Source organism: Gobio gobio (genome assembly GCF_949357685.1).
Source record: "Gobio gobio genome assembly, chromosome: 9".
Lineage (NCBI taxonomy): Eukaryota > Metazoa > Chordata > Actinopteri > Cypriniformes > Gobionidae > Gobio > Gobio gobio.
The window spans coordinates 4,890,736-5,034,914 of record NC_137115.1 but is presented as its reverse complement, the minus strand read 5'-3'; the positions used below and the strand labels follow the sequence as shown (position 1 = coordinate 5,034,914).

The 144,179-nt window shown below is 39.7% G+C and overlaps 2 protein-coding genes across 21 annotated transcripts in view; one reads left to right on the top strand and one right to left on the bottom strand.

The window, feature by feature from the left end:
• Positions 1-24,439: 24,439 nt before the first annotated feature.
• On the bottom strand, positions 24,440-96,530 carry ets1 (v-ets avian erythroblastosis virus E26 oncogene homolog 1). Of its 12 annotated transcripts, XM_079825903.1 has the most exons (11): positions 96,358-96,530; positions 93,218-93,316; positions 81,423-81,573; positions 45,586-45,705; positions 45,340-45,369; positions 44,441-44,641; positions 41,450-41,527; positions 40,180-40,425; positions 35,145-35,405; positions 28,742-28,860; positions 24,440-27,116 (listed from the first exon to the last, which is right to left on the bottom strand). In XM_079825903.1, exons 1-11 carry the CDS (start codon positions 96,505-96,507, stop codon positions 26,901-26,903), a joined length of 1,671 nt encoding a protein of 556 aa, XP_079682029.1. In that variant the 5' UTR covers positions 96,508-96,530; the 3' UTR covers positions 24,440-26,900. The 12 variants fall into 12 exon arrangements, with proteins under 12 accessions (XP_079682029.1, XP_079682033.1, XP_079682036.1 ...); XM_079825907.1 differs by lacking the exon at positions 45,340-45,369 and having other exon boundaries at positions 96,358-96,423; XM_079825910.1 differs by lacking the exons at positions 81,423-81,573; positions 93,218-93,316; positions 96,358-96,530 and adding an exon at positions 56,329-56,737.
• Positions 96,531-133,167: 36,637 nt separating this feature from the next.
• The window catches only part of fli1 (Fli-1 proto-oncogene, ETS transcription factor), a 46,445-nt gene continuing 35,433 nt past the window's right edge, over positions 133,168-144,179 (top strand). For 2 of the 9 annotated variants that reach the window (XM_079825627.1, XM_079825622.1), the window contains exons 1-2: positions 133,168-133,305; positions 135,465-135,579. In XM_079825627.1, coding sequence (XP_079681753.1) covers positions 135,508-135,579 — 72 coding nt within the window. In that variant the 5' untranslated portion in view covers positions 133,168-133,305; positions 135,465-135,507. Of the gene's footprint in view, positions 133,306-135,405; positions 135,580-139,959; positions 140,080-140,463; positions 140,683-144,179 lie in introns of those variants that run through there. The other 7 variants (XM_079825624.1, XM_079825628.1, XM_079825625.1 and 4 more) reach the window with 7 other exon arrangements.

The following is a 144,179-nucleotide window of genomic DNA, read 5'->3' as shown; positions in this document are numbered from 1 at the left end:
ACGTAGGCGCGGAGAGCGCGTACTGGACAGAGCAATGCCAAGGCTGGGTCTGCCTCCTCCAAAGGCAGCGCTTGCAGGTTCACCACCTGGTCCTTGAACGGAGTGGTGGGAACCTTGGGCACATATCCAGGCCGGGGTCTCAGGATCACGTGAGAGTTAGCCGGCCCGAACTCCAGGCACGCTTCGTCAACCGAAAATGCCTGCAGGTCCCCGACCCTCTTGACTGAGGCCAATGCGGTCAGCAGAGCCGTCTTCATAGACAGAAACTTAATATCGACCGACCGCAAAGGCTCAAAGGGAGGTCTCTGCAGAGCAGTTAACACTACTGCGAGGTCCCAAGAGGGTACGAGAGGAGAGCGAGGAGGATTCAGTCTCCTAGCTCCCCTCAGGAACCTGATGACCAGGTCGTGCTGACTTACCTTTTTGTTCTCCAAGAGATCGTGGTGGGCAGATATTGCGGCCACATATACCTTGAGGGTGGAGGGAGACAGCCTTCGCTCCAGCCCCTCTTGGAGAAACTGAAGCACGGACCCGATCGGACATTTCCAGGGGTCTTCTTGGCGGGAAGAGCACCAGGTGACGAAGAGGTTCCACTTCAACGCATAGGCATGCCGAGTGGACTCTGCCCTAGCGGAAGTGATGGTGGCGACCACCGTAGGTGGTAGGCCACTCAAACCTGCCGGGTCCCGTCTAGGAGCCACACGTGGAGGTTCCAAAGGTCGGGACGCGGGTGCCAAAGGGTGCCCCGTCTCTGAGTAAGGAGGTCCGGTCTCAGAGGAATAGGCCAGGGAGGGGCTGTCGCAAGGAGAATGAGTTCGGGGAACCAGGTCCGGCCGTGCCAGTACGGGGCGACCAAAAGGACCTGCTCCTTGTCCTCCCTGATTTTGCACAGAAGCTGTGCGAGTAGGCTCACTGGGGGAAACGCATATTTGCGTAGGCCCCGCGGCCAGCTGTGCGCCAGTGCATCCGTGCCGAGCGTGCCCTCGGTCAGGGAATAATACAGGCTGCAGTGGGAAGAGTCGTGGGAGGCAAACAGGTCTACCTGTGCGTCGCCGAACTGTTCCCAAATCAGCTGAACCGTCCGGGGATGGAGTCTCCAATCTCCCGGGAGAGGCTGAAACCGCGAGAGCTCGTCGGCTGCGTGGTTCAGGACTCCCGGAATATGGACAGCACGAAGGGACCTCAGGCGCTTCTGACTCCATAAGACGAGATGGCGGGCGAGTTGAGACATGCGGCGGGAGCGTAGACCGCCCTGGTGGTTGATGTACGCTACTACGGCCGTGTTGTCTGTCCGGACAAGCACATGTTGACCCTTCAGCAACGCTCGGAAGCGGTGCAGGGCGAACCGTACTGCCAGCAACTCGAGGCAATTGACATGCAGGAGACGCTGGGGTCCTGTCCAGGAGCCCGCGGCTGCTTGTCCATTGCACATGGCACCCCAGCCCGTGGCAGAGGCATCCGTCGATACGACAACATGCCTGGAAACTCGTTCTAAGGGCACACCGGCCCGTAGAAAGCTGAGGTTCGACCACGGGGTGAGTGTCTGTAAGCAGGCCCGAGTCACTTGGACCCGGAGCGTGCCAGACTGCCATGCCCATCTCGGGACTCGATCGCGAAGCCAGTGCTGAAGCGGTCTCATATGAAGCAATCCGAGCGGCGTTACCGCGGCTGCAGATGCCATATGCCCCAGGAGCCTCTGAAAAAGTTTCAGTGGAACCGCATTCTTGCTCTCGATTTGTCGGAGGCAAGTCAGCAGAGACTGCGCGCGCTCGCTCGAAAGCTGCGCGTACATGGCGACCGAGTCGATCTCCATACCGAGAAAAGAGATCCTCTGCACGGGGCAAAGTTTGCTCTTCTCCCAGTTGACCCGAAGGCCCAGACGGGTTAAGTGGTGGAGAACCAGATCTCTGTGTCCGCAAACCTGCTCTCGAGAGTGGCCTAGTATGAGCCAGTCGTCGAGGTAGTTCAGGATGCGGACCCCGTGCTGCCAAAGGGGCGCAAGGGCTGCCTCGGCGATCTTCGTGAAGACGCGAGGGGACAGAGATAACCCGAATGGGAGAACTGCGTACTGGTATGCCCGCCCCTCGAAAGCAAACCGTAGGAACGGTCTGTGTCGAGGAAGGATGGAGACATGGAAGTAGGCGTCCTTCAGGTCAATCGCTGCAAACCAATCGTACGGACGAACGCATTCGAAAAGGCGTTTCGCAGTCAACATCTCGAACGGAAGCCGGTGAAGGGATCGGTTCAAGATGCGAAGGTCCAGGATTGGCCGTAACCCACCGGTTTTCTTGGGTACAATGAAGTAGGGGCTGTAGAACCCCGACCTCATTTCGGCTGGAGGGACAGGCTCGATCGCACCCTTCGCCAGTAGAGTGACAATCTCCGCACGCGTGACGGGGGCATGGGCCCCGGTCATGGTATAGCGGACTCCCCTGTAACGGGGAGGAGCCTGCGCGAACTGAATCGCGTAGCCGAGCCTGATGGTCCGGGCAGCCCAGCGGGACAGCCCCGGAAGCTGAAGCCAGGCTTCCAGAGACTGCACCAACGGGGTCATCCGGACGACAGACGTACCCTGGGTGGGGCAGCGAGGCAGCGTTACCGGCGCGGACAGGGGAGGCTGTTGGGCGTCCCCGGGTCGGAGCACGGTTAACGGCTGCGCCCTGACAGAGGAGACCAGGGAAGGACTCGCGTTCCACTGGGGTCTGCTCTGCCAGGGGGCTGGCGACAGAGAGGGATGCGAGTGGCGAGACCCGAGGGTGGCGCGCACTGTCATCACCGGTCTCTGGGTGCTCAGAGACAGGAACATGAGTTCTTCCCAAGCGCTGCTAGCCCGGGGGCCAGCAGCGGAAGGATTTTCCCCCGGCCCTCCACCGGGGGAAGGAGAGGCCCTGCTACCATCCCCTGGGAAGAACTGGAACCCATCTCTGAGTTGTCCACCTCCATCCTGGCGTTTAACCAGTCTGGGGAGCGGACTGGGCGACATCCTCAACCACCTCCACGGCGCGGCCCAGGTGAAGGCTGCTGCTGGGGCCGGGCGGGAAGAGGGAGGGCGCCCTCGGCGGCGAGCGGACTGAGGCGACTGGGCCGGCGGCTGGTGCAGCAGCTGGCCGCCGGGGCAGTACGTGTTGCAGCCTCAGTCTGCTCTGGGGCGGCCGAGAACTGTTGGGCGCAGTTCTCAGCCGCGCCGCCGAAGAGGCCAGCCTGGGATATGGGTGAGTTGAGGAGGCGGGCCCGCTCAACGTCCTCCACATCACCAGGTAAGGCCTGGTGTTCTCCCGGACCACAGCTGTGGACATCGCCCGACCCAGGGAGCGTGTGGCCACCTTCACCGCCCGGGGGCGGGGTCAGTTGCGGCACGCAGCTCAATGAAGAGCCCTGGGTCGGCTCCACCCTTGTGCATGTGCAAAGGGGCGGCGGCCTGCCCGTAGCACTGCGGGACCACGCCACCGAAGTAGACGAGCCCACAGGCTTTGGGGGGGGTGCTTAGGACAGCCACACCACGCCACGTCAAAGCCCTCTGTGGACACCGTAGTGCGCAACAGAGAGTTCAACAGTGGGGGGGGAGGGGGCCCCAGTGTACCCTAGGCCGCGGCCCCATCAAGGGCAGAGAAGGCAGAGGAGGCCACCAAACGGTCGCGAGAAGCACGGGGACTTCCGGGACCGCGTGATCTCCTCATGCACCCCGGGAGCGAAAGGCATTGGGGGCGGGGCCCAACAGCTGTCGGGTGCCGCCCCCAAAAACCAATCGCGCAACCACGAGCACCCACGACTGGGCGGAGTTCCACACCAGCGCGAGACTCGCGGCTGCCCGAGATAACATGGCTGTCAACTTTAGGTCAGATCAGGCAGTGCTGACACACCCGGAGGCGGAGCACAACCTAATCGTCATCCCCAAAGGACTCCAGCCCACCTTGGGATGCGGCGATCGACATCTCACTGCTATCCGGAGCGTGAACTGAACGAACGGGGCGTCAGAGACGGGCCGTAGATTCAATCCAACACTCGCGGAAGCGATGTATAAGAGGGGGGTGTGGCCCGAGGAATGAACGTCGGGGTTCTTAATACCACAGCACCGCCCTCAGGTCACCCTGGCCACCAGCCAAAGTACCATCTCACTCGGGGACGGTAGATTGGGGTGTGGCAGAGGGGACTCTCTCTCCTCACGGAGATCATTGAGTCTCGACCGTGACATCGCGATGGTCACGCCCCCGTAATGGAAACGTGACACATCCGCAAACACTGCCCGTGCGCGCTGAAGCCCAAACACGCTCGAGCAGTGAATGCGTCCTCAGACAGCAGCGGAAAATCGATCGCTCCCGGAAGTGCACGGGCGAGCCGTCTTGAAAAAGACGTGCCACGCGCAAGCTCTTTTTGTGAGAGGAAAACCTTGCAGTCGATGCCGAAGCGCCCAGGGAAACACACACCAGCTGTCAGGCGGACCACTGCACAGATCAGCAGGCAGGAAGTATGCGATCACTGGAACGCGCCGTCACACCAACACCGACTGGAAAGCTGCTCGTCTCGAAGAAGCTGACAGAGTCTCAGAAGGCTGTAGGAGTGAAGAGGTAGGTACTCTTGGCTCCGAAAGCAGAAACATAATGCGATATTGCCTCGTACTTCCTTATATACTCACGCAGTGAGGCGGAGCTACGTATGCAAATTCCGCATGCCCCATGGCATTGGCACGCCATTGGGCGTTTTCTCAAAACTCGAAGTTGATAGGCTTCTAAGCGAAACCCCCATTCGTTAGTCACTAACGTTACGTCGTAGTGACTGAACGAAAGGGAACACCATTGATATTCTCCATTAAATAAGTTGGTTAAACTTTATTTTGATGGTCCCCATTAAACATTCTACTATCTATGAGTAACTCTGCAACTACATGTCAACTAGCAGCCATTAGGGTATTAGTAGACTGTTAGGTTTGAGTTGAGTAAGTTGACATGTAGTTGCTAGACAAGTTAACCAGATAAAACCAGTTTGACAAGTTGGTTTGAAGTTGGAAGGAGAGGTGGTGGTCCAGTGGGTTAAACCACTTAACTGCTGTGCAGAAGGTTGCTGGTTCGATCCCAGTGGTCACCATAGTGTGTCCTTGAGCAAGGCACTTTACTCCACGTTGCTCCAGGGGGATTTGTCCCTGTAATAAGTGCACTGTAAGTCGCTTTGGAGAAAAGCGTCTGTCAAATGCATAAATGTAAACGTAAATGTGGTTTGAGAAAGCCGGACCAGAAAGTTTGAATGAGTTTTAAAAGCTTAAAGTTTGAATGTTTTCCGTTTTATGTAGTTTGAAGTTTAAAGTAGTTTTAAAGGGAAACACAGGAAAGATAGATAGACAGATAGACAGATAGACAGATAGATAGATAGTAGATAGATAGATAGATAGATAGATAGATAGATAGATAGATAGATAGATAGATAGATAGATAGATAGATAGATGATAGATAGATAGATAGATAGATAGATAGATAGATAGATAGATAGATAGATAGATAGATAGATAGATAGATAGATAGATAGATAGATAGATAGATAGATAGATAGATAGATAGATAGAGTGACAGGCAGACAGGCAGACAGAGCGACAGACAGGCAGACAGGCAGGCAGACAGGCAGACAGACAGACAGACAGGCAGACAGGCAGACAGACAGACAGACAGGCAGACAGAGCGACAGGCAGACAGAGCGACAGACAGGCAGACAGACAGGCAGACAGGCAGACAGAAGGACAGGCAGACAGAGCGACAGGCAGACAGACAGACAGACAGGCAGGCAGACAGGCAGGCAGACAGAGCGACAGGCAGACAGACAGACAGACAGACAGACAGACAGACAGACAGGCAGACAGACAGACAGGCAGACAGACAGACAGAGCGACAGGCAGACAGAGCTACAGACAGGCAGACAGACAGGCAGACAGGCAGACAGACAGAGCGACAGACAGGCAGACAGACAGGCAGACAGGCAGACAGAGCGACAGGCAGACAGAGCGACAGGCAGACAGAGCGACAGGCAGACAGGCAGACAGACAGACAGACAGGCAGACAGAGAGACAGACACATTGCAAGCATGTTTTAACCCATTGTCATTAGTTAGCACAATGCTAGCCTTAATTAGCATGTTTTAGCACATTTCTAACTAAGCATTTTGAATATCTTTATAAATTAGTGTTAGCTGATATTAAGCAGACCGTCTACTACTACTCTAATGAGAGTTAGCTGACATGTAGCTGCAAAATTACTTATAATCAGCAGAATGTCTAAAGTGGACTATCAAAATAAAGTCTTACCAATAATTTCATCGAAATAATGCAAAAACCATTTGAAAATAAATCTACTGTGAACTATTTATTATCATTTTGTGTTGATAATAACTTTTCCATAGAAATGGTCCATCAAGCATAAATTACATTCACAACACTATATTTGTATGTATATATTAGTATATTTTGTTTATAATCAGTGATGTATAGTCAATAGTTTTCATGCTTCAATGTGTAGTTCAGTTACTTTTGTCCCTCTTTTAGATTTTCAAAAATACATTTTGCCTGGAATCATGTTGCAATGTTATTATTATTCTCTGAGAATGATTAACAACTCTTTATCAGAAAGAATAGGCCTGCTTATGAAATAACGTCTGCTGAAAAGGTGGCCGATGACTGTTGAGCTGTTTTGGCATTTTAACATTGTTTTTGACCTGCTTTCCATATGATTCACAGAAAAGGCACATTGTAAAAGAGTTTGTTATGTAGCGTAAAATTCACCTGTGGATTAACTGTTTGTCTGCAGCGTTCTAGGTATCGGATTCTTTCCCACTACCCTAGTAAACAGAATGTAAACTGTGTTGTTAATCTTTCTGAGGGATGTTTATGTCCAACTTTTTTTTCCAAGTTGCTTTTCCAGATGCCAGCATCTAATCATCACAGAAGCTCTTGAAGGCTGAGGGAAACATGGAGCCGCTGGTAATGGGAATCCATGCTGCTGCTCCATCTCTTGTGTGTTTGTTTTAGCCCATCGTGATCCACGAATCTAAGTTGTGAATATTTACGGTAAGTACCTGTTATTATTAGCCTTTGCAGCTGTTTATTTTCTCAGTACAGTTGAAAGTCGTGCAGAGAAAAACTGCAAAAGCGACCACACATGAAAACTGTGTTTGATGGGTATTGAAGGGCAGAGAGACAATCGAGAGCGAGAGAGAGAGAGAGAGAGAGAGAGAGAGAGAGAGAGAGAGAGAGAGAGAGAGAGTGCTGACCTTGGCCTCAGTGGCTCTAGATGTCGTGGGAGAGCACGCTTACTGCAGCAGTTTGGTGGTCTAGCAGCCCTCCCCAAACCCTTTCAAAACCACTTCAAACATGTATATAAGAGGCAGCAAGACTCATCTTCGTCTAACTACCGTATGAGGGCCCATCTTTATAAGGCCTAGCAGTTTATGTATTTTTGGACTCCACAAAAGGCAGTCTTATGAAACAAAGGACCACTTTTGGCCGGGTGTAAAAATGGATTGCTCTGACTTGCATGTTTAACCTTCAAAATAAACACAATTATTTGCACTATACGTGTTCTCTTTTCCCAGTTAAAACACATAAGCAAGATACATTTAAAGGGATAGTTCACCCAAAAAAGAAAATTAGCCCATGATTTACTCACCCTCAAGTCATCCTAGGTGTATGACATTCTTCTTTCAGACAATCTGAGTTATATTCAAAATGTCCTGGCTCTTCCAAGCTTTATAATGGCAGTGAATTGTTGTCTTGTTTATGAAGTTCCTAAAAGTGCATCTATACATCATATAACTGCTCCACACGGCTCCGGGGGGTTAATAAAGGCCTTCTGAAGCGAAGTGGTGCGTTTGTGTAAGAAAAATATTCATATTTAAAACTTTATAGACTAAAATAACTAACTTCTGGAAAGCCGTACACAATTCGACTTACGGCAAAAGACTAACCCCTGACCCGATGTACAGGACACAAGCTTCGGCGCCTCTCGTGGATCGGGCTGGGCAACAAACTCAAGCTCCTCTTCTCTTATATCGAAATCCTCCGCCATTTGTCTTTAAAAATTCCTGTTTTAGACTCTATCCTCTGCGCTCCTGCGTTCACCAAGGGTTACTCTTTCGCCATAAGTCGCCTTGGGTACCGCTGACCACTGTAAGAAATTCCAGTTTATTTTTAATTATTAAAAAATGCCATTATTTTATTTGAAAAAGTTAATAATTGTATTTGTGGCAAGTAGTGAGGCCAAGGGACTGTGAGAACGGGGCGAGGGCGGTGCGGCGCCGGCGCTCATTATCACTCGCCCCATTCTCACAGTCCCTTGGCCTCGCTGCTTGCCACAAATACAATTATCAACTATTTCAAAGTGTCTCACAGAGGAGTTTGGACGCATAAAAGGAGGCGCAATGACAGTGAAGGACGAGAGAGGACCAGGCTTGGACTTTACGTTGTATTTTGATTACGTTTTGTTATACACTCACCTAAAGGATTATTAGGAACACCATACTAATACTGTGTTTGACCCCCTTTCGCCTTCAGAACTGCCTTAATTCTACGTGGCATTGATTCAACAAGGTGCTGAAAGCATTCTTTAGAAATGTTGGCCCATATTGATAGGAGAGCATCTTGCAGTTGATGGAGATTTGTGGGATGCACATCCAGGGCACGAAGCTCCCGTTCCACCACATCCCAAAGATGCTCTATTGGGTTGAGATCTGGTGACTGTGGGGGCCATTTTAGTCCAGTGAACTCATTGTCATGTTCAAGAAACCAATTTGAAATGATTGGAGCTTTGTGACGGTGCATTATCTTGCTGGAAGTAGCCATCAGAGGATGGGGACATGGTGGTCATAAAGGGATGGACATAGTCAGAAACAATGCTCAGGTAGGCCGTGGCATTTAAATGATGCCCAATTGGCACTAAGGGGCCTAAAGTGTGCCAAGAAAACATCCCCCACACCATTACACCACCACCACCAGACTGCACAGTGGTAACAAGGCATGAAGGATCCATGTTCTCATTCTGTTTACGCCAAATTCTGACTCTACCATCTGAATGTCTCAACAGAAATCGAGACTCATCAGACCAGGCAACATTTTTCCAGTCTTCAACTGTCCAATTTTGGTGAGCTCGTGCAAATTGTAGCCTCTTTTTCCTATTTGTAGTAGAGATGAGTGGTACCCGGTGGGGTCTTCTGCTGTTGTAGCTCATCCGTTGTAGCCGGTTGTGCATGTTGTGGCTTCACAAATGCTTTGCTGCATACCTCGGTTGTAACGAGTGGTTATTTCAGTCAAAGTTGCTCTTCTATCAGCTTGAATCAGTCAGCCCATTCTCCTCTGACCTCTAGCATCAACAAGGCATTTTCGCCCACAGGACTGCCGCATACTGGATGTTTTTCCCTTTTCACACCATTCTTTGTAAACCCTAGAAATGGTTGTGCGTGAAAATCCCAGTAACTGAGCAGATTGTGAAATACTCAGACTGGCACCAACAGCCATGCCACGTTCAAAATTGCTTAAATCACCTTTCTTTTCCATTCTGACATTCAGTTTTGAGTTCAGGAGATTGTCTTGACACGGACCACACCCCTAAATGCATTGAAGCAGCTGCCATGTGATTGGTTGATTAGATAATTGCATTAATGAGAAATTGAACAGGTGTTCCTAATAATCCTTTAGGTGAGTATTTCGTTTAGCCGGCCCTGGCCCGCTTGGAAGAGGTGGGCCAGAGCGCGGATCAGTTGGGCTCGGGTGCGGTACACATGTAGTGTGTACACATGTAACAGCTGGCCGTTACCGTCATCATTATGACAGCAAACACCAAACTATTACTACTTGGATACACTTTTAGATAAAATCAAGTTTATTGATTTATAATGGTTTATAACGGTCCTGGTTCTCACCTTATTGATGAACATGAATTGTAGTTTGCGAGTAAAGCTGCAAATTCCTAGCCTGACAAGCCAGGCCCACATCAAGATGTTGGGTCTGGGAACACACCATTGGCAGGGCTCAATCCGAGGGGCGGGATGAACGGTTGTCATTCAAAGTCCCTCTGCACGCAATAGGATAGCGCTACAACCAACCAGAGCAGCGAAGAAGGTGAAGTTGAGCTAGTTGATAAATTAAACTTTCGCCGTATCCGGTCAGCAAAACTCCGAACATAACTTCCTTTCTCAAGCATGACTTCAGTGCCGTTCTTTTCTCAAAGAAAAGCTTAACTCCAAGTCTTCCAGAGTCGCGGCCAAAGCCGATTCGAAAGACCGCTGTTCGTCAGCTTCTTTGTTTACGAGTAGCACGCGGAACCGTCGAAACTCTGCCTTCATTGTATTAAGCCCGCCCACCGACTCGATACACGATGTGATTGGCCTGACCAGAGTTTGGTTTTTCCAGCTCACAAGCCAACGGAGAGTTGCTAGACGACCCTGGCTGCAAATTACATCTGCTGCCACTAGGGTGCGTCTAGATTTCTAGGCTAGCAAATTCCTCTATTAAAGTCTGCTGCCTCCGTAATAATCTTCTGATACGTGCAGTGCAATCAAGTTAAAATTGCTGCGCAGCATAAATTATAAATCTTTTAGGCAGTCTATTAGCGAAAGTGCTTTTCTTCCGGTCTTCTTCAAAACAAAAAGTTCCATCGTGAATGACGGCCCGGTACGTTGAGTGCAATGTGAGTGCAGGCCAGCGGGGGAGGGGAGTCCTGTCTTTTTCCAGTAAAATATGTAAGCATTCTCAAACCTAGATAAATTAGTGTAAGAATTCAAGACTTGTTTTCAGGGAATATACCATGAATTATATTTCAATATATTATGTTATTATATTATTATTTAATAAAATCTAATTAGATTTCTTCTTTAAGGGTTAGTTAGTCATGCCATCCTAGATGTCCCTTTCTTCTTTCAGCCAAACACAATCATGGGAATGAATGGCGGTCCTGATTTTAAGCCCAAAAAAATTGCATCCATCCATCATAAAAGTACTTTATATTGCTCCTGGTGGTTAATAAAGGCCTTCTGAAGGGAACCGGAAGTGCGGAGGATAGAGCAAAACAAAACACCGGTCACAAATTAATCTAAAACCAGATTTTGAAAATGTGAGCGGAGCTTTAATTTGTTGCCCAGCACTATTTGTTTGAACCGTGACAGACGTCAAAGCTTACGCTACTCCTACATCCTACATCATATATCGCGTCAGGGGTTACTCTTCCACCGGAACTAGACTCGTGTATGGCCATTACCGGAAACTAGTGATTATAGTTTATAAAGTTATAAATGTGGATATTTTCCTTATAAAAAAACACATGGCTTTGTTTCAGAAGGCCTTTATTAACCCACTGGAGCCATACGGATTACTTTTATGATGGATGGATGGATGGATGGATGGATGGATGGATGGATGCACTTTTTGGAGCTCCAAAAGTCCTATTCACTCCCATTATAAAGCTGGGAAGAGCCAGGATATTATTAATATAACTCTGATTGTGTTTGTCTGAAAGAAGAAAGTCATATAGGATGGTTTGAGGCTAAGTAAATTATGGGATAATGTTAATTTTTGGGAGAATTAACACTTTAATATGTTATTTATTCATTGTAATCATCATACCATTGAATCAATAATAATAATAATAATAATAATCAATTTTATTTATATTGCACTTTACATTTAAAACAATCTCAAAGTGCTACAGAGTCAAGAGTTAAATCCTTCATTAGGCCACGTAGCATTTACGTATGAATTTCCCACAGAGAAGCCTTTTCCCACAGTGCTTACCGTATTCCCTCTATATTGGATGGAGCAGAGTCTGTGTTTGAACCATTGCAGGCCAAGAGTTACGTTTATCCAGATGCGTTTCTATAAAACCTCTTAAACCTCATATAGGGATGAGAATCTGTGTTCGAGTCAGTACAGGCCCGGAGTCCATTAGGAGAATCCCGAGAACAGTTCTCCAGTGGGGGCCCTTGAAAAGTGGACCGTGCTGAAGGGAGGGGGCTCTCTCTGGAGAAACTGTGATTGGAAGCAGATGTTGGCCCGAGAAAGCCACGGAGGAGGTGGGGAGGTTTCGGAAAATTCTCAGGCCTGAGTCTTCACTTTCTGGGCCCTGCCTCCGTCAGCCAATCGGAGGACATCCGCGGCCCATTTGAAGGGTGTTAGGAGCGTCCCGATTGGACGAGAGGCCAACCGTGGGCGCAGGGAGCAGATGTCCTGGGAAAGGCGTGCAAACTCCCAAAACGGAGCACAGTAAAAGAGAAGTGAAAACATTCAAACCTGCAACTGGACATGGAGCAGATTCAGCGCCTGGCCAGCTGCGCTTACATACGCACATGCACGCCGTGCACTTGTGCAAACATGTGCCTGGGATCACACACTCGGACCTATAAATCTGGCTCGGAGGGGAAGGAGGATGAGATGATGTTGATGACAACATGAGCACGTTTTTCTCGCAAATACCAAATATTACATTATTGATGTGGGGTTTGCAGGCGCAACTACTTGCCTTTTTTAGAACAATACAAGCATAATAAATGCATTGGGTGCACTTCATCGCGAGCGCTGACATGAGGCAAGCTTTTAGCACCGGAGTGTCAGGAATTGAATGCAGCCGAGATCGTCCGCTGACCCCCTGTCTACCTTTTCTGCCCCTGCCGGCTTTGCCCCAACAAACACACTCGCTTTTCATTGTACCTGTCTTTTGGTTTATAAGCTGTCATGCCTTCTGAAACTAAAATCAATCAGCATTCCTGATGGAAAGTCCACATTACCATCTGAAGACGTCTTCATTTCCCGTCTCGAATGGCAGGTCTGCAGCTTTTGGCCCCTCATGAATACGCCGCGGCCCTGGCGAGGGTGCTTTCATCTGGGTAGGGACAGGATGGGGTTGCGGAGGTGTCTTTGTGAGTCGGTAGCACATTACGGGAGACCTGGGCTAGGACAAGTGTAATAAAAATGCAAATTGCAGGCAAAGCTTGTGCGGCCCAAGCCCCGACCCCCCTAAACCCACATAATACACTCCCCACCTGTGGCTGAATCTGGGTCAGGACGTCTTCAGATGTAGACACTGAGAAGTGAGAGAGATAAATCAAAGTGCCTGTTTGATGCCGGATGAATGAAATGACATTTATAAGGTCTTTGATGTTCCCAATCATATTTAAAAGTAAATACAAATTGGGCTCACAATAGTATAACTAATGCATTTATTATGAATGTAAATGAGTAGATTAACCCATGAATGCCCAGATTTTATTTTTGTTAAATTTTGTATTTATCTATTTATACCAGAGATGTCTTAAATAGATCCAGTGGCATATTTGTAAGAAAAAATAAAAGTAAATAAATAAATGTATCAGGACAAATTGGGGTTGCAAAAGTAAAATTAATGCATTTATTATTACCATAAAATTAGTAGATTAACCCATTAATGCCCGGGTTTTATTTTTGTTTATTTTTCCTCATTTATTTAGTTTCATATTTATTTGTATTTATTAATTTTCTACCAGAGATGTCTTAAAGGGATAGTTCACCAAAAAAAGAGTTTTTTTGAAAATTAAAAAGATGTAGGTGACTTTGTTTCTTCAGTAGAACACAAATGAAGATTTTTAACTCCAACCGTTGCCGTCTGTCAGTTGTATAATGCATGTGAATGGTAACAAAATCTATGACAGTAAAAAAAACAAATGCACAGACAAATCTAAATTAAACCCTGCGAGAAACCAAACAGTGTTTATATAATTTTGTACCTCTAATACACCACTTCCAGTGAGTAAGGACTGTACTAGGGATGCACCGAATCCAGGATTCGGCCGAATATTGGGCTTTTTGATGGGATTCGGTTTCTGCCGAACCATAGAATTTTTTTTTTACCAAACTGAACCCTAGGCTTGCACTACGCGCGCTTCGCTGGTCGGCGTAATGACGCCGCCGTTGATTATGGGAACGTGTTTACTAGCTGGACCTAGCTGGAAAGGGAAAATGGAACTCGTGTTTTCAGTCAAAAGAGGGCGATTCAAGTCGAGCTACATGTTCAATTTGCAATGCTGATTTATCTCGTTGTGACAAGGACCCTTAACAATAGCCGCTGTTAGAACATTTGCGTATGAAACATCCGAAAGAATACGAGTTGTGCATGAGGGAATCTATAGACCGCAGCCAAAATGCAGCAACTTCAGGTACGGCAAAGGAAGGACAGTCATCCTGGCATTATGTTGCCTATTCTTTATTTAAATTAAATTAAATTAAAAATACACTGACTGCTGTGGGACGTTGTTTACTTCATTATGTGTTTACTGTGATAATGGACTGAGGATGGGAGTAGGATTCGGTATTCGGTTTCGGATTCAGCAGAATCTTAACCTGTTGATTCGGTATTGGGCCGAACCCCATAAATCTGAATTCGGTGCATCCTTAGTATGTACACAATCTCGTTTGCCTAAACTATGCCAGATCGTGTACAGACCTCACTCATTGGAAGTGATCGCGCACTCAAGGCTGTTGGGCATACTAGAGGTAAAAAGTGATATAAATACTGTTTGGTTTCATGTCTTAAAGGATTAGTTCACTTTCAAATAAACTTTTGCTTATAATTTACTCATCCCCTTGTCATCCAAGATATTAATGTCTTTCTGTCTTCAGTCGAAAAGAAATGAAGATTTTTGATGAAAAGATTTCAGGATATTTCTCCATATAATGGGAGTCAATAGACCCCATACGGTTCAAGGTCCAAATGAGAGGTTCAGTACAGCTTCAAAAGAGCTTTAAACCACATCAAACGGTACCAGACGATCAATAAGGAACTTATCTAGCGAAACGATCTGTCATTTTTTTTTTAAATAAATAAAGTTTAAGTTTTATAAGCACAAATGCTCGCTGTGCTCTGTTCAGTGATGCGCGCTCGTGACGTCACGTAAAACGCAATTACATTGAAAAGGTCACACTAGACACAGGAGCAAAGACGTTTGAATATGTGGATACGGTCCTCCTTCCGCTCATTTGTAAACACTGACTCGGTACTTCCGCCTGCGTCTAGCGTGACCTTTTCAGCGTAATTGCGTTCTACGTGACGTCACGAGCGCGCATCACTGAACAGAGCACGGCGAGCATTTGTGCTTAAAAAACGTAAACTTTATTTATTTTTAAAAAAATGACAGATCGTTTCGCTAGATAAGACCCTTATTGATCGTCTGGTACCGTTTGATGTGGTTTAAAGCTCTTTTGAAGCTGTACTGAACCTCTCCTTTGGACCTTGAACTGTATGGGGTCTATTGACTCCCATTATATAGAAAAATATCCTGAAATCTTTTCATCAAAAATCTTCATTTCTTTTCGACTGATGACAGAAAGACATGGATATCTTGGATGACAAGGGGGTGAGGAAATTATAAGCAAAAGTTTATTTGAAAGTGAACAAATCCTTTAAGATATCAATGTGTCGGCAGGGTTTAATTTGGATTTGTCTGTGCATGTTTTTTTTTACTCTCATAGATTTTGTTACCTTTCACATGCATTATACGACTGACAGACTGCAATGGTTGAGTTAAAAATCTTCATTTGTGTTCTACAGAAGAAACAAAGTCGTCTGTATCTTGGATGCCCTGGGGGTAAGCAGATAAATGTCATTTTGTTTATTTTTGGGTGAACTATCACTTTAACTAGAATCAGTTGTATATTTGTAAACATAAATAAAAAAGTATTTATTTATAACAAATTATTAACAAAGTACAAATAATTATAATAAATAAATAAATATTTGCATTTAATTTAAACAGCAGTAGCTGAGTAACAATAATATAAATAAAGCAAAAAAAATATATTTTTTTTAAATCCCTCTCTATTCTAGCTTATGTTACTCTAAGTAATGTCCAAAACTTAGTATCTCAGGCACTTTTTGTGATTTTTCGCCTCTTTGTGATGGATTGCTTCCTGTATTCCTCATTTTTAACATGCTTTGGATTAAAGCGTCTGCTAAATGAATAAATGTAAATGTATTATGAACATAAATGACTAGATTAACAAATGTATATACAGTATTTATTTATCAGGAATGTCTAAATAATAAACGTTTGCACTTTGTTAATAATTTGTAATAAACAAACAACATAAAACAAACAAATAAATACATTTACCAGAGATGTCTTAATTAGAAAAATATGCACTGTGTTAATGTGTTATAACTTATAAATTATGCAAAGATATTAAGGTGTTTTGCGTATCCGTCATTTTAGTGTCATCAGCTTATGATCCTATCGACCAAACCGCATCTTAATAGATGTAAACAAGCCTAAATCCAACACTCTGAATGAATGAAATTACATTTATTAGGTCTTTTTTCTTTTATTTAAACATATTCACGTTAAGTACAATTTGGGCTCACAACAGAATAACTAATACATTTATTGTGAAAATAAATTTTAGTGGATCAACCCAGAAGTGCATTGATTCTTCAAAGAGATGTTTTAATTCGAATAGTTAGCTATTTAAATATTTGAAATAATAAATGATTACATAACTGTCGACCAGGTGCCTTTCTGAGTAAACAAATGTTTCCAGATTTTAAAAAAACCCACAAACACCTTTTATACATCGGCTTACAGTAAAAGGGTTAAAATAAAGATCATTTGCAAGCAGATCATGAGTCATCGCAGAAACCATGAGAATAGAGATCAGACACTGATAGTCCAATAGGCTCGGGTTATGGGCCTGTAATGAAGTCCCAAGACAGTGTTACTGATCCCTGGTAATATTGACCCGGACCCGATTCGAGCGTTCAGGACAATGAGCCCAGAATAGAATACACTGTTATGAAGAGGACATTGGGGAACCAGGAATGGGCTCGTATTTCACAAGCTCTGGCGTAATGGAACTACTGAGAAGAGCTTAACATGCGTCATGAGAGCCATCTCTCCGTCCAGCTCCTCACGGGGACACATGGCGCATTTTGCGAGCTAATTTATCGCAGTATAAGATCAGCTTTTGGAGCAGAGATAGCCTCACATCACCACTGACGGGACCAGGCGGTAGTGACATGGAAATCACGCAGCTGTTGAATAAAAGTTTGATAATATATGATAAGGTGCATCACGGCACTGCACATGTGCGCAAGGAATTTCTGAATCTGATGGCGAAGATAGTCGCATTCAAGCATTTACTGTAGATGCTTAGTTTTTCCCGTTGATTGTATTATTTCAGATCTACACCAACCCATAATTTCATTCAGATCAAGCTCAATTGGGTGGGTTGAGGTGTTAACACAAAGGCTTTTCTATCTTGTTGAGCCATCAATCCAATTATAAACTGATTATTTGGGATGAATGCATGTAAACAAAGCTTGTTTCTCATGCATATCCATTTTCCATATTTCCTATGTAGTCATTTGATATACACATACAATACACCGATCAGGCATAACAACATGACCACTTTCCTAATATTGTGTTGGTCCTCCTTTTGCTGCCAAAACAGCCCTGACCTGTCGAGGCATGGACTTCACTAGACCCCTGAAGGTGTCCTGGAGTATCTGGCACCAATAAGTTAGCCGCATATTCTTTTTTGTCCTGTAAGTTGTGAGGTGGGGCCTCCATGGATCGGACTTGTTTCTTCATCACATCCCACAGATGCTCGATTGGATTGAGATCTGGGGAATTTGGAGGCCACGTTAACACCTCAAACTTGTTGTTGTGCTCCTCAAACCATTCCTGAAGCATTTGTGCTTTGTGGCGGCGCATTATCTGCTGAAAGAGCCACAGCCATCAGGGAATACCGTTTCCAGGGTGTACATGGTCTGCAACAATGCTTAGGTAGGTGGGACGTGTCAAAGTAACATCCACATGGATGGCAGGACCCAAGGTTTCCCAGCAGAACATTGCCCAAAGCATCACTGCCTCCACCGGCTTGCCTTCTTCCCATAGTGCATCCTCATGTCATGTTTGGTGATGAACAGTGTTTCTGATCGGTGTATTTGTGTAATAAATAAACATGGTAACACTTTATTTTGATAGTCCACTTTAGACATTACTAACTAGAAGTAACTTTGCAACTACATGTCAACTAGCAGTCATTAGAGTAGTAGTAGACGGTCTGCTTTATATCTGCTGACACTTTATTGTGATGCTCCCCAACAGACATTCTACTGACTATAAGTAACTTTACAACTACATGTGAACTTATTCTATGAACCCGAACCATAACCTAACAGTCTACTAATGCTCTAATGAGAGTTAAGGTCCTTTCACACTGGACGCGATTTTTTACGCGCGATAATTCGTGCGATGGTTTTATTTTTTTGATCAGCTGTTTGTGCTTCCACACCGAACGCGAATGTGCTGCGGCGAAAAAACAACGTTCATTTTTTTCGTTTCGATGTCGATTTTTTTTAACACTCGCAGCGACAGAAAAGGCTTAAACCATTCACATACAAGAAAACAAAGGTCACGAAATGTCCAGTTGATGTCACTAGCCATTCAATCAACATGAACCTTTGCCAGGTATCGCATTTGTCATGAGATTACAGCTGTACAGATGCGCTGTGTTTGCCCACTGTAGGCTACAGACAGCGATAACATAACCATTTGAGTTAAAACTCGTTGATTTTCTAACCTAAATGTGTCTGTGACTATGGAAAGTGAATGTGTTTCCGTCAGTACGTCTGTGGCACTTAAATGTTCACATTGTGACTCAACTGGAAATGCAGCACTGGATGGATTGGTTCATGAAGTGTGTGTTTGTCTCGTCAGATGCGGTGCTACTGTCTCTCTCGAGCTCCACAAATTGTCCCACAGACATTTGAAAGTAAGTGCGGAACCGGCCATGATAAAGTTTTAGCTCCTGTACAAGATTAGCATACTCCCCTTCAGACTCTCTGTTCTTTAAGACTGGGTGCATCCAAAACCTTCTTTTCAGTCTTTTAAAGAAAATGAGAAGCTCGTCTTCACTGGATGGTGAAGTGTCCGTGTTTTCTCAGCTGTCGCCACGAATGTTTTGGAACGTTGGAGCTCTGAAATGTCACAGACGTCACAAATTCGCATTGCGGCTGATGTGAATGGTTTTGACGCGAACTATTCGCACGCGAAATATTCGTTTTTCCGCTTCACTTTTTCGTTACGCGTCCGGTGTGAAAGGGCCTTTAGTTGACATAGTTGCAAAGTTAGAATATCTAAAGTGAACTATCGAAATAAAGTGTAATCAAATAAACACGTGTACTTTGGGTGTTTTCTTTCAACTAGTCTGAAAGCAAAGTTACGAAATTAACCAATGTGAGATCAATAGGTTTCGCCTGTAGTGTCTTGCTTTTAAAGGTTTCATTCTTTGAATATCTTGTCACGTCCACAGCTGACCGCACACAATGTTCAAGGCCTGTGTGTTCCAGACATCATTCAGCTTCACGTTTGCAGGTGGTTCCCTCTCTTACCTTCACCTTTGTCTACTTCAGATCCACACACAACTGTGATCACACACGTCACCAAACACACGCTAACACACTTTACCTCATTACTTGCTCATAAAAAATCTGATCTCGCTAAAAATAACACCTTCAATAGTTCCCCTAAATATGCACTTCATTATAAAAGTCGATGCGGAAGATCTCCGTGCCTGTGTTTGGGAAGCGTATCTCAGTTTTTTTGCAGTATGTAGACATTTTTTTGAAAATGGTTGTCAGGTTACACAAACATGGTGTATCTGTGGGTTTGAAGGCACCTACAGTTGGGGATTTCAAAGGGGTAATTTTCATATCTGTCTTAGGTAATTTTCCATTACGGTTGAGTGAAAAAAACGAAAGAAAGACAGAGAAAGACAGACCAAAAAAAAAAAAAGATCTTTGCAAGTGCAAAAGTGTCATAAGTGCTGAAGTTAGGTGATGTCCTAGTCTGCACGCTGTTGAAGAATTTCTGTCTCTTTCCACGCACACACACTGGAGATGCAGTAGTGTGTGGAGTTTGAGCACAAATATTTATGCTAAAGTCTATGGCTGGCCTCCTGTATCAGAACAGAAGCAGACAAACAAGTGACAAATTCACCCGAAATGCCACAAAAAGTCAAAATAAATGTGAGTTAAAAAACCCACCTCACACGGTATCAGCTGCACCAAACAGAATCGCAAAAAGATAATGAAAATTTGGTAACACTTTAGTTTAAGGTCCAATTCTCACTATTAACTAGTTACTAATTGGCTTGCATATTACTAGCATATTGGCTGATTATTAGTATGTATGAAGCACATATTAATGCTACACTCTTAAAAAACATCCGTAAAAATAGGGCACATTGTACTGTATTAATTTAACCGAATTTTTCACTTTTTTTTGTTCTTTTTACAGGTGTTTTACCTGTATTTAGATTTTTGAACTTCATTGTGTTTTATGTTAGGGTTAACGGAAATGTCCGCAAAATTACTGGATAATGTCCAGGTAATAAGCTGCCAGTATTTTTTCCATTATTTTATGGACTTATTTTTTTACAGTGTATGGATGCATGATATATAGGCCACCATATCATTATTGGCAGATATATGTTCATTTTTTATGTTATTAGTATCGGCCCGATAAGAATATTTGTCTGATATATTAAAGCCAATAACTAATGTATTATTTCCTTCAGATGAGCACTGTTCACCATGATGGTTTTATGATTGGAATCACTTCCAAAAGTTAATGCAACATGTGCAGCTTAAGTCTGTCATATAGGCTACATAAAATTACAATGAGAGCATCATAATATTTGTGTGCTTGGGGCATGGTTTTTAATGGTGAGACTTTCGTTTTTTTAAACCAGGTTCAGATTTATTGGCCAATATATTGGCTTTCAAATTTAAAGAATTATCGGTTATCTGTATCGGCCAAAATGTTCATATCGGTGCATCCTTAATTAATGCCTTATTCTGCATGATCATATTCTACACACAATAATCACCCAATACCTAAACATAACAACTACCTTACTAACTATTAATAAGCAATAATCTGGAATTTATCGAGGCAAAAGTCGTAGTTAATAGTGAGAATGGGACCCTAAACTAAAGTGTGACTAAGTAAATTTGCAACTACATGTCAGCTAACTTTTGATTAATAGGTTTGGGATAAGTAGAATAAGGTGACATGTAGTTGTAAAGTTACTTACAGTCAGTAGAATGTCTGTTGAGGAGCATCACAATAAAGTGTTAGCAGATATTAAGCAGACCGTCTACTACTACTCTAATGAGAGTTAGCTGACGTGTAGTTGCAAAGTTACTTATAGTTAGTAATGTCTAAAGTGGACTCAAAATAAAGTGTTACCCACAAAATGAGTTTTTTACAGTCAGAAATGCACTTACAACAACCAAACTTTACAATTATATTCAGTCTGAAGATGTTTACAGGATGTGTCAATATATATTTCACATGATTTATATTCACATGATTTAACTGATTTATTATTCCTAAAATTATGGTGAAATTATTTTCTGATCAAACAAAAATATTAAAAAAATATATATATATTTGAACATGGCTTTATCCACAGTTCACAGTTTTATCCATATTTTAATTAGACAATACATCATGAGGCATTTGAAATGCATTTGCACATTTAAACATACAATAAAAATACAATTTGGTACTGTAATACTTTAATATGGGGAACAAATATTCACTATTAACTATGACTAGTTCCTCAATAAACTCCTAATTACTGTTATTAATAGTTAGTAAGGTAGTTGTTAAAGGGATAGTTCACCCCAAAATGAACATTCTGTCATCATTTACTAATTTACCCTGAGTTTCTTTCTTCTGCTGAACACAAAAGAAGATATTTTGTAACCAAGCAGATCCAGGCAACCATTGACTACCATAGTAGGAAAGAAAAAAAAATACTATGGTAGTCAATGGTTGCTTGGATCTGCTTGGTTACAAACATTCTTCAAAATATCTTAGTGTGTTCAGCAGAACAAAGAAACTCATACAGGTTTGGAACAACTTGAGGGCGAGTAAATGATGACACAATTTTCATTTTTGGGTGAACTATCCCTTTAAGTATCGGTATTGGGTGCTTCAGGGATGTAGAATATGATCATGCAGTAATATGCGCTTTATAAGTAATAATAAACAGCCAATATCCTAGTAATATGCATGATAATAAGCATCACCCTAAAAGAAAGTGTTACAGATTGTTTTGTGTTGTCAAAAAGAGCCCTGGAATAAAAATTGAACCTGCCAATGAATGTTTCAAGTCCAAATGTCGAAGACAGAAACTGCATCTACACTGAACAGAATATATGTCTCTAAATAGAAAATGCTGATTAGCAGAATATCTGACCACCATGACTGACTAAGAAAAGTCCTGACTAATTCTCGACTCAGAACACGGATATTTCCAGACCTAACGCACACAAAATAGCATGTAAAATCACTTCTTGACCTGTGCTCGGATTACGCACAAACCACTGACTCCTTCTTTCCACAGAAGTGAAACCCGTACAGAGACTTTCAGCCAAATAGTGAAATCTATTGCCCGTACCTTTGAGGTGAATCCCCTGACATTTATGTGAACAATACAAATTACAATCAGCATAACAATTTCATGCATTCATTGGCATGCATTTCAAATGGTCTAGTATTTGGTTCGTCTCTGTACAAAGCAGTCACGTGATGTACACAAATGGCCCAGAAATCCAAAATATTTCTTAATTTTATGTCGTATCTTTGGATTATTCAAAATTTTTAAACTCTGATGACTATAAGCAACTTTGCAAGACCATGTCAACTTATTCTAACCCTCACCCTACCAGTATACTAATACTCTACTAACACTTTAATGAGAGTTAGTAGACAGGTGCAACATTACTTATAGTCAACACAATGTGTTAAATGGACCATCAAACAAAGTAAATTTAGATTTTGGATCTTGATGGAGAGGACAAAAAATACGGACCCACTTTATATTAGGTGGCCTTAACTACTATGTACTAACATTTAAATTAATAATTTGATACAATGCAATTATTGTACATATACGTTATTACATTGTACTTACATTTTAAAAAGTCCTAACCTTAAACTTACCCATACCACCACACCTGTCCATAATTTTACCCGTATCCCACATCAACATCAGCAAAAGTGTTTTGCAATGCAATATGAACACAATACGTACATTGTACTTATTTTTTGATGTATGAACATACACTGTAAAAAAAAGAAAAGTTGACTTAACTTAAAATAAGGCGTTTTTGAGTTTACTCAACTTTTACATAAAGTAGTTCACTTAACTCAGTTAACTGAGTAAGGTCACATGTCTCCCAATATAAGATCTTTTGTTCAGCTGATTGAAGTTATCGTTTTTGTTTTAATTTGGTGTTGAAATTGTTTTATGTCACCATGATGGCGATCAGTGTTTTCTTTAGTTGGGCAGTTTGACGACTTTTTAATGTTAGTTTTTCTCTGGCTGCTGAATAAGAATACAATCATTGCGTATTGGCTTAATTCACTGATTTTATGACTGAGTTTAATATGAGGAATATACTATTAACTTTGTTTTATTGTGATTCTAGAAAAGATCCAGCACGGTTTTAATCAGAAAAGCTGAATAAGGTTTAAAATAGATTGTACACGAAGCACTTTGAACCAGCAAGAACCAGCCTTTGAATCTCAACAATGGTGACATGCTTCATGCCGCAATGCATTCTGGGAGCCATGGATGAGTTTTGCATGATGCACCCAGAATGCATTTTTAACTTGTTGCAACTTGCATGCTTGTTAACTTGCAATTACAAATCGAATTTACAATTAATACTAGGTTGGTCCAACAAAACTTCTTTTCACTGGTTAAGCCAACTTTTTTGCATTTAATTGTCCAGTTAACTAAAAGTCTAATTTTTTTTACAGTGTAGTAGTTAAGCCACCTAATATAAATTGGGACCAAAAATACTAAGGAGAAGAGATGGCCCTTGCCATTTGTAAGTTGCATACTTGTGAATGGACTGGTCGTGCCGGCTTCAGTTCATGCATCAGAGGGCTTTATTTACACACGGTCAACCACAAATGAACATATTCCCAGTCCGCTTCCTCAGAAGAGCCCAGTAACTCATAAAAAGCCCCGTATGACAGCCAAAGATGCTGCACGCAAATCTTAAGTGTGAGAATCAAAGGTAAAAGCCTGTCTTTCCGTGATGTGACGGCTTTCGCTTGATGAAAAACTGCAGCTGCGGTGCGTATGATGATTAGCAATGAAAGAAAGGAGCTGCTCATTTAACCAAGACTCATAATAAACAAAACCACAAATCTGCCGCAAAGCCTGCAGAGCGCTGCACAGAGAGAGCAAGGTGATGATATGCATGCGTTAGCAACTTCATACCTGCGTTTGTGCCAGTTAGGAGCCATGGGTGGGTCTAATTCCTTCGTGCTACTTTTGATTCAGCATTATTGCAACAACAAAAAAAAAAAAACACAAAAACGATTCATTTTGGAATGAATAACGAAGCAACACACGGATCATTTTCTCCACATATATTTTAATAACATAACAATTTAAAGTACAATAAGAAATAGAAGCTACTGTTTATAAAACTCTCCAGCGGAACATAATGATGGGCCAGCATCAGCCTTATCTATACAGAACTGTATAAGCAGACAGGTCTTTAAATTCCTTAAATTCAACTTTTTTTGTTTTTTGTCTTTTATTTTCTTTTTCATACAAAAGAAAGAGAAAAAAAAAAAAAATCGCTACATTTTGTCCTGCGCTACCTTATTCTTTATTTTTTTTCCCACGAGAGCACCAGCTGTCTGCATCTCATATTTCAAAGTTTATAAAATATAAATTATTGAAAAATATCAAAAATGTTTGTGAACTAAATACATTAAAATTCTCATTTTAACAAAAAAAATATAAAATATACAAAATAAGGCAAAATTGTGGGGAAATAATAAAAAAACAACAACAACAACAACATGTATGCATCTGTCAAAAGTGTTCATTTTCACACAAATGCATCACTTTTTACAATCAGGACAAAGACTGCATTATGACCATGCAACATGTCGCTGGCTTTCGGTGTGGTTTAAGAACATGTCAGGTAACATCACTGTGGGCTTTAACAAAATCACGCTTTCTTCTGTCATGAACATGTCCTCTTTAGCTTGTTCGGGTGATGTGCCACTTTGTTCATGGTAGGATGGTGTGACTAAAACAAGACTTTATTCTGAGCTCTTGTGAATATGGTGCATCTTTTAATCTAGCGATTTTATGAAACGTTATCTGTAAAAATAGACAATTCCAAAGCTCCACCAATCAGGATGGCTAGCATCTGCCTCTGTAAACAGTACGATTTGTTTTCTTAGAAGAACGTTCTTTACTTTGGCTTTTCCCACAAGGTCTTGTGTACGAGACCCTTCCCACACAGTGAAACAGTCGAAACGCTGCGCTGAAGACGGCATCTAGCCTTTAAAAGTACTGCAAATACTGTCAGTGTCAATGCTTCTCCAAACTCAACTCATTTCATGGACACTGCGATATAACTCTGGCTTAAGTCACACACAGCGATGACTAAAACAGTTCAATGACTATAATACTGCATTTAAATAAACCATTACGATCCTGCCGTTTTTGAACGTGTGCAGTAGCACATGCCGTCATCTTTAAAGCTGCCGAAAGTATCAGCATGATCTGGTGGTCCTCCTATCTTAGCATTATATCCGCCACTACCAGTAACAGCCACTTTCACAAACCATCACGAAAATAAAAGACCTTTTGTTGCCTCTGCAAAAATCCATCTCACGTACTTTGACAATCCAGATGCATGCTGAAGAAGGCTCTCAAGGTTAAAACACCTTCTCAAACGTCTCGGGTTCATGGCTTTTCGGTTCAGTCTAGCACTGCCAGCAAACCGTTTGATTGCGAAGAGGCCCGGTTGAATGACATTTCGGTTGTCACCTTCCTACACATGTTGTTTCAGTTCACCTTGAGAAAACACAGTGAGTTCATAGACACGATGTGCTATATTAAGGCAAGACTTTATGAAAAACGCTTCACGTACAAACAAACCAAGGCAAGAAACGTTTGATGTCTTTTGTCTTAACACAAGTGATGAAAGGACACCCGCGGTGTCATAAACACACACTCTTTTTTCACCACAGACGTGTGCGTGTGTCACCGTTGAGAAGCCAAACGGCCGCTTTCATACGCGTCTCTCAGTTTGACTGAGGTACGTCTCTTTCAACTGAAAAGGGTGAGACTCTGGTATCTATTTTGATGGCGTTTTCAGCCATGGACATTGCGGTGAGAGCAAGCCAAAACCGAACTCGACCTTAAAAGAAGCGGAGAGAATATCTAAGCACAGTTAGACTTCAATAAACCTTCATCTTCTGCATATGAAAATGTACAAAACGGTGCAATCTCTGTCCGGACAGCATCTCAATACGATTGGTATTCTCTCCACAAATTAATACTGACACATACAGGTCTTTAAGAAACGATAAAAAAAAATATTTTTTTTAAAAAAAAAGTTATTTTGGTCCGGCTGAGAACTCGCTTCCTCCTGGTGGGTATGCAAGGAGACAGAAACAGTAAGTAACGTAATTGTAAATATTTCTGCGATATTCCTCTTGTCTCTAATTTTGGCAATGCGTTTATTAACAGGAGCGTTCAGTCCAAGAAATGTCCGCCTCTTTGTCCTCTGTTCCTTCCCCGTGTTTGTGCTACCGGGAAACAGTTCTACCTGAACTTAGAGTTTTCCCTTCCCGCAGACCTATAAACAATACAGACGCACAAAGTCTACAGATTTCTAAACTTTGGTAAATGTTTTGATGCTTCCTTTTGTGTCCCGTATGAGCTCAAAACAAGACTGGACCACGACTAAGTGTTAAGATGGAATGTGATTGGACCCGTTTTTTTTTTTCTTTTCTTTCCAGGGTCTGTGAGGGACTTTTTCAGCCTTTCCCCCTCCCCGTCCAAACTTTACTCGTCCGTGTCGGGCTTGACATCTAACATGGTGTGGAGCTCTTCGGGAGTGTATCCCAGCAGGCTTTTCAAGTCACACACAAAGCGGTAGACGTAGCGCTTGCCGGACGTCTTGTGGATGATGTTTTTGTCGTAGTAGTAGCGCAGACCACGACTCAACTTCTCGTAGTTCATCTTGGGCTTGTTTTTCCTCTTTCCCCATCGACGTGCCACCTAGAGGTCAGGGAGACACGGGTCAGGATTAGGAACCCACAGAAAGGAATCATTTGCAATACACTGAATCATCTGTTGTTGCGTGTGCAACCATGAGCTCTCGCTCACAGTGCTGGTATATTGATTGTATCACATACACTGGAGATAGACCAATAATTGGTTTTCAAATGATAAATGACTTTTGGAATAGTTTCAGCATGTTACTGAATATGGCAATGTTAATGCATTTGGTCTTAGTGTACTAGATCTGCTACACTGCAAAGCAAATATGGACTTGCTACTGCTAATAGATACACAGAGACGCTGCTGTGAGCATGTAAGATCTGCTGCTGCTGCTGCATAAATAGACATACATAAATCTTGTAGCAGATCTAGGCAGGTGGAGCTGGGGAGGTGGAGGGGTTCAGAGGAACTCGCTGTAGGACTAACTTACAATAAACACTGAATAGAACTATTTAAATGTTGAGGAAGCAATCTCATTGGCTGCAGGATCAGCAGAGGCCAATCAGCTTGTGTCATGGGGTTAAGATGTGATTGCTTGCAGATTGAGTTTCATGACGGAACTAGATATATCAACTAACTCTTATTATTAATAGTAGACTGTTATGTTATGGTTAGTAGAATAAGGGGTTAGATTAAAATGTTACTTAAAATGTATGTTGGGGAGCATCACAAAGTGTTACCAAAAAACGTTATTTTCTGTAATTGTATAGGTTGTATAAAAAAGGTAAATCTCTAAAACAAAATGTTTTCCACATTGAAATGCATTACATAATTAAATAGCATGGTACAAGGACATATCTAATTATTGCAATAGTTTTATATAAGTATCATTGAGATACTACTATAGTTCTTATTTGCATGTTGAATGTTTTTTTTTTTAAGTTTTCATTGGGGAGCATCACAATAAAGTGTTACAAAAAACGTTATTTTCTTGTACAAAAAAAAAAAAGGTAAATCTCTAAAACAAAATGTTTTCCACATTGTACCGTGCGTTTCAATGACATCTCTAATTATTGCAATAGTTGTAGTGTTATATTAGTATCATTGAGATACTACTATAGTTCTTATTTGTATTTTGAAAGTTCTCATTTTACACTGTAAAAATATTTGTTTCAACTTAAAGTGTTTGTGCTGCCTTCACATTTCAAGTTCACTAAACTTGACATTTTAAGTTGTACTGTGAGAACTTGGATATTTGAGTGAATGAAGGTAGCATGAACACTTACTTTTTTAGTTGAATCAACATTTTTTTATTAAATTGTTTTACAGTGCATTTGTCTTATTTTTTTAATATATAAATATATTTATTTAAAAAAAAAACTGTTTTAGTTATTTTAGCACATCGTTAAACTAAATGAAAATGAGAAATGTTGCACTTCCAACTGAAATACGTTGTTTTAATATATTTATTTCAGTTAACGTTCATTTCATTTCAAGCAATCCCACTGTTTTTAGGGTTTTAGATTTAGATTCAGTTAACTATAATAGCCCTGCATTGTCCCATTTAAAATAAAAAATCTATTAATCTAATCATTTTATACTTTTGTAATTCTCTCTCTCTCTTTTTGAGTCCATCCTTCCCCCGACTACACACACAGCATGTCGACTGTATAACCCCTCACCTCATCAGGGTCAGAAAGCTTGAACTCCCAGCCGTCTCCAGTCCAGCTGATGAAGGACTGGCAGGATTTGTCCGTCAAGAGCTCCAACAGAAACTGCCAGAGTTGGATGGGTCCGCTGCCTGAAAGGAGAAACAATACCACGACTTAATACAATCCTATGGAGGATGTTGACAACAAAATGCCCATTGACCTCGAGAACCATATACAGTATGCATCATACGTCAGAGTACCATATCATCACCCTTATTAGACTCTCCAGTTCTACATTTCATTCTAGCAAGTATAAAAGAAATGTTAGATTTCATATCACAGTCCCAACGGATTTTCACATGCCATCAGCGTTATGTCACGCCGCATGAAAACAGACACACAATGGAGTATTGACTGGCTACTCGAGCTTTGGACTCTTTATGTGGATTCCAAACCTCTGACATCATTTGGATTTCGCCCCAAGGCTAAATATCTGGTGGATAAATGCGTTTGATCACGCAAGCCGTGATGTATATGTCTGCATGCCGCCCGGATGCATTTGAAAGCACATGTGTGTGATGTCTACATGTGTGTGAACGGCTGTGTGGGTGTGAGAGAGAGAAGCCCTTGGCGGCCATCTGCAAAACGAGAGCTTTTTTCTCACAGGCTTTAACATTGCACTCGCCACTAACTGTGATGGGGTCAGCTTTAAAGACTTTAGCCTTTCTGCGCGGTGACATATTTAAGGAAACATTCGAAATATTGCAACCGTGCATCTTAATGCACTTGATTGTGAGAAGCAATTTAAGGACTAGCGTGAAGGGTTTATGTGGTCGTGTTGACCTATAGAGCGAGATCTCTCCTGCAAAGGCTCCACAGTGTGTAGGCAGCAGCTCTTGCACCCGCCGAGATAAGTTTTGGCTTTACTTCATCTTGTGGTTTGTGTGCATTAAAATGAACCGTCCCTTTATAATCACACCTGCTGCAAAACAACGGCGAAGAGAAGAGAGTATTTCCTTGCAAACATCAAGCCCTGCCTTATATATTAGAACCAGATTTTTCATTTATTTCTAGGCTATTCATATTGGATATTTAATTGTGCATGCTCATTCATTTTGAGATTTGCTTTGAATCAGGTAATCTGAACGATAAAATATTATGTTGCATAGTGTTCATTATAATGTCATGAGACCTAAATTCAAAAGTAGCAGTTCAAATCATTTATTTAAAAAAAGTAGTACAAGAATTTAAAATCACATTTTTTGATTGTTTTCAGCAATAACAAAAAATACTGGTGCGACCCCTAATTTCTATGCATCCTCTTTTTGTAAACTAGGCTTATTTTATGAAAGTGTATGTCACACCTTTACTTTCGCCACAGATTGTGTGCTACATTTCTTCGGTTACCTGATTGTTTGGCCGGAAAATCAAAGCAATGCATGGTGATAACAGCACAGTCACAAGTCATTCGTAGTGAATTCCTCACTGTGCGTTACATCCGGCTAAAAATATCCTTGCCGATAATGCAATAAAACACTAATGCAATTCTGAAACAGATTATCTCATCAACAATTCAACAGTTCATTCTGACCCACTCCCTCTCCGTCTGCCTTCCTCTCTTTGTCTCCTAAACATATGAATCACCAGAATCACTCATCTGGATCAATGCAGTAATCTGTTTATGTAGGTAAATGCATTAAAACACATTCCATAAGCACGGCTACTGTAACACACCCTCATTAGACCCAAAGGAGCCGGGAATGGAAAGCTATCGGTCTGTCCTCTACATGCCTAAACCAAACCCTCAGACTGACACAAATCCAGCGCTGACTTTCAGCAAAGCTTTAAAAGTACATTAAGGCCACTTTGCTTGAAGTGAGAGCATGACTACAAGCAAAGGCAAGGATTTCATGAAGTAGAAAACAACTTGGTTTACAGGGATATAGTTCACACTTAAATTCATGTCGTTCCAAATATGTATGACTGACTTTCTTTCGTTGAACACAAAAGATGATATTTTTTGCACTTTTTCATATAGTGGTGAATGGTGAGCTCCAAAACACAAAAGCAATGTCAACCCTTTTCAATAAGGAGCCATGTGTTAAAGGGTTAGTTCACCCAAAAAATGAAAATTCTGTCATTAATTACTCGCCCTCATGTCGTTCGACACCCGTAAGACCTCCGTTCATATTCGGAACACAAATGAAGATATTTTAGTGTAAAGCTGATGCTGAGAAAGGCTTCAGATAGGCCTCCATTGGCATTCAGTACATTTACACTCCCAAGACCCATAAAAGGCACTTAAAACGTCGTTACAAAGTCCATCTCACCACAGTGACTCTACAATAATTTTACGATGCGACGACAATAGTTTTTGTGCGCAAAAAAAAATCCAAATAACACCTTTATCCAACTTGTTCTTGTCTTCCGTGTGTGCCTCCGCGATGCATGCGCGAGAATATGACGCAGATCCGGCGTTCGGACACATGACCCAGAAGCGATTTGTTTACAAGCAGAGGAAGACGCGCGTGTCTAAGTTGTTGAATTCTACATTGATCGTGCTTTAGGTCTCGGCGTAGTTCTCAAAATCGGGCTAAAGTGTCCATTTCATGGATTCCCGAACCCCGGCGCTACGTCATATTCTCGCGCATGCGTCGTGGAGGCACACACGGAAGACAAGAAGAGGTTGAATAAAGTCGTTATTTGGATTTTTTTTTGCGCACAAAAACTAGTCGTCGCATCGTAAAATTATTGTAGAGTCACTGTGGTGAGATGGACTTTGTAACAACGTTTTAAGTGCCTTTTATGTGTCTTGGGAGTGTTAATGTACTGAATGCCAATGGAGGCCTATCTGAAGCCTTTCTCAGCCATCAGCTTTCAACTAAAATATCTTCATTTGTGTTCCGAAGATGAACGGAGGTCTTACGGGTGTCAAACGACATGAGGGTGAGTAATTAATGACAGAATTTTCATTTTTGGGTGAACTAACCCTTTAACATTAGGTAACCACTTTAGTTTAATGTCCAATTCTCACTATTAACTAGTTGCTTATTATCATGCATATTACTAGGATATCGGCTGTTTATTAGTACTTATAAAGCACATATTAATGCATAATCATATTCTACATCCCTTAAATCACCCAATACCTAAACTTGACAACTACCTTACTAACTATTAATAAGAAACAATTAGGTGTTTATTGAGGCAAAAGTCATAGTTAATAGTGAGAATTGGACCCTAAACTAAAGTGTGACCCAAAAGTATTTATTAATCTTAGATAAATGTAAATTTCAACATTAACCAATGCATTATTAAAATCAAAGGTTGTCAGACTGTAAAAAGTGATCAGTTGACTTAACTTAAAAAAAGGGAGGAACCCCGTTGCCTTAAAACGATTGGTAACCCTTTCTTTTGATGGTCTTTTTTCAACATTGTGTTGACTATAAGTAACTTTGCAACTACACGTTAGCTAACTCTCATTAGAGTATTAGTAGACTCTCTGCTTTATATCTGCTGACACTTTATTGTGATGCTCCTCAACAGACATTCTCCTGACTATAAGTAACTTTGCAAGAACTTATTCCAACCCTAACCCTACCATTTTACTAATACTATAAGTAACTTTGCACCTACATGTCTACTAACTCTCATTAGAGTGTTGGTAGACATGTAGGTGCAAAGTTACTTATAGTCAACAAGATTTGTGTTAAAGAGACCATTAAAATACAGTGAAACCATAGTATTAAGTAAATAAACTTCATGCGTAATTGAAAAAAGTGAGTTATGAGTCATTTTAAGTCAACGGGTTTCCTCACTTTAAGCCTCACTTTTTACACTGCAGTGATGCCAAATGTCATTGTTTTTTTAGTGATTTAAAACCATAATTTTGGTCTATTTTTCTTTCTATTATTTTTGAAGAACTGAAAGAGTCTGTAGTCATATAACGTACTCGCATGGCACTTTTTTGGTCACTTTTGGAGTGAAAAGACCCGTTTCCATTCACTTTCAAAAAACAGGGTGATCATTCTGCTACACATCCTTGTGTTCTACACGTAAATGATGAGTTTTAATTTTTTTAGGTGAACTGTCCCTTTAATGTGTGCATGTGTGTCTGCATGAGGAAGCCGCCCTATAAAGTTAAAAATCAGCCGTCGCTGAAGAAAGTGTGTTGCGGTGCTGTGGTTGTGTTGCTCTCCTCACAGATCTGATGGATTTGCACTTGCATATGTGATTAATGACGACAAACACGAAAACCTCAGAGCTCTGCGAGCGAGTGGATCTTTTTTGTCACTTGCTGGCTTTATCTGCCTCATCTCTGAACTCTGAAGACTGTTGTGTTGACACTGCGGGTAACACTAGTAAAAAAACAGGTAGTTCAGCCCATTTAAAAAAAAAAAGACGTTTTTTGCAATATTTTTCTCTTGCGCACAAACACAACAAAACAGATACAAACACATGCACAATTTACAATCTACTGCATAAAATATCCATAATAAGTCCAAAAAATGTGCTCGGATCTAGAGAATTCCGCATGTCAACCAGCTCAGGTGCGTGCAAAACGGTTCTTTATAAGTTCAAAGGATCCTGAAATAGAAATGTGACGCGCCACACACAGCGAGTGGGCCCTGTGTTCTTTCTTTTACGGTAGGGGAGTGTTTTTTCAGATATATGACATGAGCAGGTAGGTTTAAGACGTATGGCACAAGGTTAAAAAAGCCCCTCGAAGATGGCCCGATAAAGGAGCTCTCATCTTAAGTGCACAGGGCTTGCTATCACTTTGTGCTGTTGCCAAGACGACCTGGGAAATGGGTTGAGATGTGGGCCACAGATAAGGAGTACAAGATGAAAACAGCGGAGAAAGAAACGGAGAGCTGGTGGCAGCGAGCGACAAAAGCGACAGAGGGAGGGAGAGAGAACGCCTGCCTCTTTTTTCACTTGAAGAAAGCCGGGGTGTGGCATGTTTTGCTGGGTACACGAGCTGCTCGCAGAAGCCGCTGCAGAAAACAGTCGTGCTGAGCAAAAGACTGCCATGACGTTCTTACAGTCGTTTAACAAATGTGGCTCTGCGGTTACGAAGTGCACCAGTGCATTCGAAACTGGTGCACGACACCCTTTCACTGATCCAGTAGCAACTACGTCCCAGTAACACAAAACAAGGCATCCTCATTTAGCAGGAAACACGCACGTACTTGCGATTCCAAAAGCTTCCTGGTTGCAATATTCATTTTTGCATTATAGATATTTCATTTCATTATACGTGTGTACACTCGAAAAAATGCTGGGTTAAAATAAGCCAAGTTAGGTTGGAAATGGACTAACCCAGCGATCGGGTTGTTTTAACCCAGCATTTGGGTTGTTTTAAGCAAACATTTAACCCAACCGCTGGGTTAAAACAACCCTGGGTTAGTCCATTTCCAACCCAACTTGGGTTATTTTTAACCCAGCATTTTTTAGAGTGTAGGTATATGACATGGGTTGTGATCAAATATATGGAATAATACAGTATATGGTATAAAATATGATGAAATATGTTTTTTATATGATATGTGATATGATAAATAGTATGATTTATGGTATAATATATGAAAAAAGGGTTTTGATATATGGTATACAGTATATGACATGGTATGCAATATTCCATATATAATATGTTTTTTTTTTTATATGATGGGGCTTGTGCATGTTATATGATAAATAGTATGACTAGTATGATCATACGATATAATCAAATCACATATGTTTTTTTTATATATGATATGGTATGTGATATGATAAATAGTATGATTTTTGGCATGACATGAAATAAGGTTTTTGTGGTATACAGTAAATGACATGGTATGCAATATTCCATATATCATATTATACATGTTATTTATATGACAGGGCATTTGATATGATAAATAGTATGATTTTTGGTATGACATGAAACAAGGTTTTTGATATGATGTGGCATACAGTATATGACATGGTATGCAATATTCCATATGTCATATTATACATCATATGTTATTTATATGACAGGGCATTTTATATAATAAATAGTATGATTTATTGTATGACATGAAATAAAAAGGCTTTTGATATGATGTTGTATACAGTATATGACATGGTACAATGTGGTGTCTGTCTGTCTGTCTATCCATCCATATGTTATGCATGACTTATGTTTATGATATATTTATGGAACAACATATGGATTTTTATATGATGTGGTATGTGGCATATATAATATAATCATACAGTCTAAAAAATGCTGGGTTGTTTTTGGGTTTACTGCATAAGACAGAAATATATATTCAAGTTTTAAAAGCTTCCTCAAAGGACAGAGATGACAACTTTATGGAAGTATACTCTGAGAAAGGTTATTGAGCATGTTTCAGTGGTGTGGTGATCTTTGTTTGTGTTTGTCTGAAGTGGGGTTAATGCTGACCTGTGTACCCAGCGAGCGCAGCTGCCGGGATGACGGGTTTGTCCTTGCTGAGGTCCGAGCGCTCCCGCACGTAGTCTTTGAAGGTGCCCTTTGGCTTGTGTCCGTGCAGTGCGGTGGGGTAGTCCTCCGAGTCGAAGCTGTCGTAGGAGGGAACTCTCTGTAGGCTGTTGAACGACGACTGACTGCTCCAGGACTGCGTCAGCCTGTCACAGCTCTCGAAGCTGTCGATGCTCTCGAACGAATCTTGACCTCCCAGCTTACCTGAGATGGAGATTTCAGCGTTATTAAAGATTATTCACAGGCATTTTCCATTCCACATCTTCAAACAGACAGCAGGGTTCTTGCAGGTTTCAGAAAGTCAAATTTAAGACCTTTTTAAGACATTTTAAGACCATAAAGATTGAAATTTAAGACCTATACGACGCATTACCAAAATTATTTAAATCAAAGAAATAATAAAAAAAGCAATAAAGCAATGACGTTAGTAACCCTCCACAGCCAACAACGAGCCAAATGCCCAAAACCTTAGGCCCAAAATGAAAATGGGCTAAAACAAACTTGCCCTCAAATAGAATAGATTACAAAACAGCATATTAATAGCCTAATAGAGATTGAACAGGGCATGCACTAGGGAGATAGGATAAACTAGGGATGCACGATTTGGGGAAGATATCTAATTGCGATTATTCTGGTTAAAATGCAAATGTTTTTTCGTTTTTTTACAAATGAAAAGTGTATGCATATAACATTTTATATATTAATGTTTATATATTAACGAGACTAATAATAATGATTATATTCAATAAATACAAATATTTAACAAAATTAGAAATACTATTACAATAACATTTTAATTATTAAAAAATTTAAAATAGAGTATTTAAGAATAAATATATCAATATAATAATAATACTAATAAAATAACATTTATATTTTACAGAAAACTTATTTTACAAAAAAACCTGCTGGGTTACCTGTTAATATGCAGACAGCCTATGACTAAAAATCATTAGAAAGGTCTAAAGATTTATTGTAAAAAATAAAATAAAGAAATTCTGTGCTTTTTATCTGTGATATAAATTTCTTAAAGTCTATGTATTTAATATTAAATATGAGCCTCTTATGCATCCACTGTGGGGGAAAAACTGTACATTGGAGAAAAACATATGGATTGTCATATAAATTTATTTAGAGAGAAGTATTATTTTTCATATTTGTTACCCAAACTTTCATTCATACTGGAAGCCAGAGGGCGCCCTCGAGCAGAAACTCCACATTTGCCTTAGAGAAGTAATCGTTAGCCCTAATGTGAAGCTAGCGATGTAGGATAAACTGAAGATAGAAACGCTTTGACTGATGAAACAAAGACAATAAACACGACTGCATCAAGCTATGGTGTATTTGAGTTCTTCAAGCCTTCACTATTGTCATAATAATAAGGTATGCAGTGCTGATTGAGTGCAGACTTTATCACTGTTTAGAATAATATAAAACAATGCATGTCTGCCTCATTCTGTCCAGAAAGATACAATGTTATTAAATGTAGACGTATTTTGCGGGCAGGTAATTGCATTTATCACGAGATTTGTACTTTTATCACCGAGTACGTGTACCAACACCCCCAGAAAGAACTACAACACACCGAACAAATGTGCTGAGGGCGGCGCAGCAAAGACTCTAGAGCTCCGTTTTGAGCTCCGCTTTCGCGATTCGATACTTTTTTGCTACAGTGTAACGTTAATAACTTTCTGCGGCCAGCATTTCTGGAAATGAACGAGGATAACACTTTTTTTAAGACCTAACTAAATTAAATTTAAGACCTCGGGTGAAAATCTGGCCGTTTTTAAGACGTTTTAAGGCCTTAAATTTAAAAAATAAAATTTTAGACATTTTAAGACTTTTTAAGACCCCGCGGGAACCCTGAGACAGGGTTTGGTATGGAAGCTTGTTTACGCTACTGAATTAAAAAAGTCATTGCTTTTTTCTCTTAATTACGAGTTTACATCTCACAATTCTGACTTTATAACTCGCAACTGCAATTCGCAACGTTTATATCGCAATTCTGGCTTTACAACTCCAAATTCGGACTTTATTTCCTTCAATTCGGACTTTCTTGCAATTGCAAGTTTATGTTGTAATTCTGGCTTTATAACTCCCAATTCTGGCATTGTTTTCAGTAATTCTGGCATTATTTCTTGCAATTGCGAGTTTATATTGCAATTCTGGCTTTATTTCCCAAATTTTGGCTTTATTTCTTGCAATTTCAAGTTTATACCGGTATTGCAATTCTGACTTTATTTCTCGCAATTGCGAGTTTATATTGCAAATCTGGCTTTATAACTCCCAATTCTGGCTTTATTTCCCACAATTTTGGCTTTATTTCTCGCACTTGCGAGTTTATATTGCAATTCTGGCTTTATTTCCCCAAATTTTGGCTTTATTTCCTGCAATTGCGAGTTTATATTGCAAATCTAGCTTTATTTCCCAAAATGTTGGCTTTATTTTTCGCAATTGCGAGTTTATATTGCAATACTGGTTTTATTTCCCACAATTTTGGCTTTATTTTTCGCAATTGCGAGTTTATATTGCAATACTGGTTTTATTTCCCAAAATGTTGGCTTTATTTCTCGCAATTGCAAGTTTATATTGCAAATCTGGCTTTATTTCCCACAATTTTAGCTTTATTTCTTGCAATTGCGAGTTTATATTGCAATTCTGGCTTTGTTTCTGGCAATTTTGGCTTTATTTCTCGCAATTGCAAGTTTATATTGCAAATCTGGCTTTATTTCCCACAATTTTGGCTTTATTTCCCACCATTTTGGCTTTATTTCTTGCAATTGCGAGTTTATATTGCAATTGTGGCTTTGTTTCTGGCACTTTTGGCTTTATTTCTTGCAATTGCGAGTTTATATTGCAATTCTGGCTTTATTTCCCCAAATTTTGGCTTTATTTCCTGCAATTGCGAGTTTATATTGCAAATCTAGCTTTATTTCCCCAAATTTTGGCTTTATTTTCCGCAATTGCGAGTTTATATTGCAAATCTGGCTTTATAACTCCCAATTCTAGCTTTATTTCCCAAAATGTTGGCTTTATTTCTCGCAATTGCGAGTTTATATTGCAATTCTGGCTTTATTTCCCACAATTTTGGCTTTATTTCTCGCAATTGCGAGTTTATATTGCAATACTGGTTTTATTTCCCAAAATGTTGGCTTTATTTCTCGCAATTGCAAGTTTATATTGCAAATCTGGCTTTATTTCCCACAATTTCAGCTTTATTTCTTGCAATTGCGAGTTTATATTGCAATTCTGGCTTTGTTTCTGGCAATTTTGGCTTTATTTCTCGCAATTGCAAGTTTATATTGCAAATCTGGCTTTATTTCCCACAATTTTGGCTTTATTTCCCACCATTTTGGCTTTATTTCTTGCAATTGCGAGTTTATATTGCAATTGTGGCTTTGTTTCTGGCAATTTTGGCTTTATTTCTTGCAATTGCGAGTTTATATTGCAAATCTGGCGTGATAACTTACAATTCTGGCTTTATATCTCTCAACTCTGGCTTTATTTCCCGCAATTGCGAGTTTATATCCCAATTCTGGCTTTATTTCTCTCAATTCTGACTTTTTAACTATTTTTAAAAGTCAGAATTGAGAGATAAAAAGGCGCAATTATCTTTTAAATCGTATCCTTTAAACCGGAAACAAGCTTCCATAGTTTTAACCCAATGCATGTTGTATGGAAAAGAGGAGCATGTACATGATTCAAAATATCTCCATAGAACACTGACTTATGGCAGACTTTTCTTTTAAAGAACACGGTCCCTATTTCTAAAGATGTTTGCAGAAATATCACATATAATTCATTATTTTAAGTGACGTCATAAGCTGCTCATTTGATGAAAGACGACATTCGTGGAATAAATGAGGACTCTGGTCTCGTGTTTCTAACCAAACCCCAATGTCTCTGGTTATAGAGGGTGCAAAGTGCTCAGCAACTACAACAGCCAGGGAAGTTCACAAGCGGTCTAGACCCAACCACGTGGAAAAATCTAGACCTGCTCCACACCACACGGCGCGTCTCTTACGCAACATCCATGTGGAAATATTTGGGTTTTCTCTAATTGGAAGAAAATCAAAACAAATTGCTTCTCTATTTTTGGCCAAACTGGAGAGATAAAAGGCCGGTCTCGATTGAATGTCAATTACAGAATGAAGGATAACACAGAGCTGGGCCTGATCCTGAAATCTTCAATTGAAAAATTGAAGCCACATGTGAGTTTGGTGGCACCACAAATACTTTCCCACGCAGGAAAAAAACAAAGCTGGGATTTACAGCACATAAAGCCCGCTCGTACCTAGAGGGCGAAAGCCCAAATCTCCGGGTTGTTCAATAATATACAAGCGACTTTGACAAATCTCAATGGCCAATCCAAATCTCCATCATTTGTTCAGCTGCATGACGGTTAGACCACGAAGAGCGAGGCAGGCTGTTTATTCAACGAGTGGGAGTGAAACCAAAGTTACTTCATGAGAAACCGGAACGCTCTTTTCACGCTTTACACCTCTCGCTCCTTACGAGAACCTAAGGTTCACAAAAACACCTCGTACCCCAGTAACGTAACCTCACAAGGACGCGCTGACACAAAAGACGGCTACCAGCGCTCTGTGGCTTCAAAACTTCTCTCACTTTGAAGCAAACATCTTTGTTTTTCTCTCCTTTTCCCTCACCGCAGTCGAGAGCATCTAGAGATGGTGTATGATAGAACCACAAATAAACCCGCCGGTCTACTTCATTCCCTGGCGACTCACTCATAACTGCAGCAATGCGAGATGAGAATGGCGTGACTTGGTTTTGAAGACCACACACTGCTGATCACTGCGCGGGTGATGGGGATCAATCTAAGCCCCGATGGGAGATTGTAAACATGAGAGGATTTGGCTTTAGTCTCCCATAGCGTTCATAACGATGCCTCAAACATTATCTTGCATGAACTCACACTTTCAAAAGCAGCGAAACATGACCTTTGGCCCATACTCACCTCTGCTAATGCGACCCACACACATGTTGTCGGGTGACACGACTTCCTGTTTGACTGAAAAATAGTCTCCCTGCAGTGGATTGAGAGGTGCGTCTCGCAGTATAACGTTTGGGTACTCGCTCTCGTATTTGAGTGACAGCAGGTCTTCCGAGCTAATCGGGTGGAGGGTCTGGTAAGACTCGGTTATGAAGCTCGGCTCGGAGTATTCGGAAGGAGGGACGCACTGAGGATGCTCAATGCCATAGTCTGGAGGAAAGGAAGACGAAGAGAAGACAGACTTGCATTTAAAAAGAAGAGCATTTACATAGACCTTTTCCACAAATGACAGTTCATAGAGAGCAAAGGCTGTCAGGGCTATTATGGTTTAAAAAAAATCATAACTCGAAATAACAGAAACTGAAATGATAACATTTCCAACCATAGTTGGCATGTTTGATTTGAGAGCTTCAGTGAATAATGACTTCTATTTTTATTGTATCGGTCGATATTAGATATTTCAATCGTTTGTACTCATTTCATAATGTTTTACGTGTAACACTCACTTAAATATGCAAATACTGACAATAATAGCAAATATAAAAATAAATATCCATTTCAAACTGTACATTATAATGAATTCACTTGTAGCATTTTATTTAATATCGACCATTTATTATTATTGTCCATAAAGAAGATGGGTTTTAATATTGTTGCATCCCTAATTAAAATTTCTATCTGCTCTTCACAAAAAGTCACCGTATGAATAAAGAATAAACTTCCATGGTGCTTTTATAGTACTTTCTTGCTTGACCATAACTTGCTTGACCTCTTGCTTGACCTCTTTCTGTATGGATAAGTCTATTTTGGTGTCATTTCTTTTTGGTGTAACATCAGAGGTCAGAAGCACATGAGGGTGAGTTAATAATGACAGAGATTTCATTCATAGATGAACTTTCCTTTTAAGGTAGACATTAAAGGGATAGTTCACCCAAAAATGACAATTGTGTCATCATTTACTCACCCTCAAGTTGTACTTCCAAACAGTTTTCTTTCCTCTGTTGAACACAAAAGAAGAGATTTTGAAGAATGTTTGTAGCCAGACTTCCATACAAATTTGTCCTTACTATGGAAGTCTACTGTCTGGTGACCAACATTCCTCAAAATATCTCAAGTAAATGATGACAGAATTTGAACTATTGAACTATCCCTTTAAGGAAGATTTAACCAGAAGCGGTGAACGTGTACTCAGGTACTGTGATGACGCAAACTGAAAGAAACGGCAGGTACTCACTGAAAAAGTAGTCTGAGGGGTAGCGGGATTCCTGGAAACTGGAGGTCAGACCGTTGATGGGGAAATGCTTCGGGTCTTCTGTGTGAAGAAAACAACACACATCACTGAACCTATGCACACTTTCGAAGCCAAATCTGTTAAATAACATTAGATTGTGCGAAGCAGAAACGACTTTGATCTGCATGTCTGACATTACAGGTTTTCAAAATGTGACACCTCGCTCATGCTCCCAGCATTTGACATGACAAATCACAGCACATCAAATCTAGAAACTTTCCTGAAGGTGATTTACAGTCCTGCTTATCTTACTCTTTTGTAAAAGTCGAAATTCTTAATATAAATAAAATTACAACTTCTGATAGGGTTAAGTACATAGTGAGTTTCAGATACTCACACCTGTGACTGTACGTCACTCGGATTCTATATTAATGTGTCAAGTTTCTAAGTTGTTTGGCAACCATAAACAGCCTATATATATATATATATATATATACACACACTATATACACACATACATACATACATATATATATACAGGGAGTGCAGAATTATTAGGCACGTTGATTTTCTGATCATATTTTTTTTCCAGGCACATTTGACCAATTCCAAACCACAGTAATCCTAATAACTACTATTGATTTAGTATTTAAAAATGTATAAGTGATATATAATTGTTCATGAAGGCTGGAAATGAAAATCACCTTATATTCAGGTGTGCAGAATTATTTGGCATGTTTTCTTTTACAGATAAATTGAGCCAAAAAAGAGATTTAACTCAGACTGAAAAGTCAAAAAGTATTAAATGCCCATGAGAAGGATGCAATACTAATGTAATACTAGACATTGCAGTTAAGGCATGACCATTGGACAGTGAAATGCTCATTGGGTCAGCAGGATCTGACAAAAACAGGTGGTGAAGAAAAGACACCTGTTAACTGCAAAAGAATTAAGAATTAAGGTGAAGAATTAAGGGTGAAACCATCAGGAACCCTTTAGTCTCCAGCGCCACCATTTTCCAGAGCTGCAACCTACCTGGAGTCTCCAGAAGTGCAAGGTGTCAGGATCTCAGAGACTTCAGTTAGGTAAAGAATCCTAAAAAATGACCCCCACTAGATAAGAATCACAAGCTGAAGTGTCGTAAAATACATGAAGAAGGTTTTTTTATAGGCTTTATGGACAGATAGGTTGAGAGTGACTCTTGAAGGACCAGCTCCTCATCCTCTAGTACCACTGTTTGAAGAATTCATCTTCCAGAATCTGGCAGTACGTTTTGGGAGTTCATTTTTAGTCCATCTCTGCAAAACGGACTTCAGGATGGACTAAAATGAACTCCCAAAACGTACTGCCAGATTCTGGAAGATGAATTCTTCAAACAGTGGTACTAGAGGATGTGGTGCTGGTCCTTCAAGAGTCACTCTCAACCTATAAAACCGATAAAAAACCTTCTTCATGTATTTTACAACACTTCAGCTTGTGATTCTTATCTAGTGGGGGTCATTTTTTAGGATTCTTTACCTAACTGAAGTCTCTGAGATCCTGACACCTTGCACCTCTGGAGACTCCAGGTAGGTTGCAGCTCTGGAAAATGGTGGCGCTGGAGACTAAAGGGTTCCTGATGGTTTCACCCTTAATTCTTCACCTTAATTCTTAATTCTTTTGCGGTTAACAGGTGTCTTTTCTTCACCACCTGTTTTTGTCAGATCCTGCTGACCCAACGAGCATTTCACTGTCCAATGGTCATGCCTTAACTGCAATGTCTAGTATTGCATTAGTATTGCATCCTTCTCATGGGCATTTAATACTTTTTGACTTTTCAGTCTGAGTTAAATCTCTTTTTTGGCTCAATTTATCTGTAAAAGAAAACATGCCTAATAATTCTGCACACCTGAATATAAGGTATTTGTCATTTCCAGCCTTCATGAACAATTATATATCACTTATACATTATTAAATACTAAATCAATAGTAGTTATTAGGATTACTGTGGTTTGGAATAGGTCAAATGTGCCTGGAAAAAAAATATGATCAGAAAATCAACGTGCCTAATAATTCTGCACTCCCTGTATATATGTGTGTGTGAATTATTAATATTTGATCATACATGTTAAAATTAAAGTATAATAATTATTAATTATATTACTGTATAAATCTAACATTCAGATTAATGTGATTAATATAATCATGTGACCCTGGAGCACAAAACCAGTCGTGCGTCTCACAGGTATATTTGTGGCAATAGCCAACAATACATTGTATGGGTCAAAATTATCGATTTTTCTTTTATGCCAAAAATAATTAGGATATTAAGTAAAGATCATGTTCCATGAAGATATTTTGTAAATGTCCTACCATAAATATTTACAAAAATGTATTATTATTAGTAATATGCATTGCTAAGGACTTCCTTTTGACAGCTGTAAAGGCCCTTTTCTCAATATTTAGATTTTTTTGCACCCTCAGATTCCAGATTATATTCATATAGTTGTGTCTCGGCCAAATATTATCCTATCCTAACATACCATACATCAATGGAAAGCTAGTTATTCAACCTTCAGATGATGTATACATCTCAATTTCAAAAAATTTACCCATATGACCATTTATTGAAGATTATCTAAATCCATTTTAAAAAAGCATTACTTGAAGCAAAATAACAATTAACTGAAATAAAATATTTTAAAAAAATTAAAAAAGGCAACATTTCTTATTTTCATTTAAAAGAAAAAAAATGCTTATCTTACTAATATATATATATATATATATATATATATATATATATACACACAGACATAAAAAAAATAATAGAAATGTCAAAGAAAAATACAACAAATTTAAAAAAAATGTAATTAAAATGAAAACAAATATTATAAGACATTACAATTCAATCGTATTCAAAATATTCACAAAACTATAATAGCGTTTTATTGATAGTAAAAGAACACTGACTGTCTTTGACGGTAGTGCAGATGTCGAGGCGGTGAGGATGTCTACCTTTCTGCAGCATCTCTAAATGCTCCCAGAGGATGTCGCCCACAAAGTCTGGTGCCAGGTCCAGGAAGCGCTCTTTGCCCAGTGCGCAGAGATTGGCCCCGTCCATGCTGAACTTATGGAAGTCCACGTTCTTCAGACTGAACTCATTTACCGTCCAGGTCAACCATTCCCTCACGTGGGCCTCGGTCCACTCGCGGGGGTCTAGAGTGGTCAAAGTCAAAAGACATCTCAGTGTTACACGCAGATGGCATCATACATTGTATTCTTCACAATCAACTACAGAAACGTCTGCCAAGTCAGTTAAAGCTATGTCAGTAAACCTGATGCATACAATATTTTAGTCGCAGGTCCGGTGGCTTCTGGGAAATTATCAGCTGACTTTAATATACATTTGATGCCATGATGGGAGGAACTGAAACGCCTGTAATTTTAGCTTGCACACCAGTTCTATCTCTGTCTGTCTCAGTCTCTCGACTGTGCACATGCTCACTGCAGGCAGCTATTTCCAGACAGACTTCAGCCACCCTAGACACAGCAAGCAAAGCCATCTTGCGGTCTTCCATAGTTTGGGAAGCATAATTCATAACCTCTGCTGCTTCAGAGTGCAATGTGTCTATCTAGCAAGATCTCTTTTTAGGCAATCTGATTGTGCCCTTTCAAAAAACAGCCAAGTGCTACAGAATAAAGAGCCAGAAACTAGGAAAACTCTTTCTTCCTCTCTCTCTCTCTCTCTCTCTCTCTCTCTCTCTCTCTCTATCTATAATTTCTTACCTCCTCCTATTAATCTGATAAATAAGAATAAGTAGGATAATATGTCTAATGTCATTAGTGAGTGTTTTAATGTGTCTTTTAATGGGAAAGTTCACTTAAAAATTAAACTTCTGTCATTATTTACTCACCCTGATGTTTTTCCAAACCCGTATAATCTCCTTTTGTGTTCCATGGAAGAAAGAAAGTCATACGTTGGGAACAGCATAAGGGTGAGTAAATTATGACAGTACTTTTATTTTTAAGTGAACTTTCCCTTTAAGAGAGAGAGCAACAGAAATAAGCTAAGAAACACAGAAATCAGATTTACTCTACACAGTTAGAGAGCGTTTTCTTTCTTTTTTTTTTTTTTAGATGTAAGTGCTTTAGAGTAAGACCTTTAGGGATGGAGAGTCGCTGTTGCTCCCTGGTGAAGCCGCTGAATGTGGCCAAAAGAGCCTGTGACATCATTTCTTTACTTCCTGGAGTCAGTAGAGGAACATCCGCACACTCCAGATCTGTTGGGACAAACACAGACAAGATGTGTCATCACACACACATTCTCAAAACAGATTAACATTTCACAAACAAAACGAAAAAAATTAATTAATTAAAAATAAAATTGTAAAAATAATTTAAAAAATATATAAATAATAAAAAATAAAATAAAATATATAAAATAAAATATATAAAAAATATGTAAATAATAAAAAATATGTAAATACTAGAAAATATGTAAAAATAAATGTAAATAAAATATAAAATATGTAAATAATAAAAAATTAAAAAAATCTATAAAATAAATAAATATGTAAATAATAAATAAAATATGTAAATAATAAAAACATCTATAAAATAAAAAAATCTATAAAATAAATTAAAATAACAAATTAAAATAAAATAAAAAGTAAACTAAAATGAAATAAAAAAAATCAAATGAAATAAAATAATAAAAATAAATAATAATAATAATAATAATACAAAATTAAAATACATAAAATCAAATAAATCAAAATAAAAAAAATAAAATAAAATAAATAAAATAAAATAAAATAAAATAATAAAATAAAATAAAATAAAATAAAATAAAATAAAATAAAATAAAATAAAATAAAATAAAATAAAATAAAATAAAATAAAATAAAATAAAATAATAAAATAAAATAAAATAAAATAAAATAAAATAAAATAAAATAAAATAAAATAAAATAAAATAAAATATCCCAGCATCTCAGATGCAGGCATCTGCAGCCCGAGTTTCAATTCCACAAACTCACTTTCCAGAGATAATGTCAATCAGTGTACTGCAAGAGCTACATAATCATATACAGCAAGAAAGCCAGCAGCCTCAGCATCACACAATTAAGCGTAGTCGTCCTGCATGTCTGCTGACCATATGCACACCATCCACCTCCAACCTGACCTCCTAAACTACTTCTCAGAGCCAAGGATGGTCTGCTAACACACAGAGTGTGCCACAGGTCAGATTCTACATCAATGATCACCTTCCCACAATCCCTTCCGCCCAGCAAGCTGTCCCATCTCCATCTCCAGCCACAGACAGAGGGGGCCTGTGTTGGCAGGGGTCAATAGTTAGGGGTGAGAGGTCGTGACAGAGGGGTGATGTCACAGCAGGCTGCAGGGTGTCAAACAGACACTGCAGTGTTGGGAAGCTCGCCCTCTCTGCTCGTGGGCACCCAGCAGGACACAGAGAGGTCTTTGATGAGTTAAACAGTACCCGATGACTTCCACTGATCCAATTAGGACTGCCGGGGTGGCAGTTTGAGAGAAAGAAAGGGACTAGAAAACCCCCTAAGGGTCTAAAGAATGCCACAGAGCCAAGCGACGAGTCCGCCGAAAGGACCGTAATGCGATCAAAGACATGCGGGATGGACGGGGAGGGGTGATTATTCTATTACTGGTGGCCGTCAAAAAACGTCCGACTGTGACTCAGACTCAATGAATTTGTCTGGGAGCTAAACGCAGAGTCCAGACTGTGGAAAGTGAACACTGTGTCTTTTTTTTTTTGCTGTCTGCGACTGCTTTTCTACTGACACCCAGATGTTCTGGCATCTCCGCGCGGTTTTTAAACTGCCAGCCCTGGGCGCCGTATGGGTTTACACTCGCTGTTGTCGATCCACATCACGACATGACCCAGCCAGGAATGCACAACAGCTGTCCCTCCTAACCTCATTCCCTCTCCCGATCTGCTCCCCTGGTTGACTCGAAAACGGGGAAGGATTTGCAGCGATACATTATTCAGAGTGTCTAAATGGAGAAGAACAATGTAGTGCTCTTGTGTGATTCGATTAGAGTGAGATGCTGCAGTCTCCATTTACAGTGTTTAATTGCGCATTAGAGCCAGCTGGACGTCAGAGGCTTCATTCACGAGAGAAGAGGCCCATTTTCACGTTAGGTGATACAAGGCCAGAACTGACAAAAAAAAGAAATGTGTTTCACTTGGACAAAATATGACACAGCAGCTTAACGAATTACAGGTTTTTACATTAGTGACAAATGCAAAGTGCCCTGTGAACAATAAAAAAGTGGCCTGGTGATCTGACAAAAAGCCAAATGATAGCTCTTACAAGCGGTGTGCTAAAATATAGAGGGTTTGAGCATGCTATGGAAATCAAATCAAGAGTTTATCTTTCCGTTAATGTGTAAGTAATCTGTATCGTTCATTAAACTTATGCTTGCTTTAGTCTGGAACTCAGTCTGGAAACCTGTACATTAATTTCTACTGCTTCTGTTACACTTTTGCAGGAACCAATCACAGGCAGGCTTATCCACCTGGCGCGCTATTGGCGGGTTTAACACGTTGACGGATAGAGAAGCGATGGGTCGTTGCCCGTTGATCACGCCTCTTGTGGTCTGATTGGTTGAAGGACTATCCAATTGTGTACAGAGTCATTTGAATTATGCTCGTTTATCACGCCTCTTGTTCAGTAGAAAATACAGCGCAGACTCCCCAGACCAGTGTTCAATCTTAAATTGAGCTTGGGCTGGTGATAGCCAGACAAGTATGACATCACTTTGTAGGCAAAACGCGGAAGCGAGTTAGCATTTTAGCACTTCCGGTTCCCTCGTCCCAAATTCAATGGATTTTTTGAATGGGATTTTGGTTAAACAAGCTCAAGGCACGTTCACGTTTTATTCTACGACATACAATACATCAGTATCACCCCACTCGTGATTTTTTTGAAGCGGTTACGTGTCTTGAAAAAGCTAACAAGTGGCTAAAAGGGACTACAGAGGCTGTCGAGGAGATTAAATGTCATCACACCGAAAAGGTAAGCTCAGTCTGGTTTTACAACCTCATTATGCTCATAATTGTGCTCTTATAAAATAGTCTAACTCAAACGTTCAGGGAAAATGTTTTGAGTTAAAAACTGAAAGAGTTGTTGGAAGCTTAGTGATGGTGACGTTGAAATCGCGGAACCGCGGTGTAGTCTGTTTATAGCCTTCCTTTAGCTTTTTACTCCTGGCGACTGCATCTAGGCTTCAAAATTAATAAAAGTTGTGTTCATCTGTGATAATTATCAAAACGTGCAAGTATCATGAACTTGTGTAGATCACACAACTTGTTTTTAGCGATAATCCAAAAGCCTATGGGAAAATCCTATTGGGTTTTTATCTCGAGGGAACCAGTGCGATGCTAACTGCGATTGGCCTACAAACTGACGTCATACCTGCTCTACTCTATTGGAAGTCAATATCATCCCATTCTCATAGTTCATGTCAATGATTCACTGGTCAAATAAACTACTGAACCGACCAACAAATCAAGGGCCTGTAAAACTTCATAACTAAAAGTGCAGGTTGGTGTGGTAGAGTACAAGTCCGTCTGTCTCAGCTCTGTGCATTAGTAGAGGACTGTGAAATTGTTATTATGGTCATGAGGCCCTGGTGGTCTCATGGAGTTGGGTGGGGTGGGGTGGGGTCGGATGATTCACTTATCTGTAATGTGAGAGCATCCGAGACAACATGAATGGAGTCCCCAAAGGGATGACATCACCGTTGGCATGACCACTGGGTCCCGCCCATTCATTCCATTCAGTGTTTTCCATAGTATATTCAGCGATTTAATGACTCGCACACATCTAGTCAGGGTCGATCTACAGCCTAACAGATCACACATTGATGATAGTGTTAACGGTTCGTTCTAAAATTAGACACTTCAAAGAATATGCGAGACAGCGAGTGAGTGTGTAATAAAAGCCAAATAGCTCATGACGGGAACTGGACGGTATTTAAGCTTCTGAGCGTTTTTTTGTTCTTTGTGTCAGTATGCCAAATTAGCATATCTTACCACACAAGTTTCTTTCTTTTTGTTTCAATTCAGAGTTGCATATGCCAGTCCAGTCGAAAAATATTTCAACCCTAAAAAAGTCAGGTTCTGCCCTTTGACAACTGTGTGTCTCAGCAGGGTGTCAGGGTGGCCCATAAAACACCTTCAGTTCTTTATCTCTCGCATTATCTTTCACAGAGCGCTTGACAGCAAGACTGTTAACCCTGGCGCGCATGAAGGAGGGCCATTCACACAGCAGGTCCGTGCTGAACAAGGCATGGTCAAGGGTGGGGGATCCAGTGAGAGAAGTGCTTGTTCTGCCCACTGTTTAGATTTCCATCTGAAAGCATGCAGACCGGGCCGGGCCGAGACAGGAATAGCAGCGGCCCACGATCAAGCTCCCAAAGGCAGCGCGGAGCCCGTCTACCCTGCCGAGGTCATGCGTCGGGGGCTTTCCCGCCCTGGAACACTGTGGCTATTCTTAGAGACCCAGCCAGTGGGTGCCCCGGGTTCACTAGATGGTCTCACCCGCTCGCACACACACTCACAACACCACCATCAGTGGATCACACAGTGAGCATTCAAATCACAGGAACCACTTTAAAATGGGCATTCTTCAACAAGCTAAGTAAAATTAATTGTTGAGTCTGGTAGGGATGAAACGGTGCCTCTGTACCTATATTTGCTGCTGACAAACCATAACTGTCTTCACTACCACAACCTAGCTCTTATCAACTTCTTTTCTGTCTGCAATCATGCTTTTGAACTGTCCGCAATTGGTATGCGATGCATTACAGAGATATGTATAGCGATGCTACTATGCATATTGCAGAGTAAAGCAGAGGCGGTTTGCAGCATGCAAACTGAAAGAGCACAACTACATTGGAGGAGTGAACACCTCTGAAGTGCACATGGATCAGTGAATCATACTGTTTAGACTTCAGAACAAACAAATGATGATCTTGACAAACAGTTTACTTTCAGCAACATTCTTCCTAGAAACCTCCAATAACCTCTTCTAAGTGTACCTGAAATTGCAGCATTTCGTGAGGGAGAAAAAAAAGACATGTTTCCAGCGCTGGATATAAATATGTCCAAAAGCATTTCTGATCAAAGTGAATTCATATAGGAGTAGCCAGTCATGCCTGAGCTAAGTTTATGAGCAAGCAGCTTTCAGTACCAGGGAAATGAAGGAAGGAAAGCTCTGCATGCAATTAGCAAGCTAATGGCTAATGGTTTCTGCTATTGTGGATCCAGCCAATCGCCAACAGATGCATTCTCTGTAAATGAATTCCCCAAAGACCGCATTGTTTTTATGTATCGTGCCACACATTCCTGCCTTGTTTTACAATCACTAATGTGGATGGGATTTTTGCGCGAATTTGTTCTGTATTTGTGACCTAAAAACCAATGTGCCTTTGAGTTCAGTTCTAAATGGACCAATTACACAATTAACTGTACGTCAAGTAAAGTACCACAGCTGTAGCAATGAAAAGAGTTCACAAGCCCAAAATAGATGAATGGAAGACTGGAAAAGAAGATGAAATGTTCTGAAATACACAGCAAACTGCAGAACACAACTTCAAAGTGATGCATCATTTCGGTAAAATATCTATAGTGACAAATGTCAACATCAAATGTGTCAGAAAGCCGAAGCAGTAAAAAGCAGCGTGACACGCCAAATTAAGTCTCTGCAGTTCTTAACTTTGTAAGAAATGCCTTAAACATGTTCCATTTGCACACTCACAAGTTTAAAAAAAAAAAACAACACGTCAGATTAACCCTTCTCTGTGGTTTTATGAGAAAGGGGCGAGTTGTCGAATCTCACCATGTTCAACTGGTGTAAGTGAACAATGTCAAAGACTAGCCCTCATTATGACTGCCTCTTGGAGCCGTTCCAGACACCTACACAGAACGCCTTTAACTGCCTCATCCCTAAATCGCCCGAGCAGAGCCTCTCTGTCAGAAATATGTAGATAGCGGGGAGAAGGTTGAGCGAGAAAGAGTCCCAGCTGTGGCGTCTCTTGTGACTGCCAAGGATCATGTGCCTTCTATTCAGCTGTACATCAAGTAGCACTCACAAAGTGAGAGAGACTGTAAACCTAGCTACAGCCAAACACCTGGACCTCAGAGAACAGCTTAAGATCCCATATGTAACAGGACTGGTAGCCAGAAGCGTTCCGTCAATGTGCCTCTAAGGTAGGAAATGTGTTCAAAGAGGTGAGACAAAAGTAGGATAATTACAAAACCAGCTCTGACTACTGAGCCCTATAACAGGTGACTTGGTGAAAGAGCGTACACCGATGGGAGAGTGGAATCTGGGAACAGGTCTTCCCCTGCTTCCCTAAACTGTGAGACATGTAGACGGAACCAGTCAGGATGCCGTTGTGATCTTAAAACCAGACCCAACGCCACCCTCCATGTCTCTCCGTTGTACTCGGTAGACATCTGCAAAACAGCCACAGCAAAAAAACAAAACAAGAGTGGCATGGAAAGACAGGCACCGGTCCGACTGGCTTACTCACCTCAAGGGCCTCCCACCACCCAGGAGGCGGTCTGGAGCCCACCAGAGAGCGTCAGAGGGACTGGGAAGGGCTAATGTCTTATGGGAGGAGGGGTGGGTGCTGGAGTCAGCTCAGCAGGGGCTGTGACTCAGTAATTAGCCTGTAGCACGCGGCGGGGATGAGAAGACAGCACTAGGCAGACGCCACATCAGGGGCCAAGGAGACGAGGCAAGAGCCCATGTGGCCCACAGACGGCAGAGAGACAAATGCAAGGAAAAAAGAGAGACATGGAGCACAGGGGAGAAAATGGGTGCTGTAAAATGTTGGAAAAAAATACACTGTAGTTGTTATTTCTTCCCTGCTCTGGGACATGCTGTGTCTTTTGCTTTTGTTTTGGTCTTTTGAAGTTCAGAGAAGCAGGGCCAGAGATAACTGTTGGGAAGACTTCAAACTGAAACACAGTGAAGTGGGTCAGGACGGCTTTCGCAAGTACGCTACAGTGAAACCGGCCCTGACGTATCGTTCAGTCATTCTGACGCACGTAACAGTTCGGAAAGAGAGTTTGTTTGTGCCGTTACCTTGAGCCAATAACTTGAACTAATAAAGGACCTCCCCTTCCCCCTTTGATGACTACACTTTAAAGGGAACAATAAAAACGTGTGTTCACCAGAAAGAATTTCTGACAGGGGAGTCACTTTACCAGTGGACATTCTGTGAAGGGGGAGTCATTCACAAACAGTAGGCAAGACTTTCTGATCTAACTGTGTTTCATCCTAGCCTCAAGGCTCAAGTCTGGTGAATCAATTCTGAGTGTCAAATATTAATCCAGTCACCTCGAAAACCTGTTGCACTTTACAGTAGTAGATTATTTTCGAAGTGACTCATACACTGTTCAACAAACTATAAAAATTGCGTTCAGGCTGAGTCATTTGTTTGACCCACATCTAGAGACCAACATCAGACTAACCTTGATTGCCCAGGTCTGTATTTGCACAGCTGTCAGGTAAGCAAGGCATGCTTAGGCCTGGGCGAAAGTGCGGAGAGGCTGACATTACAGAAACATCTGTTATGTAACTCCAAGCCATATTAAGACACATCAATCTAGAAAGGTTCACACACCTAAAAATGCTGGGATAGTGCTTTTGCACTAGTGCCAAGTGTGTTGGTATCTAAAGCAAAGATGTGCGAGCGGGCCTAGCAGGGGTTTGGGATGAGAGACTACAGTCTTAATCAGATAAAAACAGGCAATAGGCAGCCCACCCAATCCTCAGACATTCCTGTCACTTACTGAACCTTGAGACGGACACGGGGCAAGAGTGAGAAAGAAGTAGAAAGGGAAGATAATATATCTTCATCAGTGGTTATTTCTCTAGGACAAAATGAGTGGGAGGTGTCCCCTGGCTGTCTCTCATGTTGCTGCTGACTCATTTCACTGTGCTAAGTAGTCTTTGGGCAAAGATGAAAGGAGTGACCCCATTATCAAGCTTTTTGACTACGCCCCTTTCAAAGCAGAGCTCTCAGAAGATGCTGAAGACTTTCTGGGTTGGAGCAGCAATAGCCATTTTAGCAGCAGAGGTTACATGGGTTCTTGTAGACCGTTCTGTGCTAACTCCATATGCAAGCTTATTTTAGCAATTCAATTAATGAATGTAAGTGTGTTTATCGAGCCTGTCCTGCTCTTGTGTAGGACCCATTGTCTCTTCATGCACTACATGTCTCCGGGTAAATCAGATAATCTTGACTGAACTCTAAACAACTTTTGTGTGACTCTTGATTGAATTCAACCATTCATCACTTTTGTATAAACAGAGTCAAAAAGCAAATGGGGGCAGGGGAAGGATGGCTTGTTTTTGCACTAGCCGTTGTCTTCGAGACACAGCTTGCTTGTCTTGATTTAAGACCCAATACAAACCGGGATCAGGTGCTTAATGTCTACGGCCTCTCTGCATTAATGACGCGTGCACGCTAGAAACTATTTGTGCCAGTCTGCCAGAGCTTTACACTCCTACAGGCACTTTGTGCTGAACAGGAGACCCACAAGGTGCACAAATCCATTCTTCCAGAAGACTAAAGTAGCAGACTAGCAGTAAACATGTCTTGCGTGGATTGTACGCTCTTTGCCAGTGAGCTGCGTTCACCCTGGCCTGAACACTCACGGTTGACTGAACTCGAGGGAGCTTGTCTTGAGAAATTGTTTTGCAAGATAGCACGATATTTTGGCAACCCCCGCTGCAAGTATCAGCACTTTTTTTTTTTTTAACAGCACACAACTGTTTTTCCATGCGAGGAGAAAGCTTGAGCTTGTGTGATGGTGAGTGTTTGCACATGTTCATGTGCCAGCGCATTTGTAAATGTAAACTGTGCGACTGTGTGTGAAAAGAGAGCCGGCCCGTGTGCATGCAAGAATATGCAATTGTGGTAATGATTCATATCACATCTTGCACATCGCACTAGAGGCATTATGTTTTAGCTTTCGTTCTGACATGCTTGCAAAGGTGAATGCCTTTTTTCCATGATGTATGAACAGCTGGTGGTGTGTGAGTGTGTGTGAGAGGCAGGGAGTTGGGATTCTGCGTGTATAGCCACCAGCTGTGGTCGAAGCCAGTCAGCATTTTATCTTAGGGAAACTAGCGGCCACTGAACTCACCCTGCCCTTCCGGGCCAAAGAAGAGGGTCATGTTCTTAAAGAGAACAAGTACATGGGGCCAAGGCATGTGCTAACACTAGCATCTCACTTGCATACTCGTCACTTTATTCCACTCCTCAGGAGTACAGAGAGGGAGTGTGAGACTGCTGACTACTTAACCAGCATGGCATCTTACCTCCCTCTCTCCTTCCCTCCCTCCCTCCCGCCCTTCACCCTGGTCAGGCATGCGGCCCCTCCTGAGCCAGGCTGGGTCAGCAGCGGTGGGGGTTAATGGATGTGGTATGAATGGACAGTGAAGCAGCATCATGACAAACTTCATTCAGTTGACACTGACCACTCTTTAGCCAAGAGGGAATTTCCCTGCCATGACGAGCATGCGTGAGATTGCACAAGCACACTCACATCAAAATACAAAGAAAGAAAGAAAGAAAACTTTAAATCACTCAAGTAACAAGGATGCGTATAATATCGGCATAAAAAGAAAAGAAAGCCTAAGGCTCAGCAAATGACCAAATAATGAATGCATGAGCACATTAGATGACGCAATGCTCTGAAAGTCAGCTAGACATAAAAATAATCGCTCTTGAAGTTAAAATTCAATCCTGCTGGACATGCATGAAATGAAACATGACTTTGTGAAGCGATAAAGTGTGTCATGTCATTAGAGGCCATGTGTGGCAGTCAACATCAGCCTGGTGTCAGACTCATGTACAGCCATCTGATTTATGAATATGTTGCTCTCATTCTTGCAACATAGCAAAAAAAGAGTCCAGTTTTGAACATAATCAATATAGCTGCTCAAATGACAATGACAATTGTTCTGAATATAACTCAACATCACAGTATTTAACCCTGATGATAAAATGTATGACATTTACAGATTTGTCAACTATAAAAGTCTAGATTTATGAAATTTAAGAATTCCATAAGTGCATGTTTACATGACTGGCGTAAGTAGTCACATGACCATAAAAGGAAGCATCACGTAAAGAATGTCATAATACACATACTTTTTAATTAGCATATTTGATTACTATAACATTTTAAAAGTGTGTGAATAATCTATAATTGCTGCCTCATGATTGGTGGTCACATTTGTGACCAATGGGGGAAAAAACACCTGAATAAATAACTATTTCAAATCACATTCGCAACAAAAATTTGAATAAGAATACATGTAAACAAGTTTAAAAAAAAGAGAGAAATCAATACCTTTTTCCCACAACTGCCTGACAGTACAACATTATGTTAGTCTATCCTATGCAACTTTTTATTGGGTCTTATTGAGCTATTTTTTTCCCCATCAGTTACATTTGTGACCACATATAAAACATATTGGACTATCCAAATGCACTTATCTGTGTAGAAATCTGGGATAAATGTTGTTAATATTACTATATATTACATAATAAAGACTATTTGTATTGGTCAATAAATCAATGACTGGCACATCTGGAGCGCCACATGCAGGCTGTTATACCTGTCTATCACTTCCACATCAAAAACATTTTACGTTGCATCGAGTTTCGGAAATGTTCTGTTTGACATCAAATCATGAACGTATCTCGATTGCAATGCATTTCACAAAGGCAAGACATCAGCGTGCACAAAAGTTATTCATAACACTGGACAAGTGACAAAGACGCGTTTTGCATTATAAAATCAAAACGAAAGCGATGAGAAGACTTGAGATACTTACCATCTACTTTCTCAGATTTTATTATAGTTAACGGCTTAATATCGACAGCTGCCGTCATGGTCACGCATTCAGTGCACAAAGTCTGTTTGTATGTTTTTAGTCCCAAACGTCTCCTCCAAAGTCCGTCTATGTGCCGGGAGTTTCTTAGAAATTACACAGGTTTTTCCCTTAACAAGATCCGATCTCTGAAGAATTGAAGTGTCTCTCTTCCTCCCTCTCTCTTTCTCCGTTCTATCTCAATCAGTCTTTCATTCCCTCCCTCTGTTAGTTACCCCGGTCAGGGCGGTTCTGTGTGCGGCACGGAAGAGGCTGATCCCCGCGTAAAGGGGGCGGCGTTACACGCTGATTCAAATCAATTCAATTACACTCTACTCTGCTGTCTGCGCGACGCACGCGCCGCCACGGCACTGGAAGCGGCGTTGAAGCTGCTCTTCATGTCAAAGCGTTCACTAAACAGACTGATCAGATGTGAGCTCAATGCTCACAGTTCAGGAACAATAAAATGGACGGATAACTAGCAATATACTTTTGTAGAGGAAATCCGTTGTATATATATTTTTTTATAGAATAAAGAATAGGCCTATAACATATTTGGTAAATAAAAGGTGATGAACATAGTCATTACAGTCAGCACACATCTTGCTTTCTATTGGCTGCACACAAGACTCAGCACTTCTGATACAGGGTTTTCCACAATTGTGAGTCCCACTGTACAGTTATGCCAACTTTTTTTTTTTTTTTTTTTTTTGGAAATCTGTGTTCACTTTTCATATTCAAATGTGACTTTTGCATCCCCACCCTTTCTTTGTGAAGCTCCACCAATCAGTCCTTCCCAAAAAAAAAGCGGCTTTTTTTGTGATTGTTGCGGGCAAAAATCCTTGATTATGTGGCACGTTTTCTGAAAAAATGCGATGGAAAATGCGGGATATTTATGCAATTTTATGCGATGAAATTGCGGGAACTTGCAAAAATTGTGGTTTGTAGAAAAAGAGAAAAAAAGCACTAGGCTACATCACGAAGTGCTGGGAATATTTCAGTTCTCATCTTGTTTTATTGAAGACCTTAATAAACATATGGCTCAAATTTACAAAACATTGAGTCAAACAAGTTCTATAGCTTTACAAAAGGAATATGCTACAACTTCTGAAAAAATGAATAAACAACTTCCTGTTTTGCAGAGGTAGCTACAAAACATTTGACATTTGAGTGCTTCCAATGTACAAAGTGCAATCTCTTAAAGGGTTTGTTCACCCAAAAAGGAAAATTCTGTCATTAATGACATTAATGATTTTAGATGAAATCTGATGGCTCTGAAAGGCCTCCATTTGCACAATGCACTTTACACTCTCAAGACCCTTAAAAGGTACTAAAGACGTCGTTACAAAGTCCATCTCACTACAGTGGTTCTACAATAACTTTATGAAGTGACGAGAATAGTTTTTATGCGCAAAAAAAACCTAAATAACGACTTATATAGTGATGACCGATTTCAAAACACGGCATCATGAAGCTTCGAAGCGTTATGAATCAGCGAGTCGAATCATGATTCGGATCGCGTGTCAAACTGCTGAAATACGTGACTTTGGCGATCCAAACCGGTGAATCGACTCACTGATTCATAACGCTCCAAACCACTGAATCGACTCACTGATTCATAACGCTCCAAACCGCTGAATCGACTCACTGATTCCTAACGCTTCGAAGCTTCATGATGCAGTGTTTTGAAATCGGTCAACACACCGGGAAACTTCTTTGCGTGGTCTTTTGCTGTTATTTTTGTTGGCAAATGGGAATTTGCGCGCTTCATCATGGTTGCACCGATATCTATGTTTTCACCACGGGGTTTGCAGCTTTTCGATGACGTTCGCATCGGGTAATTACGTCACTTCAAAACATTCCCATGGCAATAGGGGGAAATGGCGGCTCTTGTGTGAAGTAAACGAACATTTTTCAACTTTCTGCTATGACTTTTTTGCAACGAAAATGTGGGGATTATGAAATCATGCTAGCCCCGCATATTTTGCACGCGGAAATTAACAATTTATGCGTCAAAAGTGCGGCGTATTTGAAAAAATGCGGCCCCCGCATAAATATGCGGACTTTGGCTGATTATGCATTAAATCATGCGATCGCATAATCGCGTTTTTCTGGAGGGACTGACCAATGAGATGTGTTGCATTTGTGTATCATGAAGCTGTGATCACATCTGATCTGGAAATGTAATTTCTGGTCATTTCTCGGGCACAATTACCACTTAAATAGCAATGGGAACTTCGCATTTGTTAATTCCACTTACTGTTACACACAGAGAAGCTGATATTGACAAAGAGAGCAGTTTCACAAAGAAAGAGAGATCATGCACATTGTGTCCATTATCTGTGTGAATAGCCTTGAGCAATTTCTTCATCTCAATGAACAGTTGCCTAACTCCACTGATGCAATTTACTGCTGAAAGTGTCATATCACCACAACAGTTCACAAGCGTCCATGTACTCGTGTGTGCTGTTCTTTCGTGATTTCACCAAGACACGCTGACCTCCAAATGATGAATCGGCACACCTCACTCTCTCAAGGAAAAGCTGCCAAGGACAAGAAAACTATTCGGTCTATTTTAAAACACAGATAAACAGTGTAATCCGCGCCGGCTCGTGTTTTAGTATCTCATTTGTCATTGTGAATGACTGATGCTCTGCTCAGTTGAACTCTCGCCGGAGCAGCCGAATCATACAAGGAACAAAAGAGGATAAAAAAGACACGTCTCTCGTCTGGCTAATAGTCTGCAAATGATCTGAAAGTAACGAGTGCTCTCATAACTTCGACCCAGCCCTCATAAACACCTCAGCGTATTTCCTGCCCACCTTGACTAGATCAGTAAAAATCCCAAGCAGGGTTTTACAGAGGATCGTCTCGCCACACCCACAGTGCTGGATTTGAATCGTCGCCAACTTTTGGAGGCCTGCATTTCTAATTAAAAAATATATAATGCTCATTTACAAGTTCATCCTTTTATTTTGGAGGTCTGCTAGAATACAATGACATGATTTTGAAGGGGACCGATCATGCCCCTTTTTACAAGATGTAATATAAGTCCCTAGAATGTGTCTGTGAAGTTTCAGCTCAAAATACCCTGCAGATCATTTATTATACCATGTTGTAAATGCCCATTTTTGTGTGGAAGGAAAAACATGCTGTTTTCATGCTCGTGTCTTTAAACGCAAAGGTAGCTGCTGCTCCGCCCCCTTTCCAGAAGAGGGCGGAGTCTGTGCAGCTCGTGCCTCCGATACTCTGCCACAAGCTAAATCATCTGTGTGGTTTTGATTATCGCCTCCATCGCGGTCACGCTCACATGAAATTGCAGTTCTTTATCATCATGAAAGTTTATGATCTGCATGCGTTTTAAAACCATATCAGTCTAAACTTCTGATATATGGTTTTCTGAACGCACGCACCCAGAAAGCTGGACCTTGAGACGGAGCATCCCGTGAGTATCAAAACTAAGTTCTCATCATGTCTTATTGTGCTTAACCTGTCAAATACACACAAGGTTATGTCAAACAAAGTTATGTCTGTGAACGCACACAGCAAGTTAAGAAATCACATGTGTATATTAGATCTGTGTATTAAAGTGACAGCAGCGTAATATGCAGTACCTACTGCTGTATATGCGCTGAATATGAATCAAACAACAGATGAAAAACTGAAAATCACTCACTACTCTCGACTGAATAACTTTAGTAGCTTTAATAAGAATACATTTTTTAATTGAATGCTGCTGTTAAATGCTCTGGCGAGGAGATGAACATGTGTACAGCTCACTGAGGGGCGGAGTCTATCAGCCGCCCTGGGCGGGGACTGTGCAGTGTGACGCCACATTGTTTAGAAACTGCAAATGGCTTATTCTGAGACACTGCTTATGATTTTTGGGGATTAAATAAAAAAGGAGTGCATGTATTTTTACCATTATAGGGTGGTTGTTTACACACACTGCTGACACATTTATGTTCAAACACCACGTAAAACGGAATTTTGCGTAATAGGTCAAAAAACACTTTTTTCATACTGTATATTGCTGCTGCTCCTGTTTTCACCCTCTGCCTGAAACGCTTTTAATTCCTGCATATCTTTCTGAAAAGCCCAGTCTGCTCTGATTGGTCAGCTGGCCCACTCTCCAAAGTGGTGTATATGTAACTGGTCCTTCTCCATCCGGTGGTGAGTGCGTTAACAAGGATGCTAGAGACCACAGCCGCTACTGGCCTACATCCGTTACAATCACCTCCCAAAACCTCACTTCCATCCGGGTCACGGCACCAAATGTAACCGTTCCTAGTCGACCCGCTCCGAGCGGGATTCAAACCGGGGTCTCCGGCATGGGAGGTGGACACGCTAACAAGGTGGATGCGCCTCTTGAGGCCAGGGGAGTGAGGTTTACACGCAAAGCTCTTACTGGCCTACGTCTGTTACACTCATCTACCTAAACCTCACTTCCATCCAGGTCACGGCACCAAATGTAACCGGTCCTAGTCGACCCGCTCCGAGCGGGATTCAAACCGGGGTCTCCGGCATGGGAGGTGGACACGCTAACAAGGTGGATGCGCCTCTTGAGGCCAGGGGAGTGAGGTTTACACGCAAAGCTCTTTCTGGCCTACGTCTGTTACACTCATCTACCTAAACCTCACTTCCATCCGGGTCACGGCACCAAATGTAACCGGTCCTAATCGACCCGCTCCGAGTGGGATTCAAACCGGGGTCTCCGGCGTGGGAGGTGGACGCACTAACAAGGACACGCCTCTTGAGGCCAGGGGAGTGAGGTTTACACGCAAAGCTCTTACTGGCCTACGTCTGTTACACTCATCTACCTAAACCTCGCTTCCATCCGGGTCACGGCACCTAATGTAACCGGTCCTAGTCGACCCGCTCCGAGTGGGATTCAAACCAGCGTGGGAGGTGGACACGCTAACAAGGATGCGCCTCTTGAGGCCAGGGGAGTGAGGTTTACACGCAAAGCTCTTACTGGCCTACATCTGTTACACCCACCTCCCTAAACTTCACTTCCATCCAGGTCACGGTAACAAATGTAACCAGTTCTAGTCAACCCGCTCCGAGTGGGATTCAAACCGGGGTCTCCAGTATGGGAAGTGGACACACTAACAAGGATGCTTAAGACCGCAGCCGCTACCTTCAGTCAATTCCGCTCCTCTTGAGGCCAGGGGAGTGAGGTTTACACGCAAATCTCTTACTGGCCTATGTCTGTTACACCCACCTCCGTAAACTTCACTCCCACCCGGGTCACGGCACCAAATGTAACCGGTCCTAGTCGACCTGCTCCGAGTGGGATTCAAACCGGGGTCTCCGGCGTTGGAGGTGGACACGCTAACAAGGACGTGCCTCTTGAGGCCAGGGGAGTGAGGTTTACACGCAAAGCTCTTACTGGCCTACGTCTGTTACACCCACCTCCCTAAACTTCACTTCCATCCGGGTCACGGCACCAAATGTAACCAGTTCTAGTCGACCCGCTCCGAGTGGGATTCAAACCGGCGTGGGAGGTGGACACGCTAACAAGGACGCGCGTCTTGAGGCCAGGGGAGTGAGGTTTACACACAACGCTCTTACTGGCCTACGTCTGTTACACCCACCTCCCTAAACTTCACTTCCATCCAGGTCACGGCACCAAATGTAACCAGTTCTAGTCAACCCGCATACGGTGGGATTCAAACCGGGGTCTTCGGTGTGGGAGGTGGACATGCTAACAAGGATGCTAAAGACCGCAGCCGCTACCTTCAGTCACTATCGCTCCTCTTGAGGCCAGGGGAGTGAGGTTTACGCGCACAGCTCTTACTGGCCTACGTCCGTTGCATATAAATATGGCATTGGTATTGGAAGTCCATACCATTTTTTGGACTTTTTTCCAAAAAGTTTTTTTTGGAAAAAAAACACAATAGCGAATTCACTAACCCAGCTGTACTTTGTGAGTGGGTCAAAGCAGCCAATAGGCGGGCATTATGCAAATGAGCAACATGGTGACGTAGCTGAGTCATGAAAATAATGGCAAAACTACAAATGAGGCAAATGTTTTCTCTTGGAGGAATTAACTCAAGAAATGGACTTTGTGCTTTGTAATTTTGCAGATTGTTTACATGCACAAACACCACTACTACACAAAATAATCATGACTGGTGCACTTCAACAAACCTCAATGAATGTATATCTGGTTGGTTTTGACTCATGTTGTGAACAGCTGAAATTCAATTTATTAAATCAAATCACCCTACTTATGGATCTGAGGAAAGATTGACTCGCGTCTAAAAGGAGGTGAATGGAGGCGGAGAGATGAGGGCCTGTGACTGCTCTAACTTAATTAGTTGCCATAGTAACAGATTGCCAATTTTCATGTGCTGATCCGCTCGTTTCCTAAGTGGAGCCCAACGGTTTTGACAACTGTGGGAACGGCTGCCTAGAACACTTAGCCACGTCATCGCCGATTGTTGCGTTTCCGTAAAACTAATTCTGACCTACCGTATTTTCCACAAAGAGCTTCGGCGATGGAAACCTGATGTAAGAAATGCGACCAGCTCAGGTCTCTGTATTCAGAATAACCCTATTAGCCGGGTCAATACTAGGCTGCGAGTACGATGGTGCACATCTGCAAGTGCTGCTGAGAGGTTGGGGAGCCAGCATTATTGATTAGGTATGGATTTTGAAACAGGGATTCTACAGAGTGTCCATTAAGCTGTCTGGATAGTGTTTCATCCGACAGATATGAGCGATTATGGAAATGGCTGAGCCTTTATGGGGCTTCTGTGGTCACAAGAACCCGTCAATGAGAGCTGGAAGGGGGAGGGGATCTTAATGGAAGGAGGGGATCTCGCACGTCTCCCCCTTCTGTCACTCACTCATTCACCCGTCCGCTCGACCCCCTCTCACTACTCCGCTTTGTTTTAAGTCTTAATGAGCTCCTTACATGTACTTTTAAAAGGATAGACCAGGCTCCCTTGCGCCCAGAGGCGGCCATTAAGACTAATGGGGTTGCTGACTAATATCAGAGCCAGAGGTTGCTGAGTGGCCCTTTTTCTTCTTATACTCCCGGCCGCAAGTCTGTCACTGCTATTTTGATACAGTTTAATATTCTCTTTCTGACTTCATTGTATCACGTCTGATTGAATGCCACGGCTCAGTTTTTGAATCTATTAAAGGCTTAGATGCCCAAAAATGAAAATGATCCCATGATTTACTCACCCTCAAGCCATCCTTGGTGTATATGACACTTTTTCTTTCTTTCAGCCGACCACAATCGGAGTTATATAAAAAAAATATCCTAACTCTTCCAAGCTTTATAATGGCATTGAATAGTGTCCGAGTTTTTGAAGCTCCAAATAAGTGCATCCATCCATCATAAAAGTAATCCACACAGCACCAGTGGGTTAATAAAGGCCTTTTGAAGCGAAGCGGTGGGTTTTTGTAAGGAAAATATACATATTTAGACTTCATAAACAATAATCACTGGCCGTAGACATATGACGTAGGTGTATCGCACAGTTAGGTGAGAACTGATGAACGCAGAAGCGCAGAGGATAGAGCAAAACAAAATGGCGTTTTCAAGAAAAGTTTGGGAGGATTTCGATATAAAAGAAGAGTTATACGTCTGGTCAGAGGTCACCCTTCCGCCGGAACTCAACTCTCTCGTGAATGCGCGTACAGCCATTGCTGGAAGTTTTAAATAAGGATATTTTTCTAACAAAAACCCCCCGGTTCGCTTCAGAGCGCCTTTATTAACCCAATGGAGTCGTGTGGATTACTTTTATGAGGGTTGGATGCACTTTTTTGGAGCTTAAAAAACTCTATTCAATGCCATTGGCAAAGCTGGGAAGAGCCAGGATATTATTTAATATAACTCTGATTGTGTTCGGCTGAACGAAGAAAGTCATATACACCATCGGATGGCTTGAGGGTGAGTAAATTATGGGAACATTTTCATTTTTTGAAAATGAACCATTCTTTTAATCTTAAATTTGCAATAGTTACGATTTTTTTATGTTTTTGAAAGAAGCCTTGGTGAACATAAATCATCATTTCAAACAACTTTTTACACACTTTTGACCAGTCTACTGTATTTTATCTATGAAGGTTTCAATTGTTTCATGATATAGCATGCTGTATCAGATGAAGTAGGTAGAAAAACATGGGTCTCCTGTAGTTTTGTTGCTCTTTTATGGTTTTTCTAGTGTCTGGGAGGCACAAAGTGTTGGTGATATAAGTACTTTTACATCTATTCTGAATCAGCGATTGAGAGAAAAAGCACATGACGCATTGTACACATTAGTTCTAGACAATAATAAGTAAAATATATATTCACAGTGTAAGTCCCTGATTGTATAAGAGAGCTACATTGCATCTGTATATAACAGACAGCTGGTACGATCATTGTTCCTGTTCAGATGCTCAGGTCATAATCTGGCTGTAGAAACAGATAGATGGAGTAACACACCAGTGGATTTGCAATTACTGTAAGTTAACTGTGAATTATTTTGTGATAGAAGATGAGAAACATTTTTTGCATGATTGTTCCTTGAATGCGGATCTGCGTAGGAAATACTTGAGTGATCTCGTTCTTGTTGGTGATGTGTCATATGTTTGTGTTCGGAGTACGCATGGAGATTGGCACTGTACACACCATGGAATGAAGAAAAGAGTATCTTTCATGCTATTGTGATTCAGTGGAACTATGGGCCAAGAGGCCATGTATTCCTGAAATAAACTTGACTTGAGTAAATTATGGGAAATTTTAAATTTTTTGGTGAACCATTCTTTTAATCTTAAATTAGGAATAGTTAAGATATTTGTTTAATGTTTTTGAAAGAAGCCTTGGTGAACATAAATCATAATTTCAAACAACATATTCTAAACTTTTGACTGGTATACTGTATTTGATCTATCAATTGTAGTATGACCGACTGGCCATTGGCGGTCAGATATATTCTAATGTTCACCATCATGGATTCATTTTTCCAGGTATATTTTCTCTTTTTTAGATCAGAAATCATTGTTTTCCAACCGGTCCTGAACTGTATAGTGAAACAGGATTTCTCAGAAATCAAAAATGGTAAATTAACTGGTTTTAGTCAAATGAAAAGCAAAAAATGCTCTTCTAGTAATTGTGTCTTGTTTCTAGTCTAAATATCAAAAAATTCTTAAATCAAGATACATTTACTAGATAAGTAATATGACAAGATATTTTTTCTTATATAAAATATGGGGGTGGGTGAGAAAAATAATCTTGTTTCTGATTGAAATCTTGTTTCTAGTTTCTGTCCCAAACAGAAATAAGATTATTTTTCTCACCCCACTGGCAGATCATTTTGCTTGATTTAAGCAAAAACTCACTTCATTTAGATTTTTTCCCCCCAGAAAACAGGAAAAAATATCTTATGTCATTTTACTTATTCAGTAAATGAATCTTAATTTAATAATGTTTAGATATTTTGTACTTGAAACAAGAAACAAATACTAAATAAGAAGAGCATTTTTTGCAGTGATTCAACCTAAATACATTAATCTAACAACAACAAATTATTTGTATGGGATAAAAACGTGCTCTTTAACTTAGCTTCTCACTCTTTACAACGGAAGCCAAAGCTTCTGGAATTATAAGACATTCTGCATGAACACGAGGGAGTCTTGGTTTTTATTCACAAAATTGAAATTCATTCATTCTCCAACTTGGATCGCAAGCAACATCTTAAGTTGTTGACTCCCCAAAACAAGCAGTCTCCAGGATACAGCAAAGGGAAAAACTGCTCTTGCTCTCTCCTTCTGGCCCGTCACACTTACTGGAAGCATGTGCTTTGCCTCAGAACTCTTCATAGTTCTATGGGAATTTACCCTGAGGAGAGAGTCGGGCTGTGTTAAGGACTTCATTAAGCTTCAATCATGCAGACACCCTCTCTGGTGGAAGACCTCGGTGCAGACGCAGCTTCTCTGATCTCCACAGTGCTGTTGTCATGGTTTCGACAGTTATGAGGCATCAGATCAGGGTGAGAGTTGAGCAGCACAACATCAGTATAATGGCTACGATCAACAAACACGCCATGGATGCTAACAGGAAGAGTTTATGCATGACACGAAATAGAAGTCATGCTATGGATCATTTGTATCGGTCATAGTATTATGGTATCGTTTTTTTTATCTGAAAATGCAAAATGTAAAAAAATATATATATTGTTTTTGAAAAGATTTAGGAAATACATTAAAATTGAGAAGTACTGGCTTGATTAATGGATTATTTTCTCTTTATATTTGGAACTTGTTGGACACAAAACAAAAAAAATGTATATGCATAACAAGCAAATGATATGTCTGGCACTAGTGCAAAAACTATTATATAGTTTCATACTATATAATATCACGTAATTTGTCTAACAAATTTTAATTGTTCAAATTCTATACCACACTCTTATTTATTTATTTATTTATTTATTTATTTATTTATTTATTTATTTATTTATTTATTTATTTATTTATCTATTTATCTATTTATTTATTTATTTATTTATTTATTTATTTATTTATTTATTTATTTATTTATTTATTTATTTATTTATTTATTTATTTATTTATTTATTTTTGAAGTATCACTCTAAAACATTCTGGGTAAAAAATATGGACAAACCCAACTGTTGGTTTTAAATTTTTATTTTAAAAAATTTTGTCCATATTTCACCCAAACATAAGTTGAAACAACCCAGCGATTTTTTTGAGTAATGTTTTACAAGAAACAAATTATTTAAGCTTTTCAACCTCAACATTTCACGTTTTATTCAATGTGTTACTTGCCAATTCTTTATTTCTTTATATCTCTATATTTCCATATTTCTACAAAAAAAAAACAAAAGTAAATAAATTAAAAATAAACACTAATTTATAATAAATAATTAAATAACATTACTAAATGTATAATATATTCCATATAAGTTTAGCTTTAATGTTTCGTTTAAACAGTATGTCAAATTTATATTGATTTTGACATTTGCTAAATATTACACTTAGTGGTGTTATCAAATGATTAGTGTTTTTTAAAGATTAACTTTAAGTGGCGGCACAGGTAAATGTCCAAATCTGATGAATTAGTAAACACAAAGAAATATGTAATCTTGACTAATATTGATAAATATGTAGATTCAGGTTGATTGGGACACTTTTTCCCCAATCATTTCAATGGTAAAAATTTCCCCAATCAACCTGAGTTCAACCCTATATACACACACATATATATATAAACAGTAAAGCCGTACCAGCTGACACATTTTGCCCCATAAATACTGTAATGCTGCAATATAAAATAAAGCAACATTAGGGAATTGTTATTGACTTTCTCACAGTGATACTGATCACTAAACAATGTAGCATTCACACTTCTACACACACACACACACACATAAAAGTAACAGACACACTTGTCTTTGTGTATTGATGGTGTGTGTGTGTGTGTTTGAAGAACAGTTAACGAGGACCCTGGAAAGCAGATGGGGGTTTACCGATGGACGACTGGTTGAACAAAGGCTGAGCTCTTTCTTATCAATTAGCACTGCTAAAAAGGACATCTCTCTCCTCCATTAGCTCCACCACGTGTCTGCTATTCACCCCATTGTGTGGCAAATTAAATTACATCCCTCCATCTCGCCCTGTCTCCTCCTCCCCTCTCTAGGCGTCTCGCCCCCCGGTCTTTCTCTCTTTTACACACACACACACTCAACAGTCCTGGACTGACGGCAGGCCGCAGTGCTCCTGCGTCCATTGATCTGAGAGGTCAGAGGCTGCTGTCGGACTGAATCCATCATATACTGCAGGAATGCAATGATACGCAGGCCGTGTGCCTTTCAAATGCTCGATTCATGGTATTCCACATCTGAATGACTTGTTTCACAAAATCTTAGACAGTACGCATGAGCTGTTTTATTCCATTGAACGACAGCAGATTCAGCCAAAAATGAAGATGCCATTCACCCGAGCTCTTCATTCTAAAATTGCTTTTAAGCATCACTGACACACAAGGTTTGACGTCACTGACACCCTTGCGGGAAGTCTGAAAATACAACCACAAATGAGATCTCTGTTCCTCAAACAAGTAACGTGATACTTTTATGATGCATTTTTAAGGTGTAAATAAAGACCCATCCACTTTCTTTGTATAGAAAACATACGCTAACACATCATGCTTTACATTAAGATCATTTATGTTCCACATATAACACAACTGGAAGGAGTCTATGACAAAAAAAAATCCTTTTTCTGTGAGCTACACCTTTAATTATGCAAATTCTGAGTGTTCTGCTTGTGCAACTGTTGCTGATAAATTTGATTTTGTAACATAATGTTACACGGATCAGCTTTGCGAAAATCATAATGAAGAAATAAAATGATTTGGAGAGGAACTGATGTTAGTTTCGACACTTGACCTTGCTAAGTGGAGCTGTAGTCCGAGACTTTCGCTCATGCGCACTTACAGCTGAAATTCTCTCGCTCTCTCTCTCTCTCTCTCTCTCTCTCTCTCTCTCTCTCTCTCTCTCTCTCTCTCTCTCTCTCTCTCTCTCTCTCTCTCTTGTTTTGTTTTACAGTTGGGGGAAGTGTGTGCAGGACTGATTAGCATCACTGTTTCCTCCTTTCCCATAACCCCCAGACCCCCGCCAGTCGTCTGTTTATTTTAACCCAGAAAAAATGGGCCTTGGCCCACGAGGACGTGCCCCTCATCAGAGACAGCACTCTCCTCCAAACACACACATCTATATACAGAGATACAGGCTTAGCACACACACACTGGAAGGTGCTTCCACACAACGTTATCAATGTGTGTAGACACACACTCTGCAGTTTCTCCTAAATTCGAATGTCCAGTTGTCAAATTACGTACAATGTAAGCCAGAGGTGCCAGAGCTGCATAACACAGCTGTCAGTGTGGCCAAATGTGTGTGTGTGTGTTTAAGAGCGCTCACACACACACACACACGTTGTGTTTTCATGTTTTATGGGGACTTTCCATAGACATAATGATTTTTAATCTGTACAAACTGTATATTCTTACAGTAACCCTACCCATAAACCTACCCATCACACAAAACTTTCAGCATTTTTACATTTCAAAAGAACTCACTCTGTATGTTTTTTAAGCTGTTTCCCTCATGGGGACCGAAAAATGTCCCCACAAGGATTTCCGATATTGCCATCCTTGCCATCCATTTTGTCCTCATAACGTAGGGTTTACCAGGACCACACACACACACACACAGATGTGCTTGCGTGATTTTAATGGATGGAACTGTGTGAATGTGTATTTATTTGTGCATGTCAAAGGTGTGTCAGTGTAATTTGGGCATTAATTCGAGAAGTGGTTATAAAACAAATTTAGTCCGAAGCTGTAGGGTGTGAAATTAAACATATCTCATTAGTGGGTTTTTTGTTTTGTTTTTTGCAAGCTAGCTGTTCATCGTACAATAGCTTAGCATACTCTAAATTAATTAGTAAAATAACATTTTAATGAAAATATTTTTCTTAAAATAAAATACTTTTTTTTTTTCCTAATATGAAATAAAAGTAATTTTCTGAAACAATTAGGGCCAGATTTATTAACAGCTTGCACCAGTGCAAACCTAGACTGGGTAAACCCAGCCTGATCTGCTGGCGATTTGATTTTGCCCTGCAACTCAGTCTGGAAACCTGTACATTAATTTCTACTGCTTCTGTTACACTTTTGTGGGAACCAATCACAGACAGGCTTATCCACCTGGTGCGCTATTGGCGGGTTTAACACGTTGACGGATAGAGAAGCGACGGGTCGTTGCCCGTTGATCACGCCTCTTGTGGTCTGATTGGTTGAAGGACTATCCAATTGTGTACAGAGTCATTTGAATTATGCTCGTTTATCACACATCTTGTTCAGGAGAAAATACAGAGCAGACTCCCCAGACCAATGTTCAATCTTTAATTAAGCTTGGGCTGGTGATAGCCAGACAAGTGCAAACCCTCTTTTGCCGTTAAAAAACTACTGTCAGGATTTATTACAGACACGCAGTGACACATTAGCGCTGGACAGCATTATTTTTGCGGCTGAACTTATTGCGTATGCATTTGTAGGAGTTTCCCTTTCAGATGCAAAATGTGAGGAGAGTATTTAAATGAATCACAAGGTCATTTACTAAGGTTTGCACTCGTCAATTTACTGGTATTTGCCCCATTATTTAGCGCCCAAAAAAGTGTGTCTTAAAATATGGACGTAGTGTGGCCACGCCCTTAATTATGCAGAACTTTAAGGCTTTATATAATGTAAATGAATGAGTTATAAAAATATTCACCCCCTCACAGTCGTCATGAAGGGCAAAATTAGCCGTATAGACAAAAACCACAATTTGTACCAGACTGTAAACATGTGTTCTTCTGCTGTAAAGTTGGGCATTTTAACATGAGCTCAATGAGATTCTGCTCCTTCTGGAGTCTGTCTCTAGTGGCCATTCGATGAATTGCAGTTTAAGTCACTTCCGTATCGGCTTCAAGAGAAACTGCGGGAGGTTGCTGCTTGGCGCAGAACTGTCCACTTTCTATTGAAACTTTTATGTCATGTATTTAAAAATATGTGTAATCCCATTTACAATGATGTAGTTGAATTTAAAATATACTAACTTGAAATGCAACATCCAAAAACACACTACAGTTCAATTATATTCAGTTATTTTACAAGTGCTTTAGTATGTTAGTCAGCACAGCAAAACAAGTGTACTTCTTTAAAGCATGACAAGAGATTAGTGAAACATAATGATTTAAAATGTACTTTAAAGTAAAACTTTAACTTTGACATTCCCCGCTAGACATTTTACGTTCTCCATCCCCGCTGGTGTCAAGGATGTCGCATAGTAACGCACCCAGAACGTTCCCAGTCTGTCAGAACGTAAAGGGTTGGGGGACGTTATTTGGCGGACTTTCATGGAACATTCTGGATGTTCCGAAATTTGATGTTCCCACAATGTTCTCAGAACGTCCCCGCTGGTGTCAAGGACGTCGCCTGGTAACGTTCCCAGAACTTCCATGATGGTCATGATGTGGAGTTGTTTAAAGGGTTGGGGGACATTATTAGACGGACCTTCACGAACATTCAGGACGTTCCTAGAATGTTTAGAGGACCATATTTTATTTGGAAATTTGATGTTCCCAGAACGTTCTTAGAACGTCCCCGCTGGTGTCAAGGACATTGCCTGGTAACGCTCCCAGAACATTCTGAGGTGGTCATGATGTGGAGTCAAAGGTTTTGTGGGACGTTATTTGGCGGACCTTCACGAACATTCAGGATGTTTTCAGAACGTTTAGAAGACCATATTTTATTTGGAAATTTGATGTTCCCAGAATGTTCTCAGAACGTCCCCGCTGGTGTCAAGGACGTCGCCTTGTAACATTCCCAGAACGTTCTGAGACGTTCATGATGTGGAGTTCTTTAAAGGATTGGGGGACGTTATTTGTCAGATCTTCATGGAACATTCAGGATGTTTTCCGAACGTTTAGGGGACCATATTTTATTTAAAGTAATTTAAAGAGCATTATTTTATGACCAACAGAGGACCATGTGGGATTGTTCTGTTAACGCCCCAAATGTCGTCTTTGTAATGTTTCTGTGTGACCATAGAATAACCAAAATGGAATGTCCCCCCGAAGTCATATAAGAAACCTCAAACTGCAGGACTTTCATAACCAAAAGAGGATGTTTTAGGAACATCCCTAATGTTCTATAAAGGTTCAGGATTTTCGTCACTTTCAGAGAACTTTTAGGGAACGTTGCCCTAGGTTGCGGGAACATCCCGTCCTACGTGGGATTATTACAGCGCAGTTTTTAAAAGTGTTCTCAAAAAAACAACTCATAAATATGAATATTATATTATATGCAAGTACATTTAAAAAATATATATATTTTCTGACATACACAGAAAGTGCACATACAAAATATAATTAAGTACAGTTTTTTTTTTCAGGGTTGATAATACTCTCAGTTAGTGTAGTTCGTTGTTCAGTTTAACACATTTTATTATTGCTAAATCTTCATATTTTCGCAGGAATTATATGCAGATGCAATTATATCATAGCAAGTGGAATGTCTGTTAAGGAGCATCAAAAATAAAGAGTTAGCAGATATTAAGCAGACAGTCTACTCTAATGAGTTGACATAGTTGCAAAGTTACTTATAGTCAGTAGAATGTCTAAAGTGAACCATCGAAATAAAGTGTTATTGCATAATGGTTGCATAGCTTGTCTCTAGAGAGCAAGCGTCTACTCTATTTGTTCCATACTAAATAGAAGAGTAAGAGTACTTCTTGATGGACTTGAGGTGCAACAGAAAACTGACACAAGCTTTCTCAGGTCCCATATGTGTAGTGCTCAAAAGCCGTTTACAGCTTGTCTCTGGTTTAACTGCCGGCACCTGCGCTTTCAGTCTACAGATGCAGGACAAGTACAGCTACGCTGAAGCTGTCTGAAAACATGTGGGCGTCTGCGCGTGTCTATGTGTGTCGCGCGGCACGTTTCACGGCACACCTGGAAACAAAAGGCCGGCCTGCTGCTCCAATAATCATGCAATAAATTCCACCTTCATATGCAACAGTATGGCACTGATTCATTAAACATCATATGTCGGTGCATGTGATTGGATCGCACAAAAAAGTACAGAGGAGAAAATGACGTCTGGAAAGCCAAATCATGTAGAATTTTTGTCCGATTACTTTATTTGGAAATTACATCAGAAACAGCATTTGGTCACATCTTTCGGGAAGATATTTGCTGTCGTGAAAATGATGGAAAAACAGACGTAATCCCGGATCGAAAAAAAAAAAAAAAAACAGTCTGTCAGCTTTGAGGTAACGCTTAACATCATAACGTCATGCACCGAATTAGTTATAGCCGTGCATGACCACAGCCATTCGCTCTCTATGGCTTATGTGAGGGCATCAAAAGTTGCAAAATGCTAAACTTCTAGCAAATGATGGGTGAAAAGCAATGGAAAGCCAAATCACAGATGCTGCTTGAATTTAATTTAGTTATCAAATGCGGTTTATTGTGGCGAGGTAGTGGCTGGGCCAATAACTGATGGCTAATTTTCATTGTGAAAAAAGAGTGCCTAATGGAAATATTATTCTTTAAAGGGGTCCTATCATGCTTTCACTTGTTCAACTTTAGTTAGTCTGTAAAGTTGCTGTTTGAGCATAAGAAAGATCCGCAAGGTTACAAAGCTCAAGGTCCACTCCAAAAGGAGATATTTTATCTAACAGAATCCACTTTCCAAGAACTACAACGAACGACTTTGTTATGTCAAAGAGACACTGTTTTTTCCATATTTCCAAAACTCATTAGTTTGACCTTCTTAAAGGGATAGTTCACCCAAAAAATGAAAATTAGCCCATGATTTATCCAAGGTGTATATGACATTCTTCTTTCAGACGAATAAAATCTGAGTTATATTAAAAATGTTCTGGCTAATCCAAGCATTATAATAGCAGTAATAGTTGCTCTGTTTTTGAAGTCCATCTGTCCGTCAAATAACGTGCTCCACGCGGCTCTGGGGTGTTAATAAAGGCCTTCTGAAGCGAATCGATGCGTTTGTGTAAGAAAAATATCCATATTTATATTAATTATATATTATATTAACATATATTAAGGTCAAAATACATGCAAAATACCGGCGCGATCATATATATATACATAGATTCCTCATTAGTGCCTGCGCGGATCGGTCGAATGAGGCATCTACATATATATATCTTTGATCGCGCAAGTATTTTGACCTTATTCGCCGGAAGTTATGGCGCTGGGAATACTAGATGACATTCGTCTGATAAGAGGTAAAAAAATAACATAAATACTGTTGGGTTTCTCGCAGAAACGGATCATTTCGTGTCTTAAGACATCAATGTGTTGCCACGAGCCGCATGGGTTAATAAGGATTCGTATGTCTGTGTTTTTACTCTCATTGCTCTCATACTCTAAAATATCCCCTTTGACATGCATTATACGACTATCACACTGAAACGGTTGAAAAACAGTTAAAAATCTTAATTTGTGTTCTACTGAAGAAACAAAGACAACTACATCTTGGATGCCCTGGGGGTAAGCAGATAAACATACAAATTTCGTTTTTGGGTGAACTATCCCTTTAAGGCTATCGAACTTGGAGTGGTTAACTTATTTTTAACACTGTTCCTAAACATTACAACCCCAACATTGATCTGTGTGCTGCACATTTTACGGAGAACAGTTTCCAGAAACTAAGAGAGCACAATGCAGGCTACGCACAAAAGCTGGACGTGAAAATGAGAACTGTCAGGCTGAAACTAGCAAAAAACACCGCCGTCGCATTGTGCCGGGTGTAGGAAAGGGCCCATAGAGTTTGAGGGAATAGACTTTAAATGCAAGGACAGAAATATCTCAGATTTCATTCAAATATATCTTTGTTTGTGTTTTGAGGATGAACCGAAATCTTACCGATTTGGAACGACATGAGGATGAGTAATGACAGAATTTTTATTTTTTGGTTGAAGTAAACCTTTAACTAAACCTTTCAGTGCGAACTGAATGTATTGTTATCAGACTCTGAATTGCTTGTTATTTTCAACTGAATGAAAATGTTATATTAAATTAAATTAATAGAGTGCTTTTGAAACCCTCTTAAAGGATTAGTTCACCCAAAAATGAAAATTCTGTCATTAATTACTTACCCTCATGTCGTTCGACACCCGTCAGACCTCCGTTCATCTTCAGAACACAAATGAAGATATTTTAGTGTAAATCTGATGGCTCTGAAAGGCCTCCATTGACACAATGCCACGGTTCACTCTCAAGACCCTTAAAAGGTACTAAAGACGTCGTTACAAAGTCCATCTCACTACAGTGGTTCTAAAACTGCAGAAATTTGGCGATTCAAACCGCTGAATCGACTCGCTGATTCATAACGCTTAGGGTTTTTTTGCGCACAAAAACTAGTGTCGCCGATTCATAAAGTTATTTTAGAACCACTGTAGTGAGATGGACTTTGTAACGACGTCTTTAGTACCTTTTAAGGGTCTTGAGAGTGAACCGTGCCAATGTGTCAATGGAGGCCTTTCAGAGCCATCAGATTTACACTAAAATATCTTAATTTGTGTTCCGAAGATGAACGGAGGTCTGACGGGTGTCGAACAACATGAGGGTAAGTAATTAATGACAGAATTTTCATTTTTGGGTGAACTAACCCTTTAAGTAGGACTTCAGAACATCTTCAGATGTACTGACAAGCATTTATGCTAAACTAAAACACACTTTAAAGGGTTACTTCAGCGATTTAGCATTAAAGGATTAGTTCCCTTTTAAATAAACTTTTGCTGATCATTTACTCACCCCCATGTCATCCAAGATGTCCATGTCTTTCTTTCTGCAGTCGAAAATAAATTAAGGTTTTTGATGAAAACATTCCAGGATTTTTCTCTATATAATGGACTTCAATGGGTTCCAAACGGTTCAAGGTCCAAATGACAGTTTCAGTGCAGCTTCAAAGGGCTTTAAACGATACCAGACAATGAATAAGGGTCTTATCAAGCGAAACGATCCGTTTCTGCGAGAAACCGAGCAGTATTTATGCTATTATTTTACCTCTTATCAGACGAACGTGATCATCTCTGAGCTCCGCCATAACTTCCGCTAAGTGAGGTCAAAATACGAGCGTGGTCATAGATGTATACGTAGATCTGTAGAATGAGGCATCTACAATCGATATATCTATACGCTCGTATTTTGACCTCACTTAGCGGAAGTTATGGCGGAGCTCATCAACCCGCCCACAGGGGTGGGATCTCACTTACAGAATGTAAATGCGCTCGGCTCGGCCTCGGGCATTCATAACGGAGCGGTGCGGAGCAAAGTGAGTGTTTCAACTTTTCAATGAATTCCTATGAAAGTTAAGCTTCTATGGGCATGATCTGAAAACGCGCCATACTGGACATGCGTCGTGAATGACTGCCGCGCTCACCTCAGCTCTGCTCAGCTCTTCGCTCGTGATGAATGAAATCTGACTCCTGCTGCGTCTGTGACGTGACTTTCGTTCGGCTCACTCACACTTTCTTGAAAAGACACAGTTTTTAATTGTAGTGTTTATTCTTAAACTGAACAAAATTATTGTATTAGTATGAAAATCAAATGACGGTGGGGGCGGTGTATTGGTGGGCAAGTGATAACCAGTGGCCGTGGCTTTGGGTGTGGCCTCGTTGGGCAGCGAAGCAAGTGCATTCTGGGAGTTGTTGTCTTTCATCAACATGAGACAAAAAAAAACGTTTTCTGTCTTGTCTCAGTCTAGAAGGCACCAAATTCAAAAATAATTTCACATTTCTACTACATAAATGACCCAGTTTGAATACACATTCATCTTCCCAGCGCTGAAGTGCCCCTTTAAGCGTCATTTCTGATTAATCTTTCATGCATTTAACCCTCTATGGTACGGTGTTGCCTCCAATATTTAGTTTATTTTTAATAAAATGAAACACCAATTTATTGGTCAAACCTATCTCAGGGAAGAAGAACTCAAATACTAATCAATGAAAGTGCAAAAAATTGGTCACATGACCCACAGGGGTCCATTTCAGGGGTCCATTTTGTGCACAGGTCACATGGCTCCATATTTTCTCCAATGAAAAGTGCATTTTTCACTAATTTCCGTCCAGTTAATCACCCACAAAAAATATGAGTCACCTTCACCGGTAAGTAAAGAAGTATTTTGAAGAACTTTACATTATATATCATCAAATGTTTTAGAGTAAATAACAAAAAACTGTGTGTTGCCTCAAGGGAACATTGTACCATAATGGAATCGCATAAGGCCATGCCAGACACACTGGGTTGGGTACAAATATAGTATATTTGTAAAGAAAAGAGCTAGAATTCTCTAAATTTATTTGCATTTTTGCATGATTTTGTAATGCATGTATAAGAATAGTAATTCACATACTATAAATGCACATATTATGATCTGCACATTTTCTATAGCGCTTAAAAAAAGGTATAAAACACAACCAATGAGGGTGAGGATGAGGTGTCATGTGATGAGGAAGATGAGGTTGTAGTGACAATCCGGCAGGGAGAGATCGAAGATGGAGATGAGGATGAAGATGGATATGATAACTTGACATGATATCTTGATATGATAACTTGACATGCTAACTTGATGAGATGGTTTGGTAATACTTGTGTTCCACGATGGTACAATGTTGCCTGAGAGTAACAGCTGAATTTGAAATGGTCCCCTTTTGGCCCCACTTTATATTAGGTGGCCTTAAGTACTATGTACTTACATCAAAAAATAAGTACAATGTACTTACTGTGTTCAAATTGTATTGCAAAAAACCTTTCCTGATATTGAGGTGGGATACGGGTAGGGTTAGGGACAGGTGTGGTGGTGTGGGTAAGTTTAAGGGTAAGGTTAGGGACAGGTGTGGTGGTATGGGTAAGTTTAAGGGTAAAGTTAGGGACAGGTGTGGTGGTATGGGTAAGTTTAAGGGTAGGGTTAGGGACAGGTGTGGTGGTGTGGGTAAGTTTAAGGGTAGGGTTAGGGACAGGTGTGGTGGTATGAGTAAGTTTAAGGGTAGGGTTAGGGACAGGTGTGGTGGTGTGGGTAAGTTTAAGGGTAGGGTTAGGGACAGGTGTGGTGGTCTGGGTAAGTTTAAGGGTAGGGTTAGGGACAGGTGTGGTGGTATGGGTAAGTTTAAGGGTAAGGTTAGGGACAGGTGTGGTGGTATGGGTAAGTTTAAGGGTAAGGTTAGGGACAGGTGTGGTGGTATGGGTAAGTTTAAGGGTAGGGTTAGGGACAGGTGTGGTGGTGTGGGTAAGTTTAAGGGTAGGGTTAGGGACAGGTGTGGTGGTCTGGGTAAGTTTAAGGGTAGGGTTAGGGACAGGTGTGGTGGTGTGGGTAAGTTTAAGGGTAGGGTTAGGGACAGGTGTGGTGGTATGGGTAAGTTTAAGGGTAGGGTTAGGGACAGGTGTGGTGGTGTGGGTAAGTTTAAGGGTAGGGTTAGGGGCAGGTGTGGTGGTATGGGTAAGTTTAAGGGTAGGGTTAGGGACAGGTGTGGTGGTCTGGGTAAGTTTAAGGGTAGGGTTAGGGACAGGTGTGGTGGTATGGGTAAGTTTAAGGGTAAGGTTAGGGACAGGTGTGGTGGTATGGGTAAGTTTAAGGGTAGGGTTAGGTGTAAGGGAAGTGTCAACAGTGTAATTACAAATGTAACAGAACTTAATTACAGATGTAATTACATGCAGGTATTTTTTTAAATGTAAGTACAATGTAAAAACATGTATGTCCACAATAAGTGAATTGTATCAAATGATTAATTAAAATGTTAGTACATAGTAGTTAAGGCCACCTAATATAAAGTGGGTCCATACTTTTTTATTAAATATGAAATTTGTAATACATTATAAACTGGATAAATGTGTTTGTTCAGGTGTCTGGTTAAAAAAATCTATGTTTTCAATAAATGTATTTAGTTTTTCTACATGAAAATGTCAAATGTTTAAATGTGTCCATTGTGGTACAATGTTGCCTTGCCTTTTTTTTTTATCGCTATTGTTATAGTGTCCTATTTTAAGCAGGAAAAACACCACAAATATTTTTTTCCTCATTGAAATCATATCGCGTACCATAGAGGGTTAAATACATTTTTAATGGTCCAGCAAAAAGTGTATTAAAGTGACAACCCTTTCTTTTCAAAAAAAAAACGAGTGTGCATTATTCCTGTTTCCATGCATGTCTGATGACTCTAGATCAAAGAATAAGGTAAAAAGTCAGAGTAACTGCTCCAGACCAGAGCGTGAGGGTGACAGGAGGGCGGCCCGTTTCAGTCTGACTAACAGCTGTAGCAGTCCAACGGTTTTTGCATGCGGTGGCTTGGATGACAGTTCAAGAGTGTGTTTTGAGGTTACCGTCTCACACAGGCGAGCACGTTCGTTGGTTTAGACTTGACTAAACTGTGCCTCACCCGTGACTAAAGAAACAACCGAGAAACAACCTCTCTGGATTCTTCATGTTTCAGCCTCCTAAAGACTCTCTAAACACACGGCCCATCGGATTAAATAAAACACCAAACATCAGAACGTTCGCAGAGCTCGGCCCTCACATGCATCACCTCCGAGGAAAAGTTCAAGAGGTCGCTTCTTTCCAGTTCACATTGTTTATGATGGTGCAACATACTCAGGCGAAGCTGGAGGCTTTTAGTGAGTGTCTCCAGCAACAAACATCAGCAGATCCCATCAAACCCGACCCGGTCCGATCCCCCTCCTGCTCCCCCAGGGGCTCTGAGGCTTGGGAAAAGGACGGCCGCTGCTGAGCCCTCGCGCCCTTGTACCCTTGTGGCCTTGTGTCCCGTTTGGGGAGGTGTCAACTGATAGTTGGTGCCACTGCTGTGTCCACCCCGACACACACACACACATTTTTCCAGCATTTTTGAAAAGCAGGGAGGTTGATGTCAAACTGGGAGGAATGTACTCATTTTGAATAAACATTAAAAAAAATGTCCTGGACAAAAAAATCCTGAGCATACAGTCACCTCCCCCATCTAACGTCACACACACACACACACACACACACACACACACACACTCACGCATACACTGAGTGTGGCAGAGAAAACATTGTTCTCTGGGGGATGACAGGGACATTGACCCCCAAAGAGATGCTTTTACCAGATGCCTCACAGTTTCCTCCTCCTCAAAAACTCAAGTGTGTGTTTGCGCGCACATGCACGTTGCACACACACAGATCTGTTTTACTCTAAACAGTCTTCAACTTTACATTGTGTCAGGAGTGTATTGACCTCATTCTAGGCCGTGCAGTATCCCTGCACTTTAAAATCAATGTGAAACTACTCGCAACACAATTTACTTCTCAAATATGACATTTTTAGAGTGAAACAGGATTTTCAATGAGATGAAGTGTTGGATGGAAGGATTGTATCGATCTGGAATTGTCTGGACCAATAAAAAGGGTTTTGTGATGTCACACGAAAAGGAAAGTCATTTTGAACGTAGAGCAAGTAAATAAGGGGTATTTTTAAATTTGGAAATTACGTGAATCGATGAATTGTGCATAACAGAAGAAGATAAAATAATCCAATAATAATAATAATAATAATAATAATAATAATAATAATAATAATAATAATAATAATACATTTAATATTTGATATCTTATTTTATAAATAAATAAATAAAAATAATTGTTTAAACAAATTAATTATGGTTATATAATACATAACACATTAATTATTTTATATATTAATTATTATTTTATATATTAATTTTATTTTATTAATTATATATATATATTACATAAAATGATTTAAGATATTAAATATTTCATTTATTATTATTATCCTCATAATTGGATAATATTTACATTATTTTATGTATATTATATAATTTGTGTATAATTTACCTTTCTTGCCTTATACATATTTTTTAAGTAAAAATTTTATATATACATAAATAATGTATTATTTATGATATAATTATAGTTAATTATTAAAACAATGATTTAAATTAATTATTTATATTGTTTAATATATACAATTTTTCATGTATTATTATTATTATTATTATTATTATTATTATTATTATTATTATCCTCATCATTTTTAAAATCTTAACATTATTTTATCTACAATTTATATATAATTATGTACTGTATGTATGTATGTATGTATGTATGTATATATATATATATATATATATATATATATATATATATATATATATATATATATATATATATATATATATATATATATATATATATATATATATATATATATATATATATATATATATATTCTGTAATCTATTTATGTAATATATGGTAAAAAATAATATATGGTAATAATCCAATAAAGGCAAATTGTTTAAAATTATGTAAAGATTATCCAATGAAGATTGTCCGAACATCATTTATTAATAATCCAGAAAATATAACATAAGACTTGCAGTTCCCCTTTATATCCTGCAAACACTCCCAATACACTCAACACACACACACACACACACACCCACGGCTCCTGATGTCTTACCGTTAGGGCTGTATTCGGGTCCATTGGGCACCTCCTGCAGGGTGATGTGGTGGGCGTACAGGGGTCTGGGTGGAGCCGGGTTCAGTGGGTGGCACACAGCAGGAGCCTGCATATGTGGAACCAGAGAAACTCCCATCCCGCCACTCGCCCTCTACAGAAACAAGACAGAAGCACAAACTACTGCAAACATCCCACTGACTCCTGGACAAACAAGAAAGCTCCGATGCTGATTTTTTTACTGGGAAAGCCGCAGAGATGGTTGGTTAATGTTGCAGTTTTGCAGCACTTTAAGCTCAGAATAGTGATGGAAATATACATTTGACTACTTTTTTTGTGTCAAAGCTCTCGTCTTTCAAGGGGTTTCATTCATGACCGCTTGCCACCGGCGACCAGCAAAGATTTTTACATATGGAATTCCCTGTGTGGCCTGAGGCAGATTGAGTTTCTGTTGAAGCAAAGCGCTTGAGAAGCATTTTCATTCTTTTGATCTCGGTGGGACTCTGACGTCAGGCCAGGAGAAGGGGAAGTCAGACAGTCGAAAAAGAGACACACTAGTGGAGAACTTTGCTGAGTCAACCGGTTCCTTATTGGGGTCATACCCATTTAGATTTTTTTTTTCGTTTTGGTTTTTTCTGAAGTCCTCTTATGATGTTAGTGGAGTGTTTTTCTTTTCTAAGAAACGTTTACATATGCAAATGTTTGCTTTAGAGTTTTCTGTCACGTCCAATCCACCCCTATTCTTCAAGAACAGGTTATTTGCATGTCACAACCAGTGCTGAAATGTAAAGTCACAAAACCAAAATCATCGAGCTCTTTTATCTCACAGAAAAGTGTGATTTCTCATGATTTACACAAAACAGAACAAATGGCTGATTATTTATAAAATAATTCAAATATCAATCAATGTTTTCTGTTTTAGCCGGCTCAAGGATCAACTCTGGCCTTTAATAAAAAGCCAGTAAACATGCAGAAGCGAATTGTTGATGCTCTAAATGAATTAAACCCTCCGAAATCCTCCAGAGGCCAGCTGATCACAAACAGTTCTCCATCTGCGCGATGTTTTCTACAGCCTATGTTCGAAGGGTAAATACCGCATACAAAACAATTTGCTGCAGATAAAGGTCCATTGAAACAGGCAAATCGACTTCCTTTGGCATAAAGCGCATGCCATCACATGTAATTGTGAGTGTACAGTAAACACTCATTGTCCTCGGGTTGTTGACAGTCTTGGTTAACGTCTTGAAGAGAATGTTTAAGATTAATGAAACAATGCGGTTTCTGTGACCGAAGCATAACGGACCTTCAGACTATTGTGCATTCTTGTTCGCTCTGCTTTAGAAACCCGATATGCAATCTGCAGCCACACGCATGATTCAAAAAATGATGTCCCATTTTCAGTGGGGTTTTGATTCATGTTGTGAACTGCTGGGTACAGGAACAGGTTAACTGGTATCAGCATATCTAAAGCATCTTTGCGGTGAATAAATCAGCATTAATGCAGGGCAAGCGCGTTCGTCTGCTCTAGATTTATCTGTCTGAAATGTTATCTGCCTGCAGAAAAGAGAGGTTTCCATTCCAACGAAACTGCAAGCCTTCTTTGATATGATTTATCAAGACCTAAGTGTTCAGCGTGACTGGTTGTGGAGCAAATAATAATTTGATGTGTGTCCTGCCACAGGTGCCATGTAGTTCATTTAGAGCATCTGCAGCATCAGTTTTTACTAACATGGCTTATAGCATAGCATTATAGCATTGGCATTATATATTACTCATAATACTTATTAAATCCAGAATCTGTTTAAATGAGTAATTAATTGAATGTGTTACTTGAAGTCATTTTTGTTAAATTTACTAAAAAAAAATTGTAAATTGTTTAAAATCTTACACTTTGTTTTCAGTGCATGCAGACACAATAATTGGGGACTGAAGTTTTAAAATGTGACCACACAACCAGTCATAAGTCTCACGGGTATCTGAACTCGGTCTCGACTCGGACTCAACATACTCTGAACTCGGTCTTGACTCAAACTCAACATACTCTGAACTCGGTCTCGACTCGGACTCAACATACTCTGAACTCGGTCTCGACTCGGACTCAACATACTCTGAACTCGGTCTCGACTCGGACTCAACATACTCTGAACTCGGTCTCGACTCGGACTCAACATACTCTGAACTCGGTCTCGACTCGGACTCAACATACTCTGAACTCGGTCTCGACTCAGACTCAACATACTCTGAACTCGGTCTTGACTCAAACTCAACATACTCTGAACTCGGTCTCGACTCGGACTCAACATACTCTGAACTCGGTCTCGACTCGGACTCAACATACTCTGAACTCAGTCTTGACTCGGACTCAACATACTCTGAACTCAGTCTTGACTCGGACTCAACATACTCTGAACTCGGTCTCGACTCGGACTCAACATACTCTAAACTCGGTCTCGACTCGGACTCAACATACTCTGAACTCGGTCTTGACTCAGACTCAACATACTCTGAACTCGGTCTCGACTCAGACTCAATATACTCTGAACTCGGTCTTGACTCAGACTCAATATACTCTGAACTCGGTCTCGACTCAGACTCAATATACTCTGAACTCTGTCTTGACTCGGACTCAACATACTCTGAACTCGGTCTTGACTCAGACTCAATATACTCTGAACTCGGTCTTGACTCTTACTCAATATACTCTGAACTCGGTCTCGACTCAGACTCAATATACTCTGAACTCTGTCTTGACTCGGACTCAAAATACTCTGAACTCGGTCTTGACTCGGACTCAACATATTCTGAACTCTGTCTTGACTCTTACTCAACATACTCTGAACTCGGTCTTGACTCAGACTCAATATACTCTGAACTCGGTCTCCACTCGGACTCAACATACTCTGAACTCAGTCTTGACTCGGACTCAACATACTCTGAACTCGGTCTCGACTCGGACTCAACATACTCTGAACTCGGTCTTGACTCAGACTCAACATACTCTGCACTCAGTCTTGACTCTGACTCAACATACTCTGAACTCGGTCTTGACTCTTACTTAACATACTCTGAACTCTGTCTTGACTCGGACTCAACATACTCTAAACTCGGTCTTGACTCAGACTCAATATACTCTGAACTCGGTCTCGACTCTGACTCAACATACTCTGAACTCAGTCTTGACTCGGACTCAACATATTCTGAACTCGGTCTTGACTCAGACTCAATATACTCTGAACTCGGTCTCGACTCAGACTCAATATACTCTGAACTCTGTCTTGACTCGGACTCAACATACTCTGAACTCGGTCTTGACTCAGACTCAATATACTCTGAACTCGGTCTTGACTCTTACTCAACATACTCTGAACTCGGTCTTGACTCAGACTCAATATACTCTGAACTCGGTCTCGACTCAGACTCAATATACTCTGAACTCTGTCTTGACTCGGACTCAACATACTCTGAACTCGGTCTTGACTCGGACTCAACATATTCTGAACTCGGTCTTGACTCTTACTCAACATACTCTGAACTCGGTCTTGACTCAGACTCAATATACTCTGAACTCGGTCTCGACTTGGACTCAACATACTCTGAACTCAGTCTCGACTCGGACTCAGCATACTCTGAACTCAGTCTCGACTCGGACTCAACATACTCTGAACTCAGTCTCGACTCGGACTCAACATACTCTGAACTCGGTCTTGACTCGGACTCAATATACTCTGAACTCGGTCTTGACTCGGACTCAACATATTCTGAACTCGGTCTTGACTCTTACTCAACATACTCTGAACTCGGTCTTGACTCAGACTCAATATACTCTGAACTCAGTCTCGACTCGGACTCAGCATACTCTGAACTCAGTCTCGACTCGGACTCAACATACTCTGAACTCAGTCTCGACTCGGACTCAACATACTCTGAACTCGGTCTTGACTCGGACTCAACATACTCTGAACTCGGTCTTGACTCAGACTCAATATACTCTGAACTCAGTCTTGACTCGGACTCAATATACTCTGATCTCGGTCTTGACTCGGACTCAACATATTCTGAACTTGGTCTTGACTCGGACTCAACATACTCTGAACTCTGTCTTGACTCAGACTCAACATACTCTGCACTCGGTCTTGACTCAGACTCAACATACTCTGAACTCGGTCTTGACTCTGACTTAGCACACTCTTATCTCGGTCTTGCCTCGGACTCAACATACTCTGAACTCGGTCTTGACTCGGACTCAACATACTCTGAACTTGGTCTTGACTCTGACTCAACATACTCTGAACTCGGCCTTGACTCGGACTCAACATATTCTGAACTTGGTCTTGACTCGGACTCAACATACTCTGCACTCGGTCTTGACTCGGACTCAACATACTCTGAACTCGGTCTTGACTCGGACTCAACATACTCTGAACTCGGTCTTGACTCGGACTCAACATACTCTGAATTCGTTCTTGACTCAGACTCAACATACTCTGAACTCTGTCTTGACTCGGACTCAACAAACTCTGAACTCGGTCTTGACTAGGACTCAACATACTCTGAACTCGGCCTTGACTCGGACTCCCTGCATGTTTAAAAAGGTAAAGAGAAAAAGAAAGAGAAAGTATGTCCATTATTATAGCTTGTCAACTGGAGTGTGTGAGGTGACAGAAGCCGCTGGTCTTCTTCGCTTCTCTCCGTCTCCAGTGCTGTCCGTCGCCTGACTGACTGCCCATCTGATAAAGCCTGCTGTTGAGGCAAGACTGTGGTTATCAGCCAAGACCCGGCAGCATCTTTATAGAGCTGTGGTCGTTGGAGAATTGGCAGGGGGCTGCAGGGGATCATGGTTAGGCTGTCTGAAAGTCCATGGCTGGAGTCATGGGGAGTGGAGACGAGAAGTCGAGAGCGGAGGGAGATATAGATGAGGGTTGAGGGAGAGACGGAGGAAGTGGGGAGGACGGCAGTAGGATTTATGGGGAGCTGGAGGGTCCCGTCCAGTACAAAGGGCAATGCCACCCCTGCCCCCATTGACATGGCTAAATCAAGGAGCCACGATAATGCAGAATCTGATTCCAATTGCATAATGATTCAGATTCTTTAACAGTTCCGTTAAATCTTCATTTAGAACTTCCTAAGGCATAAATAGTTTGGTACTCAAAGAACTTTTCACTTTTTTTAGAGGTAGCAGGAATGCGATCTAAAAATTTTGCCTCAACAACACTTAACTAATAAAATGCATATGGTCAGCTTCAAAACCAATGCAAGCTTTGAATATGTCTATCAAATGCATAAAATGTACAGTCAAACCAAAATGTATTCAGACACCTTCAAAATGTTCTCACATTATCACAGTTTATTTGCTATAGTTTGGAAAATGGTGATAAAATATGAGCAGAACTCAGAGTTAAACTGTCAGAACAAACTCATTTTGATAATGTCAGAAAACTTTGATAGAAAGGGATGTAATGGATTACAATCAACCAATCAGCTGTTCAATTTAAGAACACAATAATACCAATTTAGGTCAACCAATGACCAAGCAATGCTTCATTTTGTTCAGTTTGTGGGGTCAAAGGTCGCATTAGCAATTAAAGAGAAAACACTTCAGCAAAACATGCCCAGGTCAAAGTGTCGGAATCATTTTGCACCCAAATTTTTATAAATTTTACTGGTAGTCACTGGATGAAGAATTTTATGGTATTATATGTCACAGTTTACTTTATTTTGCTCTCCTCACTTAAAGAAATGAACTATAGTGTCCTGCACACACTAGTGAAACATTATATCTGCTGCCTGAATCATTTTTGGTTTGACGTGTTTGATTCCATTAAAAGATCCAGCTCGTAAGAGTCACACTGGTTGCTCTGTCTGTTTGGCCCTGTCCCAAATGGCACACTTCATATGCACTTAGAGTCTTGTGAACTTACAATGGCCGCCGAGTGCATGCGATCATGAAGCCCACAAGACCGTAGGGTGTCCCATTGGTCATTTTAAGTTTCAGAAGGGCGCTTGCAAGTGCCCCCTTTGCAGTAGATATGCACATTATCTGCTGAAAGAGCCAGAGCCACCAGGGAATACCGTTTTCATGAAAGGGTGTACATGGTCAGCAACAATGCTTAGGTAGGTGGTACGTGTTAAAGTAACATCCATGGCAGGACCCAAGGTTTCCCAGCAGAACATTGCCCAAAGCATCACTTTCCTTCTTCCTATAGTGCACCTGGTGTCATGTGTTCCCCAGGTAAGCGATGCACACGCACCCGGACATCCACGTGATGTAAAAGAATACGTGATTCATCAGACCAGGCCACCTTCTTCCATTGCTCTTTGGTCCAGTTCTGATGCTCATGTGCCCTCTGTTGGTGCTTTGGGCGGTGGACAGGGGTCAGCATGGGCACTGGTCAGCGGCTGTGCCGCCCCATACACAACAAACTGAGATGCTCTGTGTATTCTGACACCTTTCTATCAGAACCAGCATTAACTTCTTGAGCAGTTTGAGCTCCAGTAGCTCGTCTGTTTGATCTGACCACACGGGCCAGCCTTCACTCCACACGTGCATCAATGAGCCTCGGACGCCCATGACCCTGTCGCCGGTTCTCCACTGTTCCTTCCTTGAGCACTTTTGATAGAGACTGACCACTGCAGACCGGGAACACCCCACAAGAGCTGCAGTTTTGGAGATGCTTTGACCCAGTCGACTAGCCATCACAATTTGGCCCTTGTCAAAATCGCTCAAATCTTAACGCTTGCCCAATTTTCCTGCTTCTAACACATCAACTTTGAGAAAATGTTCACTTGCGGCCTAATATGTCCCACGCACTAAATGGGGGCCGTGATGAAGAGATAATCAGTGTTATTCACCTGTCATAATGTTTTGCCTGATCGGTGTATAAATATTCAAGCTTCATGCATTATTTTTTTATAAACACTTGAATGTGGGTACATTTCATGAAAAACTTAATTGTTCAACATTTTGAACATTAAGATGAGAAAATCGATTTTTTTTTTCAAAGATGTGTTGTATGTGTTTTTTTTTACTCACTAATCAGAACCAACTCATAAGATTCATTTGAAAATCAGACTCCGCTGGTTGTCATCAGTTTTGCACTGTAGATACAGTAGTGCTGTTACAGCATTGACAGAGTATTTTCATTTATTTCAGTTTTTTAATTATGACTGATTGATTGATTGATTGATTGATTGATTGATTGATTGATTGATTGATTGATTGATTGATTGATTGATTGATTGCTTGATTGATTGATTGATTGATTGATTGATTGATTGATTGATTGATTGATTGATTGATTGATTGATTGATTGATTGATTGATTGATTTTTGCACACTTTGTGGATGCTCTTCACAGTCCCCGAGGTAACACATTTTTTACAATGTGCTTTGCAACCCAGAGAACCTGAACGCAACTGCGACACGTCTGAACGGAGGAGTGGATTTCGTGATGAAGTGGATTTTTATAGAATGCTCTTGTACGACCCTCAAGAAAAATTAAGTGTGTCGTGTCAACAGATACTTAGGCAGAAACGATAACACCAGGCAATCTCCTTCTTTTTGACTGTAGTGCTAATGACACAAACAATATCTGTCTGTCTTCCTCCGATTCCCTCATCTTCATGAGCGAGAGAGGGGTGGAGGGGATGTTCAGAGGGGAGCTGAGATCAGAGAATGTCTTTTCTTCTTCAGCGCCGCATGTAAATGAATGAGCCGGGAGGGAAGCCCCCTCCGCATAGCCTTTGACCATAGAGGGAGACAAGCGTCTCAATTTCAAAAGCCACGAGGCCAACCTGAGCAGATTAGTTGAACGGTGAGTCGGTTGTGGATTAGCATGCGACCCTTTCCGGCTCAAAGACTAACAGCCCTGTCTGTGCATACTGATGGCTGAATGTCCTCCCTGAATCTTTATTAGACACCTTTGATTCTGCCCTCACCTGCGCGGAATCCCAATATGCCCCGACCGACTCCTCGCCAGGACTGTTCAAATGTTCCCTTTTTACAAGCACCCAACAAACTGCCTTGACCCCACTAACCCCTAGACGGGGTGGATGGGGGTTAAAAGGAGGTAAATGTTTTGTTTTTTTTTCCTTAAAGCATTCCCATACTAATTCTTCTTGCACCTTTTGTATTGTGCATTCATTTCAATTTCCTCATTGAGAAAAGCCCGCAGCTCTCGAGTCACATGCAGTGTTCCCTGTCCAAACAATGTTCTGCGTTCAGGGGCAGATTTGGGTTCACATTCATTTAATACCATTGATATTCACCTTTCTGCTGCTTTTGCATCTGCTCGTGTAAATTCATTTGAAACCCATGCATGCAAGAAACATGAGGTGACAGGCCTAGAATATTACTCTTGTGACATAAAATAACGATGAGGTTTTAATTGAACATTTAAAGGGATATTCAATTCACGTTAAAGGGTTAGTTCAACCAAAATTACAATTTCTGTCATTAATTACTCACCCTCATGTCATTCCAAACCCGTAAGACCTTTGTTCATCTTCGGAACCCAAATTAAAATTGAGAGAAAGAGAGATAGTGACCATAAGCCTGGTCACTATCCACTGCAATTATAGGAGGGAGCGCGTGCAAGACTATTTTTAAAAATTTCTGCTTTTGAGGTCCGAAATGGATAGAAGGAAACAGGGCATTGGAACAAAAACAGCGTGAGTAAAATATGGCTTTATTTTCATTTCAGGGTGAACTATCCCTTTAAAGTTGAAAGGACTACATGGACTATTTTAACGATGTCTTTACTACCTTTCTGGGCCTTGAAAGTGGTAATGGTGTAGCTGTCTAAATAGAAAATCATCAAAAATATCATAATTTGTGTTCCGAAGATGAACGAAGGTCGAAGATTAATGACATGAGGGTGAGTAATAAATGACGACTAATCCTTTACGCTCAATCAACAGCATTTGAGGCACTGATTACCACAACAACAAAAAATCAACACAAACTAAACAGTGTGCAATGCACAAACAATACCGAACCATGACAGTGAGAAACAGAGAAAATTAAATACACGAGGTGATGAACTTAATTACAAATTGGTGTGCTCATTAAATGAGTTTCCATGACAACTGATAGTGGCGGGAAACTAGAACAAAGGAAACAGTTGACTGAAGACTTAAGGTCTCAAAGTCCTTAATATTATATCTAAACGTGACAAAACATGTTATTTGAGCTGTAAAACTATTTAAAATATATTTTTTTAGAGTTTCAGTGTTTAAAATTGTATGGAAGCTTGTTTCTGCCACATAATAAAACATTTTAAAAGATATTTGCGACTTTTTATCCCACAATTGTGAGTTATAAAGTCTAATTCTGAGGAAAAAAAGACTTTATAACTCGCAATTCTGACTTTATGTCACATAATTCTGACTTTATATCACGCGATTCTGACTTTATATCACACAATTCTGACTTTATATCACACAATTCTGACTTTATATCACACAATTCTGACTTTATATCACACAATTCTGACTTTATATCACACAATTCTGACTTTATATCACACAATTCTGACTTTATATCACACAATTCTGACTTTATATCACACAATTCTGACTTTATATCACATAATTCTGACTTTATATCACACAATTCTGACTTTATATCACACAATTCTGACTTTATATCACACAATTCTGACTTTATATCTCGTAATTCTGACTTTATATCACATAATTCTGACTTTATATCACGTAATTCTGACTTTATATCACACAATTCTGACTTTATATCTCGTAATTCTGACTTTATATCACGTAATTCTGACTTTATATCACGTAATTCTGACTTTATATCACACAATTCTGACTTTATATCACGTAATTCTGACTTTATATCACATAATTCTGACTTTATATCTCGTAATTCTGACTTTATATCACACAATTCTGACTTTATATCTCGTAATTCTGACTTTATATCACACAATTCTGACTTTATATCTCGTAATTCTGACTTTATATCTCGTAATTCTGACTTTATATCACGTAATTCTGACTTTATATCACACAATTCTGACTTTATATCACGTAATTCTGACTTTATATCACATAATTCTGACTTTATATCTCGTAATTCTGACTTTATATCACACAATTCTGACTTTATATCTCGTAATTCTGACTTTATATCACACAATTCTGACTTTATATCTCGTAATTCTGACTTTATATCTCGTAATTCTGACTTTATATCACGTAATTCTGACTTTATATCACACAATTCTGACTTTATATCACACAATTCTGACTTTATATCACGTAATTCTGACTTTATATCTCGTAATTTTGACTTTATATCAAAAAATTCTGACTTTATATCTCGTAATTCTGACTTTATATCACGTAATTCTGACTTTATATCTCGTAATTCTGACTTTATATCTCGTAATTCTAACTTTATATCACATAATTCTGACTTTATATCTCGTAATTCTGACTTTATATCACATAATTCTGACTTTATATCTCATAATTCTGACTTTATATCTCGTAATTCTGACTTTATATCACAAAATTCTGACTTTATATCACGTAATTCTGACTTTATATCACGTAATTCTGACTTTTTATCACATAATTCTGACTTTATATCACAAAATACTGACTGCATATCACGTAATTCTGACTTTATATCACAAAATTCTGACTTTATATCACACAATTCTTACTTTATATCACGTGATTCTGACTTTATATCACAAAATTCTGACTTTATATCACGTAATTCTGACTTTATATCACACAATTCTGACTTTTTATCTCGTGATTCTGACTTTATATCACACAATTCTGACTTTATATCACGTAATTCTGACTTTATATCACATAATTCGGACTTTATATCACATAATTCGGACTTTATATCACATAATTCGGACTTTATATCCCGTAATTCGGACTTTATTTCACAAAATTCTGACTTTTTATCACATAATTCTGACTTTATATCACGTGATTCTGACTTTATATCACATAATTCGGACTTTATATCCCGTAATTCGGACTTTATATCACGTGATTCTGACTTTATATCACGTGATTCTGACTTTATATCACAAAATTCTGACTTTTTATTTCGTAATTCTGACTTTATATCACACAATTCTGACTTTATATAAAATATATCACTTTACATCACGTAATTCGGACTTTATATCACATAATTCGGACTTTATATCACACAATTCTGACTTTTATTCTCAGAATCGTGATATAAACTCGTAATTGTGAGTTATAAAGTCCAATTCTGAGGAATAAAAAGACTGACTTTATAACTCGCAATTGCGACTTTAAATCACACAATACTGACTTTTTTCTAACTTTATATAATGCAATTCTAAGATTAAAAAGTCAGAAGTTTGAGATAAAAAGTCACAATTACCTTTTATATGTTTTTATTCTCTGGCGGAAACAAGCTTTCATAAAATTGGTTAATTTCTTGCGGCTCTACTATTGAAGTATCTAATGCTCATGGATTGCCCCATTCACTTCCATTGGAAGCGCATCACTATAACCCAGATTTGAGCTTTTTTTTAAGAAAAAGAGGGACAAGTGGAATGTTTGTAATGAACAATTGATTTGGCATTAAGCCTCGAGCATCCGTTTAACTGGAACTGACTATCATGAGAACAGATTCTGGGTTTGTGTTTGCTGTAAGACCGAGTCAAGCAATCCTTCAAACAGAGGTGTGTGTTCACTTGCTTCATACACATGGCTAGTGTGGTGGGCAGCTCAGGCCAAACAGGGCTGATTTATAGCGCAAGGTTGAGGGGTCTTACCATTACACCCAGACAGTTGGGCGGTTGAAGAGCCTGACAGGAGGAAACTGGATCCAAGTAGTAACTCATTCTACGAGCTGGAGCTGCAGCGATGGAGGCCTGCGGACAAGACACACACACACATGACCACACGAGAGGGCACGGACCTCAATCCATCAGACACTGTTTATTCAAGAGACAAGCCTCCACCAGGCGTATGGTTAACCTGGATTAGCAATAACCTGCCACTCAGACGTATAAATGACATGAGGCGACCCGACGCGGCAGAAGGGCGGGAACTGATGGTGGAGCAACAGAGCGCTCATCTATTGCAATATAATGTTGCTTAATCAACCGGACTGGGTGGTGTTCAGATAAATCAAAGCAGAGTCATCATGCCTTTTATATTTCCATGACTACAAAAAAAATACTTAGGGACTGTGTCCATTTATAAATAAGAATCAATGCTAACAATTTATTTTAGGGTTCCATTCCCGTTGTTGCTTATTATCATAGGATATTGTCTGTTTATTAGTACTTATAAAGCACATATTAATGCCTGATCATATTCTACATCCCTTAATCACCCAATACCTAAACTGAACAACTACCTTACTAAGCAGCAATTATGAGTTCATTGAGGCAAAAGTCATAGTAAATAGTGAGAATTAGACCCTAATCTAAAGTGTGTAAGTTAGTGATCAGCTGACACAGGTCATTAGTGGCTGATACAGACACACATTTGCTTAACTATCTAAATTGGGACATTGCATTATCTTTTTTTAGGTTATTAATATAGCATTACAACAGAAAACTGTCAGCATTGTAACAATTACAACTTTATTTGCATACTGTTTATACACTCTAAAAAATGCTGGGTTAAAAATAACCCAAGTTGGGTTGAAAATGGACTAACCCAGCAATTGGGTTATTTTAACCCAGCGGTTGGGTTACATGTTTGCTTAAAACAACCCAATTGCTGGGTTAGTCCATTTTCAACCCAACTTGGGTTATTTTTAACCCAGCATTTTATAGTGTACACACCTATGCACATGATCTGTTTTAGTGTACGTTAAAAAAATATTAAATATCAAAATGAGTACACTAAAAAATGCTGGGTTAAAAAGAACCCAAGTTGGGTTGAAAATGGACTAACCCAGCAATTGGGTTGTTTTAACTCAGCGATTGGGTTATTTTAACCCAGCAATTGGGTTTTTTTAAGCAAACATTTAACCCAAACGCTGGGTTAAAACAACCCAAATGCTGGGTTAGTTCATTTCAATTTTTTTAATAAATATTTTAAAAAATAATATACAAATATAAAAAGTCAATATATAGGCATCTCTCTCTCTCTCATTCTCTTATGAGTATATTAAATATATACTCACATAGACACTCAGGTTATCAGCTAATAATATCAAAACAGCCAGATATGGAAGGATTATTTGATTTTAATATATTAGTAAAACAATTATAATCTAGTGTTGCCAAGTATTTTTCAATGGAAAGTAGTTTAAGCCTACTCAAAAACAAGAATTCTCTCCTAATCCATGCCCACATATTTTAATATAATATAGTGCATATCCGAAGGTTCAATGAAGCGGTTCTCGTTTGCATATGTTCTATCAGACAGCAGAGTGAGTGTGATATGGAGATCTACATGAGAACCAGCCGTCCATAGAGTTGCTTTTTCCGAAAAACTGTTGTGAAAAGTCATGAATCTAGTGACAAAGTCGCTAAATTGTAGAGCAATGCTAAAGACTGATCTGTTCAGAGCCTGGTGTCTGGCTCATCTTACCCCTCCCCCCTCATTCTGTCAGTGTCCTCTTACTGCCACCCCTTTAGCATTGTTTTACTAGAGCGGGCATTAGCCAGAGCTGGAGCCCAGCTGTGAGGATTCTGCTTCTGGAGGGAGTTCATGATGCACACATGGACACGCTGGCCAATAACTGAGGATTCACCTAAAACAGCAGCGCGCGCGCGTGTGTGTGTGTGTGTGTGTGTGTGTGTGTGTGTGTGTGTGTGTGTGTGTGTGTGTGTGTGTGTGTGTGTGTGTGTGTGTGAGTGAACATCTTGAAGTGCTTAGAGAGTGTGGCAACTGATGCTACTCTCAGTCAAAGGTTGAGTTGACTGTCACAGATTGATCTTCTTACCACAACAGTCTATGCCACTATTTCAGAAAGCAAGTGTAAGAAGAGAATTGAACTTTATTTTACAGTGTCCTTGTTACATATGTTACATACTTACCATAGTAAATTATGCATAATTACATAACCCTAACACTACCATAACCCTATAGTAAGTGCATTTTAATATTACTCAGAACTTAAATATATACACTCTAAAAAATGCTGGGTTAAAAAGAACCCAAGTTGGGTTGAAAATGGACCAACCCAGCAATTGGGTTGTTTTAAGCAAACATTTAACCCAACCGCTGGGTTAAAACAACCCAAATGATGGGTTTAAACAACCCAATTGCTGGGTTAGTCCATTTTCAACCCAACTTGGGTTATTTTTAACCCAGCATTTTTTAGACTGTAATTACACTGTAACACCGACACCTTCATAGAAAGTATATCCCTTTATTATCTTTGTTAACATGTAATTCTTCATTTTAAGTATTGAGTAATATTAAGTAGCTACATGCACTTATCGAGTTTGTTAAGGTTTGTTTTGGTTTGGTTTAGGGTTAATTGCATGTAATTATTAATAACTACATGTAGCCTAACATATGTAAAATAAAGTGTTGCCATTGTTCTTTTGTACATCAATTTTATAGTTATAATAAGATTTTAACCATATGAACACAGGGTAAAAACACCTTTCCTTTTTCTTCAGAAGGTTTTTACAAATACAAATATTATTATGAGGTGGATTTCAAAAGTAATATTTGAAGTGATAAAGTTGTAAAACGTTCAAAAATCAACTTTTCCTCAGATATAAACATAGATTGTTCCCAGATTGCGCTCTCGTCAGTCACATTCATATCCTCGCGGTGTGTGTGAGTTTGAGCTGTGAATAACGCGCTTCATCCTGATCCAAACACGAGCTGAAGCGCCTCGGGCATCTGCCGCTTGACGCGCTCAGAGACTGAGCTGTCCTGTACAACCACATTCTGCAGCAAAACACCAGTGGAGGAATGAAGCAAACTTTGGTCTTACCGTCGTGTGTTGGTTCGCTGGAGGCTGTCCGCAGTGGGCTGTCAGCTCGGTGTGTACCTGGCTCGTGTTTGGAGAGGAAGGATAAAGCGCACTTGCCGGAGTCCCACCCTCTCCAATCACCGCACGCGCTCCTCTCAGGACTGACCACATCAAACAAGTGTCCGGCGATTGATATGAGCACAGCGACTGCACATGGGAACAATGATTATGGACATATTGACTTCTTTCTTTCTTTCTTTCTTTCTTTCTTTCTTTCTTTCTTTCTTTCTTTCTTTCTTTCTTTCTTTCTTTCTTTCTTTCTTTCTTTCTTTCTATCACATTTTGGTTTAAAAAATGTCAGATTAAATTCCGATTTAGCCCAATAAAGGACATTAATAATATTCAAGGTGTTTTTTTTATCAACTTTCAAACTGTTTTATATAACTATGTCTAAATATATATATATATATATATATATATATATATATATATATATATATATATATATATATATATATATATATATAAACATGTTTGTGTGTATATATATATATATATATATATATATATATATATATATATATATATATATATATATATATATATATATATATATATATATATATATATATATATATATATATATATATATATATATATATATATATATATATATATATATATATATATATATTAGGGCTGTCAAAAGCATCCAAAATAAAAGTTTGTGTTTACATAATAAGACGTAATACATAATACACACATTCATGTATATATTTAAGAAAAAAATATTATTTTTATATATAAAAAATTTATATTTATATATATTATAGATTATATAAATGTATATACAGTATATACATGCAAATATTTCTTAAATATATACATGAATGTGTGTGTATTTATATATAAATAATAATTAACAGAGTACACACACATATATTATGTAAACACAAACTTTTATTTTGGATGCGATTAATCGCGATTAATCTTTTGACAGCCCTAATATATCTATCTATATATATATATATATATATATATATATATATATATATATATATATATATATATATATATATATATATATATATATATATATATATATAGATAGATATATATAGATATATAGATAAACATAAACATGTTCGTTTAAATATTTTTGTGTGTATATATGTATTATGTTCCTAAATAAATATCTCAAGTTCCTAAATGTAATCTTTATATTTGTGTTTGTTTCATTAGTTTTTGAGACTTTATATCATTTTTAAAACAAACGTTTGGATTTAATGACACTAAATACAAATGTCAATAAAACTTAGATTTTTAATAATAATAATAATAATAGTAATAATGTTTTTTATTTATTGTTTATATATATATATAAATATATATTTAACTACTATTTTACAACTATTTATATGTGTGTGTTAGTGTTTGAGTGTGTTTTTGTGAAATATCAGGACACAAATGTGTATAATGACATGGGTATGACACAGGTATTACAATAAGAGGGTGAAATATGAGGACGTTCCCCATGTCCTCACTTTTCAAAATGCTTATAAATCACACAGAACATGTTTTTTTTTTCACAGAAAGTGAACTGCACAGTCTCCTGTGAGGGCTAGGTTTAGGGGCAGAATACGGTTTGTACGGTATAAAAACCATTACGCCTATCGAATGTCCTCACATTTCACAAAAACAAACATGTGTGTGTGTGTGTGTGTGTGGACTACCACTACTAAATTGCTTCCTAATTTTATATACAAGTATAATCAACTTGGACGTTTAACTAATTTCAACTTAAATTATTAAAATAACTTAAAAATGAGTTGACTCTTGTATAACTTACAATAAAAGTTACAAAAATTGCTTAACTTATTTAACGAGTAAAAGCTATGTCAAATATGTGTTTTATATACACTACCAGTCAAACGTTTGGAAACTACTATTTTGATTGTTTTTGAAAGAAAGTTATTTTCTGCTCAAAAAAATGTGAAATATTATTAAAATGTAAAATAACTGTTTTCCATGTGAATATATTTAAAAATGTAATTTATTTCTGTGATCAAAGATGAATTTTCATCACCATTACTCCAGTCTCAGTGTCACATGACCCTTCAGAAATCATTCTAATATTAAAATATATTCAAATAGAAAAAAAAGTTATTTTAAATTGTACAAATATTTCACAATATTACTGTTTTTACTGTATTTTGGATCAAATAAATGCAGCCTTGGTGAGCAGAAGAGACAAAATAGTATATATTGCTACAAAAGTGTAGAGACTTTAATCACATTTAGTTACAATGTTTTTTTTTTTAATAGATATGAGCTGTTAGTTGTTCACACGAGCTCTTCCTGGGCAGGACGGCGTAACAAAAGGTTCAAGAGGAAGTGGAGCGAATGACTTTTCCCAGTTCCTACGCTAGTGGCTGACGGGGTCCAGCAGCCTGCGCTGATTCGGGGACGGGCCGGAGGAAAATGTCCATATAGAGAGGAAAAGGAAGAGAGAGACGGCCGGGGGTCACAATGAGTGGATTTCCTCCGGTCACGTCTGTCCAGCAGGTCTCTGGGCCGTGGAGAGGAGGAGAGCGGCTCCGCTGGAGAGTCAGGGAGAGGTTCAGGGAGCGGTTTTGTTTGGACGTACTGTCCAAGGTCCCTCTTTATGCTGCTGGTGGGAGGAAGCCAGTTTTGGGCCGGAGCGATGATGTGCTGCTGAGTTAGAATGAGTTTCGGATAGAGGAGAAGAGAAAAGAGGCTATTTATCCTGCCTGGTTCCTAAATACAGCTGCGTTGTTTTGACCAGATGAAGCAAAAATGATGAGGCCTGGGTGGGCTTGACCTGTGTGCACGTGTGTGTGTGTGTGTGTGTTTGTATATTCATGTGTGTACTGGAGAGAGACTCCACCTGTGTGTGACAGAATACAGAGAGAGAACGCTGGGATTGTCCTCTTATGATCTGATCTGGTCTTGTTTGAAACAACAGCATATTTACTCAGAAGTGACAGTAGTGTAATCACATCTGTCTGTTTGTTATGTGCATCATCCAGATACTGTTATAGTTGTATTAATAGTTTGAATTTGTTTGTCATTTTCCATTTGTTTTGTTTTTCACTTTTGATTAAGTTTTAGTAATTGTGTGTGATTTTTGTCTGTATGGTTTTCATACGTTTTTTATTTCAGTTTCTGTTTTTGACTCATTTCAGTAAAGATAACATGTTTTATTAAGCGCTTTGAGTGAGTGCCTAGAAAAGCGCTATATAAATGTAATTTATTATTATTATTATTATTATTATTATTATTATTATTATTATTATTATTATTATTATTATTATTATTATTATTATTATTATTATTAGATTGCTAGCATGATTAAGCATCCCACATGAAAAAATACTATAGTATATTATAGTAAAATTACTGTAGTAAATACTTGAACCGTACTATAGTAAATATACTACAGTAAATTAACTTTATTGTAGTATCTTTACTATAGTATGGTTCAAAAACATAGTATTTACTAGAGTAATTTTACTGTAATTTTACTATAATATACTATAGTATTTTTTCATGTGGGACGTTATTAGCATGCTTTAACATGATTTAGCAGGTTTGCTAACATGTTTTAACACATTGTTAGCATGAATTGGCATTTTATAGCATTTTAGCACGCTGCTAGCATGATTAAGCATGTTATTGGCATGATTTAACATGATTTAACAGGTTGCTAACTGTTTTAGCACATTACTAGCATGATTTAGCGCAATGCTAGCATGATTTAGCATTTGCTAGCATGTTTTAATACCTTGCTAGCATGAATGAACACATTTTAGTTTGATTTAACATTCTGTTAGCATGTTTTAACACATTGCAGCATGGTCAAGTGGGTTTGCTAGCATTTCCTAGCATGTTGCTATCCTGATTATGCATGTTGCCAGTAAATGTTTAAAATGTTGATAGCATTTTTTAACACATTGATGATATGATTTATCACATTGCTAACATGATTTAACATTTTGCTAGCATGTTTTAACACATTGCAAGCACAAATTAGCATATGTTGCTAAATTGAATCAGCATTTTGGTAGCTTGATTTAACTGGCTGTTAGCATATTTTAACACTTTGATTGCATGATTAAGTATGTTGTTAGCATGTTTTAGCAAATTGTTAACATTTTTAACACATTGCTAGCATGACTGTTGGCAAGTTTTTGCACATTGCTTGCAGGAATTAGTACATTGCTACCATGATTAAGCATGTTGCTATCATGTTTATCATGAATTAGTACAGTGTTACACATTAGCTGTGTCTCATTTCGAAGGTTGTGTCCTCCGGAGGTCACATTTTAAGGCTGCACACATTATTGAGTTGGTCTCACTTAAGATAAATAACCATTAGATTGCAAAATAAGAAAGAAATTACAATATTTTACACCTCACGAGGAATAACAGTCAGTTTTATTACAGTTACTTTTCTTAAATAAGACATCCTTGATGACGAATTCAGCTTTCAAATAGGCTCTGCTAGAATTTAGATACTTGGTGGATGAAGCTTAAATACTTAAAAAAAAGTTTTCACCCCCTCAATGAGTATTGAAGGGATTTTTCGTAGATTCGATCATCCGTTTAGATCTGATCAGTTAGAAAAGTCCGACAGTCTGACCCACGTTTCATGGTCATAGCTTTAAAGCTCTAGGAGGAGATACTAAATTTAAATTTAGGGGCCATTTACACAACACCATTTTCAACGAAAGACGGAAAACATTTTACGCGTTTAGCTGTTTTATCCATTGCCATACCTTCATGACAATGGTGAGCATGCTTTAACATAATTTAACAGTTTGCTAACATGTTTTAACACATTGTTAGCATTAATTAGCACAATGCTAGCATGATTTAGCATTTTTTAGCATGTTTTATTATATTACTAGCCTGATTAATCATGTCATTAGCATGTTTTAACATGATTTAGCACATTGTTAGCATTAATTAGCACAATGCTAGCCTGATTTAGCATTTTTCTAGCATGTTTTATTACATTGCTAGCATTATTTATCATGTCATTAGCATGCTTTAACATGTTTTTACACATTGTTAGCATTAATAAGCACAATGCTAGCATGATTTAGCAATTTTCTAGCATGTTTTACTACATTGCTAGCATGATTAATCATGTCATTAGCATGCTTTAACATGATTTAACACATTGTTAGCATTAATTAGCACAATGCTAGCATGATTTTAGATTTGATAAAAAAATGTAGCACGTTGCTAGAATGACTAAGCAAGTTCTTGGCATTCTTTAACATGATTTAGCCGTTTTTGCTAGCATGATTTAGCATTTACTAGCATGTTTTAATACATTGCTAGCATGAATTAGCATGCTATGCTGTTAACATGAATGAACACATTTTAGCCTGATTTAACATGCTGTTAGCATGTTTTAACACATTGCAGCATGCTCAAGCATGTTTGCCTGCATTTCTTAACATGTTGCTATCCTGATTATGTATGTTGCTAGTAAATGTTTAACATTGATAGCATGTTTTAACACATTGATGACATGAATTATCACAATGCTAGCATGATTTTGCATTTTTCTAGCATGTTTTATTACATTGCTAGCATGATAAATGTAATTAGCCTGTTTACATGACAGTGGCGAGTTGGGAGCCTGAAAACACAAACTTTTAACAAATGGTTTCAAATTGCTTGGCCTGACCAGAGTTTGGTTTTTCCAGCTCGCAAGCCAACGGAGAGTTGCTAGACGACCCTGGCTGCAAATTACATCTGCTGCCGCTAGGGTGCGTCTAGATATCTATGCTAGTCAGAGGTGGACAGTAACTAAGTACACTTTACTTGTATCTGTACTTTACTTGAGTCTTATTTTTTCGGGAAACTTTGACTTTAACTTCACTACATTTGAAAGACAAATATCGTACTTTTTACTCATCTACATTTCTATCAAGGCCCTCGAAGTCAAAAGTCGTTTCTGTAGCAGCTTTGAAAGTCAGTGGATGATTTTTTTCTTCTTTAAAAGTTTTTTTGTTGTTGTAAAGTTTCCCAACATTTTTTGAACTCTGATCAGTTTATAGCGAAATGGAAGAAGGCGGTTCCTCTGCGCAGTGTGTGCACCCATGGCCATACTTAGAAAGCGTGTTTCAGTTTTCTGAAAAGATTAAAGATTAGTTTAGTTGGCATACACTTGATGCATGTCTCAGAACACGTTCAAAAACGTAAACGTCTGGGAGAAAGAAAAGAGTAAACAGTTGGGAGAACATTGGATGTGTAGCAGTGTATTGGATCCGTGCATTTGGCCTTAAAGTGACAGCAGCTTTGTGAAGAGCTTTATAACTTTTATACAAGTATTTAAATTAGCTTAAGGTAGTTGTATGCTAGCATGCTAGATGGAGCATCACTGACTGGCTTTTAAACCACCATGGTGGCATTATGTGCATTTATACAACAATGCAACAATAATAAAATAATGCATTGACATAAAAAATGTAATTTACTTTTGATACTTAAGTATTTTAAAAACAAATACTTCTGTACTTGTACTTTTACTGATTTGTAATGGAGTAATATTTGACTAGTAGTACTTTTACTTTTACTCAAGTAATACATTTGTGTACTTTGTCCACCTCTGATGCTAGACTCCATGTAAACTAAAAAAAAAAAGGAAATTTGTGAAAACTACATCGCCACCTACTGGCCTTGCAGCAGAAGACAGTATTTTTAGTCGTTTTCATGGAATGGTTGGGGATCGTTTTGACAACACTGTCGTCTGTACATGAAAAATGCAAAGGAGAAACCTTTTTTACGATTTTAGTACATCACTGTTGTGTAAATGGACCCGTAGTCTCAGAAGAAGAGGAGTGTGCTTAACCCTCTGGGGTTCTTCATTTATGGGTCACACTCAGGACCTTCGGGTCAAAAATGACCCAGAGGGTGGGATTAAGATAAAAAAAGGTTTGAATAAAATCAATGAAATATATGTTTATATGTTTTGAGATGATTTTATGATTTATAATTAATATTTATGCAATAATTATGACCTATTTTTCCCATTGAATATAATACAAAATTTATATATATTTTTTTTTTTTATTAAAGCTGTATTTCATTTTAGAGTCAAGCCTAGGCCTCATGAAAGCAATTTTTTTTAATGAGATCTGTGCCATCCGGTGGACATATTGAGCATTTTTATCACGCAAGAGCACATTTTTACCACTATAGTGGATCTTGCGTTTTATTAAAAAAGAAAAAAAAAATCGTAGCTTCATCGGAATGGTCCGAAACTTGGTGACTATATTGGTACTTGGTATATGAACACCCAAAAAAATTGGGGACAGGATTTGAAAAGTCTAAGTGGTCGTAAAAAAAATTGTCACACTCAGGACCCCATAGGAAATGAATGGGAAATTAGTTTTTTTTTGTGCATACAATCTACAAATCAGCCAGGATGATCTCTAAAACATCAACAGTGCAAAACAGACAAAAAAACTCTCACACACACACACACACACACACACACACACTTATACACACAAAAACACACGCACACACAAATTAACGCGTGCCATTCCATTGTGTGAGTTTTTTTGTCTGTTTTGCACTCTTGGGGCCCTATTTTAACGATCTGAAACGCAAGTGTCAAAACACGAAGCGCAAGTAACTTTGTGGGCGGGTCTCGGCGCTGTTGTTATTTTCCCGGCGGGTTAAATGGCTCTTGCGCCCGGCGCAAATCTAAAATGGGTTGGTCTGAAGTAGCTTCATTATTCATAGGTGTGGTTTGGGCGTAACGTGAATAAACCAATCCGAGCGTCATCCAACATTCCCTTTAAAAGCAGGTGCGCAAGTTCCATTATGGATTGCTATTATTATGGCGTATTTACCAGGCGCACGCCAGGAGCGGTTCACAGCCGAGGAGACTGATGTTCTTGTAAGAGCAGTGAAAGACAGAGAAGTGAAGTTGTAATGTTGTTCATTATGGTAAAGGTGATTTCACAGTCTTTTTTTTTTCAGTCTTTCAGTTTTTTCAGTTTTTCAGTCGATTTTTGTTCCTGGTTCTTGACGGACAAACCAATTTGTCAGATGTCCTTATATACATATATGTCTTGCCACTATTGGGCAAACAGGTCTTATCCTTAATTATTACAATTAGCCTGAATCATTTGTAAGCTAGATTTATGCCTATTTTTTCACATCTTCGTGGCACACCACAATGATTTCCGTCATCTCATGTGTTAATATTTTTTTAGTGTAACAATATATGATTTGCAAAAATAACTGTTGCATCTGTGTAGATTACATGAGCAAAGTGTATGCGCGTTGTGCACGCTATAGGCTACATTATGGTCAAGCATGCGCCCTTAAAATAGCATAATGAACAACGCGCAACGCGCCACTGACTTTAGACTAGGTTTTTTCTGGTCAGTGGCGCAATTGTTTAATGGAACAGCAAAATAGCACCAGGGATTGTTTGCGGCGGAACACGCCTCCTTTTTTGCGCTGAACCGCCCAGGGAGCGCAAGTTCATTCACTAGTTTAGCGACGTGCTTCTGTGGAGGGAAAAGCGCGCTTTGCGTGGGTGCAAAATAGGAATGACACATGCGTCGGTGTACAAAGTCAATTGCGCTGGGTGCAAGATAGGGCCCTTGATGTTTTAGAGATTCACCCCTTCACTGTTGAGTCCTTTTTTTCTGCATCCTGGCTGATTTGTAGATTGTATGCGCAAAAAAACTCTGTATTTGCCAATTTCCCATTCATTTCCTATGGGGGTCATTTTTGACCCGAAGGTCCTGAGTGTGACTATTTTTTTTAACGACCACTTAGACTTTTCAAATCCTGTCCCCAATTTTTTGGGGGTGTTCATATACCAAGTACCAATGAAGTCACAAAGTTTCGGACCATTACGATGAAGCTACAATTTTTTTTTTTTTTAATTTAAAAAAATTCGGGTCAGAAATGACCAAAGAGCCCCAGAGGGTTAAATAGGACTTCAGTGCGTTGGCTTAAAATTAAATGAAAATGAGAAATGTTTCCTTGGACAATAGCTAAAATAAAAATATGTTCACTTTATTTTATTTCAGTTGACATATAAATAAATAAATAAATAAATAAATAAATAAATAAATAAATAAATAAATAAATAAATAAATAAATAAATAAATAAATAAATAAATATATATATATATATATATATATATATATATATATATATATATATATATATATATATATATATATATATATATATATAAATGTTGGTCAATGCACAGCATTATTTCTATGAAATCATTTTCCTGACAAATATGTCCATGTTTTCCGGCAGCGAACTCAAAGAGCCCAGAGAGTGCTGAGCTTTTATCAGTGGGCCATTCGCATCTCGTCTGAAACACCTTGCGGATGAGTGATAAGACCTCCGCGGCTGCCCCACGCTCTCATTTGTTTGAATTAGAAAGTGCGTGGTCAAAGATCTTCCTTGAAAGTAAATCTAGGGGTGCTTTCAAGTCCAAGGTGAGAAGCGTGAAGAAGAGCCATGTCTCGGGGGGGAATCACTCTGAAGCTGCGGGGCAGAGCGATCCCAGAGGGCTTAGGAAGGGGCAACACATCAGGGGCAAAAGGGTAGCTGCGTGACTTATGGCCATGTGCTGAGAGACAGGGAGAGACGGGGAGAATAGGTGGGGTAAGACGCACCCCTTCTGATGGGCTAAATTGAATAAAAGGCAGTGAATGTGATCCAGATCTTCCCCGTGTGCCCACAATGCTGTTTCAATTAACATGATGACTGGTTCAAAGGAGCTCCACATGATCTAACTCTCATCACCTCCTGCATGCCTCACGCCTTCCTTATCACTCCAGCACCTTTCATCCACCCGCACTCTCTTTCACACTCCCCTTCTCTCTTTCCCTCCGCACTCCTCTGTTTGGGTCATGCTTTTGTTATATTTAAGGGAAATTTATAATAGTGTATAAATCATAATACTTTTGATTGATTGATTTTTAGGTCACACTTTAGATTAGGGTCCAATTCTCACTATAAGCTTTTGCCTCAATAAACTCCTAATAAATACATGTATTCAAAATTTTAAAAACATTTAAATCATTTATAATATTTTCATCAGAGAAATTAAAAATCATGTTTTCAATGACTTAAGTGTTTGTGTTCATTTGTATTTAGATTTGATCAAATCGTTTGTACTGCTAAGCATTACCATCCTGTTAAGCATTTTAGAGCATTTAAGCTCAATTTAGTTTTTTTTTTTGGTTATGATTAAAATAAAATAAAATGCATCTGAGGATTAGAAATGCATTTTTGTTTTGTTTATCTGATACTAGCTTTATTAATAGTATTTATTATTGTATTTATAATTTTTAATTTAAAGTGAATTGACTGCTAGTTACGAGCAAAAAAGTTTTTGAAGCATCAGATGAGGCACGAATGGATGGATGGATGGATGGATGGATGGACGGACGGATAGATGGATGGATGGATGGATGGATGGATGGATGGACGGCTGGATGAATGGATGGACAGATGGATGGATGGATGGATGGATGGATGGATGGATGGATGGATGGTTGGATGTACGGTTGGTAGATGGATGGATGGATGGATAGACGGCTGGATGGATGGGTGGACAGACAGACAGATGGATTGATGGATGGATGGATGGATGGATGTACGGTTGGTGGATGGATGGATGGATGGATGGATGGATGGATAGATGGTTGAATATACGGTTGGTAGATTGATGGATGGACGGATGGATGGATGGATGGATGGTTGGATGTATGGTTGGTAGATGGATGGATGGATGGATGGATGGATGGATGGGTGGACAGACGGACAGATGGATTGATGGATGGATGGATGTACGGTTGGTAGATGGATGGATGGATGGATGAATGGATGGATGGATGGATAGATGGACGACTGGATGGATGGGTGGACAGATGGACAGATGGATTGATGGATGGATGGATGGATGGATGGATGTACGGTTGGTAGATGGATGGATGGATGGATAGATGGTTGAATATACGGTTGGTAGATGGATGGATGGACGGATGGACAAATAGATGGATGGATGGATGGTTCGATGTACGGTTGGTAGATGGATGGATGGATGATGGATGGATGGATGGATGGATGGATGGATTGATGGATGGATGGACGGATGGATGGATGGTTTGATGTATGGTTGGTAGATGGATGGATGGATGATGGATGGATGGATGGATGGATGGATGGATGGATGAACGCCTGGATGGACGGACGGACATATGGATGGATGGATGTACGGTTGGTAGATGGATGGATGGATAGATGGTTGAATGTACAGTTGGAAGATGGATGAATGGATGGATGGATGGATGGATGGATGGTTGGTAGATAGATAGATAGATAGATAGATAGATAGATAGATAGATAGATAGATAGATAGATAGATAGATAGATAGATAGATAGATAGATAGATAGATAGATAGATAGATAGATAGATAGATAGATAGATAGATAGATAGATAGATAGATAGATAGATAGATAGATAGATAGATAGATAGATAGATAGATAGATAGATTTTTTTCATGAGTACCATGGAAATCATTTCAGGAAATTGTTAAGACCATTTTTTTTCCTTTCTCATGCCTTTATCACTTTTTTTCCCATTTTACTGTTGCCATTCTCACGCTCTCTCTGTCCGTCTCTCGCTCTCTTTTTCTCTCCTGGTCCGGTCACGCTATACATTAAACAGAGCACTTCTCCCTCGCCACCATCTCTAAACGTTCATCACTCATGGCGTCTGACTGCTTTACTGCTCGTGTCCGTTCTGCTGTCGTCACGGAGCGTGCAAGTGCAAAGCTCTGTGTAAAAACCCGATCTCACAGACCTGTGACCCAGCGTCCTGCACACTGAATCAGCCCTTAACTGCTGGATAATCGGCTTTTAACGTGTTTCAAAGGAAGTCAAGGCTGCTGTCTATAGTCTAGATGCTGTTGCACCTTATAAAATTATAACTCATCAAAGCTCATCAGAGTCTATCTATCCATCCGGAGTCTTGCGCACCGCACAGGTGATATTAATGAGCTTTTATTACAATCCTCCCGATTACTGCAGGTTTCTTCTAGCGATTGGAGGGGGGGAAGAGAGAAAGTCATCCCACTCATCTCTCGCAGGAGATCTCTCCTCTCTTTGATTCACTGCCCGGCTCTTTCCCAAAAGAAACTGTCCCACAGATGTTGCTCCAGCGACTACAAAGAAGGAGGTCTTTATGAAGGCCGAGTCTATTTTGGGCCACTGTGTTTCCGAGAGGTACGGGCCGATATCTTTTCTGCTGAAGCCTTGTTTTTTTTATTTCTTGCTGAGGTATATTTAGATAAAAGCCATGGATACGATGACAAAAGAGAGCGCGTAATGCTTCATGACAGTATCGACTCTTGATCACCCAAACGCAAGGATCGAGCGCTGAACAGAAAAGCTCTACAACTGGAGCTCATGAGAACAATGCATGTTTGGACCAAATGTGGATCTTTTACTGGCAGGATGTTGAGTGCAATGGTGCCAATAATGGAGCCGCGTTCTTAAGAAGTAGCTTTAGCCCTTAATATTATCTTTAATTAAGTCCCCGCTCTTTTTTTTACGAGGCCTGCTAAGTCATACAAACATCCCCAGTATTCGATGCCTTGGAAAATGTAGCTTTCTCCAGATGTTTCAAGTTTCCCGACGGTTCTAGCAACACAAAGGCCAGGCTAGGACTTCTGCCCCTTCTGGGCTCCTCAATGGGCCTCACTCACCTCCGCCACGCTCCCTGCTCAGGACACTTGTGCCGGAACTCATTCTAAGGAGCTTTGTTTGTCCGAGGCAACCTGGGAGCAGGGAGTGTCGCTCGGCCGCTGTTGACCACAATCGGATACAGTTTTGCTCCATGGAGGTGTGAACCTTGGCCAACAGTGAGGAGAGGTCATAGGGACTGAAGAACCGTGCGTGGACTGTGTACAGTGTTAAGAAAAGTGCATAGTGTTACATTTACAGAGTTGCATACATGTTTAAAATATGTATACATATGATGTTTCATTAACCAAGTTCGGGAGGAGCATCTATCCAATCATTATGTCATTCCAACCAGCTGTCAGCAATCAGTAATCAACATGTCTACCCAATCAACTCATTTCTGTAATTACATTTATAAATATAGCTGCAAGCAGCCATTAACGGGGCCAAGCGCAACAGAAGCAATCAAGGAAGATAGCAGCAGACCAACTGAAAAAATGAGTGAAGACATTTGAAGCAAAAACGTTGAAACACCACATTAAAACATTGAGTTGTATAGTACCAATGTCATGTTTTGTTCTATTGTAGCGCCACCAAGAGGCACAATCCTACAATTTTTTTTATGTGTCCTTGGAGTGAGCCCATACACGTGTGTGTCAATTTTGGTGAAAATATCTCATTTCGTTTTGGAGTTATAGACATTTATATGACAAAACATGTAAAAAATGACTGCCACCTGACTTTGATTGGATTTTACACTGTCTTACTATCAATATTTTGACATTTGGGCATTAGCGTCTAGCTATTGACCTATGTTTTCGAATTTCTGAGGCTGGTTTTGTCTCGATCGGACTAGCGGTTTCGAAGATATCAGCTAACGTTTTTAAAGCGCTAAATTACAACCCTGCACAAACCATATGCCGAAACCTAGCAAGTCTGGTATTGTTGGACTTGGCGAGGATTCGGGAGACTCCCATGAAAATAAGTCAATCTCACCCAAAGTTATAAGCATTTAAAAAAAAAAAGATCCACTTGGTGGCGCTGTTTCGAAACTTCTCAGGCTCCTTCAGGGCATAATGTTGATGAACTATACTAAGTTTTGTAACAATCCGGTCATGCGTTGATAAAATACAGCATTTTAGCACATAATTCAAAATGGCCGACAGCCAAAATGGCCGATATGGTAAAATTGGATATCAGACGACTCGGCATGACGTCCTGAATCTAACAAGACAACTTTTTATGATTTTTGGACAAACAGTTCAGAAGTTATAAGCAAAAATAGCCATTTTTCGTATCTCCGGACCAGTAGGTGGAGCTGCACCGAAACGCTGCATGTTGCCTCAAGTCATGCTTGTGATGACGTGTACCAAATTTGGTTTGAATACGATAAAGCGTTGCGGAGATATAGCCTTATGAGTGTTTTCGCAAGCGTTACATAAAATTTGTTTGCGTGTTTATCGAAAACGATTTTATGAATCCACTTGAATTTTTTGTCAGCATGGTCTGAAGATGATCTGGTTCAATTTTCGTGCAAATCGGATGAACCGTCTAGGACGAGTTTGCAAAAGTAGGTTTTTCGGAAAATTCAAAATGGCGGGAAAATTTTCATGACGGAAAATGACGTCATAGGGTTCAATCGAATCGTATTGAGCCAAGGAATCAGAGGAAACAATTTTGTTTCTAGCCCTTATGGTTCAAAAGTTATTAGCATAAACATGAGTCAAATTTTGGACAGGTGGTGGCGCTAGAGGGATTGCGTTAGAGACTCCAAATTTGCTATGTTGACACTTCAGACTGTCCTCTATGAGTGTGCCTAATTTCATAACTTTCCCGCAAACGGTTCTATGGGATGCCATAGACTCCCATGGCGGAAGAAGAAGAAGAAGAAGAAGAAGTAGAAGAAGAATAATAATAGGAACGGTAACGGTTTCAATAGTGCCTTCGCACCTTCGGTTCTTGGCCCCTAATTACACTGTTAACACTTCCCTTACACCTAACCCTAACCTTAAACTTACCCATAACTTAACCCGTATTCCACCTCAATAGCAGCAAAAGTGTTTTGCAATACAATATGAACACAATAAGTACATTGTACTTATTTTTTGATGTAAGTACATAGTAGTTAAGGCCACCTAATATAAAGTTAATAGTAGTTACTAGAGTGTTAATAGTGCGTTACTCATTTGTTCCTGTGCAGATATTCATTAATGACAGAACAGTATTCTAAAGTGTTACCAAAAATCCTTATGTCTATGGAAAGTCCCCATAAAACATGGAAATCCAACAAGTGTGTGTGTGTGTACACAGTATACAGGTGTTTCACCTCAAAGCGTCTCTTTGTGGAGATGGATCACAGCAGAGTTTAATGTGTGCCAGTGGAGCAGATTGCCTGTTGGAAAGGAAGAAGAGAAGACTAAAAATAAGGGCAATCCAAACGATGGAGCAAAAAATCATTCTCAGTCTTGATAAGACACTGGGATCAGTCCAAAACAAACAAGCCTACAACATCCAACGGCACAGAACTTCTCTTCATTAGTGGTCCAAAATCTGACATCTAAAATACACACACACGCACACTTACACACACACATACTGTAATTAGGAGGAAAAAAAGTTGTGTGGATCACAGTTTTCTGCTGTTACTCCTCTTTTCACAAGAAGAGGTGCCAAACACAGTAATATTAGAGCACCTCTGCGTGTGTTTGTGTAGCTTTTGGGAGAAAAGTCCTTCCAATGGCCTGTTTCGTGTGTGTACTGATGGGCTATGGTAAGAGTTGAGTGACTCCAGCTGTCATGGTCTCTGTTTATAGCACAGCTTTCACGGCAAATTAGAAAGCCACCAAAAGGATAAGAGACAAACTGTTCCAAAGCATCCAAAACTGATTTACACTGGTTTTAACCATTAACTGGTGCAATTCTTAATGGTCCAATTCTGGATATCTCAATTGGCATAAGATATATATATCAGAATCTATATATTTTTAAGGATTTAAGCATATATATATAATGAGATTCTGACTTGTAAAAAGTGTTCATGTCCTCACAATTACAGCTTTCAGAGAACTCCAACTTTCATCTGATATTGCATTAATTCCATCATGACGTGAATGCGTCATTAGTTCCGGGCCTCAAAATGTTCCAAACGTCCAATAGCAATTGGACTTTTCACAGTTTGTATCACTCCGCTTGCCTGTGTTTGTTCCAGACAGACTGTTATGTTGTTCTTGAACATGACAACAATAATGATAGCCACGCTGTATAATCATTCCAAGCTGAATTTTCATTAAAATTGACTTCAGTTAAAGAGCACCTATCATGGAATTTTGAAATTTACCTTTCATGTAGTGTGTAACATAGATCTAAGTGAACAAAAACATCCTGCAAAGTTTGAAATATGACAGTGCACCGTATATATAGTTATTTTCTTTCAAAAGTAAGAGTCGACTCTGAGTCATTTTTAAGAATCGTTAGAAGACTGAAGCTTTTTCTCTGACTAGATGACGTCAACTTGTCAAGTTATTTGAATACGATACGCCCACTTATTGCGCTCCAAGACGCCAGTGAAACTAGAAAACATCATGGAGACGAGACGCTGTGTTCTGAAGTGCGACTCAAAAGCAAACTTTTCATCTGCCCAAGGATGAGCATTTGAAGACTAAGTGGCTTGAAGACAAACCATACATCGTCGCGATTGTGTGTTTATTAGTCTTCAAATGTCTGCATGTTTCGAGATCTCAGGAAGCTTTTATTATGGACTTCTATTATGGCACATGGTCTCTTCTTCGTCTCTGTGCCATATATGGACTACATGTGCACAGAGCGCCCTCCGGCTGTCAGTATGAATTGAAAACAACACATAAGAGACTCCATCGCTCATGATTAGGCTACATCTGCGCATTTTGAGGAAGTATTGAATAAAAAATACTCCTCTGTTTAGAAATTTGACACAGACATATGAGAATCTATCAATATGTCTCCTCATCTGCACACTTTTGAACTAAAAGCCCTGAGGGATGTTGATTTGTCGCGAGTCTTCGTGACGAGAATAGAGGAGTTTTTTTATGAATGAGATCAGCTGAGGCTCATATTACAATCAAACGGTTCCAACGCAGTTTTCATATTCATAACTCCTGACACATATTAACAAATTACTGTCACTATAAGACTTTGATGGGCGTTCCATTTCCGAAAATATCTGCACAGACTATACCAATCACAACTGACTGGGTCATCGGACCAATCACCGCAGATTAGCGTCACGTAAAGGCGGGGTTTTGAAAAGTGAATCACTAAAGGAATCATTTGAGAATCGCTGTCAAAACAGGTACAAATAAATGCATATTATAAGAAAACTAAAGTCTTTTTTGTCATTGCATGCATGCAAAACTGTTGTTGGGGACTTTTAAAACAATATTTGGAACATTTTAAATGCCATAATAGGTGCTCTTTAAATTCAGTTCCGAATGACAGATATTTTGAGCCAAGATATTTGAGATATATTTATATTATATATCTATATTGAGATATTTTTATCTTCAAAACTCTTATAGTGCGTTCACACCAGAAGCGTATTAAGCGTTTTGCGCGAGGGATTTACATGTTAAGTAAATGCAAAGACGCAAATAGACATTCTGCGGCGCGATTTCGCGCTGTAGGATGTCTTTTCGCGTCTTTGCATTGACTTATGTAAATCACTTGTGCAAAACGCTTCATTTGCGTCCAGTGTGAACGCACTATAAGAGTTTTGGAGAGCTGAAAGGTGTAAGCTAGGGCTCAAAATATCTGTCATGACATGACACGGCACGAATTGAGTGAATTGAGCGTTTGACGCATGATTCGCGCGAATCACGCAAGTTGAAAAATCTGAATTTTGGCGGATATTCGTGCCGCGTTAACCAATCAGGAGCTTGCTCTAGTAGTGACAACAATGAGGAGAAAATCTGGTTTATATTAATCATATATTAATATCTGGTTCAGACAAGTGTGCATATGATTATCACTGTGATAAAATTAAATGACATGAAACACAACCCGGTCTCTTTTTGTTAAATGCAAGTTTATGTATGATCAATAATACAAAAGTATAAGTAAAAGGTATAATAAGCTACACATGAAATAAAGCAAACAATTCAGTCAAACATTCAAAGTCAGTGCTAGTCGGCTACAACGGTAACAAAGTTAAATAGCCTAAAAATAAAAAAGTAATGAAACGTCACTTTGCCCTCAGCCTAAACGATTTGCCAGAGGACAAATTATAGATTCATGAGACCAAAGATCGGCCGTTAGATTCACACAAGACAAATTATAGCTCGAGACACTGCAGAGACATCAGAGCCAGTGGCAGACGGCAGAAGGACTAGCCGAGGAAAGGCTGCTCTCGCCGGGGTTAATGAGCGCCGCTGATCCACTGGAGCTCTCAACTCCGAAAACGCCAGATAAAATGTTCAAATAGGCGCTCTCTTTATAAATAAACCACAGATTTGAGCTTTAAACAACTACATTATCGCCTGAAAAATTCTTAAAATTATGTTTTGTCACACAGTAGTATATTTACAAAAAGTGGAAGAGTCGACAAGCTTTGGGACATCCAATCATGTCATAAAATAGCGTCTTTAACGGTTGTAGTTTTACTCGTGTTTGTAGATTTGAAACAAATCCTCAATGGGTAGTGGGCAATATTAGCCATTATAGTGTGCACGGATCCACACTTCGAAAATATACCAGAAATAGTAGACCATCCTTGGACTTCTTTTCAACATACTATGCTTTGGGACACACATATTTTAATCTCACATACTATTGAGGATGTATAGTATGGATATTGGGATTCAGGATGACTTATAAGAATGAGTCTTTGTGTGCTTTCACATCTCTAGTTCGGTTCATTTGGTCCGAACCAAGGGCAAACAATTATACATTGTAGCATTTTTCAGCTTTTTTGGTTCCTTTTCACACCTCACTGATTGCTTTGGTCCGAACCAGTTGAAACAAACCAAAATGCAGTCACATGACAACATCCACATCACCCATTGGCCATGGCGTATTTCCTTAACTGCGACTGCACGGGCTGGTTTTGTCCCTGGCCATAATCTATTACATTGTTTGTATACACCACACTATGCAAACAATACATTTCTATAATGAAGCGCGGATGCGGCTTGAAAACAATGTTCTAATGCACTGCAAACGCGCATCGCTCGTCACTTCAAGCGAAGATTGCGCTGTTCTTGTGAGTTTTCGAAAGTTGGGAAAACCAAATTTCTATGAGGCTCCGCCCCTCCTCACTACTCCAAGTTTGTCCGCGAGCTGCCATGCTAAAGTGCAAACTGTCAACAAACACTTCCTCATCCCATAATGCACAGCGCAGCTGACTACGGCAGCTGGTTTAGTCCAAAAATGATCAGTACTTTTTGCAGTTGGGTCTGTTTCGAGGTCGGATCACGTTATCACCACAAACAAACCGTTGAGTTGGTTTGAAAGCGTCCCAACACCATCTCTTCAAGGAGCTCTCGTACGCTTGTTTGGTCTGCTTTTGGTGCGCACCCGAGTGCGATTGCTGCTTTCACACCCGACCAAACGAACCGCACCAAAGGGGAAAACCAACTCTAGTACGATTCAACCCAACTAAATGAGGCAGGCGTCACCGTCACCGTAAAATCACACGTCACCGCTCACTACACCCCGAAATGTGCCATTTGCCTTGGTGTTTTATCGAAAAAAAAGACAGTAGCACTAACAAGCAAACGTAGGCTATAGAAATACTTTGAGGAAACCAATAAAAATATTCCAGTTACCACATAATTAATTAGTCTTGTTTTATTTGTTATATGTCATTTCCACGGCTTTCCAAAAGAGGGGGAAATATTAAGAGATTGGCAGACGAAGAAAGTAAGATGTCAAATTTGCCGTAGGCCATCCCTCGCAGTCTCAGCCAGAGATACCCAGCAGCGCTAATTCTGTTTTTGTCATTTACTTACTTCCAAGATAGGCTCTAACACATTTTAAATTAATTTCTAACATATAATAAAAGATAAGATATAAAAAAACAATACTTATATATATATATATGTATATATATGTGTGTGTGTGTTCAAAACAATACATAAGTAATAACAGAATACAAAAAACAAAACAAAAACTAGGAAAATGTACTAGATCTGCGATGTTGACGGCTGTGGAAACACGTCATCGCAGTCCGTGAAAATGGTCCATTCATAAATCTCTATTTGATCACGTGACAAGACGACAATACTCCGGCGGCAAAATCAAACGGCTTAGCTGAGACTGACTTGCCTCTCGTAGAGGAATGCAGTTGCTGCGTTTCCTGGGGTTACTGTGTTAAAAAGACCAAAAAGGTTGTGGTAATTTCAAAACCATAGTTCTGATTTGGTACATCTGGCTTCTGCGGCCAGGCGCAAACAGCACAGCCACTGTAGCGTGTGTTGGAGAGAGGTGTACGCAAAGAGAACTGTTCAACTAAATATAAGAAACTGATAAGTGTTGGTCTAAATGAAGTACGTTAGGCACACAAATTTGCATATATTCCCTTCTAGAGCGCAGTGTGTGTGTGTGTTTGTATGTGCTTCATAAATGTGCAGACCAGGGGGCCCGTCGTAATAACCTGCACTGGGGCCCATCATTACTAAGTTACGCCACTGCAGGCGTGAAAGCACCATTTAAATCATTCAACCGATTCATTCAAAAACATTCACAAACGAAAAACCACTACTGTTTCTGCCTAAGTCACACAACTTAAGTCTTCGTTGATATAGTTGGTGGAGTTTTCAAATTAGTGATGGAGATTTGGATAGCCTACATATTTTGAACTAGCAATTGCAGATCTTAATAGTAATAGTAATTAAGTAGTTCCATGAACACACAACATTTACATTTATGCATTTGGCAGACGCTCTTATCCAAAGCGACTTACAGTGCACTTAATGACAGTGTAAACAACAGTGTATGGACACTAATTGTGTAATCTCGCGAGTGTGCGTTATGACTGTATATCCAACACGATCACATGCGGATCACTGGTATGAGTTTGCAATGTCGTGGAATGTATAAACCAAAATGAGTTTTGGTGTGCATATGATGTGCAGTTTTTCGCATGCATATGATACGCACTTTATGGCGTGTATATGACACGCTCTTGGGTAGGACGGGGTGGGGTGGTTTGTGCATATAGTACGCCATAAAGTGCGTATCATATGCACGCAAAAAACAAGCGACAACCTCCTGCAGTTTCTCTTGAAGCCAATACGGAAGTGACTTAAACTGCAGTTCATCGACTGGCCACTAGAGACAGACTCCAGAAGGAGCAGAATCTCATTGAGCTCATGTTAAAATGCCCAACTTTACAGCAGAAGAACACATGTTTACAGTCTGGGGCAAATTGTGGCTTTGGTCTATACGGCTAATTTTGCCCTTCATGAAAACTGTGAGGAGGGTGATTTTTTTTTATAACTCATTCGTTTACATTAAATAAAGATGGCGACAGCCAGCTCGACCCTACTTTGCGCTTCAAAACCTCTCTTCAGAATCCTCTGGGTGACGTCACGGACACTACATCCATATTTTTTTACAGTCTATGGCGAAAAACTTTGTACCTATTAAGAGTGTATACATTCGGCGACATTGCACACTCATATTATTTATACGCATTTTTGTGTGATAGGTCTCGTATATCAGCATATTTATTGAGTTAGGCTATATAACCTTGTTTAATAACAGTCTTAGGCCCAAACCTGGTCCCTAGTACATCCATCAAGACAGTTCCCACAATGCCTTTCAGGTGTTCCAGCTTATGTGAGGATGTAAGCAGGGCGTCATAACCTGCAGACCATCTTGAGGCTGTATTTGCTGTTTCCTGATAGAAATTGATGGCTGACCGTGGGGAGATGGAGAAGATCTGGGTGCAGCTGAAGGGGGTTAGATTACAGCCACATAAATAATCAGCCCACGTTCCCATCAAACTTAACTCTAAAATGGAAGAACTCCCAGATTCTCACAACACACACACACACACACACACTAATGCTAGTACAGACAACAGTATGACCACACACACATAAACTAGACTACCCCGACCTTGAAACAATAGGAGTATTTTTAGACATGGTTTAAGGAAGTAGCGTCTATCCTGTAGTCTGATATTCAGTGAGGAAACAGATCGAGCTCGACTTCTTTTTCTCTCCCTTTGCTGGTGATTAAAACCCTTCTTTGCTCTTATCAGCGGTCTTGTGAATGTGGTTTGTTCCTGTCCTATATTTAATCTGAGCTCAGATCAGTGCCCACACAGTCAAAATACGCAGGACAAGCCTCTCGTCCCAAAGACTCACTCCTTCACCTCGGCCCACATTATCTGCCTCCGCCTGCCTGCGTACGCTCATTTATTTTGAACTAATAAGATGAAATGACATGATAATTGTAGATTGCAGCAGGGACGTCATGCGTAGAGTTTTTAGTAAACTGTAACTAAATCTGCCATTGATCGCCATGTATTTTTGTTCAGCTGTGACATTTTGTCATTCATTTGTATTGTGTTAAAAAAGACAACATGAGGGTTTTAAAGAATGTTATTTTTGTTGTCATTATGTTCAAACACTCTCAGTTTAACATGCTGAAACAACTGGATTGATGCTAGCAGACACATGTTATTGCCGAGCCTTGAAGTTCTCTCGATCTATATTGTACTATAACATACTTAAGATGTAAGACTGAAGAGACAGGTGTTTATGTGAGGGAATGTGTGTCAGTGCGGAGACACGTTTGCATGTGTTTGTGTGGGTGCAGAGTGCTTGTCTTTGCCTCGAGATGTATTTTTGTGAATTTTGCATGTACACGTCTGTGTGTTTGTGCGTATGAGTTCCACTCCCTCAATTACACATGTTGTCAAGTGTGTGAGTCAGAGCTTGTGAAAAACACAGCAAGGAACTAAATGTAACAGAGTCAAACATGTGACCCAGTACATGGCATATACATGAGCAGGTTTCAATGGCAACCAGCATTATTTATTGTATTATTATTTTTAATAGATGTTACAGTGTTTAATATAGGTTTAATAATTAATTGGATCAGAGCCACAACAATTGAACAATTTGGTCAACATCTCACATTTCGAGTCTTAGAAAATGTTCAGTTTTAGAAAAGCAAATCTTGCCATGTGCATAAAATAAATGAATATAAGAGTAAGCCACTGATGCTTATGTATGGATTCTTTGGTCTCTTCCATAGCTCAACTCTGCCCTCTATCAGTCAATGGAAATTATTGCATACCTAATGTCTTCTGAAGACTCTAGCTTTGAGATACACATGGAAGACAAAGAATAGCTAATGCTTAATACTGAACAATACTTCGAGCCCATTAAGGGTTAAGAAGACGTACATATGTTTAACAGACATGCAGCACCATCCACGTTGAGATATTAATCTAATGTGGTGTGTGTGTGTGTGTGTGTGTGTGTGTGTGTGTGTGTGTGTGTGTGTGTGTGTGTGTGTGATTCTGGTAGACCCTACATTGTGGGGACAAAAAGTCCCCATGATGGCAATATATCCAAAATCCATGTCTTTGTAGGGACATTTTTGGTCCCCATGAGGAAAACAGCTTAGAAATCAGACTAAATTATGTTTTTAGGGTTATGGGATAAAATGTACAGTTTGCAGAGTATACAAATCATTATGTCTATGGAATGTCCCTATATGAAAACCAAACGTCTCTGTGTGTGTGTGTGTGTGTGTGTGTGTGTGTGTGTGTGTGTGTGTGTGTGTGTGTGTGTGTGTGTGTGTGTGTGTGTGTGTGTGTGTGTGTGTGTGTGTGTGTGTGTGTGTGTGTGTGTGTGTGTGTGTGTGTGTGTGTGTGTGTGTGTGTGTGTGTGTGTGTGTGTGTGTGGTCCTGGTAAACCCTACATTGTGGGGACAAAAAGTCCCCATGATGGCAATATATCCAAAATTAATGTCTTTGTTGGGACATTTTTGGTCCCCATGAGGAAAACAGCTTAGAAATCAGACTAAATTATTTTTTTAGGGTTATGGGATAAAATGTACAGTTTGCAGAGTATAAAAATAATTATGTTTATGGAATGTCCCTATATGAAAACCAAACGTGTGTGTGTGTGTGTGTGTGTGTGTGTGTGTGTGTGTGTGTGTGTGTGGTCCTGGTAAACCCTACATTGTGGGGACAATATGTCCCCATGATGGCAATATATCCAAAATCCATGTATTTTTAGGGACATTTTTGGTCCCCATGAGGAAAACAGCTTAGAAATGAGACTAAATTATGTTTTTAGGGTTAGGGGATAAAATGTACAGTTTGCACAGTATAAAAATCATTATGTCTATGGAATGTCCCTATATGAAAACCAAACGTCTGTGTGTGTGTGGGTGTTTGAATGTGTGTGTGTGTGTGTGTGTGTGTGTGTGTGTGTGTGTGTGTGTGTGTGTGTGTGTGTGTGTGTGTGTGTGTGTGTGTGTGTGTGTGTGTGTGTGTGTGTGTGTGTGTGTGTGTGTGTGTGTGTGTGTGTGTGTGTGTGTGTGTGTGTGTGTGTGTGTGTGTGTGTGTGTGTGTGGTCCTGGTAAACCCTACGTTGTGGGGACAAAAAGTCCCCATGATGGCAATATATCCAAAATCCTTGTTTTTGTGGGGACATTTTTGGTCCCCATGAGTAAAACAGCTTCGAAATTAGACTAAATTATGTTTTTTGAAAATGTAAAAATGCAGAAAGTTTCTGTGATGGGTAAGTTTAGGGTTAGGGGATAAAATGTTTGCCCAGTATAAAAGTCATTATGTCTATGGAATGTCCCTATAACAAAATATAATTCTGTTGCATTATTTTCGTTTTTAACACTGTGAAGCTGCTTTGAGACAATCTGCATTGTTAAAAGCGCTATATAAATAAAGTTGACTTGACTGTATGAAAACCAAACGTGTGTGTGTGTGTGTGTGTGTGTGTGTGTGTGTGTGTGTGTGTGTGTGTGTGTGTGTGTGTGTGTGTGTGTGTGTGTGTGTATGTGTGTGTGTGTGTTTGGCACCTAACCACACCAAATGTTCTGTCTCTTTAAGGATGAGGAAGAATGTTGTGGTTTTTGCCAGGGCGTTTAGAGCAGTGCCCCTGCAGTCAGTCACACATGCACAATTTTAGGCTAACTCCCTGTCTCTCCCTTGGAAGTTTGCTTTCCAACTTCATCCTTGGAGACAGGCATCCAATGTCATGTTGTGCATCTGAGCATTTATATTTGAAGGTATTTCTCAAACTAAATAATCAGCAAACCCCCTCACTTGACGGAACATTTGTGTGTGGCTAGGTCTGTTTCCCGTTCCATACGTTTGTTTGTTGCCCCAGGGAACATGAGAGAAGGAGGGGTTCACTTTGTGCCTCCCAAGAAGGCCTATCTGGGCATACAAACACATTAGGCTTATAAAGTGCCTGGCAAAATTGATAGTAGATGATTGAAATAAAAGCTGAAAGTCTAGCAGCCAGAAGGATATGGACAATTGTAAGCAGTTGCGGTGTCCGGATGTGTCATTTCCTGCATCCCTGACATTGTTGATTAAGTAAATTCACTATATATGTGCAGAATTTGAGTGAAAAGTTGATTTGAATGTCTTGGTATGTCCTCTTGGTGGCAGCAGCAGATTCACATGTTTGGTTAGCGACTTAAATGGTGCCGAATTTGACATTTTCTTTAATGTCACATTTCATTTTCTTGCCTCAAAACTAGCTCAAAGAACCCCCTAGTGGCGAAGAACCACCACAGCTCGTTTCAGTGAGACAAGGGATCAATAGTATCCTGCTTTATTGGATCCAGATTTGACCGTCGGAGCCACAGATGAATGAGTTTTGTAGTCTGGTGAGCGGCTCATGTCGAGTTCAGGCTGTCAGACACGTCTGGAGGGGGTTTTGGGGAGCGGAGGGGGGCCCTCAAGCAAATGCCTGAGAAAAAGAGCATGGCACGGTAAACCTGAGAGTCCTGTCCCACTTCCCCAGGAACAACACGCTCTCTCACAGGGCAGGGCTGTGGACAGAAATGAGAGGTGACAGCGTATTCATTTCAGTTGCTGCTTTCTTTAAGGGCCCGCTAAAAGCCTGTTGAATGATGAGTGGTCAGAGGATTTATTGAAGAGAGATGACTTTAAATTTTCTTAGACGAGGTGTGCAGTCATATTCCTTGACTTGCTGTTTTCCACCAAGGGATTTTTTTTTCATCCACATGGCTCTGTTTCACCTGGCTTGTATATAAGATTAATGCCCTAGAGTTTCATAGAAGGTCCATGAATTAAATGAGAACACATATAATTAATAGTGGTGACTTGGTGCTGGGTCTGGGTAAAAATATTGGTTTCAGGTGAATGCAATCATCATTTGAACAAACTTTATGTTAGGGTGGCTGCATGAAAACCTTTACAGCGCATCTCGTCCTGCTGAACTAGGAATCCCAAAGGTTATTTAGTTGTTTACATGCACGCTAAAGACTTTGGGGGCCACCCATTAATTTGGGTGGGAGTTTGTCTGAGCGATTGGCATAAATGGTCCCCGTCTGTAAATATGCACTTTTCAATAATACAGCATTTTCCTGAAAATGTGTATAAAAAACCCCCAAAAAACATGTATTTTATTTCCACTCGACAAAAAAACCTAATTGTATTCAGAACAAAACAAGAATTACAAATATTGGTTGTCTATAAAATAAACATATATAGCCTAATAGCGGCATTTATTACACACAACATTTATTTTACAGCCTAAACAAATTTATTTAAAGCCAAACTGAAACTGGCGTTGGGCTCGTCTCTTATTCGGCAAAGTGTTTCCATATTTGCATGTATTTGGATGCTAAACTTGTATCTATTATGTAAACAAGGCTTTATACTTCACTCTTGTCGTAATATCCACGTCTAACAGCATCCTTCACACGTGCAAAAATGTGTTTGAAGTAACAACATGGCCACGCTGACCGGCGTCACCTACATATAGTACAAAAGACCATTTAAAATGAGCCGAATAACTTTTTTACTATATTTGGATGACTGCATTTTAGTTTGATGATGAATAGGCTGTAATGTCAATTTAGAGATGCTGACTGATGTTATTTGTGTGCATGTGAGCTGCTGGCGCGAGCACTTAGAAAGTTTCCTTATAGCAGCTGAAACAACTTAAAATAGTACTCTGTAATTTACGGACATACACATAAGACATAAAGCCTCAATCGCGTCCTCCACGCAAGTTGAACATTTTCAAAAATGGCTTATCCAACGCTATCTCATGACCAATTCATGCATATTTTACGAGGTGGCTAATTCGTACGAATATGTACGTTTTGTCTAAACCCCAGTGACGGGTAGGTTTAGGGGCAGGGTTTCAGGTAGGAAATTCGTACAAATTCATACGAATTTGGCAACTCGTCAAATATGTACGATTTAGCAAAAAACATACAAATTTGTATGAGTGAGGTCGTACAAAATCGTACGAATTAGCCACCTCGTAAAATATGTACGAATTGCCGTGAGATCGGGTTGGCTTATCTGCGACTTCCACAACAGGTACAGAGCCGCAATATTAGTTATATCCAACATGGTTGATGATGGGAAAAAATGGCAAAAAGAAATGTTGTTGTTAATGTGCCTGAAGACACTCCTCATTGCGCAAATAAAAACGCAACTTTTATATTTGTGCGAGTGACGCAAAAAACAAGTAATCCCGCGAGTAATCTACAGTGAGTAACGCGGTGCGAATTTTTCGCTGGACAGGGGAAGTAAACGCAAAAAAGAAAATTAGTCCATGATTTACTCACCCTCAAGTCATTCTAGGCGTATATGACTTTCTTGTTTCAGACGAATAAAATCTGAGTTTATATTAAAAGTGTCCTGGCTCTTCCAAGCTTTATAATGGCAGTGACTTGTTGGGTCATTTTTGAAGTCTATAAAAGTGCATCTATCCATCATAAAAGTGCATCTACCCATCATATAACTGCTCCACACAGTACGGGGGTAGGGGGGGGGATCACCTTCTGAAGTGAAGTGGCATGTTTGTGTAAGAAAAATATCCATATTTAAAATTGTATAGACTAAAATAACTAGCTTGCGGCGGTCAGCGGTACGCAAGTCGACTTACGGCGAAAGAGTAACCCTTGACCCTTGACGCATACGTATTGACGAACGCAGAAGTGCAGAGGATAGAGCAAAACAAAACACCGGTCATGAATTTGAGTCTAAAACGAGAATTTTTTTAGAGAAATGGCGGAGGATTTCGATTTAAGAGAAGATGGGCTTGAGTTTGTTGCCCAGCACTATCCACGAGAGGCGTCAAAGCTTGAGATGCTTCTATATGCTCTTTTAGCGCAAGTCGACTTAATTCGTCTGAAAAAAGAATTTTATATACACCTAGGATGACTTGAGGGGGAGTAAATTATGGGCTAATTTTCTTTTTGGGGTGAACTAACCCTTTAAGAGAACTGTACACTATCCAAACTCTCGGTCAAAGGAGTATTCTTTGAAGGGCTTGTGCATTCAACAAAGCTTGATGCGTTCGGCTCTATGAATATGCTAATCATTCACGTCTGAACTAAGTACATGTGGCCTATACAGCAGGCTTAACTCACCCATGTGTCGTAAAACGGGACTATGCAATGAAAATAGTGTACCATGAAAAAAGTAGTTCAAAAAGGCAACTTACATGTTTGAATCTCAGACACAATATGCTGTATAATTTACAGCCTTAACGAGAGCATTTCTGAAATATACCCGAAAGTCCTATTAAGAATTTGATCTCTCTGTTTATAGTTTGCTATTATATCTGTGCAATCTGGATGTCTAAACTAAAATCCTTCTGTTTGAAAAACAACCGGAGGTCCGATTAAACCAGATGTGTGACTTTCGTGCAAGGTCATCTATTTCTTCGTTTGGATGGAGCAAACAGCCGTGATGACTGGTGTCTTATTAGGAAGCTCAGCACTTTCACTGCCACTAAGGCCTTACCTTTATAAATGCTCGCTTATAAACCAACCACAGCGGTTTAATTTCCCTTTGCAAATTCTAATGACACGCATGAGTGGTCTGCTGTTTGCATAAAGATACATTTCCAGATCCGGTTTCACCTGTCTGTGAAATTCATATTGCAAACCATGAATCTAAAGAGTTCACACTCAACACGTGAAATCCATGCGAGGCTTTGTGAATAAGCACAGGAAAAAACGGACAGCCTTCTCCAGGTGTTCATAACTATTTGTAGTTTTATGAGGGCTGAGGGAGTAGAAAATAAGATTAAGTCACACTATTTCGCAGAACCTCTTCCAGTCTACAGTGCTGAAATTACTGACATTTAAGTACGAATGAGTCTGATTGTGCTTCGGTTTGGTGGAGTTCACTAAAGCCCTTGGGTTTATCCTGTTGCGTGTGGGCCTTGACGGGGTTAGCGTGAAAAGAGCTGCCCTGCCTTCACTGGTGCCGGCATCTCATTTACCCGTCTCCCATGAGAACGTAGAGAGATGTGGAAAATGAGCTATCTTCATCTCTGCTGCTCTCTTGCTCCTCCAGTTAAATAAATAAGACATTACGCTGGAGGACCCAGGCCTTCATTACTACATATTCGATGTAATCAGACACGTCTGTATGTTTCTGCATATTCCTAAATAGACAGATATAAGAGAGGTCCCAGGAGGGGGACCTTTGAGATAAGTCTCTACTGCTAACACCAGGGGGCTGATCGTAGATGGGAAGCAGGAATTTGTCTCGTGAGAGACAGTTACATTTTAAACCATTTTATGGAGACTGATCTGGTTCAAATAGTCCCTTTTCTTGAATGTAACCCTGATCTCTTATAACCTTTAATTGCTAAAAACATCATTCGGTCCTGAATAGCAACACCAAGTGATGCATACAATATAAACTGTATTGTTCATGCTTAACACTTGGTTTGAGTATGTTTACTTGACAATAAGTGCGTTTACATGCACATTCTTAACTCGATTATGCTGACAACGCAAGTAGTCATGTAAATGCGGTAACCCGTTTTCTTTTATCGGAGTAACGTCATAAACGGCTTAAGCATAAACTGGTCGACACGTCGTTTTTTGTCTCTTAGCCCAATTTCGCGCGGCATGTAAACATATTAACCTGCTTTCTGTCAGCTTATTGAAGTACGATGTGGGATACGTGACAGGGACACGTCCTTAGTGCAGTTTTAGGCCTATTCCACACATACACTGGTAGTTTTTCCTCCTTTGTTTAAAAAAAATCTCTGTCCACATGAAAATACAAAAACAAGCTATGAAGCGCCATCAAGAGCATGCCAAACCAACAGGGGGCAATAGAACCCTAACTATAATGCCATGTTGGCCAATCAGAAGCCTGAAAAAAAAAAAAAAAATCTGACGTCAAGCAATGGAGATAAAAGTGCGCACTCGAACATCACAAGCCAAAATGTCTGGTTTCACCGGTTACGCGACAACACTGAGTTTCTGAAAATCTTCACCCTGGCAGAAGTTTTCAAAGAAGTTTGGTTTCAGTGACCGGATACTGTGTTTGTGTGTGGACGAACGGCAAAAATGCATAGAAAAAGCTGAAAATATCTGTGTTCATGTGGAGCATAGACCGTAAAAAAATATGGATGACGCGTCTTCACTACCTTCTACTGAAGAAAAGTGAAGACGCCAACGTCTGAATATGGCGCTGGCATCTTAAGCCCCATTTCCACCAAAATTACCTGGAACAAATTGTACCAGGAACAATTTTTACAGGAACTGTTTTTCCCCCAGACCTGCTACTGTCTGCGTTTCCACTGCGGTCTGAAGTACCGTGAAGATTAGGCAAATTAGTCCGGTGATGTAGGACTGCGCGACTGCTCCTCCCAGTCAGCGGCGGACAGGAATCATGTCTGCAACAATAACAAGTATGGAGGAGATTCAAGCAGCGCTGCTTTTGCTGGTTATGTATTGGTTTACTTTATCAGCTATTACGGACATTGACCGTGAGATGGCTGAGACGAACGCACGCCATCGGACAGAAAGAGCAAGACTGATATTTACTGAACGCAGAACGAACCTCGCAAGACTTTTAAAAATGCTGGTTGAAATAAAATGCTGCGTGAGGTCAACCAATCAGCATGTCCAGCGCCCAAGTCCCACCCCTAAAAGTTCCTGAACTTTGAAAAAGCACTACCTCGTGAGCAGGGACTTTCGGAGGGGGAAATATTTACCCGGAACTTCATTTAGACCCTGCGGTCAAAACACACAGAGTACCAGCCCAGAAGTCCCTAGTTCCTGGGGAAAGTTCCGGAAACGTGGCTTTAGTGACCTCGGGACCGGAGTCTGCGCAGTAGTGAACAGGAAGTAGAGCCACGTTATCAAAAGCCCGCCCACACTCTCGCAGATACAGAACAATTTATTATGTTTGTGTGAAATAAACAGCTATTAAAATGTAGAAATTAAAGCTAGAAATTAAATAATCGTGATAAAACTGCCTAAAATGACAGAAGCCATCTTTGTGAAAAATGTTTTGAAGTGTAACTTGATTGTTTAGCTTGTCTCGCGTCCAATAGAATACATGCAGGGGCGGGGCTTATGAGCTATACTGGGACCAACCACCTGGGGGCGATCGAGACACGGCGGCTTCAGTTTTCAACATGAGTGCGGCAGGCTTGGTGTAGACAGGGCCTTAAGCACATCCAAAAAGAGCGAGTGTTTTCAGTAAAGAAAGAAGGATATATCACAAACGCAGACACTTTCAAGACCCAGAAAATGTGTTCTCATCTCGTGCGGCAGAAGTAGAAGTGATTCAGCCAAAGGGCTGCATCTGTAACTGCATGAGAGGAAAACATATGAGCTGCAAGTTTCCCGCCGACATGTTGCAAGCTTTATTACATAACATTACAACTGACATAACTTATTATCAGACTCTGACTCAGATTTGCTAATCAATATGTTTTGACGTCACTACTGGGAAATAATCTGATTTATTAATAAAGTCATGTAAACTCGGTTTATTTGTGTTGTTTAGATTACTGATGTGCATGTAAACGGGAAAACTGGTTGTGAGTATTTATATTTGTGAGTCATCAGCTTACCTGTGTGCAAAACGGAAAATTTTTCCTTTGCGTTTTTGAACAGTTTCATGAACAGATGACAACGTTGTCACGTGAATACGACTAAAGTCGCTGTATTCTGCTGCCAGGCCAGTAGATGGCGATGTCACTTTGTAAAGAAACACTACGCGCCTACTGAACACGTATTACAACATGCACAGGACATCACCATCTTCGCAAATTCACGTTTTTGAAGTTTACACAGAGACGATAACAGTATTGTTTTCATAAGTTTGCGTTTTCATGCGCCCAGAATGCAGTTGTTGAGTAAATAAACGGCCAAACTGCATCAAAAGTTTTTAGTTTAAACTGTGTGGTGTAAACTAGGGCTGCACGATTAATCAAAATCGAACCGCAATCACGATTTGGCTTATGTGCGATTATGAAAGCGCAAAGGCTGCGATTTTAATGAAATAAATAAATGGTCAGTGTGTCAGTGAAGAGCGGCTCTGTGATCAGTAAACACTGCTCCGTCTGAAAGCATTGCGAGTTTGAGTCGCTTATAATGTGCGTTTGAAAAAAACACGTGTCAAACATCTTCACAAACTAGTAATGTGAAGTGTTCATACACCTGTTGTCCAACAATATACGTTTAATAACATGTTTTAACTCACTTCATATTGTCAGTCGAGTGTTTGTGAGCTGATGTGGCTTCTTATCACAGAATGAGGCAGACGATGCATTATTCTATAGTATTCTATACAGTGATTAAGTCTATGTCAATCAGCACTGCTTTATTATTGAAAATACCCGAGAAGGCTTGAAGAACTCAAATACACCATATCTTGATGCAGTCGTGTTTGTCTTCATGTTTAATCAGTCAAAGCGTTTCTATCTTCTTTTATTCAGCCTACATCCCATAGGGATTTCCTGAAAACGATTACTTCTCTGAGGCAAATGTGGAGTTTCTGCTCAAGGGCGCCCTCTGGCCTCCAGTATGAATGAACATTTTTGGTAACAAATTAGAAAAATAATACATCTCTCTATATAAATTCATATGACAATCCATACGTTTTTCTTCAATGTACAGGAGTTTTAATCCCCACAGTCAATGCATAAGAGGCTCATATTTCATATTAAAGACATAGACTTTAAGAAATTGATATCACCGATTTTTCTTGTAAAATAAGTTTTCTGTAAAATATAAATATTATTATTATTATTAGTAGTAGTAGTAGTAGTAGTAGTATATTGTCATATTTATTCTTAAATACTCTATTTTTAATAATGGAAATGTTATTGTAATAGTAATATTTCTTATTTTGTTAAATATTTTTATTTAGCAATAATAATATTCATAATTATTATTATTAGTCATATCAATATATAAACATAACATGTTATATACAAACACTTTTCATTTGAAAAAAAAAAAAAATCTGCATTTAATCGCAAATCACAATTTTAACCAGAATAATCGCAATTAAATATTTCCCCAAATCGTGCAGCCCTTGTGTAAACAGCCCCTATAAAGTCTGCCAAGACAGGACATCAGCCATTTCTATTGATACAAGTTTTTATGAATAATGCTTGAATATCTTTGTATTTTCATTCATTTTAAATTCTTATTCCTGTATTACTAAATTTGATATGATTACAGTAACATCTCTAGATCAACAAGACAAAGCAGAGAAAACAACACAATTTTCTGAGAACTAACACAAGCACTGTTTATTGTTCTTCACTACTGTCAAAAGGCATTTGAACGGAAATGCGTCATCCAGCCATTGATGTAAAATTCCAGGAGTAACTCAAACAGGATACATTGAGACATTTTTTTTAATAAATTCTAAATAATAATAATAATGATAATAATATATAGCTAAAGGTGTAGAAAATAAAACTTTTCTATGTTGGTTAAAGATTGCCTAGCATTCTGAATGTTGTGAATGACAGTCAGAAACTGCAAGTAGTGACGGTTTCCTTTAGATATGTTTCCCGTCTGGCTAAGGTGGCAATTTCCTGCTATTGTTCGAAAGAATGTATGTGATCTTACGAGAATGTGGCGTGCTATTCCAAACACTGTTTATCTCAGAGTTTACACGGGTTTACCTAAATCAGTCAGATACATTTCGTAATTTTTTTTTTCAATACCATCATTCGTTGTCTCATTTATATATCAATCTGGGACCATGAGCTCAAACTTAATTATTATAATACAATCCTTATTATAATCCTCATGCAACGTATTGCAACGCTTTTATTACTGAGCATGTTGCACATTTTACATTGTGTAATAATTGTTTACAAAAGCAAGCAATTTGGATGGTAACACTACTTTATTTTAAGGTGATGTGGTTACACATTACTATATAGTAAGAACAGTAAATTATGCACAATTACAAGTAACTAACTCTAAACCAAACCCTAACCGTAACTATAGTAAGTAGGCTACATGTAGTACATTAATATTACTTAGTACTTATATAAGTACAATGTACAATTTGAAGCTGCTTTGAAACAATCGGCATTGTAAAAAGTAAATAAGTGACTTGACTTGTATGTAACTACATCTTTATTTTAAGGTGTCTATATTACAATTAAGTATACATTTAAGTACAGAGTAACAATAATTAACTATGTACTTACAATAGGGTAAGGGTTTAGGATGGATGTTTGAGGGTTAGTTGCATGTAATTATGCACAATTTATAGTAATTACTGTAGTAACCACATGGGTAACACTTTACAATAAGGTTGTATTAGTTAACATTAGTTAATGCATTAGTTAACATGAACTAACCATGAACAACACCTCTGTTCAGCATTAGTTCATCTTTGTTAACGTTAGTTCACAGTGCATTAACTAATGTTAACAAGATTTTAATAATGCATTAGTAAATGTTGAAATTAACATTAACAAGGATTAATAAATGCTTTACAAGTGCAGTTCATTATTAGTTAACTAGATAACTAATGAACCTTATTGTAAAGTGTTACCACTATGTAACATATGTATCAATAACACTGTCAAATAAAGTGTTACTAAATAAGTTTTTGGTTTTGGTTTGGTTTAGTGTTAGTTGCATGTAATTATGCATAATTTATAGTTAGTAAATACATGTAACGTGTAACAATGAGACAACTAAAGTCTTACTAAATAAAGTGTTTGGGTTTGGTTGAGGGTTAGTTGCATGTAATTATGCATAATTTATAGTAGCCTAATTACTGTAGTAACTACATGTAACGTGTAACAATGCTACTGTAAAATAAAGTGTTAGTAAGTGTTAGGGTTTGGTTTGGTTTAGGGTTAATTGCATGTAATTATGCATAATTTACAGTTAAGTATGTGAAAGTTGTGTAACAATGAGACAACTTAAGTCTTACTAAATAAAGTGTTTGGGTTTGGTTTGGTTTATGGTTAGTTGCATGTAATTATGCATAATTTATAGTAGCCTAATTACTGTAGTAACTACATGTAATGTGTAACAATGTCACTGTCAAATAAAGTGTTACTAAATAAGTGTTAGGGTTTGGTTTGGTTTAGTATTAGTTGCATGTAATTATGCATAATTTATAGTAGCCTAATTACTGTAGTAACTACATGTAACGTGTAACAATGCCACTGTAAAATAAAGTGTTACTAAATAAGTGTTAGGGTTTGGTTTAGGGTTAGTTGCATGTAATTATGCATAATTTATAGTTAGTAAATACATGTAACATGTGTAACAATGAGACAACTAAAGAGTTACTAGTGTTTGGGTTTGGTTGAGGGTTAGTTGCATGTAATTATGCATAATTTATAGTAGCCTAATTACTGTAGTAACTACATGTAACGTGTAACAATGACACTGTAAAATAAAGTGTTACTAAATAAGTGTTAGGGTTTGGTTTAGGGTTAGTTGCATGTAATTATGCATAATTTATAGTTAGTAAATACATGTAACGTGTAACAGTGAGACAACTAAAGTGTTACTAAATAAGTGTTTGGGTTTGGTTTGGTTGAGGATTAGTTGCATGTAATTATGCATCATTTATAGTAGCCTAATTACTGTAGTAACTACATGTAACGTGTAACAATGTCACTGTAAAATAAAGTGTTAGTAAGAGTTAGGGTTTGGTTTGCGGTTAGTTGCATGTAATTATGCATAATTTACAGTGAAGTACGTGTAAGATGTGTAACAATGAGACAATTAAAGTGTCAGGGTTTGGTTTATTGTTAGTTGCATTATGCATTATTTATAGTTAGTAACTGCATGTAACAATGACACAAATAAAGTGTTATTTGTATAATCACAAACAACTCCACAATATGATTCGGCTACATGTTGTTCACTTGGTGGGAACTATAATCATTAAACTGCTTATGCTGAAATCGAACCCTAACTGTGTTGAATGTCATCAAGCTTTCAAATGGTCAGGGCTAATGTGAGAACCGCCTTCGCTTCAGATCAATGAGGAGTCTTCATCAAGTGTTTGGCTCCCTGCTGATATCCAGGCGTCATGCATCAGCAGATTCCCCACTGTAAACCTGCCGCTGGTTCTTTGAGGGAGTTTTCGGGTGAGGAAATGGAGTCAGTGAAGTGAACAGGGTCAACCTAACAGGAAAGAGACGCGTGGACGGGACATGATCCTCACGAGACATCCCTCACATACAATAAACTCAAACATATAGCGATACCCAAAGCACAAATGATATTTTAAATGCATTTTCAAAATATTACACAAACTAAAAAAGTTTCTGTGTTCATATAGATTTTAAAATGGCGCGAACGGACGGAATAGAATCAGCAATGAATGAATGACATTTGAAAACTTGTTTTGAAATGTTTATAGTGTCTGCAGAAGATATTCGGATGTCCTCGAGTCAGCTTCACGCTTTCCCCCCTCTCTCTCTCCCTCTCTCTCCTTCTTCTCTTTTATGGTCTTGTGCTCATTTCAGTCAGATTTCCCTTATTTCACGGTTCAGTGGATGTGCAGGGGTGAGCTCGTGCTCTCTCATTGGTCAGCGAGCCGCCTCTCTCCCATCTCTCTTTCTCCATTCATACATCCCTCCTCTCCTCCGCAACATTTCTCACACTTATCCATGACAATCACTTTCTCATAGACTGGACTAATTATTAAAGACTGGAAACGAGTTCTAAATTTCCGAGTGACAGAGACAAGACAGGTGAGTTTGTATTTGAGGTTGAGTGGCGTGTGTTCTTTCTGTTAGTAAGTTTGTGTCGCTCTGGAACGGTAGGCTATTTTCCGGGATAAAAACACACGCACGTGCAACTACTTTCATTGGCGAATGATTTGCGTTCCTTGTGCATTTTGGTATGTCGCTTCTTTGCTCTGTTCCGATGTGTTGACAGTCGAGAGAGATGCTATTTGATGGATAACACGCACACGCTAGGTAAGGCGCTTCGAGTGTAACACTAGACGCTCTTCGGAGGAGAGACGACGCAGTTACTTAACAGTCCTGTTGAGCCTCCAGTCACTTAATTGGCCACAGATGCGGAATTCTATGCTCTTTTACCGTTTAGAAATTGGATGCATTTGGGAAAGTTTATGAGGCGAGCCCAGCTCTCGCCCGCAGGAGCCCGAGGTCTGACGCTGCGAATATAAATCGAGCGAATTATAAGACTCCTGATTTATTCATCACGGTCAGTATGCTCAGGTATCGAAATGTCAACATCACGCTCCTTATCGCGATGGCAGGCAACTGGCGAATGCGATTTAATTCCCATCATTTGCATCGTTTTTCGTTTATTGTTGCATTATTTGATCTAGAGTAAAAAAAACCGTGGCATTTTGATGCTTTGTGCACACATTGATTTCAAAGAAATATTGCTTCACTGGTCAAGTGCAATAGAAATTACCACTAGAACTGAAAACACAAGTTTGCCTGCATTTTTTTTTTTTAAACCTGCAGTCATAAATTAACCACACCCTTTCAGTCATTTTAAATTCAATTATAGCCTACTGATGGTGAAGGAAGTCGCGTTGACACTCTGAACGATAGAAATAAATGACTGTAATGAGTTTAGTGCGTTGAAACAAAGCTGATATTATACACAATTAATGAATATAAAATAATGACTGGTTGTCAAGAAAGGCCTTTTGGCTTTCTGCCATAAAACCTCAACACTTATCACTGAAACAAACAAAAAAAGAATGATTTATTATAGGCTACCGATGCAATTCTTGGTATTCTTGCAAAATCCTCATTTAATGAGCATAGCCTCTAAAGAAGGATAAATATGCTGTGTGACAATTTTGGCGAAATAAAGTTTGCGATATTTCTCTTGCTGCGTTTTGATATGGCCATCAGTTATGTTCGTTGTGTTGCTGAACTGCTGTGGAATGTTAAATAATGCGATGCCAGTCTGCTCGGTAATTGCACGCCGAGGGAAAGGCAAAAGAAACCGTCCCCGAGGTGCCCTTTCACCCGAGACTCTGTAAGCTACACTTATTAAAACGAAAAGTGTTTCAATATGTGGCTGCTCTGGAAGTGAAGGGGCTGGGCCTATATTCTGCACAAATTGATTTATCTTATATAAACACATTCAAAAACGAAAGAAGAAAGCGACAGAAAAAGAAAAAAATGTATAGTTTAAACGGATACAACCCTAACGATGCAAAAAGATTGTTTTTTTATTGTTTTTTTATTATTATTATTATTATTATTATTATTATTATTATTATTATTATTAATGTTGTCATTACTTCAGCCTTAGCCAAAATAGCCAACTTTATGAAACAGAGGCTTGTGCAGTAATTAAAAAAGGAATCTCTGAGGGATGAAAGGTATAGGCTACAATTCTTTAAGGAATAAATGCAGCTCTGTTTAACTCGTGAACCAGATCTGACCTCTCTGTTTAGATGGCTGGATGTGGTTTAACGGGGTGGAGAGCAAGGTGCCTATACTACACACAATTTATACCATTTATACACGACGCAGGTATACAGAAACTGCAGCTTTATCTACGAAAACATCACTGTAGGGCATATAGAAATGTACTTCTTGGAATCTGAGACGCGAATCCATTTTGAGAGGAAATGACATGGCTAAGGGAAATATGTTCGTAGAGGAGAATTCGTTTAATTCAGAGAAATAAATGCAAAATTTGTGTGCAGATTTGTGAGGTGAATGACTACAATGAATGAAATCAATTCGAAGTTAAATTGTAGAGCATACGGCAATTTTCTTGGGGTGGGGATCAGAATGGAGCAACAAATTGGCTCTTTGTCTAATTATAATTATTATACTTTTTGTATTTGTTAGTTTTGCACTGGACAAACTCTAGTTTCCTCTAAGATGACCTGTGGACTTGTTTTTTGAAGGGGCCGTGAAGTGAACATCACACATTTCCGGGCTCTCTGTCCAATGAAAATGTTTCAGACCGTCCCCGACACTTCGTCTTACGTCAAGGTAAGACATCATCGTCACTACGAGCAGGTAATGTTGGAGGAAACAGACTGGAACTTCTAAATTGCCTTTTTCCTCTTCCAAGTTACGCTGATGACTGATGTAAATGGCATGTAAAAACGCGGTTTTCCGGATTCACCCCTCGTTGACGTAAAAATGAATAATGCGTTTATAGTTTGACGACCGGGTTCATTTGTTTACAACACATTTCTCTAATCTTAGACCCTGGCCATTGGACGAAGGGACAGGACATCTCACAAATCTTACTCATATTGTAGGCTACATTATTGTATTTGACGTGGTGCCTTTTTTCCCCTCTCGACATGCTCTTAAAGAATGTAAACATTGCAAATGGCAGACATCTGTTTTTGCATGAACTAGGTTCGACCAAGCAGGGAAGTTTCCATTTAAAATTCAAACTCGAGCTGTTTTAGGAATCTCTGATGGGTTTGGGTCCACTCACTGTATAAGCCATTGAACACATTCAGACTCCAGCCTACTCTGATCATGCCAGTATCGCTCACTTTCTGGTGCAAATATGGTGAAATTAATACCTCTGTATTAACACTGTTCATTGTTCTGGAGGCTGGAAGGTACATTGGCATATTTGGATGGTTATTTATGGCAAAGTGCCACAGCAATAACTTTAATGTATCAGAAGGCTTAGTGCACAGTACACAGACAGAGCCATGAAAATGAAGTATTGTGCCTGCTAAAGTCATTCATTATATCTTTACAATCAGCATACTTTCCAGAGCCGAGTTGTTATGTTATGGAGACTTATTGCCCCCCTGCATAAGGGAGCTTTTCATGCAGACGCTATAGTTTGTGTTCCTCCACAGAGGGGCTGCGTTTCACAGTCCCACGAACAGTCCTCGATTTGTTTCGAGACATTAGCAGCACAGGAATGTGGAGGAAAAACCTTCTCTTTGAAATCCAGCTTTCTCTCCACAGACTGAATAATAAATAGTGCACTGCACGGCAGCGGAGTTGGGTTATACTTACAAAACAACAATAAAATGGAGCAATTGAAATAGTCTTTTATTATTATTTAGTTTTTATTTTGCATTCATTCTTATTTTTAGACAAGTGTCTATAAAAGATTCTACACGTTTTTGTTTTGGTCAAATATTTAACAAATATGTTCCAGAAATGCCCCCCCCCCCCCCCTTAATTCGAAAGCGGCAGATAAACGGTCATATTTTGAATGTTGTTGCCGCCGGGCAGAATTTGAGCGGGAAAGGGATTTACCTCAGCACGCCTTAAGAAAGACAAGTTTCAGAGAAATATTCAGCTTCATTCAGGCGAAGCCACGGGTTAAGGTTTTTGTTTGGTTAAGGCCGGGCGAGACTGGGGCTTTCCAATAAAAATAAATCTCAAATTAATTATGGCCCGAAGCAGGAGGCCAGACAGTTTGGTGTTGTGTGCCGCAGACTCTATTTTTTCGACGTGCGTGTCATTCTCTGCGCGTGAGAGGAAAGGGGCTCGTGACGGTCTCGCGCAACCTGAGAAGCACCATGCCTCGCGAATATTTGTCTAAAAACCGTAAGATAGATAGATAGATAGATAGATAGATAGATAGATAGATAGATAGATAGATAGATAGATAGATAGATAGATAGATAGATAGATAGATAGATAGATAGATAGATAGATAGATAGGCTACTTGTAGCCTATCTATTTGGTTATGTAATTGTATGGTCAAAAGTCCATTTACCACCAGAGGAAGCCTCTGGTCTCAGTCTTACACCGACACTTCAGGGTTTTTCCAGTAGCATTGGGCCACTGGCTTCCCACAGGTCGTGGTTGGGAGAAATGCCTGGCTGTCAAGCTCCAGCGTCGAGCCAGATGTTCTGTGGCTCACTACATAAACCAACATGCATTTGTTTATTGGCCTTCCAAAATGTTTGTTACCGCTGGACTCATAATGACCTGGGCAAGTGCCACGCGGGAAAAAGAGACTGATTTACTAGGTTTAATGATGCACCTCATCCATAAATAAAAAAAAAAAGAATTTATTTTGGACTTGTTATCATTACATCTTGAAAGTTGAAAACACACTGTATCTGGAAACAACCGTGCTTTAGATGATGGTGGATTTCAGTGGACAGAGCAAGATAATAGGCTATATATACACAACATGTTTGCTCACCACAAATGGAGTTCGTAATTGTGAATGAAACGATTGTGTTCACTATTTATCTGATGTATAGTTTAGCTTCGAGTAAAGAGACGTCTCATTTATAATAATCGAAATGGAGACCATAAAACATAATTATACTGTCATTAGTGACCCCTCTCCGCCAGATCTCCGTCTCGTCATGCGCTCAGAGATAATGGTGTTTTAATTAAAAGAATTGTGGAGTCTAAGCGGCCCCTCTAGGGAAACATATGTTTCGGCGATCAAGTCCCACGCTCGGGGAAAATGATGTCCACTGCGCATACACAAGTCCCAAAACCTGATAATGATCCAAATCTGCATTACTCAAACATGTTGTAAGGTACGACTACAACCCAGTTCCTCTCTTTCTGCTTGCCTATATTCCCCGCTCAATCAAGAATGCAGAACACAGAGATCGATAAATATATGCCAACGCCGTTTATTTGAATAAAAGAAAAATCAGCGTTGTTTTGTGCACGAGAGAGAGGCGCAGACTCGAAATGGTTAAACAAGGTGTCTCCGTTAATTACTGCGCAGGCCTCAGGCAGGAGAAGCCTTGACCCCTAGCAGGATCCAGATGTGGCGCTCTTGAGGGGGCCTCTCTCCCCTCCAGACCCCCATGTCGCAAACAGCGCAAGTCAGCCGGCGCAGACTCAGTCTCGCACCCCTAGGCATGGCCCTCTCGGTCAGGGGGTCCCAGGATCCGGGGGTCTGGCTGCGTGTCTAGAGTGTGCGCGGTAATAGAGCTCTCCGTTAAAAAAAAAAAAAAAAAAACGGGAGGTGGAGATTCACTCTCGCATTTAGAGCACTATTATAAAGGAATAATGGTCAATAGTGTATAATATTTCAACCCGTTCTCACTCCCAAGGCGTCAAATTCCGACGCATGGTCAAGTGCTTTCCGCGTCACAATAAAGACGCTAAAGGCACCCCTAGGCGTCACTATATTGACGCGCCAAGTGCTCCGTTCATTTCAATGAGAAACCTTTGGCGTCAGAAACAGACGCGTTGGGCATGGGAAAGTTATCGTCATGATGATCATACATTGGGTTATGATTTTGCCATTATGACATGTTGGACTGTGATTCTCAATTTAATCAGCCAGCATCATTTTATTTACGCTATCTAGACACGTTTTAACATGTAACCCAACCCCATTCCATCCCTAAACCTACCCATTTGTGTGGTATAAAACGCAGATATAACAGGCAGAGTCGACTGCATGCACAATTTATTCAAAAAATACAAATATTCCGAGGCCAAGCGATTGATTTGTGTGAAGGAAATCCCCAAAAGCGATCAGCGTCTCCATCCGCAGAAGATCACGAACACATAAAATTTCAAATATTGCCGCCCGTTACGTCAGTTTTCATAGTGAAATTGCATTGGCTGTAGTATGTCTCGTGACCAATTGCGTCATTACGTCAGCTTTGATTGTAAAATGTCATTGGTTCTCGTGTGTCTTGTGACCGAATGCGTCATACTAAAGAGGCGTGTGTATTATTTGAATGAGATATGAATGAGTGCGTTAACGGAGCTGCGGGATCATCATCTCAGCGATTAAAACATTAAGATCAACTCTGTTCTTTACATGAAGACATCGTGTGACTTCAGAAGACTTGGAATGCAACATGAGTTAATACTTGTATACTGTTTTTAGTCAGTTTTTGCAATAAATAGATGTGACTGTACTTCTATTTGCCTGTTATGTGTTTCTATATTGTTTAGGAGTGGGTAGGTGTAGGGTAGGAGTTGGGTTAGCTGCTCCAAAATATAAAAGTAACCTTTAAATATGAATAAACTATTAATAAAATCATGTATACTTTTACAAATGCAAAGAATAAAATGCGTCTTGATCTGACGCATTGGGTAAACAACTGAAATCAATGGAGCACTCAGCGCGTCAATATAGTGACGCCTAGGGGTGACTTTGGCGTCTTTATTGTGACGCTGAAAGCACTTGACCATGCTTCGGATTTTGACGCCTTGGGAGTGAGAATGGGTTGAATATTTATGCAAATTCGATTGTTGACACTATGGTGTTTATAATGATGGTAACTAATATGTAGTTTCATTTTTCCCCCAACTAAAGTAAATATTTACTGTATTAATATAGTCTAGAATAGAGACTGCTCCTCTCATTGTTGCACATGAAGACATGAAAAATGTGAGGCCATGTGCTAGAGCGCGCGAGAGCGATCAGCCTCTCTATATGGTCCATACAGCCTGGAGAAATGCTATTCATGTGCATTCAGAGGTGCGCACACGTGTGGAGCAGACAGACTCGACGCTGCGGGCTTCGGCTTTATTCATGGAAACGCATTTTAGCGACGAAAGAAGTTCGGACAGACTCACATTCTTCACCATAGGTACTATAGATCCGACTCGCGTTTTCCTTTATAGCGGAATACTGATATTAGGACGTTATTAGGCTATGCATTCGATTTCAACAAACATGCATGACCATAACCATCTGCATTAATGCAAAAAAAAAAAAAAGTTATTAATTTTATTGTAATATTTCTATCAGCTTTTCAGAGTTTCATTATTTTGTTTGACATACAATGTTTCTACCAAATCGTCTATTTTAATGTTGGAAAAAGCGCGACATGTAGCCTAAAGAGTTGGCAGGCATTCTGTAAATATTTCCAGGCAAAAACATGTACAAAGGAAAGAAACACTATTGTTTTGGTGTCTTATCTTCTCGGGACAAATATCCTGCTTTGGGTGCCGTAATGAAGGCAGGGCCAGTGACACACACACACACACACACACACACACACACACATACACGGCTTCCTTCTCAAGCGCTGTGACTTCACTTCCCAAATTTAGAGGAAAAAAACCATCCGGCGAAACTGTCTCTGTCTCTCCGCCACATATCGGGGGCTGGAATTAATTCAGACGCGTGTCATGTTTGGAATATTGTCGGGCTCCACTGAAAATTGCGCAAAATGGACGGAACTATTAAGGTAAGAGTGGAGGAGAGGGATCTTTCTGATGGGCAGAGTTTGAGAGCGTGTGGCTCTGCCTGTCTGGGACTTTTCAGCCGCTCCGGCTTGCGCTTTTCCTCTTCTCTCTCTCTTCAAGTTTCCTTTTCCTTTTCGTCGAAACTTTGCTGAAAGTTGGAAACTGTAGCGGAGGAGACGGGCGTTCGGACGCTCACTTAGACGCTCGTAAAAACGCACGGGCTGTTTGTGATGGAGTAAAGATGTTTCGCCAAGTAGAAGAGAAAAAAAAAGCATAGCCGTATACGTTTCGTTTTGACGATTGCGAATGTCCGGTGCTCGACGAGGCTGCTTTGAGTTTTCAGTATATCGCGGCGCGCGCGCGTGTGTGAATGCAGTGCAGTGGTTTATATAAATCATAAAGCTTTAGGCTGGAGATGTGGCTGCGCAATTGGAGTGGCACCGTGCCGAGGTTTTCCAGCCATTCATATAGTTCAAAAGCCGAGCCCACCCACAATAAAACATTACTCCACGGTCTTTCCCTTCTTCTGATAACTCATAATAATTGCTATATTGTACTCTTGAATGGTTTGTGTTTTCACAACTTAACCAACAAAAAAAAAACTACTTAGAAGAATTAGTTGTGTGTGGTCCACGCCGCTACTCTCTGCATTTTCGATATTTACAGTCATCTAGAATGGACTTTTATTTTTATAAAAATAAGTATAATCCCTATATCCAATCTCTGATTAAAAAACAATCGTCAATATTTAATCAAATATTTCTGAGCATCAAATAGTGTAATGGTCACTGAATGATTGTTGACTCTTGTCTGGAGGGGAGGGCATTCAAACACTCCTTTTTTTGCGGTCATATAAGTGGTTTTGGGTGTGGTATATGTTTGGGGCCGTACACATTATGCTTGCGTTAGATTATATCGTGTTAAATAGACTGTTTCGATTGCAGTGGGGTGACTGAGGAGAGCAGAAGGGGGATTTTACTCCAGCCTTCCTTACTCGTCAAAAGAGCATTAAATAATTGTTGTAAAACGTATAGCATTAAGAAAATAAGTATCTGTTATTATACGATCAGTGTTGTCAGTACCTGGTAAAACTGCATATTATTATTAAAACAGTTCTGACATATTATTAATTTCTAGTACTTGTACATGTCTTTGGAAATAAGATGAATTGGAGTAAATCATAATCATAACTCTTAGTATTAAAAATTAGTATCTTATCCTCATAAAGCCTGAATTGTTTTGATAAAAATACCAAATAATGTTTTCCTATTTTAATATACTTTAAAATATAATTTATTCCTGGGATCAAAACGGAATTTTCAGCATTCCAGTCTTCAGTGTCACACGATCCTTCAGAAATCATTGCATATTGCATATGAATATATATTGCATTGCTAGATATATATGCATACAAGATGTTTATTTGGAGTCCCGCATTGACACTAGCCATAACCCTAAAAGTTCGATTTTGAATTATAGTAAATAGTGTATAAAATACAACTAATATAAAGTGTAACCCGCCATCAATTATTGCAAAAAATGATGTGTTATTCCTTTGGAATTCGACTCTCTTGATTGATTTTTGACCGTACACTTTAGTCGACAATGAGGAGGGGGTCTTCAATCCACGGGCATTTCCTGTTCCACACAATCTGGTTTCCTGTCAGGTTTCCTTTTCCTCTTTAAACAAAAGACAGGAATGGCCCCTGTATAAAATAGCACTGTGCTTTTAACGGGGTCCTCACATCCCGACCTCATGACGCATCTTCTGTGAGACAAGCAATGATGACCGTGGCTGTTGTATTTCTCACGAAAATGTTCAAAATAGCTTTTTCTAGCGAACATTTCTAATATACGGCTGTTGGCGTACCTCACCATAAATCTACAACACCGAACCAGGGTGACCCTGTGGTTCTGGACGGTTTGAGCGAGCCATGCAGACACGGCCAATTTATAGCTCAAGGAAATTGGCACCTTTGTGAGCATTTAAACCTCATTGTAACGAGAAGCTCGCACTTGTGCGCTGACCATCGATGTCATAGAGATGAAGGAATTTCGCCTTTTGACGGGCCTGTCTGTACGTATATACGAGCGTGAGTGTGGAATTAGATTTTCCTATTTTTACAACCCTCTGTAATCTTGGGAAAGACTGACTGCCAATCATGAATTATATGGTGGAGGCTGATATGTCTGCGTGTAAGTAACGTGTAACAGTCATAATAGCAGCTCTGGCCTTATCTGGCACCATGAAGGCATTCCTTAACTCTGCCATACTTATCGTGCCACAGGCCTGGAGCTGTGGGTCGCCCCGATACTGTCCGCGGGACACTGATCAAATTGATGACGACTGTCACCAAAGTTCAAAAACCCAAAGAGGGAAAGCGAATAACTGATGAGGATCCCTTTGCCATAGGGTGAATGAGCTGGTAAATAAAAGTATTAGAGTATTAACTGTGAAATGCACACATTTGGAGAGGAACAGTATCAAAGCCTTCAAACTCTACAATGATTTGCATCTTTCAGAGTCTAGTCTTGTGTTTGTAATATAAATGTTTTTTTATAGTGAATTTTCACATTTATTGAGTATAAAGTTCAGTGAATAGGAAGAGTTTCGCAGGTGTTTGCAAGTGAAATAACAGCGGGAAATCTATGCCATTGATTCAAGATTCAAGGTTTTGACCGAAAAGTGAATGGAGACGATGGCATGCACGTGTAGACGCGTCTCTCTCCAGAGGAGCCTGTCTGCCGCGTTTGTTTTCTTTAATAAAACTACATCACCCCAGCTGAGCGCCTGCAACGAGAGCAAATGTGACCTTGCCTCCGTTCTGTCTCGTGAACAGTCATGAACAAGAAATCTTTCACTTATTGAGAGTCACATTTGGAAATTCTTCTCGAAAACGAAAGGTTTAAACGTCAAAGGGAAAGTTCACCCCAAAATGAAAATTCTGTCATCATTTACTTACTGAAATAAACCAAACAGTTGATGGTCCCCATTGACCTCCATGGTATGTTTTTCTTCCATACTATGGAAGTGAATGCGGCCCATCAACTGTCTGGTTACCCATATTCTTCAAAATATCTACTTTTGTGTTCAGCAGAACAAAGAAACTCAACATGAGGGCGAGTAAATTATGACACAATTTTAGTTTTTTGGGTGAACTATCCCTTTAAGTTTAATGACATTTTAACATGTTGCAATTGTTTTTATTTTTTTCTATGCCACCTGACAAATAAAACTGTAGAGTCAACACGAAATCAAAATGTACTACCTTGTTTACTTCCATAATTGGCAAAACCCCCAAAAAACTGAGGTGGACCGATACATCAACATTTTTAAGTTAACAAATTCAAAGTCTGAGTAAGCAGAACTGGCAGATGTAGGGACACTAAATATTCAGCTATTTTACTGATCAGCTCATTTCAATTATCATAAAGTTATAATTAAGAGATAAAACAATGAAAATATGATTTGAAATGTCCTCATTGTGAGATAAAAAGT

Excerpts from the sequence above, each read along its gene's own strand:
- ets1 (XM_079825903.1), bottom strand. The coding sequence starts at position 96,507 with ATGTGGTCAGTCCTGAGAGGAGCGCGTGCGGTGATTGGAGAGGGTGGG. Across the intron at positions 35,406-40,179 it reads TGTGGGTCGCATTAGCAGAG|GTAAGCTGGGAGGTCAAGAT; the intron begins GTGAGTATGGGC and ends TCTCCATCTCAG. Across the intron at positions 28,861-35,144 it reads TGCGCTCGCTGGGTACACAG|GCAGCGGACCCATCCAACTC; the intron begins GTCAGCATTAAC and ends TTCTCCTTTCAG.